General features: G+C 34.6%; 17 protein-coding genes and 2 long non-coding RNA genes across 27 annotated transcripts; 9 read left to right on the top strand and 10 right to left on the bottom strand.

Moving 5' to 3' along the window:
- Positions 1-507: 507 nt before the first annotated feature.
- Positions 508-3018, bottom strand: LOC149382096 (auxin response factor 16-like). The gene is made up of 4 exons (XM_089601456.1): positions 2122-3018; positions 908-1332; positions 656-754; positions 508-565 (listed from the first exon to the last, which is right to left on the bottom strand). The coding sequence occupies exons 1-4, from the start codon at positions 3016-3018 to the stop codon at positions 508-510; spliced, it is 1479 nt and encodes a 492-aa protein (XP_089457582.1).
- A 3148-nt stretch (positions 3019-6166) lies between these two features.
- On the top strand, positions 6167-7039 carry LOC149382095 (Ribosomal protein L11 family protein). Its single transcript, XM_089600670.1, has one exon. The coding sequence runs from the start codon at positions 6271-6273 to the stop codon at positions 6769-6771; it is 501 nt and encodes a 166-aa protein (XP_089456796.1). The 5' UTR covers positions 6167-6270; the 3' UTR covers positions 6772-7039.
- A 7032-nt stretch (positions 7040-14071) lies between these two features.
- On the top strand, positions 14072-16375 carry PIP2;4 (plasma membrane intrinsic protein 2;4). The gene is made up of 4 exons (XM_089630237.1): positions 14072-14483; positions 15001-15296; positions 15774-15914; positions 16034-16375. The coding sequence occupies exons 1-4, from the start codon at positions 14177-14179 to the stop codon at positions 16145-16147; spliced, it is 858 nt and encodes a 285-aa protein (XP_089486363.1). The 5' UTR covers positions 14072-14176; the 3' UTR covers positions 16148-16375.
- A 7770-nt stretch (positions 16376-24145) lies between these two features.
- LOC149382093 (uncharacterized) lies at positions 24146-27110 on the top strand. 4 transcript variants are annotated; one of them, XR_016293883.1, is made up of 12 exons: positions 24146-24488; positions 24600-24704; positions 25090-25216; positions 25313-25380; positions 25532-25603; positions 25687-25740; positions 25838-25928; positions 26090-26185; positions 26308-26367; positions 26489-26589; positions 26657-26807; positions 26910-27110. It is a non-coding gene; the product is annotated as an uncharacterized LOC149382093 (long non-coding RNA). The 4 variants fall into 4 exon arrangements; XR_016293886.1 differs by having other exon boundaries at positions 24585-24704; XR_016293884.1 differs by having other exon boundaries at positions 24146-24514.
- An 88-nt stretch (positions 27111-27198) lies between these two features.
- On the top strand, positions 27199-34515 carry LOC149382092 (uncharacterized). Its single transcript, XR_016293882.1, has 23 exons — positions 27199-27274; positions 27363-27551; positions 27672-27728; positions 27813-27930; positions 28035-28493; positions 28576-28788; positions 28965-29050; positions 29181-29242; positions 29351-29428; positions 29599-29773; positions 29848-30225; positions 30334-30502; positions 30716-30941; positions 31033-31246; positions 31593-31707; positions 31811-32079; positions 32183-32324; positions 32398-32717; positions 32810-32978; positions 33052-33264; positions 33351-33563; positions 33789-34194; positions 34276-34515. It is a non-coding gene; the product is annotated as an uncharacterized LOC149382092 (long non-coding RNA).
- Positions 34516-34780: 265 nt separating this feature from the next.
- Positions 34781-39306, top strand: LOC149382091 (uncharacterized). The gene is made up of 11 exons (XM_089601455.1): positions 34781-34792; positions 34943-34984; positions 35087-35172; positions 35348-35429; positions 36125-36171; positions 36266-36313; positions 36404-36516; positions 36673-36739; positions 36890-37090; positions 38689-38749; positions 38875-39306. The coding sequence occupies exons 1-9, from the start codon at positions 34781-34783 to the stop codon at positions 37068-37070; spliced, it is 678 nt and encodes a 225-aa protein (XP_089457581.1). The 3' UTR covers positions 37071-37090; positions 38689-38749; positions 38875-39306.
- Positions 39307-51899: 12593 nt separating this feature from the next.
- Positions 51900-52740, top strand: LOC149382090 (uncharacterized). The gene has a single exon (XM_089602011.1). It carries the CDS (start codon positions 52062-52064, stop codon positions 52449-52451), a length of 390 nt encoding a protein of 129 aa, XP_089458137.1. The 5' UTR covers positions 51900-52061; the 3' UTR covers positions 52452-52740.
- A 270-nt stretch (positions 52741-53010) lies between these two features.
- Positions 53011-54367, bottom strand: LOC149382089 (zinc finger, C3HC4 type family protein). Its single transcript, XM_089602012.1, has 3 exons — positions 54269-54367; positions 54022-54135; positions 53011-53411 (listed from the first exon to the last, which is right to left on the bottom strand). Exons 1-3 carry the CDS (start codon positions 54287-54289, stop codon positions 53295-53297), a joined length of 252 nt encoding a protein of 83 aa, XP_089458138.1. The 5' UTR covers positions 54290-54367; the 3' UTR covers positions 53011-53294.
- A 2145-nt stretch (positions 54368-56512) lies between these two features.
- LOC149382088 (putative serine/threonine-protein kinase PBL28) lies at positions 56513-60393 on the top strand. Of its 3 annotated transcripts, none has more exons than XM_089600842.1 (9): positions 56513-56651; positions 57435-57582; positions 57723-57810; positions 58171-58436; positions 58876-59114; positions 59182-59308; positions 59368-59439; positions 59528-59705; positions 59781-60393. In XM_089600842.1, exons 2-9 carry the CDS (start codon positions 57483-57485, stop codon positions 60157-60159), a joined length of 1449 nt encoding a protein of 482 aa, XP_089456968.1. In that variant the 5' UTR covers positions 56513-56651; positions 57435-57482; the 3' UTR covers positions 60160-60393. The 3 variants fall into 3 exon arrangements, with proteins under 3 accessions (XP_089456968.1, XP_089456969.1, XP_089456970.1); XM_089600843.1 differs by having other exon boundaries at positions 58168-58436; XM_089600844.1 differs by having other exon boundaries at positions 56514-56651; positions 57440-57582; positions 58168-58436.
- Positions 60394-63149: 2756 nt separating this feature from the next.
- PDIL1-4 (PDI-like 1-4) lies at positions 63150-67110 on the top strand. The gene is made up of 12 exons (XM_089630580.1): positions 63150-63848; positions 64022-64151; positions 64487-64652; positions 64748-64866; positions 64987-65067; positions 65580-65666; positions 65792-65866; positions 65995-66063; positions 66149-66229; positions 66317-66451; positions 66546-66602; positions 66698-67110. The coding sequence occupies exons 1-12, from the start codon at positions 63271-63273 to the stop codon at positions 66881-66883; spliced, it is 1764 nt and encodes a 587-aa protein (XP_089486706.1). The 5' UTR covers positions 63150-63270; the 3' UTR covers positions 66884-67110.
- Positions 67111-68860: 1750 nt separating this feature from the next.
- LOC149382086 (uncharacterized) lies at positions 68861-70002 on the top strand. The gene has a single exon (XM_089629803.1). It carries the CDS (start codon positions 69194-69196, stop codon positions 69719-69721), a length of 528 nt encoding a protein of 175 aa, XP_089485929.1. The 5' UTR covers positions 68861-69193; the 3' UTR covers positions 69722-70002.
- A 1551-nt stretch (positions 70003-71553) lies between these two features.
- On the bottom strand, positions 71554-76203 carry HDS (4-hydroxy-3-methylbut-2-enyl diphosphate synthase). Its single transcript, XM_089630125.1, has 20 exons — positions 76051-76203; positions 75382-75631; positions 75153-75310; positions 74936-75042; positions 74725-74825; positions 74569-74645; positions 74371-74490; positions 74064-74294; positions 73870-73986; positions 73690-73764; positions 73504-73581; positions 73340-73399; positions 73192-73254; positions 72954-73098; positions 72724-72862; positions 72545-72622; positions 72310-72469; positions 72129-72227; positions 71952-72056; positions 71554-71841 (listed from the first exon to the last, which is right to left on the bottom strand). The coding sequence occupies exons 2-20, from the start codon at positions 75590-75592 to the stop codon at positions 71740-71742; spliced, it is 2226 nt and encodes a 741-aa protein (XP_089486251.1). The 5' UTR covers positions 75593-75631; positions 76051-76203; the 3' UTR covers positions 71554-71739.
- Positions 76204-77097: 894 nt separating this feature from the next.
- On the bottom strand, positions 77098-79070 carry LOC149382084 (DHBP synthase RibB-like alpha/beta domain-containing protein). 2 transcript variants are annotated; one of them, XM_089630126.1, is made up of 6 exons: positions 78907-79070; positions 78522-78655; positions 78194-78422; positions 77688-77863; positions 77310-77601; positions 77098-77212 (listed from the first exon to the last, which is right to left on the bottom strand). In XM_089630126.1, the coding sequence occupies exons 2-6, from the start codon at positions 78601-78603 to the stop codon at positions 77158-77160; spliced, it is 834 nt and encodes a 277-aa protein (XP_089486252.1). In that variant the 5' UTR covers positions 78604-78655; positions 78907-79070; the 3' UTR covers positions 77098-77157. The 2 variants fall into 2 exon arrangements, with proteins under 2 accessions (XP_089486252.1, XP_089486253.1); XM_089630127.1 differs by having other exon boundaries at positions 78522-78638; positions 78907-79018.
- An 866-nt stretch (positions 79071-79936) lies between these two features.
- Positions 79937-83227, bottom strand: LOC149382083 (RING/U-box superfamily protein). Its single transcript, XM_089601045.1, has 8 exons — positions 82913-83227; positions 81617-82132; positions 81286-81457; positions 80924-81218; positions 80755-80827; positions 80566-80656; positions 80403-80482; positions 79937-80327 (listed from the first exon to the last, which is right to left on the bottom strand). Exons 1-8 carry the CDS (start codon positions 83000-83002, stop codon positions 80172-80174), a joined length of 1473 nt encoding a protein of 490 aa, XP_089457171.1. The 5' UTR covers positions 83003-83227; the 3' UTR covers positions 79937-80171.
- Positions 83228-90653: 7426 nt separating this feature from the next.
- Positions 90654-95607, bottom strand: LOC149382082 (zinc finger (CCCH-type) family protein). Its single transcript, XM_089630810.1, has 14 exons — positions 95039-95607; positions 94674-94766; positions 94281-94565; positions 94133-94205; positions 93866-93998; positions 93609-93762; positions 93151-93234; positions 92768-92890; positions 92421-92594; positions 92175-92309; positions 91980-92075; positions 91478-91843; positions 91304-91347; positions 90654-91220 (listed from the first exon to the last, which is right to left on the bottom strand). Exons 1-14 carry the CDS (start codon positions 95540-95542, stop codon positions 90974-90976), a joined length of 2511 nt encoding a protein of 836 aa, XP_089486936.1. The 5' UTR covers positions 95543-95607; the 3' UTR covers positions 90654-90973.
- Positions 95608-95831: 224 nt separating this feature from the next.
- LOG2 (RING/U-box superfamily protein) lies at positions 95832-99442 on the bottom strand. 2 transcript variants are annotated; one of them, XM_089600980.1, is made up of 4 exons: positions 99327-99442; positions 98580-99110; positions 97281-97767; positions 95832-96714 (listed from the first exon to the last, which is right to left on the bottom strand). In XM_089600980.1, the coding sequence occupies exons 2-4, from the start codon at positions 99056-99058 to the stop codon at positions 96598-96600; spliced, it is 1083 nt and encodes a 360-aa protein (XP_089457106.1). In that variant the 5' UTR covers positions 99059-99110; positions 99327-99442; the 3' UTR covers positions 95832-96597. The 2 variants fall into 2 exon arrangements, with proteins under 2 accessions (XP_089457106.1, XP_089457107.1); XM_089600981.1 differs by having other exon boundaries at positions 98580-99089; positions 99327-99421.
- Positions 99443-105026: 5584 nt separating this feature from the next.
- On the bottom strand, positions 105027-107358 carry LOC149382080 (Galactose oxidase/kelch repeat superfamily protein). The gene is made up of 2 exons (XM_089630809.1): positions 107192-107358; positions 105027-106896 (listed from the first exon to the last, which is right to left on the bottom strand). The coding sequence occupies exon 2, from the start codon at positions 106479-106481 to the stop codon at positions 105342-105344; it is 1140 nt and encodes a 379-aa protein (XP_089486935.1). The 5' UTR covers positions 106482-106896; positions 107192-107358; the 3' UTR covers positions 105027-105341.
- A 19483-nt stretch (positions 107359-126841) lies between these two features.
- On the bottom strand, positions 126842-131221 carry GRIK2 (geminivirus rep interacting kinase 2). Of its 2 annotated transcripts, none has more exons than XM_089600855.1 (13): positions 130977-131221; positions 130531-130749; positions 130019-130395; positions 129667-129741; positions 129511-129555; positions 129361-129435; positions 129140-129227; positions 128906-129030; positions 128484-128579; positions 128148-128214; positions 127753-127868; positions 127588-127666; positions 126842-127491 (listed from the first exon to the last, which is right to left on the bottom strand). In XM_089600855.1, exons 3-13 carry the CDS (start codon positions 130373-130375, stop codon positions 127340-127342), a joined length of 1275 nt encoding a protein of 424 aa, XP_089456981.1. In that variant the 5' UTR covers positions 130376-130395; positions 130531-130749; positions 130977-131221; the 3' UTR covers positions 126842-127339. The 2 variants fall into 2 exon arrangements, with proteins under 2 accessions (XP_089456981.1, XP_089456980.1); XM_089600854.1 differs by having other exon boundaries at positions 130019-130438; positions 130977-131220.
- Positions 131222-132829: 1608 nt separating this feature from the next.
- On the bottom strand, positions 132830-135354 carry LOC149382078 (B3 domain-containing transcription factor VRN1-like). Its single transcript, XM_089601772.1, has 5 exons — positions 135299-135354; positions 134539-134619; positions 133987-134460; positions 133064-133348; positions 132830-132985 (listed from the first exon to the last, which is right to left on the bottom strand). Exons 2-4 carry the CDS (start codon positions 134581-134583, stop codon positions 133070-133072), a joined length of 798 nt encoding a protein of 265 aa, XP_089457898.1. The 5' UTR covers positions 134584-134619; positions 135299-135354; the 3' UTR covers positions 132830-132985; positions 133064-133069.
- Between the last annotated feature and the right edge of the window lie 3846 nt (positions 135355-139200).

The following is a 139200-nucleotide window of genomic DNA, read 5'->3' as shown; positions in this document are numbered from 1 at the left end:
GAAGTAGGAACACAGGATCTGTGGCATTCAACAACTATAAAATTAATAATTTTGGTTATATCAGCGCGACCAAATTAAGAAATTTAGAAATTATACTACAAAATGAGAGGTCCCTAATCATAACATACAGCAAAAAAAAAATGCCCTAAAGAAACATAAATTTAAATAGTCCACTCCAAGTATTATACCAAAAAAAAAATGCCTAAAGAAACATAAATTTAAATGGTCCACTCCAAGTATTATACCAAAAAAAAAAAGCCTAAAGAAACATAAATTTAAATGGCCCACTCCAAGTATTATACAAAAAAAAAAAAAAAAAAAAATGCCTAAAGAAACATAAATTTAAATGGTCCACTCCAAGTATTATACAAAAAAAAAAAAATGTGCGCCAATCCAAAAAAAAATCCAATATTAGACAAATAAATAAAGGAACTAAAGATGATGAAGTAAGTTTTTTTTTCTTCATCCAAAAATAGTACTGTAGACGTGGAAAAACTCCACTGCTTCTCATTCCTTGGGAAGCGCCAATCCAATCTCTAACGGATCACATCTCTTCATCTTCTTCCTGCGAAATAATGTCACCACAATCACTATGAGATATGATCAACAACAACACCAAAAGCGAGTCTATATAAGCACAACTAATCATAATCACCTTTCATTTATATTCTTCAAGATTGAGCTAATCGAACTTCTTAAACTCTTTGTCTTTCTCTTCTTCTCAATCTCCTCCTTCTTCTCAGGAATAACACAACTGCACAACATCACATCAAAGATCACACGAGACCAATTATTCATCGTTTAATTTTCACACAAAAAAAAAAGAAAAAAAAATTGAAACTGTTTTCATCAAAGCAGAATTAATAATATATAACATATACACATGATCACTTTTCACTCACACTACCTCAAGACTGGCACGTCTGACTTGGCATCCTCGTTTTCCGGCGCCGCCGCCGCCGGAGGAGGAGGAGGAGGAGGAGAATTATTGAGGTCGAATCCGAAGAGCATAAGTTCTTTGCGCACCACCTTTTGACCAATAATTTTGTCAACCACATTTTCTTCGTCGTCTACGTTATAGACAAACTCCTCCGTGGTGATGTTGCTGGCTCCGGTGGCCGGCCCGGATTCCTTCTCCTCCGACGGTCGGATTACCGGCGACTTTGAACGGTCATCTCTGATACTGTGATTCTTAATTAGGAGCTTCTGGTTGGGAGCTATGGGGTCGAACACCGGGATTGGAATCATGTTAGGTTGGAACGAGATTGACCAAGGGTTGACCAGGCTCTGTGATTGACTATTATTACCATTATTCTCTCTGTCCCATACAACCTGTGAATGGTTGACCATATACACATTATGTAATATTATATATGTATACAAACAAGCACTTGTAAAGCAACTTTTTTAGGGCATCAGTGTCTGTTCTTCAATCATATGCAATAATAATAAAAGGTTACATAAAACTAAATAAACGAACCACGAAACTGGAACTACTTTTAGAGGGTTTTTTGTTAGTTGATAATTATTGATACGTGGGCGTGAAAACCTTTTTTTTTTTTCTTCTTCTTCATACAGTTAAATCAGGCAAGTCTTGAGTTAGCTAACAGTATTGATGTTAGATTCAGATACTGGTACTACTTTTAGAGGGTATTTTTTAGTTGCTAATATTAATGATACGTGGGCGTGAAAACCTTTTTTCTTTTTCTTCTTCTTCTTCTTCATACAGTTAAATCAGGCAATTCTTGAGTTTTATCTAACAGTATTGATATTAATTCAGATACTGGTACGTACTACTTTTAGAGGGGTTTATTTTAAGCTGCTAAGTGCTAATTAATGATATGTGGGCGTGAAACCTTTTTTTTTTTTTTTTTTCCAGACAGTTGAATCAGGCAATTATTCTCGAGTATTATATTCAGTCAGAAAGGTCAAAACCACCTGATCTATGTTTTTCTTTGATTTAGTTAAAACAAGCAATTCTAAACATCAAGTTTGATGCAATAGTCTTAGATTCCGTCAAAAGTCAAAACCATCTAAACCACCTGATGAATTTATTATTATATTTTTTTTTTTATCGCCAAAACCATCTGTAAATCGATCGATAAAGAAAGTTGTACGTACCTTGATCATCCTCCAAGGAGAGGAGGGAAAGAAGAAGGGATCGAGAGGCTGAAAAGAGAAAATAGTTCCAAGAAAAGGCTTCTTGAGAGTGGGATCCGCAGAGTTCTCGAAATCCATCATCACTTTCGCTCCCACTCCGAACGCAGACCTCATCTGAAGAAGCCGATCAACTTTCTCAGCCCTAACCACGAACTCCGCCGCGCCGGGATCGTACACGACCTCGAACGGCCTCCCCTCCGCCGCCAGCCTCGCCGCCGCCTCCACGTCCTCCGCCGTCACGTTCCCTCCCCGGACCCGCCTTCCTCGCCGGACTCCGACGCCCATCCCGCCGTCGGCGAGCTTCAAGAAGAAGATGCAGTCGCCGGCGACGAGGCTCTTACTGTTCACGAACGTGCTCCAACCGGAGGTCAACAAATGCCGACGCGGGGTTCCTCGGAAGATGTGGCGGAACTTCCACTCGTTCCCGTGGACGTCTCTGGGGATGATCGTCTGCACCGGCGGGTCGGCGGTGAAGTCCAGCTCCGGGAAGACCTTGTCGGCGCAGGCTTTCGGGACCGAGAATCCGCCGCCGTTGTTGGCGTCGGACTGGGTGAGAACCTTCGAGCACGGCGGCGCGGGGGCTTCGTAGTCTTCTCCGGCTTCGTCGCTGAGGTCTCCGAAGCCGCAGGGGATCGGCGCGAGCCTCATCTTGGCGTAGACCGCGTCGGTTTTGGGGTCGGCGGAGAGTTCGACGCCGATGAGACGGCACCGAACGGCGTGAGGGGTGGTGGCTCCGGCGAACTCCGGCGGGGAATCGGCAGTCTCGGCGTGGCCTTGAGGGAAGTAATAGACGACGGAGTTCACCGGAGGGAGACGGACCAGAGGGCCGGCACAAGCGTGCCATAGGTCTGAATCCATGGGTGTGTTGGCGATTTTCTGTGTCTAGGGTTTGTACACTCTTGTTTTCTGTGTAAGTGAAACGCTGACTTTTACACAACACTGGGCTTGTTTCTTTTTTCCCTTTGTAGGTGAAGTGCTGTTATATAGAGAGAGAGATATGAGATGTTGGAAACCTAATTCGACTCGTCGTCGTAGATTTTGTTGATTCTGTTTTTTGAAATATTATATTTTTTTCAACCGTAATCATTGGTTGACCCTTTTAAAATTTAAACCAATTGCTAATATATATACATATATATTTAATATAAAACGACAAACAAATAATAAGTAGACTTTGTCAAATAAAAAATAAAAGAAAAACGCGAGAAACAAATATATGATTCTGTTATATCGCCGAGATTCACTCGGCTCAGTTGTTTTGTTTTTCAAAATAATAAAGATTTTATTTATATATGATTATTATCGATGTTATTAAAAGTAATTATATCTCAATTAAAATAACAATGATATTTATATAATATTTTTAAATTGTTCCTCCCTAATTTTTCTTTCAAATTTGTCCTCATTTATTGAAATTTTTAGCTCAGCCGCAGTGCACGGTAAAATAATCGGTTCATACTTCATACAAATGGATACCAAAATTGACCCCCAAAAAAAAACACATCAATCAAATTTTTAAAATTTATTGTTAGTGAAAAAAAAAAGTATGAGACAATCTACGGTACAAATGAAAGAAAACTTTTGAAATTATGTTATGAGCATTAATATAGTATTCAAAAATTTCAACGTGGGTCCACGGAACATACAAATTAATAAAGTATGAGACAATCTACGGTTAAAAAAAAATAAAAAAATAAAAAAATAAAAAAATAAAAAATAAAAAAATAAAATTTTGAAATTATGTTTTTGAGCATAAATATCCCAAAAACAGATCCTACTCACAATTTTCTTTTAAATTATACCTATTTACTTTTAATAGATTTGAGTCTAAGTAAAACCCTAAAAAGTACAGATAATTCATGGGTATTTCTTTTACTAATTTAATATTAGATTTAATAATAAAAAATAAAGAAATTTAATAAAATAATTAAATAAAAAAAAATAAAAAAATCTAACACTAAAATTCGCTTAAAATTCATAAATATAATAATAATTTCAAGCTGATTGAGTACTTAAAATAAAACAGTAAGTGTTTAAAGATGTTATTTTCGGCAGCATTAATTTTTTTTGCCACGTATATACGAAGAGGAAAACCATAAAAGTAAACCAAATAGACAAAAAGTTTGATTATGATCTATTTTATGAAATATTTACTGCTAATTCTTTGATAAAATTATAACGGATGTATTAGACTAATTTGTCTGTGGTGATAATGCAATGACTCTTACTGGCCAAATGGTTAAGTCATTTATAACAAATGTATTTCTCTGTGTGTGAATTTTAAATTTTAGTAACAAATATTGTGTACCGAACACTCTAACATTGTTTTTTGTTTTTTCCCCCTGTATGGGTAATGTCTAGATTGTTTATAACTTAAAACTGATCTCGTTAAATGACAAACGAACATTGTTCGATTTTGAGAATAAGAAAAAGATGTTTTCTATCTATATCTTTTCTTAAATTCTTAATACGGCTTCTTATCTAATGCAAAGTAATACAAAATGTTTTATTTACACCAACGTTAATCTTAACTTGTCCTACATATATATTTTTAATGATTTTTTTTACATTTTCCTTCTTTACCTTATTGATTATTGACAGATTCATCTTCCATAAAATTTTCATTCTTATTTTTTTTACGTAAATTACATGTTCCAAACTCATAACTGATTTTTTATGCGCATTTTTAAAATGCTCCCTGATACTTTTTGAATTGGTCCAAGTCCTCGTCAAGCTTAATTAAAGACATGTTTGTGATCTTTATTTGTTTGGACCAGCGAGGAGAACATTAATGACAAAGTGAATGAGAAAAAACTTCATCCGCTTATTGATTAGGTTTTGCTCCGACCTTACCACTTTTTGAGCTAAGAACTTCACGATTCTTCACCGCGCCATTTTATGGAAGAGAGTATTGTATAGACTACCCTCCAAAGCTTCTTTATACTTGGATTTTCGTAGCTGTCCGCAAAAAGCTCTTTTATGAAGACTCTAGACTCCCTGCCAATTTCTATAATAATATAGCGTTATCTCACCTTCAACTCATCAAATTGACCCACCATCTTCATATGTAGGTGGTTAAGTATTTTTGATAATTTTGGGCTTGTTAAGATATCGCCCAAAACATGAGCCGCTAAAAAGTCACTTCTCATTTTCAAACATGTTCGCAGTGTCTTCGAACTTGTCAAGAGTGCGAGGAAAGTTGAAGAATATCGTTTTTTTTAGAATTTTTCGGACCCATTCCCACAAATCACAACAAAAATCATATACTAAAATTAAATCCGCAATAAAATGCAAAACCACATTGTTCAATGAACAAAACAATACACAAACAATATCTAAACACAAAATAACTGAATAAATTACATGCATATACAAGTTAACCTAATTTGATTTCGGCCTTGAGTTTTGGAGGATAGAATGATTTCGTATTGCGATATCCAAAGTCGGACGACACCGACTCCACGAGTTTATTTAGACACTTTGCTTTACTTTGTAGTCTTGGTCGTGGTCTTCCTATTTCGCTCAACAAGGAAGACACAACCACATTCGGTTTTTTGGGGCTCATATGTATGTGCATGGGATTTTTTTTTCTAGTTTCTCATTTTGAGATGGATTTAGGACCTGAGAGAGAGAGATAAATGTTTAGAAATACTTAATTAAAGGATAATTACGTAATTTTACCAAATGAATTATTCATTTTGTCGTCATTATATTTTTGGTTGATTTTTGTAAAAAAAATTATAGCTATTAATATTCTTTTCAAATCCCGTAAAAAAAAAAAAAAAAAATCTAATGTTGAGTATTGAATTCCGGGCCATTAATCTTATACGAATAAGGCTACGGCCCAATGAGAGAGTACATTTGAACCAATGACACAGCCCACTAAGCAAAGCCTTGTCCATCGTCGAGAAATCCATAACTACCCTTCCAACAGTCCACCAATGATCCACAAAGCCCTAAAGGTCAAATCCGTAAATATCGCAAACTGTTTAACCCTAATATAAAATCTCAGCTCAGACACGTCTCTTCGTCCTTGAAACCCTAATCCTTTTCTCTCTCTCTTCCTCTCTTCACTCTTCTCACTCGTCAACACCCTAAGCGCCGTCGAAAATGCCGCCGAAGTTGGACCCGTCGCAGGTGGTTGATGTGTACGTGAGGGTGACCGGAGGCGAGGTCGGCGCGGCGAGTTCTCTGGCCCCGAAGATCGGTCCGCTCGGGCTTTCACCGAAGAAGATCGGAGAAGACATCGCAAAGGAGACCGCCAAGGACTGGAAGGGCCTGAGAGTCACAGTCAAGCTCACCGTCCAGAATCGTCAGGCTAAGGTCTCCGTCGTCCCGTCCGCGGCGGCGCTCGTCATCAAGGCGCTCAAGGAGCCGGAGCGTGACCGCAAGAAGACCAAAAACATCAAACACAACGGCAATATCTCGCTCGATGACGTCATCGAGATCGCCAAAATCATGAAGCCTAGGTCCATGGCGAAAGAACTCTCTGGAACGGTTAAGGAGATTCTCGGAACCTGCGTCTCCGTCGGATGCACCGTCGATAACAAGGATCCGAAGGATTTGCAGGAGGAGATCACCGACGGAGATGTCGAGATTCCGCTCGACTGAGTCTCCATTTCCGGTCAGTTTGATCGCGACTGAGCCAAGGGCAAAGTTTTTTTTTAATTTAAATTTTTGTCTCTTTTTTTTATTAGATACTTTTTGTTTTTATTTTTATTTTAATGTTATGTTTCGCGGTTTTTTAGAAGGGATTTTGGCCGTCTCGGAACTTGAAATATGATTTGGAATTCGCTGTTTCGCAAGGTAATTAGATAAAGTTGGAGACGATGGTTTAAATTAAATGAAATTTGAGATACCTTTGATTTTGAGATTATAATAGCTCTCGAAATGTTTAAGTTATGTGATTGTCATTCAGGTAATTTTGTTGGACTTGAATTTTTAGTACTATGCCCTAGGAGAAACAGGATTCAGATTCGTGTTAGTCAATTGTTATCAATGTTATTTGCTGAATGTAGTAATTCCATTTGCATTGCAGAATCTATACGTAGTGCCCAAAATGATGGGTTAGTTTATTTGCACATATGTCCACTCGAGTAATTCTTTGTTTACTCATTATAAGCATTAGTAATTATGCACTAATGATGACTATTTAGAACGAGTTTCGGCATTCACTGGACACTTGTGAAAACAATATTCTTAGCAGGGAAAGCATAATTGATTAGAGTGTGATCGGATCATGGAATATAAACTTAAGTTTATAGTTCATTTAGTGAATTGGACTGGTAGTTTTTCCATTGTAAGATGCAACTGTTAGACTTTTGTTCCTAAAGTTCAATTGGACTTGAAACGAGGAAAAAAAAACTTTGTCTTTTAACACAAGCCCAAATATTTTTCCATTTTGACCTTTTTGGGTTCACAATTAGTTATTCTATTCTTAGGTTTTTGTACTCCTTTAGCAGCTACACATTATGGCCAGAGCTTTCAAAAGCAGTGTCCAATGTTGTTTATCATCTCTTATAACATGACATGCCAACCGAACTTGGTGCGACCTGAAAAGGCGATATCATCTCTTACTGTTTAAGCCTTTATATAGTAGAGAAGTTGCAATGCCAATCCCATTTAGTTTTTTGACCCGATTGAATTTCAGGTCTCTTTCAATTTGTACCTGATTTGTGTGTCTTGCATAGTAATGTACAATTAGGTATCTCTAAACATGCTGCTAATAAGAGAAACAACCCGTAGCTAAAAACAGACCTGTCATTTTGAAACAAAAACAGTTGTCCAATCATCAAGGTCTAAAATCATGGCCATCCACACATCCGTGTATAGAAACTTGAAAACATAAATAAAAAACTTCCCATGCCTTCCTCAAGACTGTAGTTACCTTGTTCCAGATACAAATCGTTACACCAAACTAAATTTAGTACCAAAAAAACCATTACTTTAAATTAGAGCCTCAACTTTGTCTGTGTATCAATTTTCCCTATAAACGTTGGTTTTGAAATCCTAGAACCATGAATATGGCACGAGACTTGAGACATATTTTGAAGAAGCCTTGGGTCGAAGTAGCCCCCGCTTTGCTTGATTTTCCATGGAAGAGCTCCAATTGCCCTAAATTGGAGACGATTGTCGAAGAGGAGTTCGACGTCGAGGACGGTACTGAAGACCGAGAAACATCACCCGTAACTTCTTCTTCTTCTTGCTAGTCCCTTCCATTTGTCTTGTCTTAGTTTAGGAAAACGGGTTTGGAGTGTCCGATTTTTTGTGTGGAATTTAAGCTTCAATTGATGTACCGCTTATCGTTTTATGTTGATATAATAATCTCAATATATGAAATTGAAATATGAGTGCAATCTTGCTAGCTTCTTTAACTTCTTTCAAGTTTAAGCCATCACTTAATACTTATAAAAAAAATTGATTGAGCGCGCTGTGTTGAGCTGATCATCCAAACGAAGTTATTAATCACAGAGGAATGAGATATACTTGTGAAAAGTATCGAGAAACCATAAATGATTAGGGATGGTAATTTGACATGTTACCCGCGTTCCGGTTCGTTGTTCGATTTTATCCTGTCGGGTATCCGTTCTTTTTTTAGTAAACGGGTAATACCCGTTAAGGTTTTAACGGGTCCGGGTACATGTAACAGAATAGTCATACCGTACCTAGTTATCCGGGACTCGGCCCGTTAACTTTTAAATATTTAAAAGTATAATAAATCATTATATGTTTACCTAATTAGATGACCCAATTTGCAATGAAAACTTTTTTTGTATTTTTTTAATTTGAATTTTAATGTTCTTTATATTGTAGTAGCACTCTTATATTTTTCACATAAATTTTATTATTTTTAAATTTTATATTGTTGATAGATTTTTATTTTGTAAACGGGTCTACTCGACTCGATACTTTTTTTTTTAAACCGGGAAAACGGATAACAAGTCCAATATTTTTAACCCGTTTACCCGACGGGTATCCCCGTTACCCAGCCCGTCTCAAAATCCGGGTAAACGAATTCGGGTAACGAGTAAAAAATTATAGCGAGTACGAGTAACAAAATAAGTGTGAATAAGTGTACTCAGTCTTACTCGTATCCGTTGCCATACCTATTTACGAAGATTTGCAATTTCCTGATCCCTAATAATATGTTAACTCGTTGTGGTGGTCTTTTTTCGCGAGTTGATGATTCATTTTTTAGTTCTATTTTAAATATTATTTTGCATCGCAAATCTAAAATACTATTTGATACATGATGACATTTTATTTTGAATTGAACGGGTGTCTAACACCACAATTTTCTTTATATTATGCTTTATATATTTATTAAATTAGAAAGTTTGTTACAATTGAATTTCAAGATTAGAAAACTAGTTGGCTAGTTCAAAACGTTAATAGTGTTGTTCTATTGTAAACCCTGGTTGTTGATTATATTTTTACTTATAAACATAATAAAACACACATTAACATATAAGAAAACTAAAATTTAAGTAGTGAATTTCGTCGAGGCGAATGTGAAGTGATGTGGGAGCCTGTGACAATACTGGAATTTGTTCGGAGGATGTCACTGAGAAAACGTGGGTCTTGTCAAGATGGATCCACTTGGACCCCGAACTAGTTAACTAGATTAATTTCAAGAGCTACAATTCAAACAATTTTATTTACTTATTATTCATCAAAACATGTTCAATTTCTTACTCATAAATACCTCTAAGCTCTAACTATATAAAAGCTTTAAAAATCGGATTGAATTTTATCTTATATAATTCAATTTATCTAAATTCTTTTGTTTGCTTGATGAACACTATATTTATATGTTTTCCCCCATAAAATTATAACTCTTCATATCTGAAAAAATTCCGTGTTTTGTAATTAATAAAGTTGTTGTTCGTTTTATGTGTGTGTATGTGTGCGCGCGAGCATATAAAATGTAATCAATTCAATTGTTGATGAAACAGACAAACATATATTTTTTTTGGTATTTTATTTAGAATAACATATTTTATATTTTGAACAAAAGATAAGTAGATTTTCTTGACACATCATGCTGCAGATAACATCTCAATTGCTTCCAAATTAATTTATGAATGTTATTTATTATTAGACCTTCAATAATATATTGATATTTGAAGTTGCCTAATACACATGGATAAGAAAAATTATGTTTATCCAAATGATTTAATATACTAATAAAACTAAGCATATCAAGATCTCCAAATAATTTTATTCTAAAAAAATGTATGATGACTAACTTCTAAAATTTGGCATCATAAACACGTATCTGCGAGTTATACATGGTAAAAATATAATACCATTCATTTTCAAAACAAATTAGTGACAATTGGATGGTGACACATATCTACTACTTAGTAATGTCAATGGAATAATCAAATGATATCGTTAATCTCAGAGATAAAGAAACATGTATAAATCAAAGTCATATCACACTCGATAAGCTGAATAAATTGTTCAACAGCCCTTAGAGCATACTAATTAATTCGCATAATATACTATTGTTTGGACCATTATTATATTGTTATTAAGCATAGCTTATAAAAAAACATTAATCTATATTGCATTGCTCCTCCTATACTTTTATCGCTATTCTTTTTTACATTATAGTATTCTATTATAAATCATTCAACTAATTGTGATGGAAATCGCTATGATTAATAATAATGTTACATCAATGACTAATAATGGACTAATAAAACTATACGAGGAGGCACCGGCCAAAATAAAGTCGCTCTCTCAGCCGCATAATTCCCACACTAAAAAAAAAAAATTTTGAATAGTAGTTTACGACATCAATTCCATATAAAATTCCAATTAGTTTCATTTCATCATAGCTCGATTTGTGCCACCTGGCATGTTTTCGATCACAAGTCACAACGTTATTCAAGAGAAAAGCGGGTTTACTTAAAAAGAAAAGCAGCTTCGTTCCAATTTCTACAATGTTATATCATAAACATATTAGTGATTTAGAGTGATCAAGTGGGTCGGCTGAGAATTGAAATGCATGTATATTTTATTTCATTTAAAATTTACGCAAACGTATGTGACAAATCCCCATCTTTTAGTGGTCCACTATAATGGTGTTTCTATCATTATATGTGTCTTATGCGACTTTATATCTTCTTTAATTGTTCTTTTTATTGGCCGATCCGATTGTCCTTTTACTTTTTAGGCATCATAAATTTGGTTAACTTGCTTTGGATATATGATGAGCTTTCTCAAACGCTTAGCTACAAATCCTGAGCTGTCCAAATTGATCAGCACCATAATTAAAAAAGATAATTTAATTATGTCTAAAAAAATGCTTGCAAGTTTTTAGCCATCCCGTAGATGGTCCCATGAACTTTCAAAAATTATAATTTTTGTCAAACTTTTATATTTTTAGTTCAAAATTATGTTTTTTTTTTCATTTATACTCCCATAAATAATTGTTTATCAAATTTGCTCCCTCATATACGTAATTCCTAAGTCCGTCAATGTATACATAGCACACTCAATTACATTAAATGACATTTAAGTGTAACTTTCAATGCTCAACCATAAAAACGTCAATGAATATTCTAGGGATTGAACTTATGCCTTTTTTCTCACATAAAAGAAAAGCCACTCAAATTAGGTTTGATTATCTGGTGTTTTTTTTTTTTTTTTTTAAGATTTATGCCATGTGTTTAGATACACATATAGGTATCTATCTGTTTGGGCATCCCGGCGTTCTATAGCTGTGTTTGATAATGAAAACAATAGACCAGATTGGAATCATTATATCCATAATTAATCTGGAAATGATAATGCTAATTATTAATCAATAAACCACACAGTTATACAATGATATAAACAAATGTTAAAGACAATATGAGAAGAGCCTTATAATTGAAGTGACGACTCAAAATGGCAACAACTCCATACAAAGTTTCAAAACCAAAGTTTGATATTAGGTATAGAATACAGATAAGTTCATCTGGCAAAAATTCATCAGCCAACAAAATGACAACGCTATTACCTATAGTCTATAAACATATTATTTTAATTTTCTACTTGAATGAAGCTTATGCTTGTGTTAGCCTTATTATATATGTCATTATCCGAAAGATAATGTAAGATACAATTGCACTAATAATAAGCTTAATGAATTTCTTCTTTCAGAATTTTTTAATACGTTTCTTGTTTCCCTGGAAAGCTGTGGGTCTTTAGTTTTCTTTATAATAAAATAATTATAGTGGATTATATTCCTTCTTATTTAATGATCAATGTATACGTTGGTGGTGGTGTTCTGCTATACATTGCTACCGTGCCTACAGAGCACATTGTTAATTTGCATGTTCCATGGACCCACGTTGAAATTTTTGGATACTATATTAATGCTCATAACATAATTTCAAAGTTTTCTTTCATTTGTACCGTAGATTGTCTCATACTTTATTTTTTTCCCTAACAATAAATTTTAAAAATTTGATAGATATGTTTTTTTTTTCTTCTTTTGTGGTCAATTTGGGTATCAATTTGTATGAACTGACTATTTTACCGTGTATGCAGTGACTGAGCTCAAAATTTTAATAAATGAGGACAAATTTGAAAAAAAAATTAGGGGGAGCAAATTTAAAAATATTATATAAATTTAGGATAAAATTATAAAAATTATAGAGTAAAAATTACTAATCTTCATTTGGCACTAATCTTCTAAAGGTGGCTACATTCAAATTTTATAATTTATTGTTGACTACAAATCTACAACGCTTTTTTTTCTCCATTTTATTGCCATTTTCATAGTCATATTTCCTTTTTATAAAGGTTATATTACGCAAGGTTTGCTTTCACCCCAAGTTATAATGATTATACTCGAGAAAATATATTATATGGTAAGCTTGTGCAAATATAAAATATATATATGTGGACCCACAAATTTCCATCACAAAAAATTAATAGAAAAGTTATCCGGTTTCATTTGGCACATTTTTAATAGTCACAAAAAATAAAATGCGTACGCACACAAAATTATCTTTATAATGTCCATATTCAACGTTTTTTTATTGCTTAAAATTATAGACAAAATTGTTTAAGAAAAGCCCAACATTAAATGGGATAAAGAACTTGGCTGCATTTATTTATTCGCCAAATGAAATTATGGCAACAAATATACTTGAAAATTATAATAGTGCTATTAGGTATCAAAGTGTGGTGCGTGATTGTAACAAGCACATGTATCTCAAAACACACAATTTGCATTGAGAACTATTGTTACATAAAATTCCTTGAAAATAATGATTTCGTTATTGCACTTCACTTTTTTCGGATTATAAAAAAAAGCTTACCAAGAAAGAAAAGAAAAGAAGTGAAGGGAAGGCAATGGAAGAGAGGAGAAGGATGAAGAAGAATCTCGGGGTTTTTGTTTTTACACAAATAAAAGAAAAAAAAAACTTTAAACTATTTAAAGGAAAAAGGAAAAAAAAAAAGAAAAAAAAAGGGAAGTAAAATACAACAAATCATTCACTTTAACGAAAACCAATAATCGACCAATCCATGACTCAAGTCGTTACAACATTTTTTATTATCCTTAATTAGACTAGACATATATACTCACTCACTAGTTGTCCAACTCAAATACAATCATCTGTGTTTCTTCTGTCGATCTTACAACTCACATCAAATTTTTTTATTTTTTTTCATTCCATAATCAAAACAAACCCGCCCAAATATTGTTAGGCCTTGAAAAGTAATTAAGGAGAAATTAGCCGTTGAAGAAGGTCGTGCCCCAAAAACGAGGTGGACCCATGCAAGCGAAATCAAGCTAATGGTCGGCCAAAGAAAACAAAAACAAAAATAAACACAACAAATAATTAAATACCATTATAATTTATAATCACAAAACCTCACTACACAACACACCCAATAAATACCCCCATAAACAACACTACTCCTTCCACACAAATTACACATAACACACAGTACTACTCTCTCTTTCTTTCTCTCCTTCTAAGAAAAGAAAAGAAACATATATTAAAATAAAATGGCAAAGGATGACGTGGAAGGGGCTGATCAGGGCGGAGAGTTCAGGTCTCGGGACTACCACGACCCGCCTCCGGCGCCGCTGTTCGACAAGGATGAGCTCACGAAGTGGTCATTTTACAGAGCTATCATCGCCGAGTTCATAGCGACCATGCTGTTTCTGTACGTCACGGTTCTCACAGTCATCGGATACAAGAGCCAAATCGTAGGAGAAGGAAACGAGTGCAACGGAGTCGGAATCCTCGGCATCGCTTGGGCCTTCGGCGGCATGATCTTCGTCCTCGTCTACTGCACCGCCGGAATCTCCGGTCAGTACATACATATATACCAAATTTGTAAAATATATATTTTTATGGTCTCTATATAACATATATGAGATGAGAAACTGTAATATATACATACAGAAATTTCATATATATATATATATAAAAGAATTAAGAATTAGTAAAATAAATAAATTTTGCGAGCTCAATTATTAATTTTATCATAAGATACGAAGGTACGTACTGAAAAGCCAAAAAAAAAAATAAAGACAAATAAGTCACCGGAAAATTTAAGAATCGCTAAATAATTAATTTTTTGTAAATAGGCATCTCATTTTATTTACATTTACGGTACCTAAAAATATTCTCGTCTATTTAGGTTAAAAATCGCTGTGTGAAGTTTAATTAGAGTCATGAATTTCTTTACTTGTTGTATAAAGAAAAAAAGAAAAAAAAAAGAATGTGAAGATGATGGAAAAGATGTACCAATTAACTCGACGTGTACATGTGAAATAGAATTAATATGTACGACAATAATAAAGAATCGGTGGTGGCGATATAGGTGGGCACATAAATCCGGCTGTGACTTTGGGGCTGTTTCTGGCTCGGAAAGTGTCGCTGGTTCGGGCGGTGCTTTACATGGTGGCTCAGTGTCTCGGCGCTATCTGTGGATGTGGACTCGTCAAAGCGTTACAGAAATCTTTATACAATCGCCACGGCGGCGGAGCCAACGCACTCGCCGACGGCTACAACATCGGCACCGGACTCGGCGCAGAGATCATCGGAACCTTCGTCCTCGTCTACACCGTCTTCTCCGCCACCGACCCCAAGCGAAGCGCGCGTGACTCCCACGTTCCAGTACGTACCTCTATTTTCTTTATTTCTTTATAAATATTATTTACTTTTTAACTTTTATTTTACGTTTACGAAATTTCAATTTAGCCCCTCTAATAATTTTTTTATTCATATTAGTCACCTCAGTGCTGCATAGTTTTAAATTTATTTATAGAAAAAAGTGTGGGTTTAAGCTAATTAACTAAGAAAATAGTAAAAGTTCTATTTTTTTTTTTTTAACAATAGCTAAGTTTTATCTTATTTTATTTTATTTGGGATAAGTAGCCAAGAAATTGATAGACACTATAATTAATATAGTGTCACATATTATATCCAGAGATACAAAATTTACCTCTATTTATATTGGTCAATATTTTTTTTACTTTTGATTTTGAAATAAATTACAGCTATTTTGATGATAAACAAACTAGGTACGCATTTTTTTTTTAGCTATGGCTAAAATGTATGATAATTAATTTATTTTTATTTTGGTTTAATTAGGTTTTGGCACCGTTGCCTATTGGATTCGCTGTGTTCATGGTTCATTTGGCCACTATTCCGATCACCGGCACCGGAATCAACCCGGCCAGGAGTTTCGGAGCCGCCGTGATGTTCAACAAAGAGAAGCCATGGGATGACCACGTAAGCGACTAATTATTCCCTCACATATTATAATTCCACCTTTGCTTTAATGAATTAAATAAGTTCATTTTTGTCCCTCTAAAACATAATTTTTTTTTATGTAAATAAATATTATTCAGTGGATCTTCTGGGTTGGACCTTTCATTGGAGCTGCCATTGCTGCGTTCTACCATCAGTTCATTCTCAGAGCAGGTGCCATTAAAGCTCTCGGATCCTTCAGAAGCAATGCTTGATTAATATCAAATTTTAATTCAATCGCTTTATGAAGAAATTGGAGTGCAAAATGGAATTGTAGATAAAGCTTGATTATGGGGTAAAACCGTAAAATGGTGTGCTTTGCATCTTTTTCTTTCTTTCTTATCCTTCTCTTTCTCTTTATACTTGTACTTCTGTATTTATGGATCTTTTTCAAATTTCTGTACTTTGAAAGTTAATTTAATTTTATCTTCTTTTTTTTTTCTTTTTTTTTTTCCTTTTCCTTCCTTTCTTTCTTTATCTATTCCAAGTGGGGCGGTGTAGGGGAGTGTTTTTCCACTCAACATTTAAAGTATTTTTTAAAGGAAAAAGGAGAAAGAAAAAATTTAGGTCTATTTTCAATTATAAGCATCAAAAGGTATACAGTCTTATTTTCCTCTTGCGAGAAAAGTTGATGTAGAAGATAACGATCAAATTCATTAGGTTCAAGTCATGCCATCACTAAATGCCAAAATATAATATTTCCACAACCTAACACATGCTTTGAATTTCTATGTTGAGAAAGAGAGACACACAGTTTATTAAAGTTAATATTGGCTTTCCTTTTGGGTTAGAAATTTTACACATTGGTTTGCATTTTGGGTTGAAAGCTAGTTGAGGAAAATAACTGACAAAAGTCTCGAGAGGGAACAAAATTGTTAAAACAAGCTCGTAAATGTATAAAATAGTTCATCCATTTTTATAATTTATCCAGTGTTCATTTTCAAAAGTTTGTAGACTATCAATGATGCTTATCTTCAATGTAATAAAATATTACAATACTGATGGTTAACAATAGGAGCTACTGCATTAAAGTTATATACAGCCTTAAAAATATGCAAATAATTTGGCACTTTTGTAGTTGTTCTAGGATATAAAGAAAATGCTTCCATGGAGATTTATTTATTTATTTTTTGTCATGGGTTGTAGTAGTTGGAAGGTTGTAATTAACTTACATGTTACATCTTTACATGAGAGTATATTAACTTACCTGTTACATCTTTGTATAGTAGGCGACTATAACATTCATCTTATCCTTCTGCTTAGGTTTGTTTTTTAATAAAGAAAAATCACGAAACTTCCATTAAAATAAGATAAAATACCTTTGAATACTATAAAATAACTTCTTACAAGACACATAAAAAAACATAAGGCGAATTAAATCTAACATTAAATCTAAATAATCGCTACCTTCCAAAAAATGAAAGAACGAAAAACAAATTAAAAATTAAGCACACGCAAAACTATTTCAAAGTACAAAAATAATTACTAGGTAGATTCATTCAATCGAGTTTCGATGATCATAAGGTATAGACTAAAATCTAACAAGGAACTCAAATCAAGATGGGGGATAACAGCTAATCTATTTTTTATCAAAAACTAAACCAAGAAAAATTTAACAACAAAATAAAGTGTTCACCAACCACCATATAGTTGGAAATACACACCAATAAAACAATAGAAAAAATATTTAAGAATAAAGGCAAAAGAAAGTCCCACCAAACATGGATCGTCATAATCCAAAACCCACTCAAAGTTGGTCGTCACCCAGCTTCTGGTCACTGGCCTCCTCGTCGAGACCAAAAGCTCCATCTTGGTAAAATTCCTACCCTTTTGGACGCCAACAATCATCATCTAATGAAGTCGGTGAAACCAACAATCATCATCTAATGAAGACTCGTGTCATCGGCGAGATACCAGCCACTACAGAACACCGTACAATCACCATTAAGAATCTCTTGATCGAATAAGAAATGTACAATGAGAAGACGATTGATGGTAAGGAAAATATGAGAAACGGAGGAGAATCGAGAGGGGAAGAGACTAAAAAAGTAGGAGAAATAGTGATTTAATGTAATCCCTTCTCTCAAATCATATTAAAGTCACGTCGAGAGTCTAGGATCCAAGACCTTTAGAAAAAAAGTAACGTATATTGTTTTTTAGAGAACAAAAAGTCGTAACTTAGTACCTGTTTTTTTTTTTTTTTTTAAATATGGCTCTTTTGTGCTTAGTTTATTCTAAGATAATTTTTCTAGGGATTAGAAGGTGATGTGTCTGCTATTAAATTACACAGCTTAGCTTAATATATTTTGGAATTAACAAAAGGATTTGTGTGCTCAATTAAAAAAATATTAGTTATTTATGTGATTGGATGGCTCTATGTGTGCTTGATATGGGTAGTAGCCATTTGATTACTTGGTGATGAAAAATGCACCAATTAGTTAACAGGAATAATTTTTTAGTTTGATCAACAGATCATATGAGACCAAACAAATTAATGGGTCCCACTATAATGAGCTGTGCGTCCCACTTGTTTTGCCTGTTTTTTCTTACGTTGTTGCAAGGTTTTAAATGTCGTTTTCGTTGCCATTTCGAGCCTCTTAATTTACGGAAAATCGACACATCGACGGAAAACTGAACGGAAAAAAGTGAAAAATGGCAACTGATATGCCGTTATCGATGGAAAATCGACAAGCCGACGAAAAACCGAACGGAAAAAATATGGCATAATATATTAAAATATATATACAAAACCCATATATATATATATATATATATATATATATATATACCTTCAGTTTTAAATTTGTAAAATATATGATACTTAATATATGTATGATATTTGTTTTAAAAGGTTATGGCGATGTATATATTATATCTTTACAAGTTTAATTATATATATGTCTAATATATTTATTTTTTGACAAAATGTATATATTCTTTTACTCTCTCTCTCTCTCTATATATATATATATATATATATATATATATGTATTTAAGAGAAATGTTCAAAAAATGCAATAACTATCCTTTAAAAGATTGCTGGAATAATATACGTAACATATATATATATATATATATATATATATATATATATATATGTTACTTAAGATTGCATGTTACATCAAAATGTATATATACTTAAGATTGCATGTTACATCTTTGAATAGTTGACGGCTATAACATTCACCTTATCCTTCTGCTAAGATTTTTTTTAATAAAGAAAAATCACGAAACTTCCATTAAAAACAAGATAAAATACCTTCAGATACAATAAAATAACATCTTACAAGATACATAAAAAAACATAAGGCGAAGTAAATCTAACACTAAATCTAAATAATCGCTACCTTCCAAAAAATGAAATAACAAAAAGTAAATTAAAAATTGAGCACACATAAAATTCTTTCAAAGTACAAAAATAATTAATAAATAGATTCATTCAACCGAGTTTCGATGACCATAATGTATAAACTAAAATCTAACAAGGAACTCAAACCAAAATGGGGGATGACAGCTAATCTATCTTTTATCAAAAACCAAACCAAGAAAAATTTAACAACAAAATAAAGTGTTCACCAACCACCATAAAACAATAGGAAAAAATATTTAAGAATAAATGTAAAGGAAAGTCCCAAACATGGATCGTCATAATCCAAAACCCACTCAAAAGTTGGTTGCCACCCAGCCTCCGGTCACTAGCGCTCCTCGTCGAGACCAAAAGCTCTATCCTCGCAAAACTCCTACCCTTGTGGACTCGTGTCATCAACGAGATATTAGCAGAACACCGTAAGATCATCATTGAGAATTTCTTGATCAGATAAGAAATGTACAATGAGAAAATGATTGATGGGAATGAAAATATGAGAAACGGGGGAGAATCAAGAGGGAAGAGAATAAAAAAGTTGGAGAAAGAGTGATTTAATGTAATCCGTTCTCTCAAATCATGTTAACGTCACGCCGAGAGTCTAGGATCCATGACCTCTAGAAAAAAGTAATATATAATGATTTTGAGAGAACAAAAAACCGTAACTTAGTACCTTTAAAAAAATATGTCTATTTGGTGCTTAGTTTATTCTAAGATAATTTTTCTAGGGATTAGAAGGTGATGTGTCTGCTATTAAATGACGCGGCTTAGCTTAGTATATTTTGGAATTAGCAAAAGGATTCGCGTCCTCGATTAAAGAAATATTAGTTGTTTATGTGAGTGGATGACTCTATGCGTGCTTGATATAGGTAGTAGCCATTTGATTATTTGGTGATGAAAAATGCACCAATTAGTTAACAAAAATAAATTTTGTTGTCTGATCAACGGATCAGATGAGACCAAACAAAGTAATGGGTCCCACTATAATGAGCTGTGGGTCCCACGAGAAGAAGAAACAAGAAAAACGATTGTTTTTATTACTTTTTATTTTATTTTTAGTTTCGTTCATCCAAAAAAATTGAGATTAACGTTGTTTGTGCTCCAAGAAGATTTGTATTGACTATTGATCATATAATGTTTATTAAAAAAATTAGTAGTACGAGAAAAGGAAAATAGACATGTAGTTAAAGCCATTTTATTTTTTGTCTTTTCCAAATCTAATGATACAAGTTTAGGAAAGATACATTTTGAAACAATGTTCTCTATGGTTTCAACAGAATGTTGAACCATGTTTGTTATATGGCTAATAGTAATTTGATTACTTAGTTTATGGTCATGAAATTATTGGCACATTTTTTATAGTCACAACAAAATTAAAGTTATGGACAATATTATGTAAGTAAAGCCCAAGATTATTGGGACAAAAACTTGTCTCACATATTTATTCGCCAAATGAAATTAAAAGTATTTGTTGTAATCTTTTATTTAATTTACACATCTAATTCAAATTAAGAGAAATAATTTATAGGTCGAAATTAATTAAATTATTTGTTCAATTAATTGAATTAACTGTTTTACCTCTTTTTACGTGTCTACTTAAAATTTCATGAAACTTGAATTAATTTTAAAAAAGAATATAGGTTATTAGACTATCGATCTAATTGTCCTATCAAATTTTGACAACAAATATACTTGAATATTATAATAGTAACAAGCGCATTTATCTCAAAACACACAATTTATAGTGAGACTGAGAACTATTGCTACGTAAAATTCCTGAAAATAATGATTTCGTCATTACACTTCACTTTTTCAAATTATAAAAAAAAGAGCTCACCAAGAAAGAAAATAAAAGAAGAGATACGGGGAGGGGAGGCAAGGGAAAAGAGGAGAAGGATGAAGAAGAATCTCGTTTTTTTCAAACTACCTTATGAATCAAACCATCATCGACGATTGAGCTGCTTAGTTTCTTGAACAACTCGCGCAAAGCCTCTACATCATTCACACTGACTGCCAAAAAAAAAAAAAAAACACCGGTCTAATTAATTTAGCAGCACAAGTCAGAGATCAGAGAATAAAAAAAAACGACATATATCAATTTAATGATGAGAACGAACAAACGACGAACATATGATGAATTACTAGCGAGACGAACGACGCCGTCGAAGGTGTCAGTGGAGGGCTCTCTCCGACGAACATATGCTAATCTATTTGGCCACTTTTTATTTCAATTCCTATTTTTAGTTTCTAGGGTGATTAGAATTTTACTTGAATCAGATCGCAGAGAAGAGTAGATCTTCCACGGTGGCACTGAATGCAGTGAAGAGTAAACCTCGCTAGGAGTTTGTTTTGCCTATGTCATGTGTGTCTAGTGTGGTTTTAATTCTGTTACCTTTGACAGTTATCGTACCCGATTGTCTGTAATTTCTTGTTTTTGCAGGACATGGGCTGTGAGGTGCACGTGAGTATGAAGAGCTGATTTTGATGAGGTATATGGAGCGGAGAAAAGTATAGCACATTCTTGATTAATAGCGCACGTTATGTTTAACTTTCCAAGTTAATAGGATTTCGTAGAAAGAATTTCATATAAAATTCTACCTAGAAATATTTTCAAAGTATCTATGCTAATTGAAATGATGGATTTTCTGGTAACACTTGCACTTTTGTGTAGGTTTATAGTTTGGTTAGATGGTTCAGTGCACATATCAGAAGCTAAGGAAGGCAAGTGTACTTCTTGTTTGCTTAACCGACAATGGTGAGTTTTTTTCTAAGTGCGAAAACTAGCAATAAATAAAGGGGGAGGGAAGTAAATATATAGTGCGAGACGTCGTGTGGTGGAATTCGACTTTTTTTTTTATTTCTTTATATATATATATATATATATATATGCGTTACATTGAAAAATTACAAAATAGCCTTTTGAAATAATTATTACTAAAATAATCGAAATTTTACATTTTTCAGTAAATAGTTAAAATGGTCTTTTAGTTATATAGCCATTTGACTCGTAACGGTTTGTATAACATTTTTTTGTAAATTTTATAACCACCTAAACTTATTTACGGAACTCAAAGGGTAAAAAAAAAACTAAAAATAGGCGGGAATGTTTTTAGGTATTTTTGTCTTTTTTAGCACCGTAAATGAGTTGAGGTAATTATTTACAAAAAATTGATTATTTAGCAATTCTTGAACTTTCGACGGCTTATTTGACTAGTTTTTTTTTATAAGTAAAATTGTATTCTAAAAAAAATCACCGTGTGATTGAAAAATGTGACTAATTATATTGGTGTTGGACTATGTCAATTAGCTTAAAGACCATTTTGGACTCACAACGAACATGCCCCTAGCCAATATAAATATTTTCAATATATAACAAACACGACCGACACCTTGCGACGAGTTAAGCTATTTTTAACTTATCCCGACGAAAAAAATGAGTTTAGTTATTTCCATCCCGGCCTCTTGTAAATGGCATAGTGAGTTGAGTCATTCATAACTCAATCGTTACAAAATCGGATGCAATATACAACCAGCAAATCTCCAATGCTTGCGCTTTGCAAGATTTCGCTTGTTTTCATTGTCGAAATAGTACAAATTAGAGATCATTGCGAAGATGGAGCTCGTCATTGTAGTAGATTATTATGAATCTGGAGATAATTGAAAAGTCATTGTTTGTTGTAGTGGGAAATCGTTGCTTGTGAAACCGAAATTCGTTGTCATCAGAGTTTGTTGCGAAGTTGGAGTTTGCTATCATTAGAGAACGTTGGGATGACGAAGATCACAAGTGATGATTGATGCACTAGAGAAGGGTATGATTGTAAAAAAAAATTAGAAACAAGAATTTCGATATGTTATAAAATCAATGTTAAATTAGAAGTCGATAAACTGTTAATCGTGTTATTCTCTAAAAAAAGCTAGGTGTTATTCTCTAAAAAATGCTAAGTGCAACTTGAAGACCAAGCAAACAACTTTGTTGCGTATTTTAATACATGGAAAATTAATTAATGGCAAAGTTGGAATCTCGTGGCCCTGAAGGATTGGTGATGCCTTGTCCGACAGGTCTGCTTGCCGATCGCTGTGATTTTCTTGCTCGGCCGACTTTGAGGGGTGAGTGGTGCCTTAGTTGTAACCGATTTTATTCGCAAGTGTCACACGTTCTTTTTTTACGACAATCTAGTTCGAGCTCTTATGGAGCGCGTCTTCGATTGTCGTGAGTCGGTTGATAATCAGCTATCCTCTGAATTTCAATTCGTATCACGGGGCGTTCTTCAATACGGCATTTCTTAATTACCGGGCTTAGCGGCTCAATGTCATTTTGTCAAAATAGTCGAACTCTACTCCCACAAGTAACACTTTTGTGGTTAAAAATGTAGGGATGACGTGGTAATGGCCGCATGGACCCATGTATTACATGTATAGTCTGTCAGCATATCTAATGATGCATCAATTTGTTTCCTATATAACAAGTATTGAAAGTCTAATAGAACGAGGTTCATAGAATACATTTTATAGATGAATATAATTTTTTATACATGGTTATCATATTTTATACATCCAAGTCGACGACTCAGATTAAATATGTGTTGACTATAGCTGTGGCGTCCTTTAATAATTTAAAAAATACACATTTTATTAAGGGAAATATCATTAAAATGATTATAAGGAAAATGAATAAGTTAATAATTTATTTAGATGTTAAAAAATGTTATAACTTTTAATTGTAAAGAATACTAGTGGTGTGGCGTGTAGCCTACTTGCTTTGTTTTCACTAATGGGCCCATGAGCCCAGTCCACTTGTTAGGAACGGGCCAAGGCCCAAAATATTCTTCAAGGGAATTTGAGCGCCAAAATGAATTGCTAAGCGCCAAGGAAATCAAGAAAAAGGAAAGTAGGAAGAAGGAGAGAGAAACAGAGGATTTTGCATGACCCGATTAAGAAATCGGGAAATGGAAACTGAGGGAAGAAACTTTTGTACCGTTAGGAAAGAGTTTCATCGGAGACTATATATACGCTCCTCAGGAAAGAGAGAGAGAGAACAAAAAAAAAAGGAAGAGGGTTTCTAGAGAGAGAGAGAATTCTCTACTTTCCTAGCTTGTCTCCAAATACCTAGCCTGTCTGAACCGAAGGGAAAACATCTCAATCGCAAGAAAATCCATCTCTGGAGATAGACGACGAAGAACATCGTCAACGTGGTTCGAGTTCTTCTCTATTTCCCACTGTTAGGTTTCTTTTAATTTCTTCCTAGGGTTCTCTTTGGGCGTCGATTATCGTATCTAATTAAATTGTAGTTTCCTTTTATCTAGGTCAAAGATCGGAGACGAGGTCTGTGGCTCGCTGTTTATACTAAATTGATGGTTATCGCCGCCGATCAGGACCAGTCGCTCTGTGTGACCTCATTCTTAGAAGAGGTACATAATTTTTTCTCCGTCATTTTTTATGAGAAATATCTTGTAGTTGAACTTGCTCTCGTGTGTTTGGGTTCCTGATCTTAAAACGGCCATTTTCTGATTTATCATCCCACGATTTATGTTTCTTATTTTACTAATCACGATTCACCCGATCGTTTCAAGATGTTATATTATATCTTTTAATTAGATCGAAAACTGCCGTATCTTGCTTTTTTGAGACTAGCACTGTCGTCAAGGCTTACAATGCTAAAGAATGTTGATCTTGTCTTTGATTGATCAGAATTTTATGACAGTTTAAATCAAGAATCAACCACGATCAAGTGTTGTAATCTATTCTGCTATAAATTCACTTCTATTTACCTATGCTATTTTTTTTCCTCTTCAGGAGGTATTTTGCGAGACGCTCTTCGACTTCAGCCACGACACGAAACCCACGCACCTTCGTCGAGTCTTCCTCACTGCCGATCGAGACCAGTCTCTCTCGCTCTGCGCGAGCACAATCTGAAACTGATGTATGATATTACAACTAATGCGTTCTCAATAACCTCCTAGTTCAATTCTTGCATTTGTCTAATTCTAACTCGTTGGTTTGATGTATAATTCTTTAGGTTCAGACAGTAGCCGAGAGAATTTATGGCTTCTTCCATTTGAGAAGCATGTTTGCTCTTCTTTTTCGGTGAGCAATGACCAGACAAATCATACATAGTTTGAAATCATTTTTAAATATGTTCCTTACTTAATTTTTTTAATTCTTTATTTGTTCTAGCTTGTTAGAATTTGAATGTTCTTCTTTTAACTCCCCTGGGGCTTTTCTTCTCGTTGAAAAGGTGTTTTTGGTCGTCCACGCTAGGTCTGGTCGTCTCCGAAGCAGAAACGCGAGGACGAGAACAGAGAAATGGGTAATCTATATATCCACTTTTTATTTCAATTCCTATATTTAGGTTATAGGGTGATTGTAATTTTTACTTGAATCAAACTGCAGAGAAGAGTAGAGCTTCCACGGTGGCACTGAATGTAGAGAGTCGTCAGTCCAAAGGTCGGTTGCTCGAGTGAAGTTCTGAATTTACAAAGATTAGCTCTCAAGAAGGTAGGAGTTTTTTTTAGTCAATGTCTGAAATTTCTTGTTTTTGCAGGACATGGGCTGTGAGGTTAACCCCGAGTACGAAGGGCTGGTTTTGATGACGTATATGGATCGGAGTTTGTGTTTTCCTGCCAACATAAAAGGTATAGCACATTCTGACTAATAGCACATGTTATGTTTAAGCTTCCAAGTTTATAGGATTTTGTAGAAAGAACTTCATATTAAATTCTACCTAGAAATATTTCAAAGTATCTATGCTAATTGAAATGGTGGATTTTCTGGCAACACTTGCACTTTTGTTTAGGTTTTTATTTTGGGGTAGAGGGTTCAGTGCACAAGCCATTTGCCGCGTATAACAAGACGAGACTTTAGTGTGGCGATGAGCTAACTCAAGAATCAGGTTCATTACTTGCTCTTTCTCAAAAACTTCTTCATAATAGTCTCTACATAGGAACTTGTTGTTAGCATCTTACTTTTGTCGTCACTAGAAATCATATTCAATGTATTATTTCCCTGTCTCAGGTACTAAGGGTCCTCTTTTGAAGATCTCTTCCGATAAGTAAAAGGAAATCCCACGTCAAGGTATGTTGTTATTCCAGACCCTTGTTTAATCAGGTTACGTTTTGGATATTATTTCCGTCCACTGTATGTTACAGTAGTATTTTACTACTTCCATTGTTTAAAATAGAGGGCTTTGAGGCAGGTTTCCAAGATCGTCGGAACAAATATTCTTCCTGGTGCAATTGCACAGTATCTGAAAGGAATACGAGCTACTGGATTTGGCGGAGTATCTGATATCCGAAGGTCCGTTCTTTTCTAGTGTCATTATTATAATGATTTTATGCTATGCTGAATTTATATTGCATCACAGGCAAATCCTTCAGTTTCTCCAGTTCTCGAAACATCAATTGATTACGAACTGAAAACGTTATCAGCTGCAATTAGTTATGGCAGTCCTGCACTCTTACAAAGGACCATCTCAAAGAAGCCATCCATTCTGCTTTAAGTGTCCGTCTTGGAAGGTTTTTGGCTATCTATTTGTTATTGTTTCATACCTCTTAGTACATGTAAACTCTTTTTGTTTCAATGGCTCTTAGTTTTATTGATTGTTCGGCAATTCATAGGTTAATAATGGAGCTGGAGATAATCTTCTGAAACAAAAAAATTAAGTATTGCAAAAAAGGAAAAAAAAAGAGAGTATAAAAAAAAAGAAAAAAGAGAGAGAGAGAGGAAAACACAAGAAAAAACAAGGAAAAAAAAAGAACAAAATGATTGTTGAGCCACTCCCTAAGCAATTCGAGAGTATGGACACTCCCACGCCAAGGACCATTGTTATTGTTTCATACCTATTAGTACATGTAAACTCTTTTTGTTTCAATGGCTCTAAGTCTTATTGATTGTTTGGAAATTCATAGGTTAAATGGAGTTGGAGATCATCTTCTGCGGTCCCTCCATGGAAGTCTGGTTCTTTATTATCCAGTTGATCAGTGTAGGTATCATTAAGCTTTTTTCGATGTTGTCTTTGTTAGTTACACGCAGTAGATTAGAACAAACTTACCGATCAACTCATCATGTAGGTGTTTTACATGACACTGCTGGGTCTGAAGAATGGTTTAGCACAAAAGACTACGTTGATGATTAACATCTGGCTGGACCCAACTGGCATATCCCAAGTGTGTGGACTTTGCAAATGAGCTTCTGGACCTTCGTTTTCGTTCAGCATTGGATGACATTCTTAGAATGTGTCAAACTCCATTGTGATCCTGGTAATTTCTCAATGGTCTGTTTACGCCTTATTCAAATAGTGTTGGTTTCATTTATGGAAGATGTTATGGGGGAATGAATTGCGTGCAAGTTAATAACGCATCCATTGTTTTTTTTACCAGGAGATGAGAAAGAGCACTTGAAAGTGACTCTCTTGCGTATAGGTTCTTCGTTTCAAGGTGTTTTGTCTTGCTTCCCTGATTTCATCCGACAATCAAGAAATGCCTCATCTCTCTCTCTCTCTCTCTCTCTCTCTCTCTTAGGAAGTTTGGAATACGATGAATGGGCAAATCACAGGCAGGCTTAGAAGCTGAAATCATATGCTATAATAGAGCCATCAATAAACTTTGTCGCGTCATCGTACTCCAAAGGATAAAGAAGGTAAACCATGCTGTACTTTTATATGTCTTCTTCATAAAAGTTGGTTGTGCTTCCATTTGTTTAGTTATTTTGGAGATGATATGAAATTATGTTCTTAATTTCAGGCCAAGGTAGGCACGTTATCAATAACGTGTACATGTGGGTCTTGAGGGTGATATAAGGATGAGGAGTTTGGAGGAAGAAATGGAAAGAGAAAAAAAAAATGAAAGAGGAAGAAAATAAAAATGAAGAATGAAATAAGAAAAGAAAAAAGCAGACGAAAAGAAAAGAACCAAACGAAAAAAAAGAAAAAAAAGAAAAGAAAATGAAAGAGGAAAAGGAAAAAAAAAATGAAGAATGAAAAAAGAAAAAAAAAGAGAAGGAAAAAGAAAAGAAAAAAAGGGAAAAAGAGGAAAAGGACAAAAAAAAATAGAAGGAAAAAAAATGAGGAGTGAAATAAGAAAAGAGAAAAGTGAAATATGGAAAGTTGGAATGGGGAAAGCTTCATTGCCGTCTTTGTTCTACACGCCACGCTTGAAGAGACGTTGCCCAGAGTTCAATGTTCATGTTTTGCTACGATACAGGTTAGTTCTCTCTCTCTCTCTCTCTCTCACACACACACACACACAATGAATATATATTTACATAACAATCCTTTTTTAACAGATCTCCGAGTGAAGATGACTGACGTAATGTGCACTGAGCAGAAGAGAGAAATCTCAGTCTTGCAAAGCATTGATCTCAGTTGCATTTCTTTACACGGTCAACGATCAATTCGATTTCTTTGCTGCGACTTTGTATCTAACAGATCTCGTCGTCAACAATTCGGATTCTGTTTCATCTCTGGTTTTCAAGGGTATATGGTTTCTCTCCCGAAAGGTAACGTTCTGTCAGGTTCTAATGGTTGGTAAGATGTAGGATTTTAGAAAAAGCCAAATGAATGGAAACTGTACTAAATTTTATGATAGTATATGGAACTGAATATTCAGCACCTCTTCAAATCTCTCCTATTAATCGTCTCATATCTCTGTCTCTTTTTTTTTTTGGTGATGTAGCTTTTCCCATTTTATCATCCCCTCTCTCAAGTCTTTCAAGATCATAAAATTCATTGGATGTACACGGTCATGTAATCCCACTCCAGGTGCGTAGTCCGAAATCGACTGTGTTGCACAAAATACATTGTTCTTTTCCAGGTTTTCTTCTAGTTTCTAGTACCAACATAAGTTTAATGTACGATGCGTTATCAATAATTTTATTTTTTGTTATGAAAGAAAAGCAAACCAAGGCTGGTCTACCCTTGCCAGGCTACTTTTGAACTGCTGATCTACAAGAGGTTTTATCCATTATTCTTTCTTGACCGCTGATTCAAACTTGGAAACAAGGAACTTTTATATTCGGAGTACTATTGATAAGTTTCCCTAACTCTTTATTCATCATGCAGACCTTTATTCTTTCGACTACAGAAAGTTGACAAATCTGGAGTACTATTGATAAGTTTCTTGTAGATAACCAAGTTGAGGTAAGTTCCTGTTTTTTGTTTTTTTTTTTTTTTTTGGCGTAGTTTCATTTGTGAAACAATGTGCCTATCTACAATGTGACTGTATTGCATATAAATTCTCGAGGTATGTTACTTCAAAGTGGATTTTCATTGCAAACTAGTATGTTAACTTTTCTTAATTATGCTTTCAGAAAGCGCAGAAGCCATCCTCCCCTACTTGAAACTCGAGAGTAAAGGCTGAGGGAACCAAATATGAATTGATAGTGCAGAGGCCTTCCACTCCTACGTGAAGCTTGACTGTGCAGAACGACAAAACGAAAAATGTGGAGCACTGTTGAGAAGTTTCTTGTAGCCATCCGAGTTGAGGTAAGTTCCTTCATTTGTAGTTCTAATTGTGAAATATTTTGCCCTTGCACGCTGACTGTATTTTTGTGGTTCAGGTACAAGAACACATAGCTGCTGTTCTCGCCGAGTATTTAAGGGCAAAATGTCGAGTATCTAAGAAGGTAGGAGGAATAAAATTTAAGTATTGCAAAAAAGGAAAAGAAAATTGAAAATAAGAGAAGAAAAAAAAAGGGAAAAAAAAAGAAGATTACAAAAAAAAAAAGAGGAAAAAAAGAGTACACAAAAAAGGAAAAAAAAGAGTACACCAAAAAAAAAAAAGGAAAAAAAAGAGTACAAAAAAAAAATTAAAAAAAAAGAGTACCAAAAAAAAAAAAAAAGGGAAAGAAAACAAAAGAAAAAGAAGAAGAAAGATCAACATGCTTGTTGCGCCACTCCCTTAATCAACTCGAGAGTTTGGACACTCCCAGGTCAAGGTAGATTGCTCTTATCTCTATCCTTTTAATGATTTTATATCATTTTTTGTGTGTGTGTGTGTGTGTTGATAATTCAATTAACTGGCTTCTGGAATTTTATCATTGTAGAGTTTACAGATTAGGGAGTGGGATTGTTGTGTAAACTATAATGTGTTCATCGTGGGAATAGAACAAGGATTAGTGAGTGAACTACAATTCTCGAGCCTGTGTTGTAGAGGAGGCTGCTTAGTCCACATTTCGTTCACTGCCTCTTCGTCGTTGATCTGCGAAAACTGAGGTTTGTCTTTGTCCTGGCATTTATTTGAAAAATAAGTCTAGGTTTTTTTAATCTAGTTCTGAACTTTTTTTTTGGGGCTTGTTTCCTTTTTTGGGGCTTGTTTCGGGTTTTTCCCGTAGCACCACTCATGTAATCGGTTTTCGCATGTTTTTAATATAATGGTGTTCTTGTTTTAAAAAAAAAATCTAGTTCTGAACTTTAATTATTTTGCAGATGTGGTCAGATATTCAAACTTGATTTAAATCCTCGAGGGTAGCATGAGACTGATGTAGTCTCAAAGAGGATAACCGGAATTAGAAACGTTTTCATTACCAGCGCTTAGTTGCAAGATAAGTTCTCTTTCGCTGAAGAAAATAAGATCAGTGAATACTTCGACTTCGTCCAATTTTACCAAAGCCATCTATTCTCTTCACCACAACGAGGTTAATGGCATACAATGGTAAGTCTCCATTTTCTCCCTTTCAATTTGATTGCAAGTAATTTTCATGAATTAGTCATTCTGATTTCGGGGTCTTGTTTTTTCTTGTTAGATTTGTGTCAAAATGATGCTCACAAATTTTCTTGTGAAGAACCTCGACGAGTAAATTGTCTGTTAGCTATCACCACGCAGTCCAAGGCAGTCGAACTCCATGTTGGACCTCCTGCGGTAGTTTTTCGGACGGCCTGTACCTGATCTGCATCTTGAAGTCAATGATGTAGATAGCAGTTTCTTGGCCCAAAAGCTTCATGACATATATTGCCCAAGTAAGTCTTTATGTTTGAGAATTACTTCTGATTTGGTGTTATTTTAACTTAGATCGTCAGTAACAAATACTAGTTAACCATGCTGTACATAGAGGTGACACACAGTGTTGACTGCAATGGTAGTCCTAGGAAACGGGGACGTTTCTATGGTCTTAGCTAATTAGATACTTAATGGTATACTTGAATATGTTAAACATAGTGTTGTTTGTTCCTAAAATTGTGTTTGAACATTGAGCATAAACATAGTAAAGAATTCGGACGACAGTATCCTATTGATACTCATTGTTTGCATCATAGATGCCTTGCATCAATTTTTTCGTAATACCTCTCTCTCTCTCTCTCACAGAAACTTTGGAATACGATAAGTCAAATCCCAGGCAGGCTCTGAAGCTGGAATCATCTTCTATAATAGAGCCTCCAATAAAATTTGTTGTGTCACTGCACTCCACTGGCTAAAGAAGGTAAACAATGCAGTACTTTTATTTGTCTTCTTCGTTATAGTTAGATATGCTTCCATTTATTTGCTTATTTGGAGATGATACTAGATTATGTTCTTAAATCCAGGCCAAGGTGGGCTCTTATTGATAACATGTACATGCGCCTCCTGAGGGTGATGGAAGGATGAGATGTTTGGAGGAACAAATGGAAAAAGAAAAAAAAAATGAAAAAAAGAAAAGAAAAAGAAAGTGGAAAAGAAAAAAAAAAGAAAAAAAAGCGAACGAAAGAAAAAAAAAGAAATGAAAAGAAAAAAAAATAGAAAAGAGTGAAATTTGGAAAGTGGGAATGGGGAAAGCTTCATTGCCTATCAACGTCCAAGTTCCGCTTCAATGCAGGTTACTCTCTCTCTCATTTCATGGACCAGAAACTCAATTCTCTAGCTCTTTAAACATCATGTATTATCTTTTGACTATGCTTGTCTATGGGGCTTTATTACAGGCACACCTCCAGGCTTGGTGGGAAGCGATGACTGAGAGGAATTACCAACGCATCACAAAACCAGCTGCTCCTACAGTGAAACAGTGAAAATTGACAAATCTGGAGTACTGTTGAGAAGTTTCTTGTAGCCAACCAAGTTAAGGTAAGTTCCTTTTTTAAAAGTCCTGCTTTTGAAGTAGTGTGCCTATATACACTGACTGTATTTTGTGGCTCAGGTACAAGAACACATAGATGCTCTTTGCTGAGTATTTAAGGAAAAACACGTAAGAGTATCTGAGAAAACAGGAGGAAAAAAAAGTATGGCACAAAGGAAACGTATTGCAAAAAGGGAAAAAGAAAGACAACTGAAAAAAAGAAGAAGAAAATAGAAATGAAAAAAAGATAAAAAAAAAAGAAGAAGAAAATAGAAATGAAAAAAAGAAAAAAAAAAGGAAAAAGAAAAAAAAAGGAAAAAGAAAAAAAAAGAAGAAAGAATAAAACGCTTGTTGTGCCACTCCCCTAAGCAATTCGAGAGTGTGGACACTCCCGCGCCAAGGTATGCTGTTCTTATCTGTGCCCTTTTAATGATGTCATCAATTTTTTGTGTGTTGATAATTCAATTAATGGGCTTGAATTTTATTTTTGTAGAGTTTACAGATCTGGGAGTGGGATTGATATGTGAACTACAATGTGTTCATTGTGGGAGTAGTATAAGGATTAGTCAGTGAACTTCAATGCTTGAGCCTGTGTTGTAGAGGAGGCTGCTGAGACTACATTCAGTCCACTGCCTCGTCGTCGTCAATCTGCAAAAACTGAGGTTTGTCCAGGCATGTTTTCAAACATTAAGTTTAGGACCTTTAATCAAGTTCTGAACTTAAATTATTTTGCAGATGTGGGCAAATATTCAAATTTATTCAAATCCTCGATTCGGGCATGAGACTGGTTGTAGTCTCAAAAGAGGAAAACCGGAATTAGACATATTCTCAATTGCAAGATATTTTCTCTTTCGCTGAAGAAAACGGGACCAGTGAAGACTTCGCCTTCGTCCAATTATACCAAAGCCATTTATTCTCTTCACACACCGAGGTTCATGGCATACATCTGTAAGCCTCACTTTTCCTACTTTCAATTTTTTAAGTAATTTTCATGAATTGATCATTCTGATTTGGTTCCTGTTTTTTCTTGTTAGATTTGTGTCAAAATGATGCCCAAGAATTTGTTTGTGAAGAAACTCGACGAGTAAATCTCCTGTTTACTATCACCACGCAGTCCAAGGCAGTCGGAACTCCACGTTGAATCTTCTACGGTAGTTCTCGGACAGCCTGAACCTGATCTTCATCCTGAGTCGGTGATGTGGATATCAGTTGCTTGGCCAAAAAGCCTCATGACGTGCATTGCCCAAGTAAGTTTTTGCTCGAGAATTACTTTTGAGTTGGTGTTATTATAACTCAATTAATCTGATTGCATTGCAAGTCCTTGAAAATGGGGACGTTGTATGGTCTTAGACTCTTAGCTAATTAGATACTTAATGGTATTTGATTTTTTTGTGAATTGATATTCTTAGTTTATTTCATTCATTTACTTTGGTGTCCGAATTTTACTTTTATTTTTCATTTTGATCATGCAGCAATAGCAGCACATATGGCGCTCTCGCATGAACCGGAGGACTAAAAAAGTTGGAAGAGTGAACTAATGATAAGATGTTTAAGAAAAAAGAAGTTGTGTATCTGAGAAAACAGGATGAAATGTAAAAAAGTATTGCTAAAAAGGAAAAGAAACAAAAAGCACAGGAAAAAAAAAAGCTAAAAAAAAATAAGGAGAAAAAAAAGGAAAAAAATTGAAAAGAAAATATAAATTAAGGAAAAAGAAAAGAAGGGAGAAGAAAAGAAAAAAAGTGAAATAATGAAAGTGGGAATGATCATAGCTCTATTGCCATCTATGTTCTACACGCCATGCTTGGAGAGTTGTGGCCATGATTTCTAATCAAACAACAAAGACAGAGAGGTCAGTGTCTGAGTTCTGCTTCGATGCAGGTTATCTGTTTCTTTCTCTCTCTCTCTCTCACACACACACATACAAATAATATATATTTACATAATAATTTTTTTTTGCAGACCTCTGATTCCCAAAGGCTGGTTTGATCACCGAGCATATGAGAGAAGTCACGATCTTGTAAAAGGTCTGTAAACAAGTAAATCGATCGCATCTTCACCTTTGGCAAGGTATTAATCTCTGCGGCCTTTGTTTACTTAGTTTTGCCAAAGCAAAGTTATGCCTTTGGGTTCCCTTTTTACTTCATTATACCCAAACCTATCTTTGTTTTCTTTACTAGGTCAGCTTTAGTGCAAGCTTTTTTTTTTTTTTTTTTTTTTTTGAATCTTGTACTGGTGACTATATGTTTGAGGGTCTGAATATTGATAGTGAGGAGTTCTCTCACTTGAGTGACTCACAGAAAAAGAAAAAAAACCGTCTTGTAATTTATTGGTCATATTGTATAAATACATGTATGAAACGAAATTATAACATGTGTTTGTCTTGTTTACAAGGTTTTCTGCCCGAAAGTACAGCAAAGCTACATCTACGATCAAGCGATTGCTCTGATTCTCAACAAAGTTTTCGATGGCTTCAATTGTACCGTCTCTGCATACAAGCAGACGGGCTTCAATAGGCCATCCCTTAATTTTTTTTTATTTTTTATATTTTTTTTTCCATTCTCTGATCTGTGTGGAGAGGCTGGTGTTATCCCTTGGGCCGTTCGTTAATCTGAGTCTTCCTTGAAAGCCGCTCAGCCTGCTCGCCCTCATCACAAGCCACGAGGTTCGGGTAAAAGCATGTGCAAACTCATTTCTACAACACACCTCTTTTTTAGCTTTGAGCATGTAATCTAACTCATCCCTCTCTCTCTCTCTCTCTCTCTCTCTCCAGCTGCGCTTGTTGAAGTTTACACACCGAAGATGCCAATTATCGAGACCCACTTTCACTCTTAACTTTCGGAGGTGTTATCTGCTCAAGTAAGCTCTCATATTTTCGATCTCTTTAGCTTATTTCCTAAAGTAGTGGAAAGTTAGGTTTGTGTATCTGATCGTTTACATCTTGTGACCAGACACTGACCAGAAATTCCTTAGCTCTTTATTCATCATGCCTTTATCTCTCGACTATGTTATTTTTTGGGCGCCTTCATTGCAGTCACACCTTCAGTCTTTCGAGTACAGAGAAACAACAAATTTGGAGTACTGTCGAGAAGCTTATCGTAGACAACCAAGTCAAGGTAAATTCGTTATAATATTGATGCAAAAAAAGGTTCTTTTTAATTGTAGTTCCAATTGTTAAATGGTGTGCCTCTATACACTGATTGTATTTTGTGGTTCAGGTACGAGAATACGCAACGACTGTTGTAGCAGGCCAAATGGAGGGCGTGGGCCAACCTGGGTCGGGCCAGGCTCGGGAAAGGAGTGGGTGGGACCGAACATGGGTAGGGACAGGCTCGGAAAAGGGGTGGGGGGGACCGAACCTGGGTCGGGCGAGGCTCGGGAAAGGGGTGGGTAGACCGAACCTGGGTCGGGCTAGGCTCGGGATGGGGTTGGTGGGACCGAACATGGGTAGGGGCAAGCTCGGAAAAGGGGTGGGGGGACCGAACCTGGGTCGGGCTAGACTCGGGATAGGGGTGACTGGGACCGAACCTGGGTCGGGCCAGGCTCGGGATAGGGATAGGTCCAGGTTCGGGGAAGGGGTGGGTGGGACCAAACATGGGTCGGGACAGGCTCAGGGAATGGGGATTACTAGGGAATGGGGATTACTAACTACTAACTACTACCTTTACCAACTATTAACATACTAACTTGCTAACTCACAAACTAGTAACATACTAACTCGCTAACTCACTAACTATTAACTTTACTAACTATTAACATACTAACTCGCTAACTCACTTACTTTTTTTGCTAACAGGTTTTTGTTTTGCAGGTTCAGGTACTCTGCAGGCTTCCAAGTCCGTGCCATTGTCCTGCTAGGTATTACGTTTTATTAAGTAGGCAATTATGGTCTTTTTCTTAATATGTTGAGTTGTTTTATTGGTGTTAAATTCTGACCAAGATAATTTACCAGGATTGCATTTTTTATTAAAGTGAAGGACTGTGCTCCTCTTCATTTCAGGTAAACAGGTAGTGGTTTATTCCATAAATTTTATTTCTCTTATTCTCTGCTTATTATTCGTTGCTGACATTATCTAGATTCTACAAATAGATCTCAAGTTCCTTCGTCGCAAAACCCCTTACTTGTCAACAATCTAATCCATTCTATCCATTCTCTTGTCCCGATCTCTAGTCTCCGCAGAGTCTATCCTTCTCTCCCAAAAGGTAACTGTCTCCATGAATTTTTTTATTTCATATTAATTATTACTAAAAGACTTTTGTTCATCCTTTAGAAAATATCTTGCTCACTCGAGCTGTCCATTGTTGTCACTTTCATACTAGTCTAATTCTGATTCGTTGCTTTGATGTATAATCTTTTAGGTTCCGACAGTATCCGAGAGAGTTTTTGGCTTCTTCCATTTGAGAAGCTTGTTTGCTCCTCTTTTCGGTGAGCAATGACCAACAAATCATACATAGTTAGAAATCATTTTTATATATGTTCCTTATTTGGATGTTTCAATTCTTTGTTTGTTCTAGCTTGTTAAGATTTGAATGTTCTTCATTTAACTCCCCCGGGGCTTTTATTCTCGCTGAACAGGTGTTTTGCATCGTCCATGCCTGAGTCTCGTTACAAATTTTTAGCAAATCCAGCAGATCACCGCCCGGCTCCGGCGCTACGGCAAGATCGAGGGCAAAAACGTCTTTTACTGGTTCCAGAACCACAAGGCCCGAGAGAGGCAGAAGCGCCGCCGCCAAATGGAGTCCACCACCGCCGCTGACGACCTCAACAAAGATCTAGGTGAGTCGAATATAATTTCATTAAATTTAGGGTTTTGATTCATTCTTTTCACAAGAACTTTATGTCTCATATGCATAAACAATAAAGGATCCGGATCACTATTTATGATAAATTTGTATTAAAGATTAAAGTGATATGTATTATAGCTGCGCTAGCGATTGATATCATTGTCACGTTTTGTATTAATTAGTCTCTAAAAAATGTATTGATTTACTACCTAATTATGTTGGAACAAAACTTTGACCTTCTTATCTGCAATAACAGAAAGTAGAGGGAGAAAGAGAGGGCTGTTCCTTTTTTGTTTGGCTTTATCTCTTCACTCTCTTTTCTATAGATGTCTGGTTAGAGGGTATTTATCTTTTCTTCTGAGTTTATTCCAATTGTTGTTTGGATTGTGAAAAAAGTAGTGTGCTTTTTTGTTTTTCTTTTTGTCAAAGAGTCACCAATACAGCCGGGTCCGGCTGTGCTTTCGCACGTTGCTTTTGTAATTAGGCTTAATGCCCCTGTTAATATAAAGAGTCTCGTTTAAAAAAAAAAATGATCAAGAATGTTAATCTTGTATTTGATTGATTATAATTTATGACAAGAATGAACCACAATTGAGTGTTGTGGTCTATACTGCTATAAATACACTTCTTATCTATGATTTTATTTTCTTCTTCAGCAATGGCACGAAGCCCACGCTCCTTCGTCAAGTGCCTTGCTGTTCCCCCGGTCCGTCATTGAGGCGAAGAAGAATTTGTAGATATAATTACCGATCGAATGGTTCTCGCGGACGATCAAGACCCAACCTGTCTCGCTCAGTCTCAAACTGACCTAGTTGTCAAATGAATGGAATCTCGAATCAGAAGGTGTGCTTATTTCATTTAAACTGTTTGTTTTTCTCTTTCCATCTTCAATAACAATTGTCTATGCATAATCTTAATACAAACTATCATGTTTTCATCATACAAACTGGTCGGTTGTTTTGCAGGAGATTGATGCGATGGAAGATGAGACGCTTATTCAAGCGCCGATCGCCAATCTATGGCATTGCCTACCTCGTATGAAGACCCACTTGCCTGAAGCGCCACACATACCTGTTGTAGTAGAGATTAAGGTAATATTCAGAGCTTAGGTTATACAGCAATGACACACAATAAGTGGTTTTCTTACATACATTTTGCTTTCAGATCTGTGACATGGTGGTTGTTGCTCGGTCTTTGAATCTTACCCAAGTCGTTCCAAATCTCTCTTTAAAGATTGTTTTGACTCAACTTTTAACTCCGGTAAGGCAGACCTAATCGCCACTCTTTTTATCCAGTTTTTTGTTTTAAATTCCGATATTTTTCAGTTTCGTTTTCAAAACAATCTCCCCAAATTTTGGTTGCTCGTTGAAATGGTTGTTCTTAGGTATACAGTTTTTCTGTGTGGAATCTGATTCCCATTTCACTGTGTATTTTAACTTTAAGGCTGCCAGGACAACGTGGAACCAGTATTTGAAAAAAAAAAAAAAATAATAATGATGGCTTTAAATTGATTTCTTAATTAAAGTGCTTATTATTTTTCTTATTTTTTTTTATTTTCTCACTGCTGATACTAATTCTCTTGTTTTGAAGAGGTGTATGGAGTGCAAACTTGACTATGCCAACCACCTAAAATAAACAGCAGATCCAGAAGGTATGCTTATTTCCACCTAAACTGTTTGTTTATCTTTCCATAATACATCTTCATAAACAATCGGTTTTTTTTTTTTTTTTTTTTTTTTTTTTACTGGTCGCTAATATAATTAATTTGCCTTCCAGTTGCTTTACATGTTGGTTGGGACGGGTCTCGCTCTGGGACATCGAACCCGTCACGCCCCTGTTTTGCATATGTCCCCCTCCGTTTTTTCTGATCGACACACTAAGAAGATGAAGACGAAGAAGATTGTTTGCTTCTTCATCATGATCTTTTTCGGGTACATCTTTTTCAGCCAAGCCTTTTTTTTTTTTTTTTTTTTTTTTTTTTTTTTTTTTTTTTCCCATTAACAATCGTCTATGCATAATCTTAATACAAACTATCATACTTTTCACCTTCAATCTCCTAGTTAGATACTTTCGTGGATTACTCAAAGGGATTAAACTTTATTTTATTTTCAAGGTCTATTATTTTTTACATATACAAAAAAAATTATTGATTAACCTCTCCCACACTGTTTTGGCTGGTTCTGAAAAATTTGTCGTAGGATTTTTTTTTGGGGGGGGGGGGGAGAGGGGTTTAGGTTGTTGGGACGGCCGTGTGTTTAGGCGTCTAGTTTTCAGAGTCTGTTAAATCTTTTGGGGGATGTTAATCAATCTCTATTTCATTAAAAAAGAAAAAAAAAACTTCTAAAACTATATGTATTATATTTTTTTTGGCTTAGAATTACATATATGCATTCTTTTATGTACTTTCTGTGAAAAATGCTGATTAGGAGCCTAGGTGCAGGTATACGGTAGTTCACTTATTATTACGATTATGCATTGATGTATTGCTACCGTAAATTGGTTGGTGTGACTATTTACTTAAAATTAACAAAAAGTTGGCTAAATTTAAATCCCCTATAACTCAAGAAAAAATTTAGGTCTATTTTCAATTATAAGCATCAAAAGGTTTACAGTCAAATTCAATAGGTTCGAGTCATGCCATCACTAAACGCCATAATATAGTATTTCCACAACCTAACACATGCTTTGAATTTCTAAGTTCTATGTTGAGAAAGAGAGACTTATAGTTTATTAAAGTTAATATTGGCTTTCCTTTTGCGGTTAGAAATTTTACACATTGGCTTGCATTTTGGGTTGAAAGCTAGTTGAGGAAAATAACTGACAAAAGTCTCAAGAGAAGGTATAAACTTGTTAAAACAAGCTCGTAAATGTATAAAATAGTCCATCGATTTTTATAATTTATACACATTGTTCATTTTCAAAAGTTTGTAGACTATCAATGATGCTTATCTTCAATGTAATAAAGTATTACAATACTGATGGTTAACAATCGGAGCTACTGCATTAAAGTTAATACAGCCTAAAAAAATATGCAAATAGTTTGGCACTTTTGTGGTTGTTTTAGGATATAAAGAAAATGCTTCCATGGAGATTTATTTATTTACTTTTTGTCGTGGGTTGTAGTAGATGGAAGGTTGTAATTAACTTACATGTTACATCTTTACATGAGAGTATATTAACTTGCATGTTACATCTTTTGTATAGTTGGCGACTATAACATTCACCTTATCCTTCTGCTTAGATTTTGTTTAATAAAGAAAAATCACGAAAACTTCCATTAAAAATAAGATAAAATACCTTCAAATACAATAAAATAACATTTTAAAATATACATAAGAAAACATAAGGCGAAGTAAATCTAACACTAAATCTAAATAATTGCTACCTTCCAAAAAATGAAAGAACGAAAAGCAAATTAAAAATTGAGTACACATAAATCTCTTTCAAAGAACAAAAATAATTAATTGATTTTGATAACCATAAGGTATAGACTAAAATCTAACAAGGAACTCAAATCAAAATGAGGAATGACAGCTAATCTATCTTTTATCAAAAACCAAACCAAGAAAAAATTAACAAAATAACGTGTTCACCAACTACCATATAGTTGGAAATACACACCAATAAAACAATAGGAAAAATATTTAAGAATAAATGTAAAGGAAAGTCTCACCGAACATGAATCGTCATAATCCAAAACCAACTCAAAGTTGGTTGTCACCCAACGTCCGGTCATTGGTGCTCCTCGTCGAAACCAAAAGCTCCATCCTCGCAAAACTCCTACCCTTAAGGACTCATGTCATCAGCAAGATATTAGCCACTACATAACACCGCAAGATCACCACTGAGAATCGCTTGATCAGATAAGAAATGTACAATGAGAAGACGATTGATGGTAAGGAAAGTATGAGAAACGGGGAAGAATCAAGGGGGAAGAGACTAAAAAAGTTGGAGAAAGAGTGATTTAATGTAATCCGTTCTCTCAAATCATATTAAAGTCACGCCGAGAGTTTAGGATCCAGGACCTTTAGAAAAAAAAAAGTAATATAAAAAGTAATATATACCGTAACTTAGTACCTTTTAAAAAAAAATATGGCTCTTTGGTGCTTAGTTTATTCTAAAATAATTTTTCTAGGGATTAGAATGTGATATGTCTACTATTAAATGACGGTGTTTAGCTTAGTATATTTTGGAATTAGCAAAAGGATTTGTGTGCTCAATTAAAGAAATATTAGTTATTTATGTGAGTGGATGGCTCTATGTGTGCTTGATATATGTAGTAGCCATTTGATTACTTGGTGATGAAAAATGCACCAATTAGTTAACCGAAATAATTTTTTTGGGAAAACGACACAGATATACTTTGTGTTTTAGTGAAATGTCGATTTTAACCTTTGGTTTTCAAAAATGTCGAGTTTATACCATCTGTTTAATTAAAATGACGAAATTATACCTTGAAATAGACAACAGTGCCACGAATCTTATTTTAATTGACTTTTCATTGACGTTGACTAAAATATTTATATGTAAACACTAATTATCTTTATTCATTCTTGCCATATATGTAATTTATTTAAAAACTAAAAAATAAACTACAATCTCTTAGTCGTGAAAAATAAAGAAAGATGCAAATGGGTAAAAATCGACATTTGATAGTCATCAAAATCACAAATTCGAACAGATAATCAAGGATTCAGAGTTGCATTTCGAACACGGAATGAAATAATCTATAGGGAGATATGAATTTTATTATTTAATTTCAATTTCAGGCTAATTTTATTTCAAAATTAAGAATTTGGAAGTTAGGGTATTTGTTTCGATTTGATTCGGTTTTTCTTATATAAGAGTTAATATTAATGAAAGTGAGATTTGTGACATTGTTATCCATTTCATGGTATAATTTCGTTATTTTAGTTAAACATAAGGTATGAACTCAACATTTTTGAAAACCAAATGTTAAACTCGACATTTCACTGAAACACAGGGTATATATGTGTTATTTTCCCTAAATTTTTTAGCCTGATCAACGGATCAGATGAGATCAAACAAAGTAATGGGTCCCACTATAATAAGCTGTGGGTCCCACGAGAAGAAGAAACAAGAAAAAACGATTCCTTTTTTTTTATTTAGTTTCGTTCATCCAAAAATATTAAGATTAACGTTGTCTGTGCTCCAAGGAGATTTGTATTGACTATTGATCATATAATGTTTATTAAAAAAATTATTAGTACGAGAAAAGGAAAATAGACATGTAGTTAAGGCCTTTTTTTATTTTTATTTTTTTATCTTTTCCAAATCTAATAATACAAGTTTAGGAAAGATACATTTTGAAACAATGTTCTCTATGGTTTCAACAGAATGTTGAACCATGTTTGTTATTTGGCTAATAGTAATTTGGTTACTTAGTTATGGTCATGAAATTATTGGCACATTTTTTATAGTCACAAAAAAAATTAAATTTATGGACAATATTATGTAAGTAAAGCCCAAGATTATTGGGATAAAGAACTTGTCTCACGTATTTATTCGTCGTATGAAATTAAAAATATTTGTTGCAATTAACCAATCTTTTATTTAATTTACACATCTAATTCAAATGAAGAGAAATAATTTATCAGGTCGAAATTAATTAAATTATTTGTTCAATTAATTAAATTAACTGCTTTACCTCTTTTTACGCGTCTAGACTCTAGTCTACTTCAAATTTCATAAAACTTGATTTAATTTTTAAAAAGAATGTAGGTTATTAACCGATCTAATTGTCCTATAAAATTTTGACAACAAATATACTTGAATATTATAATAGTAACAAGCGCATTTATCTCAAAACACACAATTTATGGTGAGACTGGAACTATTGCTACGTAAAATTCCTGAAAATTAAATGATTTCGTCATTGCACTCCACTTTTTCAAATTATAAAAAAAAAGCTCACCAAGAAAGAAAATAAAAGAAGAGATGGCGGGAGGCAAGGGAAAAGAGGAGAAGGATGAAGAAGAATCTCGTTTTTTTTTAACAAATAAAAACATATATTTTTATGGACACATTATAATATATATGAGATGAGAAACTATAATATACACATAGATTTTTTTTTTTTAACGAATTAGTCAAGTAAATAAATTTTACATAGAATTTTTTAAAAAGAATTAGTCAAGTAAATAAATTTTGTAAACTACATTATTAATTTTGTGCATTACTCCTCCTTTACTTCTATTTTTTTCATTATAGTATTTTATTATAAATCATTCAACTGTTTGTGTTGTTCTAAATGTATATTTTAGGACTTTTATGTCCTCTTTATTAACATATTGCCGTGGTCCATTTTGTTTTGTTTTATGGGACCTTTTGCTTTCATTATCTCTATTACACATAATTTACTTGGTACTTTGTATCGGACGTGGTGATCTAAAATGACATATCGGACGTGGTACAATTTATACATTATCTAAATAATTGTATAAATAAATCTAAATAATTGCTACCTTCCAAAAAATGAAATAACGAAAAGTAAATTAAAAATTGAGCACACATAAAATTCTTTCAAAGTACAAAAATAATTAATAAATAGATTCATTCAACCGAATTTCGATGACCATAATGTATAAACTAAAATCTAACAAGGAACTCAAACCAAAATGGGGGATGACAGCTAATCTATCTTTTATCAAAAACCAAACCAAGAAAAATTTAACAACAAAATAAAGTGTTCACCAACCACCATAAAACAATAGGAAAAATATTTAAGAATAAATGTAAAGGAAAGTCCCAAACATGGATCGTCATAATCCAAAACCCACTCAAAGTTGGTCGCCACCCAGCCTCCGGTCACTAGCGCTCCTCGTCGAGACCAAAAGCTCTATCCTCGCAAAACTCCTACCCTTATGGACTCATGTCATCAGCGAGATATTAGCAGAACACCATAAGATCATCATTGAGAATCTCTTGATCAGATAAGAAATGTACAATGAGAAAATGATTGATGGGAAGGAAAATATGAGAAACGGGGGAGAATCGAGGGGGAAGAGAATAAAAAAGTTGGAGAAAGAGTGATTTAATGTAATCCGTTCTCTCAAATCATGTTAACGTCACGCCGAGAGTCTAGGATCCAGGACCTCTAGAAAAAAGTAATATATAATGATTTTGAGAGAACAAAAAACCGTAACTTAGTACCTTTAAAAAAATATGTCTCTTTGGTGCTTAGTTTATTCTAAGATAATTTTTCTAGGGATTAGAAGGTGATGTGTCTGCTATTAAATGACGCGGCTTAGCTTAGTATATTTTGGAATTAGCAAAAGGATTCGTGTGCTCAATTAAAGAAATATTAGTTGTTTATGTGAGTGGATGACTCTATGCGTGCTTGATATAGGTAGTAGCCATTTGATTACTTGGTGATGAAAAATGCACCAATTAGTTAACAAAAATAAATTTTGTTGTCTGATCAACGGATCAGATGAGACCAAACAAAGTAATGGGTCCCACTATAATGAGTTGTGGGTCCCACGAGAAGAAGAAACAAGAAAAACGATTTTTTTTTTACTTTTTATTTTATTTTTAGTTTCGTTCATCCAAAAAAATTGAGATTAACGTTGTTTGTGCTCCAAGAAGATTTGTATTGACTATTGATCATATAATGTTTATTAAAAAGATTATTAGTACGAGAAAAGGAAAATAGACATGTAGTTAAAGCCATTTTATTTTTTGTCTTTTCCAAATCTAATGATACAAGTTTAGGAAACATACATTTTGAAACAATGTTCTCTATGGTTTCAACAGAATGTTGAACCATGTTTGTTATATGGCTAATAGTAATTTGATTACTTAGTTTTCGGTCATGAAATTATTGGCACATTTTTTATAGTCACAACAAAATTAAAGTTATGGACAATATTATGTAAGTAAGCCCAAGATTATTGGGACAAAAACTTGTCTCGCATATTTATTCGCCAAATGAAATTAAAAGTATTTGTTGTAATCTTTTATTTAATTTACACATCTAATTCAAATTAAGAGAAATAATTTATAGGTCGAAATTAATTAAATTATTTGTTCAATTAATTGAATTAACTGTTTTACCTCTTTTTACGTGTCTACTTAAAATTTCATGAAACTTGAATTAATTTTAAAAAGGAATATTATTAGACTATCGATCTAATTGTCCTATCAAATTTTGACAACAAATATACTTGAATATTATAATAGTAACAAGCGCATTTATCTCAAAACACACAATTTATAGTGAGACTGAGAACTATTGCTACGTAAAATTCCTGAAAATTAATGATTTCGTCATTACACTTCACTTTTTCAAATTATAAAAAAAAAGCTCACCAAGAAAGAAAATAAAAGAAGAGATGGGGAGGGGAGGCAAGGGAAAAGAGGAGAAGGATGAAGAAGAATCTCGTTTTTTTTTAACAAATAAAAACATATATTTTTATGGACACATTATAATATATATGAGATGAGAAACTATAATATACACATAGATTTTTTTTTTTTAACGAATTAGTCAAGTAAATAAATTTTACATAGAATTTTTTAAAAAGAATTAGTCAAGTAAATAAATTTTGTAAACTACATTATTAATTTTGTGCATTACTCCTCCTTTACTTCTATTTTTTTCATTATAGTATTTTATTATAAATCATTCAACTGTTTGTGTTGTTCTAAATGTATATTTTAGGACTTTTATGTCCTCTTTATTAACATATTGCCGTGGTCCATTTTGTTTTGTTTTATGGGACCTTTTGCTTTCATTATCTCTATTACACATAATTTACTTGGTACTTTGTATCGGACGTGGTGATCTAAAATGACATATCGGACGTGGTACAATTTATACATTATCTCTATTACACATAATTTACTTAGTACTTTGTATACAAGTAAAATAAATAAGAACAATTCATATTGACATGTATAATATTTTTTACAAAAAGATATATTAAAAATATACGATTATGAATCAATGGAATCTGTGATCTATGTACATGCTCAGTTAATATTTCTGGAGAATTACTTTAATAGACTAAATTATAAATTATGGTTGCCACTTTTGCAATTGAAATTAAATTTATGATTAAAGCCAATTAAATTGAAAGGGAAACTTGATAAACCAAGCTTAGTGTAGCAACTGATTTGAAAATCAAACCATGTTTTTGATCCTTTAGGGAAATCAAGTATTTGACCATGTGTATTGTCCAAATTACCCTTAAATAAAAATTCTTTTCAAAATCAAAACTTTCTCTCCACTCCCATTCCCTTCACGCGTGTTTTTTCAATTCAAAAACAAAAAAAAAAAAGAAAAAAAAAACGCTCAGCCGACACAGCAGGCACGGCAAGCCTCTCTTCACTTCTCCCGCTTCGGACCCTCCTCCTTCTCCGGCAACCCAGGCCTCTGCGGCGAGCTCCTCAACAACCCTCGGGCCGAGAACAACAACAAGACCGGGGTTGTGGTCGGGCTCGTCGTCACCGTCGTGATTCTCGCCGCCGTTGCCTTGCTCCTCTCCGTGGGCGTTCGGCGGCGGAGGAGGGCGACGAACGCGAAAGCGCCGAAGCTGGGATCTCCGGCGAGATCGCAGCCGGAGCCGGAGCCGGAGCCGGTGGAGGAGCTGGGATCAAACACATAAACTAACTGAAAACTCTGAAATCAAACACATAAACTAACTGAAAACTCTGAAATATAACACATGAATAACCCGAGTCTCCTCCACCGGTTCCGGCTCCGGCTGCGATCTCATTTATATTTTACCAAACACTAAATCAACTTTTGTTGACATCTACAACTATTTTACATTAGTTTACCAAACACTCATTTATTTTTTAAAACAACAGTTTTTTCGTACATCTATTTTAAAATCACTTTTTAAAAAAACAAAACTATGTCAAACGCAGCCAATTTCAGTGACTAAAAAAACGTATTTAATGAGTAAACCATTCGAGTTTACCTCATTGCATAGCTAATAGAAAACTATTGGACCAACATCGTTCAAATTTTGAGAGTAGATGATGGATTTTTAAAAGGAGAACGAGGGGGAGTGAATTGAGAAACTTGAAAACTGAGAAACAAAAACGTTTGAGACGAGAGAAAGAGATCAATAATTATGAAAATAAAACTGAAAAAAATATTTTGAAATAAATACGTGGAAAAAGTTATAAATGAGATTGAAAAATTGAATTCATTACCACGTCATACGAATTGACTTTTTTCCCTAAAAAAAAAAAATTCAAATATTGTCTATTTTACAATTTCACCATTTTAAGTTGACTAATTTGTATGATTATAATCATACCATTGTAAATGTAGGATGAAAATACAAAACATTCCGTAGAATATTCAATTATTGAGTTCACCCTATAACGTGAAAATTTTAAAAAATTACAAATAATAAACGAGATTGAAAAATTGAATTCATTACCGCGTCATACAAATTGGATTTTTTTTTCTAAAATATTCAAATATTGTCTATTTTAGATTTTCAATATTTAAGTTGCCTAATTTGTATGATTGTAATCATATCATTGCAAATGTAGGATAAAAATAATAAAAATACAAAACATTCTGTAGAATATTTAATTATTGGCTTCACCCTATAACATGAAAATTAAAAAAAAAAATGCCAAATATTTTTATACGTCATTAAGATAATAATAATAAAAAAAATCTCTCTTGCAATGATTGTAAGATAATATAATAAAATTAATTTGATTGTAGTATGTAAGCATACGTGATTTTATTTGATTTTAAGTTTTGTAAGCTTTAGAATATTACATCAATATTTTTGCAACTCAAGAACGAAAAATTTCTTCATGTTAATGGCTTGGTGTATTTAATCTAATCTAATATAATGTAATATATTTTGATTTCCTTTTTAATTTTTTCTGTGATTTATTTGGTTATAAAATACACATACATAGATGATTAATATCTTGATTTATTAATATATATATATATATATATATATATATATATATATACACATTCAGTGGACACATATTAAATAGTTATAAGATTTCACAAATGATAAGGTAAATTAATTTTATAGTACTTTTTGAATACATTTTCTCAAATTAAGTTATATCCATAAAGCCACTTTAAAACTTTTTCCAGAAGGATCTACATAGCTTAAAAACAGAAGCCTATGGATAAAATAAAATGCTCTTTAGATTACAGTAATTTGATAGACTAAATTACTTTAATAGACTAAATTATAAATTATAGTTGCACTTTTGCAATTGACATTAAATTTGTGGTTTCAAAGCCATTTAAATTGAAATTGGAAGAAAAAAAGGAGTAATATAAATATATAAATAAAATCAGATTAATGCGAAGTGGAAACAAATGAGATTGAGCTTTTCTCAACTTCCCTGATATATTACACATATATAATTGTGTGTATATATATGTACGCACTTTCAACTTTAAGACCAACGCCAATGTTTATTGCTTGCGGAAGAAGACATGGAAATAAAATGCATACACCCCAAATCGCATAATAAAATCATACTAGATTGTTAGTTGTCCGTTATTCTTGAAGAAAGGGGAAGTGATATAAATGCGAATAAATTCGGAATCTTTCGACTTGGAATTTGAAATCTAAAAGACACGAATTTCTTGACAGACAAGAAATACACACATATATATATATATATATATATGGGTATCGTTCATTCTACATGGTGTTTATTTACAGATGGGGATGTTAGAGATTTTAAAGGGGTTGGTGCTTCCTTTGGCGGTAAGCTATTTGTACTCTTTGATACAACACAGAGCGTGGTCATCAAAGATTACAGAAACGGAGGCTGCGCCATATCTTCCGATTGAGATAGTGAGGCTGATATTTGGACATCTTTGCTTGGAGGACCAGAATCGGTTGCGGTGTGTGTGTCGGAGCTGGCGCAGTGTGAGAGGCGTTAAGCCCCGGTTCCAACTTCCGTGGCGTCTAATCTTCTATTTGAACGAATACCGCACCGATTTCTCTTCTGTTTGGAGTTATTTTCTTTACAACCCTTCGACCCGCAAATCACGCCTCTTTCACACCCATTTCAACCGTGACATCAAGCTATTGGCGACACACTCCGGGTGGTTGCTCATGGGTTCCATTGCCAACCCAAAATTCCTCTACAACCCCTTCACTCAACGCACAATCTACATTCTCAATCCCTATCCCTGGTACGCACTACTCTCTCTCGACTATTTACCTAAAATTTATGAAACGTTAGCTATGTAACAATGTGAAACTGTAAATATAGATATATAGCTAATGAACTATATATATATATATATATATACTTTCATAATCATGTGAATATCTTAGTCTTGTGTTGTGATCAGTTTCATGGAGGCAAATTTAATGAAAAATAAAATTTAATTTGAATTTTATAATAAAAATAATTATTCATGGGAGCATATTGAAAAAAAAATAATAGAAATTTTAATTTTCAAAAGTTGATGGGTCACAGGATCAAAGACTTTGCCGACGTCGCCTTCTACTACTGCCCTGTCGAGCAACGTTTCACAGTTTATCTAGTTCGGTTGACGCGCAAGCTGGTGCTGCTCAGTAGTTGGCAAACCGGTGACCTCGATTGGAAGACCCATGAGATCAATTGGGTCTATGGCGATTTATCTGTTACTAATGTCAATGTTATTAATCGCAGATTGATATGTGACAAAGGAGTGCTTTACTGTTGCTTTTTTGACAAGGAAGTAGTAGTAGTCTTTCAACACACAAGCAACGGCTTTGATTGGGTCGAGGTCAAACTTCCCAAAATGATACAGATTCCCTCTTTGTACAGCTTGGGTGTTTTGGAAGGAGATCTTCACATTGTGCTTCTCGATGACGACTTTGGCAACACGGCCCGTGCTTTGAGGTTAGATTTGGCGGCGCGATATTGGTTCTTAAAAGATACTGATGAAAAGGCTGCTTATTTTCCCGGCAATGGTTATATCTCCGCGGTTGTGGTTTCTGAGCCCAGTAAAGAGGCCTTCGAAAGATCTCGGTGGTGGTGGACTTGGTGGTTTCGGAACCCATTAAAAGGTTGGCCTCTAAAGGTGCGTTGCTACTATGCTTTTAAACTAGTAGAGCTTTCTGACTTGGCTGCTTATTGGATTGAACCGCCAACGCTCTGATTTCGAAGTGTTTCGTTTTTTCAGTACAATTCTTGTCTCGTTCTTAATTTGAAGAGCATATGCATAGTTGTTTCTTACCTTACAAGAAGGGTGATTACATTATTTCAGATTTTCGTTTTGTTCTTTTGATAGATAGTACTATATATTTTCCAAACCAAATGCTCGGAATGAGTGAAATTAATTGAGAAATTTTTACTAGAACAACTCTAATGCTAAGAGGTTAAAGAACCCCGAATACACAGAGAGTGCAATAGTGGTATGTTAGAGCTGAAGTATTGGCATCTAATATTATATTTCGGCAACATAAACAAAACAGACTGTGAAGCTTGGCGATTATTTATCATTTACAAGAATCAGCAGCTTCTCGTGTAGATGAAGTATTGCCATCTAGTTTTTGGAAATTTAGAATAGATTTATTATGAAAATAAAACTGAAAAAATATATTTTGAAATAAATACGTGGAAAAAGTTATAAATGAGATTGAAAAATTGAATTCGAGGCGACTTCATCGAAATAACTATTTACCTAAAATTTACTAAAAGGTGATTATTTACCATATCTCTTAATTTTGGTAGTATAGTTAGTTATAAATTTGCAATATGAATATATATATTTTTTCTACACCACACGGCTTGTATCTTGAGCATGATTGCGTAAGTTTAGTTAATACTTAATACAAATTACAATCGTTTATATTTTATACTTCACGCAAAAATCATTTGACAAATTTTGGCTCCTAGCTAGCAGAATATTTGCTGCAGTGAAGGACCAAGCCGAATCACAATATATATGAAGAATTTCAATATATTATTAAATTCTATGCTTCCCACACTAAGTGATTTCAGTTACCAGCTCAAGTATTAATATTGAGGCAAGTGACGCGTGAATACATATATATGTGTGTGTGTAATATATACACGCATAAACATAGACTACATAGTTATATAGCATGCGCTTGATCTCATGGTGCAATAAATTCCAATGAGCTATTCCGAACTCACTCATATATAATTATATGCATGTATTAATTATAATTATTATAGTATTTGTGTGCCTTTTGCTGGCCCTCCACTCCACGCTAAGCAATGCCACGTCCCATTCTCATTTCGTTCCTTCAACTTTCCTTTTTGCTGCACTAAAAATAAGATATATAAAAACTATATAATATATATGATCCTTGTATGAAACTTGATGAATACCACATGTTCGCGTGTTTGTAAAGTTTGTGCGACTTTGTATAATTAAAACAAGTTCAAATGATTAGTTTTTAGCATTATGAAGAAGAGGATTCATGAACGTATATACGTTATAATTGAAATGTAACAAAAGAAAAAAAAAATATTCAAGGAATTATACAACTATATATTCTATATGTATATATATAGGGGCATTTCAAGTTTCCTCGTGGAGACTCCTAGTAGTGTAGAAATTATTACGTTGCAAAGCGTTTAAATATTGATTAGAGTTAGACCATACATGTGTCACTTTAGGACAAATTAGTTTGAGATGGATGTTTTAATATGTAAAAAAAAAAAAAATGTTAGATAAATATCTCCTTCAGTGTCACGCAATCCCCGCTAATACATATGAGAACAATAAATATGTAATGGGCAATTCGGGAAAATGTAGCACAATAAACTGGTTAGAATTACACTCCATCATTCTGTCCCTGCTTTTCTTGCCTGTTTTTCATCACTAAAAATTGAAGTCCAAGCAACAACCAGTTCACTTCCCATGTGACCCTATATAAAAAAAAAAATTCCCATGTCACACCAAAACACCCCCCAAAAACCAACTTCAACAACAATACTACTCCCAAAAAAAAAAAAAAAACATGACTCCAACAAAAGCCATTCTTGTTCTCATCTTATCTTGTGCGACCGTTCTCTCGGTCGCCACGGCTCAAGGCAGGTCGCCCCACGGGCTGGCGTATCAGAATCCAACGGCTCTAATTTCTCCGTCGGCTTACGAATTCTTCCACCCGACAGAGCACGGCCCGTGCGGCGACTCCAATTGCTCTCCGATGCCAATGGCGGCCCAAGTTCAAGCCCAACCCCGTTCCCAAGAGGCCCAAAAAATGCACGCCGGCTCGGGAGCTGGCAAAATCGCTGGCATTGTGTTTGGGATCACGTTTCTGGTGTTGCTGGCTATGGCTGCCTTTTACGTTGTCGTGGCTCGAAGACACAACGCAGATCGAGCTCTCACTGTCAAGCCCGAAGCTTGATGATGACTTTCATTCTCTCTCTATCTATTCTTATTTGATTAGTCCTTGTGTTAAACTCGGGTTGTGTTATGACTTACGGTCGTCATGGAGAATCATAATAGATGTACTATTTAGTTTCATATTTGATTCAGAATATGGTCGTTGTAGACTGTATCTATAACTCCCACCGTGTGTTTCTTCTTTTACAACAAAGTTAAAGTAAGACACGAGGACTAAATTCTCAATAGTTAAATTATCCAATTTCTTAAAAATGTCATTAGCTGGCGGAAATACCAACAAAGTAGTATTAAAATAAAATAAAGAAGTTTAAAATGCAGATTTAAAAAATTCAGTAGAGTTTTTAGGGAAATTTCGTCATCTGAAAAAAAAAAAAAAAAAAACCCACAATTTTGCAGGATTTTGAATTCCGGCGACATTACGGCCAGTCTGTCAAAAAATGACATAGCAACGGGAAAAACCCATGGCATACTTAATCTCGTGAAAGAAGCTTAAGAGTTTAGATTTTCTTGAGAGGGTAATACGAAGAAACCAACAAGCAATGAAAATAAATGTGTTACGGTTTCCCGGTATCGAGTAAATCTAATATACCACAGTAAAATTTAAGACAAATGCATCAAAACAAGGCCTCTGTCTTGATTCTTAATAAAATTTCTACAGCCAATACTAGAGACTCCAAAAAGCATCAAAACAAGGCCTCTGTCTTGATTCTCAGTCAAACAATTTTTTTTAATTATTATTTGTTTGGAGGATGTAGATGACACAAAATTTGTCAAGCAAATTATATGTATATAAATTCACAATTAGAGATGATGATGATGATGAAGTAGCGACATAGCTAGAAATCTACCATCCTCTTGAGCTGAGATAGTTGACCACAGGCCTGAACGACTCGTCTATGCTCTTGTTCCATTGGTGAGCCAACTCAGCTCGACGTTCCCTTCCAAAAATCGGCTCTTTCGCCTGAGTAAATTTCCATTGAATCACTATCAGTACAGAGAAAAACCACACTTCTTCTACTGCTGCTTTTTCTTTCTCGGAACAAATTTAAAAGTATTTTTGTTATGCAATAAACATGTGTTGATCAAAGATATTATGGTCCTTTTATAATAATCATTAATCAAGTAGTATGATCGTCTTCATCTGATTGTTAAACAACCTTAATAAGAGTTAAACTTGAACATAATCATCATATTTTTTTTTTTATCAATTTATATCTCAACAATCCTCAATCAAACTCCAGAATGCAACACTCAGATTCAATATTGTTGACAACAGCGTTAAAATTTGATACGAAATTACACACAGATAAAAAAACGGACCAAAGAAAGCCTAAACTTTGGGAATTATTAGGTACATTTAAAGGCTCGACTTAAAAGACTTGGATTGAAGCTTGTGATCTGGATTTCAATCGTCCTTAAAATTCCATTTTTTAATGATCTAATTTAATTTCTCAACTGCATCTAAAAATGTACGAGACTCCACAGCATGAAATTTTATTTCTAGAGGACGGAATAGCATCTAAATTTTCTGCACAATCCTAGGGTTTTCAGCGAAAGGGAAAGCGATGAACCTGAATTTGAGATTTCGGCTGGGACTCTGAAATCGAAGCGTAAATCGCCTTTCGCTGCTCATACACTAGGAATCCAACGAAAGCGCTTCCGAGCGCAGCTCCGAGAAGTCGCTCCTGCAAAAAAAAAAAAAAAAAAAAGGTCGTTATTCCATACTGTTCAATTATCTTAGCTCGGATTAAATCAAACGAATAGAAAATCGAAACGGATAAAAAGAGCTTGGAGTACTGAATAACTTCATAGGTTTACCTGAGCAAGAACGCTAATCATTGCTGCAACTATAGCACAAAATGGGATGTATCAGAAGAAGAAGACGAAGAAGAGAGAATAGATGTCTCAAGGGAAAATTAGACGGGCTTTGTCTTGGGCCCATATAAAGTCACGTCTTTGTTGTTGGGCTTATTTGTTTTGCGCTTTTTTTGGCCCAATTCGAGTGTAACAAGTTCGTCTTCATTTTATTGGAGGTGGCCCTTTAGCTATATATCTATAAATAAATATTATATATATATATATATATATATATATATATATATATATATAATCATAGTTTTGTTAGTTCTTACATTGATCGTATCGTTTGTTAACTTAACAAATTATTATATCTCATTTAAATAGCCAGGACTTACTTGCCTGTTGTTATGAGACTTCATATCGTATGTCATAAAGTTCTCTCCTTTTCTAAAAAAAAAATAGTTAAAGCATTAATGAAGCAAGTTGCTTCCTCTTTCTATCATTTTTTTTTTGTAAAGACTATTAGTGAGCATAAATACAGAGAAATTTTAAATTCCTCTAAAATCTTGACATAGTTTATGGACTACACAAACAAGTCCAAAGCGCATGATTGAATCTGCTTGAGATTCGTCAATATATTTCCCTATCCTATTTCAAAGAGGAAGATAATAGGATACTATTTCCTCTACACTACTTCACTAAAATGAATGATTCAGGTATATTATAAGGAGACCTTCAATTCTTTAAAAAATAAAAAAATAAGAGGAAGATAAACTCTTGGAGCAACTTCGCCGTGAAAAGCTCAGAAACTTGAGGTCGACGAACAACTCAAAACTTTCTTATTGAATATCGAGCGCCTGTATATATATACAAACACACTATATCTAAAATGAGGTAATCTAATTTTAACTTACACAACTAAAAAAACACGACTAGATTAAGAGTCCCATCTCTATCTACTCGCTAACACAATTAACATTGGAACCATAGAGCTAGAAGTTGGAAGGAATGACATACGAACTCGTACTAACAAACCACATTTGTCCAAGGCTTTTTTTTAATTATTTTTTTTATAACTTAATCATAGCCTAGTCAACATCAAATTCTGATATTAAAAAAAAACGGACAACATCAAATATTTAAGCTTATTATATATATATATTTTATTTCCCATGCATAACTACTAAAATAACTTAACGAACTCAATTACCTACTATTTCTTATGATTGATTGCACTTAGTAGATGTGTTCATCATAAATTTCTATTCCATGCAAAAAAAAAAAGTCATAAATTTCTACAACGCAATTAAACGTGACGTGTCACGCAGAGTCTGAAGTCATGAGTCTGAAGTGAGTTTATGCCAAAGTGGGTTTGTTTTTTCTTCGTGCCATGTGACTATCTTTTTTTATATCACAGAGAAGCACAGAATAAAGAAATGCCTCACTAGTCTGGTCCCCCAATATACACCATGATTTGCCAAAAAAAGAGCACTCTTTTGTGCGAACCCAAAGACTTCTTGTGCGTTATAACTTATAGCCGTTATATAATGGATTTTGCGGACTATATTTTTATGCTAGAAATTTTGCGGACTCTATTATTGTGAAATTGTTGACTTTGTGCCTCGGATGATCTGACTGGAATTGCTAATTATTTTCGGTAATCCCAATTTTGAGACATATTATTATATCGCTGATAATCCCCAATTCTATTTAAATAAATAGTCAAAGTCATATATATTTATTTGGACATGCAAATAAATGTTCAATAGTAAAGTAGCTGTACAACAACCACTTATGTGAAAGCATGTAAATGCGGTTCCATTTAAATGCGACATTATGAGAAAAGTGCCGATGAAATTAATATATTAAATAAAAGGATCATTATAAAATGATGATGAGGAAAACCCCAAAAATCACCCAATCATGTCGCATATTTTGGTGGAAGGTCATTTTCATTCTATGTTTACATATCAAATTTTGTTGAATAGTCTTCATGATTTGGCTCTACACTCTTATTCTTTTTTGCGTGAATAATTAAAAAAAACTAATCAATGAAACTTACTCCGAGGGTTTGTGTTTCATGTCATACAAATGACAGACATAAAAAGATAAAATAAATAATAATTCCAATTACTCACTTTTTGATTTGAAGCGAAAGACGGGAATGATAGTTTTTGGGCACAAGACATAAGAGCGATATGAGAAACCCCAAGCCAAGTGTGAACCAAAAAAAAAAAGAAAAAGTCCAAAAACTGGTTTGGAAACACACCCAACAATTTTTGGTCCTACCTGTTATATAATTAATGTATATATGAGTGACTATATATACATCTCATCCTTATAGCATGTAATTTCGTTACTGAAAAAAAAAGTCTGGATTTTTAAGGCGTCGTCACTACTGGTAAGTCACCCAAGAACTTTATTTTTTTAATTTAATTTTGTATAATGTCACAATTTGAAATGATTAAGAGCTTTGGAAGAAAAAATAAACATGCTCTTTGTGAATTAAGCTGTGAGGGTCTGAATTGGGTATAGTTGCACTTGCGTTGTCATGATTCCATTTATGGGATAAAAAGTTGCAGAGTTTGGCCTGGAAATCGTAAAAGCTTTCCTGACTTTTCTCGTCTCAAAGTACTTTCCACGGTCACTTTTCCTTTGTCTAGATTCTCTCCACTTGTACCATACCATCCCTGTGACAGAGAAATAATAATAATAATTACAGAAAATGTTTTATTATCATCATTCGTTACTCGTCGTCAAAGAAATATCATTTTGTTCCTGGGCTTCGATTTATTATTTATTTATTAATATATAAGCTGGGTTTTGGAATAGATTCAGCTTTTTCAACAGCTTCCAAAAGTTCAAGTCATTACTCATAGTCATTGCTGTGTATAGAGACTTTAGAGAGTAGAGAGTTTTAAAGATTCCCTGGGAATCTTTTGGGATGTGTAATCCAAGATCTTAATGTTATATTTGTTTTTCAATGTTTGAGCTGTTTGGAACAGAAGATCACATTGATAAAGACACGACTCTGATTAGTGAAAACAAAAAAAACAAAAGTGCTCTTCTTCATTCAGACTTTGACACTTTGACCGCGATTTCATAATCAATCAGTTGTACAATACTACATCTTGTTGGGTATATATACACATGTGTTCATTTCTTGCTGTTGAAATCTTGAAAGGTTAGATATAGAGTGGGTTCAATGGAGTGAGGGGTTTCTTCTTCGACAATGCGCTTGTTCTCGTGGCACCAATTTCCACTGCTTGTTGTGCTTCTGATTCAACTCTTGGAACCAATTGCCACGAGAGGCCAATTCTACTATTTCTATGGTAACACTCTTTTATCTTTCACACTCACTGTACCTGTAAGCTTTCAGAGAGAAATTTGTCAAAAAAAAAAAAAACTCCTTTATCGTTCAGTTGTCCTTATCAGTCCTTTTCAAGCTTTGAATGACTTCCATTCTGTACAGCTGAAGCTTCATTCAGCTTCGAGAGCGAGATCAGCGATCATCCTCGGCGACTGAGCAGTGATACGGCAAGCTCGGGTGTCACTTCTTCGTAAGCAACCAATTTCTTTCTATCTACATGTTCACCGATTCCTAAGCTTGCATTTCGTGTATGAAAATGTGTTTGAAACTATTGGCAAGAGCCTGAAAATAGCTCAGTATAGCTTGAGTTCTTTGTTCACCTCAAAAAGCCCAAACATAATGAATTCCTCTCTTCAGCTTGTGATATTTTTTTTTTTTTTTTTCAATTTTGCTGTCATCGGTTTCTAACACGAAATCTATGCAACCTAACCTAAGACTAAAAACTTGAATAAACTTGTAAATAATAATAAAAAAAAATACTACTAAATAGCTCAAGGAAGATATAATATAGATTGCAAAGGCGCCGAATCAGTATCTTATGATTCAGCAGGTTTGGGGGGGTCGGTACTCTTTCTCTGCAGGGTCGGCTCGTAGAAGAATCTCGAAAGCCACAGAGCAGCGGCGAAGTTCCGACGCTGACGGAGTTGCATGAGAAGAGGCACAAAAGGAAGAAAATCGCAGCTGTCGTCGGAGGTGTCGTCGCAGCTCTGCTCGTTGTGATCGTCGTGTTGCTCGTCTATCTCTGTCTCCTTCGTCTTAAGGGTTTCGCCGCCAGAAATTCCGACTCCGCGTCGTCCACCGCGCATTCTCTCCCCGGTTAGTTTCGCTTGCTTCACACTCTTTTTTCTGATTCAGCGATTCGAAAAAAAAAAAGTGTACTGGACTGCAACACCGGTGGTCTGCTCTGAAATGGTCCGATTTCAAGAATTGAAAGTGTAGTTTAAACCTGACTAATCCGGTGCTCTTATTTTTTATTTTTGTTTAATTTTTTTTTTATACTTAAGATCTTGCCAATTGTAAGTATGTTAATGTTAGGAAGATAGATCTAATTAAATTTATAAAATTAAAAACCAGACTAAAATTATTATATCAGATTTTTTTTTCCTTGAACTACCCCGGCTCTAAAGTTTTTCAAACAGTTTACGGTCTGGTTTACAGACCGTTTTGAGACTGGGCTAGACCGTGCACACACATTAGAAAAAAAACCGACATTAAAAAGTTTTAGCGACTTTCTAAGTTTGCGTGTGTGTGACAGGTGAACGGGAACGAGGGGACACGTCTCCTTACGCTGTGCCTCTCTCTCCGTTCGAGATGCCACATTTGAGGGAATTGACTTACTCGGAACTCGAACAAGCCACTGGGAATTTCAGCCGGAAGAACATCATCGTTGAAGGCAGATTCGGGTTGGTCTTCAAGGGTCTGCTTCAAGACGGGTCCATCGTGGCTATCAAGAGACGCCAAAACCCTCCTCCGAGTCGCTCCTTCTTTGATCAAGTAATAATTAAGTTGCTCGGGTAAACAATCAATCGTTTCGAGTGGTTCTGATCGATCGTAATGACAGGTGAAGCAAATCGCTCGAATCCAAAACCCGCATCTCGTCAGGCTCATCGGACACTACCAAGACGCCAATCGGCAATTACTCGTCTATGACTATCTCTCCAATGGGAATGTCGGGTCTCACCTATACGGTATGTTGTCAATATCTTTGGTCTCTCTTCGGCTACAATCTGACCGATTTTGGGTTCAGACAGTGCAGGATTGCCGGTCGGGAAGCTCGGGATTCGACAGAGGTTATCGATCGCCCTCGGTGCAGCCAAAGGTGATAAGCTAGATTTATACATGTGGTTATAGATTGTGTTAATAGTGCGAGAATGATTCGAATTCTCGGGAGTCTTTTCGTGGATCAGGACTCGCACATCTTCACAGTTTGGTGCCTCCGGTCCCGCACATGCATTTCAGGACAAGCAACGTTCTATTGGACGAGAATTTCACGGCCAAAGTCTCTGATTTCGGGCTCACCAAACTGCTCGTCGAGGGTGATCACGCCGGATCGTCTTCGTCCATCGACCATTTTCTCGACCCGGAGTACGTCCACTTCGAAACTGCCTCTAATGCTTGCAATATAAACTTCTAAAATCTGAAACTTTGTTCTTTCTGAAGGTTGGATATGCAAAAGAATGCTTGCGAGAGAAGCGACGTGTACAGTTTCGGCGTCTTCTTACTTGAGTTGATCAGCGGACGCGGAGCGAATGCCAAGAGCCAGTTGAACGGTTCGGAAGAAAGTCTAGTCTCGCGGGTCAAGCGAAAAGAAGCTTTCGAAGAATTTGTGGACAAGTCGTTAGGAAGACAAGCGATTCAGGCGGCGAAACAGACGGTGGAATTGGCGTTGGTGTGTATAGATTCCAGTCCGAGAAGACCTCCGATGGGATTTTTGGTCCGAGAGCTTGAGCGAATCCACGGCGTAGAGATGGCTCGGCTGAGTTCCGAGCTCGATGTGCAGATTAGCTCTGTGACTCTTGGGAGTGAGCTCTTCAAATGACTTCTGTTTTTTAATTCTAATTTTTTTCGGCAAATTCTATTATTCTTTTATTGATTTTTAATTTGCTTGTGATTTACCATAGTAATTAAAGAGGGGATCAATTGTATTAAAACCACATTCTTAGGTACATAAATCTAATGGAGAAAAAAAAATAACCCAAGTTTTTCTTCGAAAAAAGGGTACAAAGACGTTCTTTATGAAGCACAGTTAGTAGGAGATCTGTGTTTTATATAAAAGCAGTGAATATATCTTCCTTGAAATAAAAGTAGTATATATGTAACATTATCGAGGAATTAGACATAAATATTATATATGTATATATTTTATGTTTTTTACCTATCAAAATCAAAATTGTTTTTTTTTTCATATTTATTACTAAGTTTGCTACATATTAATCCCTTTTTGTGACAAATTTGTCACAAACCCCAATATTTTGTGACAAATATTGTAACAATACAAAAAAAAAAAATGGTAAAAAAGAATCTAAAATATTAATACTTACGTCAAATTCCGTATATTTTTAGCATACAGTGAGTAAAGGTTAATAGACACGCTAAATTGACGTGCTCTGTTCTCTTTTTTAAAAATTGACTTTTGGTGAACGATAGCAACTAGCATCAACATGTTAATAAATATTAAAAAAGAGATTAATGCGGAATAATTATCAGAAGAACAAGTCTATTGAAAATCAAACGTAGTGTAACACTTTCATAGGTTTCCCCAGCATTTTGAATTAAATGGCAATTAATGTCCTATTTATTTGAAGATGTTATTGTTTGCGAAGTTTCTAGTAATTTTTTTTCCCTTAAAAAAAATAGTATTTTTTTTTACAAACTGCTAAAAATCCCATGTAAGTACAGCTCACGAATGTTTCTTTTTTTAATTCACCGGAACATACGATAAGACGTGCATGGCAATGTTGTACTCTTATCATTTTTAAAATTGAAAGTGGCATGATAAGCGATAAATTAATCGCGAATGATTTTTTTTGTCAATGAAACTGTTATTTTTAAAATCTTCCACCATCCACCTATTTCCTTTTTTTTTTCTCTCTTAATATTATTTCTATTTCATTCAAAAAAAAAAAAAAAAACAATCGGGTAACAAATCACAACAAACCGAAAATCCACAAAATTCTTTAAAAAAAAATACAAGATTAACCGACTAGTCGAATCAGTGTCGTTTAAGAATCACCAAAGTTCTAAACGCATACTGAACTTACTCAAAATTTACCGAAACATCATTCTATCTCACAATTAAAGAAAAAATTTCGCTTAAAAAAAGAATTTTGATTTAAATTTTAATCGAAATTGTTCGGTTAAAATTAACCGTACGGTTAATTTTAATTGAATTTTCGGTTAAAATTAACCGTACGGTTAATTTTAACCGAATAAAAATCAATTAACCTAGGTTAATTGAAACACACACTGACACACACAACCACACACACACTAACACAAACAGCCACACACACAACCACACACACACTAACACACACAGCCACACACGCTGACACACACAGCCACAGCTGCCACACACACAATTGCCCACTTCGGTTAAAACAATTAATTGCAATTAATTGTTCACTTTTTTATTCGGTTAACAATTAACCGTGAGAAACAAAAATTGGTTAAAGGTTAATTGAAGTTAACCGAATTTTCCACACTACTCACAATTAGATAAAAAAAAAAAATAATAAAAAAACATTTCAAATTAAAGGCCGACAACTAAAATAGTAGATTTGAAACCTAAAGAGGATTTTAGGGGTGATGAATCAAAATCATGGAAGAGACTTTTATTACGAGCTCCCAGAGCGACCATAAAGACGCAAGAACCCTTGTCCTAGTAGTGTCGACATTTGGGATTCCTTCAACATCGGCATACATGGAAGGTAGACCGAAAATTGGATAGGTCATGATAAAATTATCGAAAGCTTTGGACAAAAGTCACACAAAACCATGCCCACACCACTCGAGCAATGTGGTAATCGGCGAAAAGGTGCTCAATAATTTCTTCCGCATTACGTCACAATTGGCAAATCAAGGGCAAAAGCGCCTTATGTGGATTATGACGTCGAATGAACTCGATGGTGTTGAATCATCCAAGGACCAACCGCAAACCAAATAGCTGGACCTTCTTGGAGGCTCAACTTTGGTTGAAAGGCTGATGCATATAGATTTGGATGAGAAGCCCGTTGACCCATTCATCCACTTTCGACGATCTGACACCCCTTTTGCAAAGGAGACACAGACTGCAAGAGATAAGTCTTCAGATTTCTTGTAACGTAAAGTTTCTCGTAAGGTGAAGATTTTACTTGAAGAATTCGAAAAAGATTGGGTGAGTCTGCAACGAACAATTCAATTTGAAGCATTTCACATTGAACTAATCCGGATAGAGTAGGGAAAGAGACTTAGAACGGCCGCCCACCTAAGCGCATGTCTTCTCAAAATCGCACGATCGAACTGTCATTCACAACTAATCACACTTATCGAAAAAAGCCTCGTACACCAAACGGAACGCCATTTAAATAGCAACCATAATTTTAAATATGATTTGAACTTTTAAATAATTAGTAATAGATAATATCGAAAATTCCCGATAAGGGAGTGTCATGTTTTTTTTTCTTCTCGTTATTAATTACTTCAATTTTAAAAGTAATTTAGGTAAATAAAAAGATAATATTTCCGTAAATCTTTTTCCATTTGTCAATTACTTATTCTCTTATTGTGGACGATACCTAAAAAATGTCCTGGCTATTTTGCACGGAATTGTTTCTGGAATAATATAAACATAAGCAAGTTCTTATTACAATTTAAACAAGCAAACATTTTTTTATTTGTATTTTTTGTGCGCATATTCTTTATGGAATTATTACATCGAAACTAGGAGGTGATTGGTCCAAATCCAATCCGAACTTGCCTTACTGTATTAAGACATTTTTTTTAGCGTAGAAATATAAAGTTATAAACAGACATTTTTATTTAATTAATAAAATTTAATTCATTGACCTTTCCTTTCATCACTGCTTAAACCCTCATCACACGGATCTCATTTCTCACTGATCCAATCTCAGATTCGAACTCGCTTTCTCTTCGATCTCTCTGAGTAACAATGGCGAGTCGTCTCGCTCTCGCTCTCGCTTTCGCTGCTCTTCTCTTCACCTACTCAGTCCACTGCACTGAATCTCCGGCCAAAGACTCCGTCGCCGACAAAAAACCCGACGACGACGACGAAGATCTGAGCTTTCTCGAAGAGGCCGACGATAAGAGCGCCGCGGCTTCCGGAGAAGGTCACAAGTATCCGGAGATCGGCGACGAAGAGGAATACGACGGAGACTTCGACAACTTCTCCGATTTCGACGAGTCGGAGGGAAACCAGGAGGAGTACACGGCTCCGGAGGTTGACGAGAAGGATGTTGTGGTTCTGAAGGAGAGGAACTTCACGGACGTGATCGAGAACAACAAGTTCGTCATGGTTGAGTTCTACGCGCCGTGGTGCGGTCACTGCCAGGCTCTTGCGCCGGAGTACGCCGCCGCGGCGACGGAGCTCAAGGCCGAGAATGTAGTTCTCGCAAAGGTCGACGGATCGGAGGAGAACGAGCTCGCTCACGAGTACGACGTGCAAGGCTTTCCGACGATCTTCTTCTTCGTGGACGGCGTTCGCAAGCCGTACACTGGACAAAGGAACAAGTAAGTTCCATTTCGATCTTAAAAATAAATTGTTTAAAATTCATGTGTGTGATAATTTAGAGAGGTTATTATGATTTGCGACGTATTCGATATTTTAGGCTTAAGAAGAATTGTATGTTGTGACTGATCATGAGTTGAGAAATTTTGTTGTTTAATTACGAAAATTTTATTAGGGAGGCTATAATGACTTGGATCAAGAAGAAAACTGGACCTGGTGTGAGCAATATAACTACCACCGAGGAGGCGGAAAAAATTTTGTCTTCCGAGAGCAAAGTCGTTTTGGGATTCTTGAACTCTTTGGTGGTATGTCTGTGTCCTTTGTTCAAATATATCTGTATTTGTGATACACAATCAATGATTGATCTAAATGTTTGGTAGAACTTAGAAGTGACGTTGACTAGTATTCATGGTTTGAAATTTCTCTCAAGGTTTGGTGTATTTATGATAATCATATAATATGAAGAAAATTTTGCTTCTGAAGTGATAAAATTTATTAATGTTTGGAAATTGGCAGATGTGTATTTTAAAGATAAAATCATCGTCAAATATTATTCAGCTGTTATGTTAACCTTGGATAGAAGTCAGAACATTACTTACTGTGACAATTTATGCTACAAATATATGATGCATTTCAACAGGGCCCGGAGAGTGAAGAACTTGCTTCTGCATCAAGACTTGAAGATGATGTCAACTTCTACCAAACAGTTGACCCTGACGTTGCTAAGCTCTTCCACCTTGAATCTGAAGCTAAACGGCCCGCCCTGGTCTTAATCAAGAAGGAAGCCGAAAAGTTGAGCCACTTTGGTGAGTTTTTTTTTTTTTTTTTGCAGATTGATTGCGATTACCTATCAGAGCCTAACGAAATAACTTCTTCTTATGCACGCTTCTCATGACTGCAGATGGAAAATTTTCCGTGTCTGCCATAGCTGACTTTGTATTTGCCAATAAGCTTCCTTTGGTTACCGTTTTCACCAGGGAAAACGCTCCTACTATTTTTGAAAGTACAATCAAGAAACAGGTATGCTAAAATTGGAAATGATATACTGCATTGTTGTTCAATTCACATACTGATAAATCAGAGTTAATTTTAGCAATTTCATGGGGATGGAATAACATCAATGTGATTTTAATTTCTCAGTTGCTGTTGTTCGCCAATTCAAACGATTCAAAGACTATTCTCCCAGTCTTCCAAGAGGCAGCTAGTTCTTTCAAGGCAAAGGTATACCTTATAAGCTCTGGAGAAAATATATAAATGAAAGTCTTTAGTTATTTAACGTCTGTTTTTCTTGATTCTAATCAAGTGTTTTTCCATGTTAGATAAGAACTCATGTGTGAGCATCGTAGAATGAGGGAATTATAATAAAGTATACCAACTAAGAGTTAAATTTAGAGTGTTTAGTAGTTGGTATTCCTATGTTAGTCTGTAAATACAAAAGATTATGGTGGAAAAGAAAGGACGCCAATCATTAGAAAATGTGTGGAGAGGACCTATTTCCTGTGGAGGAGAGACCTCTTGTAAGTCTGGAGAATCGACCTTAATATTGCAATGGTTGAGGTTTGTAAGCACTGGTTCTGTGAGTAGGTGTTTGGTTAATATTTTTATTTTATTTCTGTTTGGCTATTTAACTTGCTTTCCTTTGCATTTATGTACTGAGAATTCCAAGACAGTATTTTGGTTATGGAATAGTATATTGACCAGTTATTCGTGTCAATTTTTGTCGGTTCTTGTAGCTTATCTTTGTCTATGTCGAGTTGGATAATGAAGATGTTGGAAAGCAAGTCGGGGACTATTTTGGTGTAACTGGTGATGGTCCAACGGTAAAGATATTCCCCCTTTATTTTTTCGCCTTCTTTCTATTTTTCGTTCCGATTTCTTGATTTTATGCTTTTCTCGTAGTTCTGTGATTTTAACAGGCACTTTGACTCTTTGTACGTACTTGCAGGTTATTGCATACACTGGAAATGATGATGGCAAGAAATTTGTGCTTGACAAAGAAGTGACCACAGACAATGTTAAGGTTGGAGCTCTCTCATATATATGTATACCGCTTCAAATAAGTTGTTTATTACCAGTAAAATTGTCATGTACTTGTCCCCTTGATAAGCCTAGACATTAGCTGTAATCAAACTGATGTAAATTTTACAGGCTTTCGGACAGGATTTCTTGGAAGACAAGCTAAAACCTTTCTACAAGTCTGACCCAATTCCTGAAACTGTAAGTTTGTTTAGTTGCATTGACCGTCCGTTTTCCCTCACAGTTTTTACATTACATCATAACTTGCTATAATAATCTGGGACAGAATGACGGTGATGTGAAAATAGTGGTTGGAAACAACTTTGATGCCATCGTCTTGGACGAGTCAAAGGATGTCCTTCTGGAGGTAAGAAAATAACAAGCGATCAATCCTGGTCAGTGGTTAAAGATTTTTAGAGGCTCAACTAATGATAAAAAAAAGCGATAATTCTAGATTTATGCACCATGGTGTGGTCACTGCCAATCGCTCGAGCCAACATACAACAAGCTTGCAAAACATCTACGAGACATCGATTCAATCGTTATAGCCAAGATGGACGGAACCAGCAACGAGCATCCAAGGGCAAAGGTAATCCCAATATAGCAACTTTCTGTTTGTTTATACGAGTTCATGTTTTTTTGCATATAGTAACTACTTTTTTTTTCTTTTTGTTTTTGTGCAGTCTGATGGATTTCCGACGCTTCTTTTCTTCCCCGCTGGAAACAAGAGCTTCGATCCAGTACGTGAAAACATGTATCATATTGATATTTTTTTCTTCCTGTTTTCTTAAAAGGATCGCATTTGCTGACACTTCTGGTTACATGGTCTTGACAGATTACTGTGGACACTGATCGAACTGTGGTGGCGTTTTACAAGTTCATCAAGAAACACGCATCGATCCCGTTCAAGCTCCAGAAACCAGCTGCGCCGCCGACAACTCCGTTGAGCCCCGATGAAAAGCCGGCGGCGGAGAAGATAACCGGCGATTCTCCGACCAGCGATGTTAAGGACGAGTTGTGAGAGGTTAACTTCTGCTATAATTTTTTTTTTGTTGTGCCGTCGAAAAGGAATAGCTGCCATAGATGAAATAGATGCAGAGCAACTAGAGAAGTCTAAACCTGACTTTCCCAGAAGAAGAAAGGAAAAAAGGGTATATTAAGGTGTTTTGATTTTTCTGAGTTTATATTTTTGTAAAACTGTTGTTCGGAGTTCGGACAGATTAAATAAAATTATCCTTTGTCTCTTAATTTTACTTTGTGAATTAACCATGATATTTTGAATGCTTTATGCTGTTTTGTTACATTTGTAAAGTTAATCCAGTAAGAACTAGAGAAACACCTCTGTTGAATTTGATTCAACATTTGGCAACAGGGTTGATCGACCCTTTTTTTTCAAGAATTTACCTGAAATATATGATATTGAATTTACATGATCAACTTGTAGATCTAAGTTTGTGCTTTGCAAACATTAAACACCGAGTTGGTCATGTATTTGTGACTGATATTTATCCACTTTAATTTGGGCAAATTTCTGACATTCTTGTTCTCATTAAACGAACTGATATATTATATATAGGAATATTCATATTTAAGTTGTTTGTTAGGCAGTTGGGCCAAAGGTTCGATCTGTTATTTTTGGGTTTCTTTCCAACACATTTATGGTGGTAACATGGGAGCATGACGTGCATTGAATATTTGGATTTTAATTCTCATATGAATAATAATATCTTTTTTTCATTATTGATGCTAGATCACTCATAACTCATACGCACTAGATACACGGCGCAATTAGTTTTTTGTTGCTTCTATTTTAGTAGTGGCACCATAACTCAAATAAGATATACATTTTAGTACATACAGCCTACAAACAGTTCACGTGTATTACACTAATAATAAAAGCGTGCTTAATGTTTACCAATAATCTCGGGTCAACAAGCTACGAAAGCAATTATTAAAGCAATTTATAATAATAAAAGAAGAAGAAGACACAAATGTACAATTTTAGTGGAATGTAACTGTGCCCATAAAAAAATGCACATATTTTTTGCATAAATAGTTTTTCTACCGCATGCATTTAGTGCTGTCAATTGGACCGAGCCGTTCATGATCTAACGCGTACGATCTTTTTTTTTAAAAAAGAGGTTTTGAGTCGGCTCAGCCCTCTTTAAAAAAGAATCGGACCGAACCAAACTTTATAAAGAGTCTGAGCTGGGTTGGGTATTTCTATGAATATATATATTTTTTTCATGATTATAATTTAGAATGTTTTGAGGCCCAATTTAAGTCATTTTCAAGTCCGGGCTTGAGCCCAGCCCTCGACCCCGAAGATCGATGACTTGATCTTGATTTGAGCCTAAGGTCTTATTCATTAGGCTCGGTCCGACCTCCAATAAAACAATTTTATTTGGGATCGAGCCTAAGCCTCGTTTGGGCTTGAAAAAGAAAGGTCGGACCGACCCTTTTACAACCATACATGTAATTAAGGATTTGGCTTCTCTCTCTTGAAGATTTTTGTTTGAAGGGCTCTCTCTTGAAGAATTAATACGCTCATAAATCCCTATATAGAGACATTCATTTAATTTTCCTAATTATTTGCCATAAAGCCATTGTTATTATTATTATATTTGGAGAAGCTATAAATTCCTTATCAAATATCCGTATAAATCTGTTAGCGACATCTCCCTATAATTATAAACAACTGTCATGTCATTATCATAGTTTATTTTTATCAACTCCAAATATATACTCTCTTGCTTAAGAACATCAAATATTTATATCCCAATATATTTTTCTTAACTCCGAAGAAAAATTCAACAATTATCAATGAAACTTCCTACACCGACACAAAAAGACCGAACAAAAAGAAAATGAAATCTCTTCGCTCGTTATAGGCGTGTTTATAACAAAAGTTGCACAACAAATCAGCACATTCATTATCATCTTCAATAAGGCAACGACACACACTAATTGTCGTTATTAATAAGTTAATAACGTGCGTGCATTTCGTTTCATTTCCCTTCAAATTTAATCCAAACCCTTTCGTTTATTTATTTATTTATTTCTCTCTCAGATATTCTAAACCCAAATTACTCTCTTCTGGTTTCGTTGGCGTGAATTTAGGCCTCACATTCTCGCCTTTCGCGCTTCCCAAAATCTTTTCTTTCTTCTTAAACCGCCTTTTGTATCGTCTGACCTCTCTCAGATTCAGATCCTTCCATTTCCAAATTCTCACTCCCTTCTCTCTCTCTCTCTAAAACTACCTTTCTTACACTGAAGTTGAGAGAGAAATCCAGATCTGCATTCTTTTCCCTCACTTTCTTGGAGTTCGACAATGGCAAAGCGATTCAGCGGTTTCTGGCTCTCGGTGTTTCTTCTTGTCGCCTTACTAGGACTCGCTTCATCCGCCGATCCACCAGCGAGCTCTCCGCCAGGTCCGGCACCGGAAGCCGACGTGGAATCGCCGGATTCGGCACCGTCTATGCCTCCCGCGGTCCCCGACGCTCCTAGCTCTTCGCCGCCGTCTCCACCGCCGGAGACTGAATCTCCTCCACCTCAGGCTCCGGGATCGTCTCCGACGCCGGAATTACCGCCTACGGACGAGGCTTCGCCGGATTCGACGCCGACTCCCACTCCGAGTCCTTCCGACGTAAGCGACGTCACTCACAGCAACATTGACTTCGACGAAGACAATGCGGATGAATCTTCCGGCGGAATGAGCTCAGCGAAGAAGGCGGGGATCGTTGTCGGAGTCATCGCAGCGGTTTGTCTGGTAGGATTGGGAGGCATCGTCTACAAGAAGCGCCAAAACAACATTCGCCGATCTGAGTACGGCTACGCAGCAAGGAGAGAGATTCTTTGAAGTGTCGAGTCAGATCGTCGTCTAGATCTTGGTTTTCCTTTTGAGGTCACCGAAAATTTTCAGTTCTTTGTTTCATTCGTTCTTTATATACTTCTTTTTTTAGTATCTCTAGTCTCAACTGGCCATCTGTCGTAAACAATTGGCTTAGGTATATGGAGGTATGATGATTCAATTCGATTCTTGAAAATATTCTTTCTCGGCGATATGTGATTGTTCTTAATTTCTTGTCCGTATTCATCACTTTTACACTAGAATAATATTGGATTCAAAGCTTAGCTTGATTTTTGTTTTTACTTGATCTGATTTGACTATGACGCTTCGGTATGGACTTCGATTTTTTAATCCTTATTTCCTTCAGTCCAATTATGCAATTCCAAAGGAAGATCCGTAAAAGTGAGAGTTTAGGCTTAATTAAGTTGTGTATGTTTGTATACTGTATAGTACACTGGACTGAATAGAATATTAGACTGACTTCTTGCTTGAGGAAGATCAGTAAAAGTGAGAGTTTAGGCTTAACTTGTTGACTTATTTTTTTTTTTTTTAATAAAACCTGGAGAGGAAATGAATGAAATTTACAAGTGTATTAAATTTAACGAATTAGAATTTAGAACTAGCTTAATTTTGAATTTCCAATTCCTATGTTTAATTATACGATCAGCTAGAAAACAAATATCTTTGGACCTGAACGTCGATTGCAGTTTCCTCTGGCCAGGAGAGATTCAAGTTCGACTCTTCCCAATCCCAAATAGAGAATCTAGAAAGACCTTTCACTATGAAGGCCATTTATTTGTCAAGTTTGAATTTCCACTAGTGATAACCCGACTAAAAAGTCAATCATTTGTGCTTTTACCAATGACACGCGTAGATTTAAGAACTTGCAGTTCACATGGGCATTGGAAAAGAGAAATTTCATTTTCTAGACCCAAAAGTTATGGAAATATCTCAATTAGACCCGCTAGTTAAAAAATATCTAAAATTGGACTTTTGTACCAATTTTGGACGAAAATACCCTTAATTCAAAATAACTCATATTCTTCTCTCATTTTCAAATCATCTTCATCGCAATTCTTGTCACTTTCGAATTAGTTGCGCTAGGATTAGAATTCTCCAAACCAAAAAAATTCCATAGTTTTTGAGGGTTTCGGAATCCATCGGGACTCGTCGGAACGTGTCGGAATCCATCTTTGGAGGTGATTTTTTTTTTTTTTTTTTAAACTGGGAATTTCCGATGAAGATCATCGGAATCCATCGGATTCCGACCGAATCCGATGGATTCCGATGGTCTTCGTCGGAATCCATCGGAAATTTCCGATGAAGACCATCGGAATCCATCGGATTCGGTCGGAATCCGATGGATTCCGATGATCTTCATCGGAAATTCCCAGTTTAAAAAAAAAAAAAAAAAAAAATTCACCTCTAAATCTCATTCAAATCAACCTTAAAAAAAATAAAAAAAATTAACCTCCGGTGGGCGTTGGAACTCGTCGGATTTGGTGTGGTTGGGCGTCGGAATGGGGCTCACGTCGGATTTGGTGTTCTTTGGTTTGGAGAGAAAATGAGAGTGAGAATGAAAGAGATGGAAAGAGATGGATAGAGGGTTTATTTTTGAATTAAGGGTATTTTCGTCCAAAATTGGTACAAAAATCCAATTTTGGATATTTTTTAACTAGCGGGTCTAATTGAGATATTTTCATAACTTTTGAGTCTAGAAAATGAAATTTCTCCATTGGAATTCGGTGCTAACGTAGTCAACGAAGAGTTATTAAAAGTTATAAGTTATAACACAAATACCGTATAATGGTCACCAAAAGCATAATGTTTAAATGATAAGATTTATTCATATGAATGAAGATCATATAAAAATCAAATAAAAAAAGAAGACAGTATTCAAATAACTCGGCTAAATTCCTTGTAATAAAATTCCATTATTCATTGCCCATGTACCTTTCTATATAATTGGTGTAAATAGTAAAAACTTCTGTTTCATTTTTACTACATTTTGGAACCTCATAGTCACCTCATTCTTCAACGGGTGGGTCGACCCAACGGCCATTGTCTTTAATAAGCTGGATCAAGGCATCGGTGGCGTGTTCCATCGCAATTCCACGTTTCAAAACCGTCTGTACACATTAAACTCTTTTTGTCAATATTTCTTTTACTGATACCAATTGTTACATTAGATTTAAAAACACAATTAGCATTTTATAGAGTGCAATAAGATAAATTGAACCTTTCCAACATAGAGGTCAATCTTTCCCGGAGCGCCACCCACGTAACCGAAATCGGCATCGGCCATTTCTCCAGGTCCATTCACGATGCAACCCATGATTGCAATCTGCCATGAATAATAATAAGATTGTTTAAATTAAACTACGTTAAAAAAGATTATTTTCTTTTAAATACTTACTGATACACCGGGCAGGTGTGAAGTCTTGTCGCGAATCTCAGCGCTTATTTCTTGGAGATCAAACAAAGTTCTGCCGCATGATGGGCAAGAAACGTACTCCTGCAATTCACGCTCTGTCAATTATGCTCTGCCGTGATACCTTTAATTGATAATTTATTTCCGGATTAGAAATTGGTCGTACTGTCTTGGTGTTTCGCATTCTACATCCTTGTAGCAGATTGAATGACGTGTTTCTCAAGAATTCAAAGTCCTTATCTTCGGCTTCCAATAGAATACCGTCTCCAAGTCCGTCGACTAATAGAGCCCCGGCATTGCTTCCCGCCCCAATCACCAACTCATCCCTGATTAAAATAAATATATATCAGTATTATCAAGGAGTATTAAAAAACAAGAAAATATTGAATCTCAAGAGCTACCTATGAATTCCGTTCGGGAAGTGAATGTGGTGGATTACGGGAAAGTTCAAGGAGTTTTCGGATAGATACTCAAATAATCTGGAACACACAGCAAGATAAACATGCTTCGTCAGTTATAAGCAAATCAAAATGTAAACCTCCAATCAATTGACTCGTCGAATGTTATTTTAGATTGTTACCTTCTTGCCGCGTGAACTCTGCTGGTTTTATCTTCGTCGAAGGGCAGATCATGAAGAATCATAGTGGCGTCAACGCCTTTGAGAATCTCGAGTTCTTCACGAGACTCATCACCGCGCAACGAGACAACCAAGCGTGTGCCTTGATAAAGAAAAAAGGGATCGGTTCACGTGAATCAATTATCAGCATCAACTTATTCTGGAACGAGCTTGTCATTCAACGAGAGGCGTACCGTTAGGCAAAAGCTTGTGGGCCCCACTTGACAGCTCGCTTAAGTTGACCAGAGCCATCGCGTTCGGCAACGGTTTTGTCAGCTGCTCCGACAAGGGAGTTATGACACCCATACTCACATCTATCAATCTCTTCAGAGCCAAACGCTGGTTTGTTGAAAGATAACGCATACAAAAAAAAAATGTCACGAATAGTGGGGACTTAAAAGAGTAGAATAGAAATCTTGGAACGAATCTCACAGCATCGTGGTCATCCGCCGGTGGGAGTTTCCTCAGTAAAATTGAGTCCACCGTTGCAAGATCCTAAACCAATTAGAGAAAAAAAGGTCACATACTAATATTTTTGGAGAAAGAAACTGATACATGTGCTCTATAAGCTGATACACACTTTAAATGGCATTCCAACGATAAGTTTCGCAGCTAGTGACTTGTACAGGAGCTCAGGCGTCTGCAAAAAAAAGGGGGTAAATGATATAACACACCCTGATAGTATTAGTCGATTTTTCAAAGATGAAACATATATATCTGAAAGGAATAATAATTAATACAAACCTTGAGCTGATCGAGCGAGACAGACATGAGAACGGAACCGTCGCGATGCAGCACACCTCTGTAGTCAACCTCATCACCCTGTAGTAAATGAACAAATAGAAGCCATCAAGTCTCCGCAGGAAAAGAAAAATAAAAGGATTAATTAATAAATTACACAAATCATAGATGATGAAAAAAAAAAGCAACCTCCTTTTGAGAAGGAAGATCACCAGACCGACGCTGGAAATCAAAATAGCGCCTGTGCTTCTCTTCAAACGGAGCCTGATTAAAAAAAAAATCGATAAAATAGAATATTATTCAGATTCTTTTCACACGTATATATGCATGGATTGATTACACAAGGCATTCTAGTCATATAAAACCCACCACACCACGCTGAAGCTGAGCAGCTTTGGTGCCTAAGTTAGCCAACCTTGTGCACGGATCAATCTCCTCCTCTGGCGGTTCCGTAAGCGAAACCCTTATAGTATCGCCCAAACCATCCTACACAATTACTATTTGACCATTACAAAACATATAACTTATTATTACAAAAAAAAAAATAGAAGCAATAAAGTTACCTGGAGGAGGGTACCGATACCGATAGCAGATTTCATCCGGCCATCTTCACCTTCTCCGGCTTCAGTGACTCCCAAATGAAGCGGATAATCCCAACCCTGAACATACATTTCAGCTACTAATAGCCGATAAGCTTGAACCATCACAACCGGGTTGCTCGCTTTCATTGAGAACACAAAGTTGTGGAAATCCAACTTCCGACAAATCCTCGCAAACTCAAATGCCGATTCAACCTAGTTCATTTTGAGCGACGAGATGTAAGTTTTTGGATTTGAGAAGAGATAATACATAATATTTAAGATTGTTTACCATTCCTCTAGGAGAGTCGCCGTAGTAGCTCATGATGCGATCCGAAAGACTACCGTGGTTTGTCCCGATACGGATCGCTCTTCCGTACTTTTTACATTTCTCGACCAATGGAGTGAATACCTGGCGTTGACATTAGCAAGTTAGAACAAACATCATCACAAGATTAACAAACTTGAGAAGGGATGGGATTAGATTAACCTGCTCAATATGCTCAAGTTCTTTCTGATATTCTTCATCCGTGTACTCTAACGTCTCAAACTGAGCACGCCTATCAGCTACAACAAACAAATCCTGGTTATGTTAGAAAAACAACTCCTGCTTTGAAGAAAAGCAACTGGATACGAGAAATATTACCGAAATTTCCTGGGTTGACACGAATTTTGTCAAAACAATCAGCAACTCTTAATGCAATAGTAGGAGCAAAATGGATATCCGCCACCAGAGGTATATCATAACTGCAAAATAAAGCGATAGTAATACATATTTACCACATTTTTTTTTTCTTCATTAAAATCCCAATAACAATTCAAATAAAAAAAAAAAAAAAAAAAAAAAAACTAATTACTTTTTCTGCAGAAGTGAGTTCTTGATTTCGAAACACGCATCGGCTTCTCTCTTCCCTTGAACTGTTATTCTAACAATGTCTGCTCCTTTATCAGCTATTCTCATCACCTACCAATATAATCGAAACTCAATTCAATAATTTAAAAAAAAAAAAAAAAAAGATTTAACCAACATAATTTAGATACATTTGTACTGATAAATTATCATCTATGTGTTACCTGTTCAACTGTTCCGGTGACATCCTTGGTATCTGTGGTGGTCATCGTCTGAATCCTTATCGGATGATCGCTTCCAAGCGCCACATTTCCGACCATCACCGTTCGAGTTTTTCTCCTCACTGTTTTGTTTAGCGACTCGCAATACTTTTGCCTCGGAACTGAAACACACGATTTTGAATCAGAAACGCCGAACTGAAGTAAGGGATAGATTCAGATAGATAATATATACCTAGCAAAGGACTTCCCTCGGAAGCCGGTTGAAGCTCGGCAAGGTCTGAACCGGACGAGGAATTCTTCACCGCCGAGACCACTCTTGTTCGGCCGGACTTGATCCTCCTCAGATCGGACACTCTCACGAAGCCCATGCTCTTTCCGAAACCCAGACCAGTGTCCCTGGTTTTCAGTCCAGAAAGCGAAGCTGACAAAGCTCCGGCAGCCATTTCCGCGACCGAGAGAGAGAGAGAGAGACGAGATTATACCTTTATTATACACAGCGGAGTTTCAGTACGAAATTCACTGACTCACAACCTCTTCAAAATTATATAGAAAAAAGGGAGGCTAATATACAAGGCCTTGTTTGGTTGATTGAAACAAATAATTGGATTAATAAAAAAATTAAAGGTTTTCAGTCTTTTCAGACTCCACTACTCGCTCTCTCTCTCCACCAACTCACCCATTATATGAATGAATAATAATTGCGTAATAAAATATGAAAAAGAAAACAAAAGGACTCTAATCTTCTCAGCTTTCGAGTTTCGACGCAATTGTACTTCGGTCCAACTAGAAACCAACTATACCAGTGACCAGAATTATACCTTAATTAGTTCAACTTAAACTCTCTTTTTTCTCGTCTGAACTTAAGGCTGAGAAAAGGAAGAGAGAAATTACAAGTGACTACCTTTGAGAATCTAGTCTCTGTCAACTGTTTCGCCTTCAAAAGCGACGGAGAAAGAACTCGAAGAGTCGGAGAGGAAGAAAACGAAGAAACGAAAGAAAGAACTGGTGGTTCTGGTAATTCTAGTCACTCTGGTTTTTATTGTTATTATATTACAAGTAATAATTAAGGATTTCCAATTTTCAAGAGAAAAATAAAACTTTTTTTTTCCCATTTATTTAACATTAACACATGTAGTGGTCAGTTTTGTGGGTGAAGACCGTGAAGAGAGAGAGAGAGAGAGACAGACAGAGAGACAGACAGAGAGAGTTAATCAACAAAGACGTTTTCATTTTTTTAATCCACAACTTATGGTGATTCCTGAAATATTCAAAAACTGAAAGGACTAAGTTGCAAAATATCCTACCCTTGACACACGAATTGATAATGACAGAAGAATCTAAAAGAAGAGTTTTGAAATATTCCCAATACGATTCCTGGAATACAACTCCCAATATCCAGTTATCTTCTCTGTATGATATTTCCCGTGGTGCCGTCCACGTTTTCAAAAAAAACTCCCAATATCCAGTTATCTTCTCTGTATGATAAAATACAATATCTATTTATTAAGTACTATGAATCTATGCCCAATTAGTCAAAGTATTAATGTCTCACAATTATTTTTTTTACCTTATAAACACGGAAGAATTAAATGGCCTGCATTGTCTTCTGTGCTTATCTCTTCAATCCCATATCCATTTATAATGCATACTCTTTCGCCAACTCACACTCTATTGTACAGATATTGTGTTTCCAAAATTAAAAATAAAAATTAAAAGCTTAAACAATTTTCACACAGCATCGACGGATTCATTAATAATTGAAAAACCTTATAACATAAAATGTTTATAAATGTAAAAAATATAAATCATAATAACATGTTTTTGGGCTATATTGATCTTTTATATTAAATTCACAATCCCACACACAAGAATAAAAACTATATTTCCTCTCATGCTACTAGAAAATATATATATATATATATATATATATATATATATATATATATATATATATATATAACCGAATCTACAAACAAAGAGTCTTCACGAAGTATGTTTTCTTCCCCTTTCATGATTCCACCAACGAATGTCTTTCAAGGATCGCAACAGTCTCTACATTTGCACTGCAAAACATTCATCAAACGCCAAACCCAAGATTCAAATTACACTATGCGTATTGCTTGGCTTGTAAGAAAAGTAAACCCGAGAAACATGACTCACCTCCCGGGCCGGATAATCTTGTACTTCCCTTGTACGGTGAGGTCAACGATAGTTGACCCGGCTCTCCCCGAGGGAAGCTCTCCGGCATCGTAAACACAGGCGCAGTGTTTCCATAGGCTCTCGAAATCCTTGATGTCAACGCTGCTCGGTTGACCACTCAGATTCGCGCTCGTGAGAGCCAATGCGCTTCCGAGCCCTCGAGAGACCGCCCTTATGAAGTCGCTGTCGGGAACTCTGACTCCTATGCTCTCAAATCCTGGGTTCAACGACTTTTCCAAAATACTCAAATCCCCTAAAGAAGAAGAAGAAGAAGAAGAAAAAATGTAAACTTTTTATTTGTTTTGGGAAAAAAAATGTGATTAATTTAGATGGTGGTACCTCGGTTGAGGACGACGGTGACAGGTCCCGGAAGGAGGGACTCGAGTAGTCCACACGGTAAGTGGTGCGTGTCGGCGAAGCGGCTTATATCTGCCACGTCAGCGACGCATATGGCGAGTGGGCTCGTGTGTTTACGGCCCTTAATCTCGTATATCCTGTTCACTGCTTCCATGGAACTGCAACATTTTTTTGCAAGATCAGATCACAAGGTTCTGTAATGTCCAACCATTACAATATTTAATGACAAAGCCACTTTTTTTTTCATTTTCTTAAGCTTAGTAATTAAAGCACATACCATACACAAATCATTAATTTTTAGGAGAAAAAATCAGTTAGAAACTTTGTTTTACAAATTAATTCATTGTAAAGCCCTGAAAGAGAGACTAAAGACTTGAACTTTTAAAGCTCTATGAGAATACCAAACATTTTCAACGTGGTTTTCCCTTGGGACTTTCCACAAACAGTTTCAAGGCAGCGATGACCCAAAAAAAAAACCCAAAACGTACCAAGCGTCGCAGGTTAATCCATAGAGCGTGTCTGTGGGGACAGCGATGACCTTTCCAGCTCTGAGAGCCTCACAAGCTTCCTCAGCGCAATCCATGGACGCCGGATAAACCAGACCAGTTCTGTCCTCAACACAAACGCCGCCTTTTCTGTCGCAACTCGGAGCCATTGTTTTGCCAATCGTAATCGAACGCTTGTGCGTGAGCGACACGAAATCGATCATGGGCATTTCTAAAAACAGTCCGTGGTTCAGAACTTCAGTGTAGCATGTAAATGAAAACCCAAACAAAAATGGAAAACAGAAAGGCGGTGAGTGTAATTAGAAGGTACCTTTAAGCATGAGTGAAGTGCGAAGAGGACGAGGTTTGAGGATCGAGAACGTTGAGGGAAAATTCGTCGGACAACACTTCATAGTCAACGCCCTGAATATTCGTCGCCGATTTTGGTCTTAAAAGTCCGATGCACTAGTTCGTTAGTTAAAAAAAATTAGTAAAAAGTTAGGTGTCGTTTTCTTTAAAAGACAAATAATAAAAATGGGTAAAAATTGTCTTACTTACCCACGAAGACAAGTTTTTGTAATTTCAAACCAAGAACCCTAGATCCTAGTTTCTGATAGAAACCTCAAGCAAATTCATGCTTTTTTTTGTTTACGACCACTACGAAACAATTTACCATAAAGATTAAAACCCTAAAAAAATACCATGAGCTCTCTAACCTTTGATATCTTTTCTTCTCGGCGCCGAAGAAAATGATGGTGGCTCTGCGGCTGCGGACTCGTACGGATATGCGGCTGTGCGTGCGGCGATGTGAGACGCCGGCGGAAGAGTTTGGTATGATTCGAAGAAGAAGAAGAAGAAGAAGACGTATAGACTTTTGACCGTGGGTTTTGATGTTTGAGCGAGAGGTTTTAAAAAAATTGTGCTTTAAGGGCATTTGTGTAAAAGAGCACATATTTGTAGAATTTTTTTACATTTGCCACGCATAAGTATAATTATAAGTGTACTAATCACACATACTTTCTAAAATTTCCATTTGAAATTAAGATATCAAATAAATTATCAATTGCTCTATCCTCTATGTACCAAAGTTTGAGTTATCGGGGTAGTATATCGCTTACTGTCAGATCTCGATAACGAAACGTACAAAATCGAAATTTATAAAAATCGGAATTTACTGCCCGTGATGTTAAAAAAAAAAAGGTTCGAACCAGTTAAAAACTTTATAAAAATCGTAATTTACCGTAATTCTAAATATAAATATAAATAAAATATATTTAAATAAAATAATAAAAAATTATGAAAACTTATTTTATAATTATTTATTATGAAAAATCTACCGATTTTTTTTTTTTATGGAAAACCCACGATAAATCATTGCGATAAATGATATATCCATAAAATCATAAAATCTGAGTCTCTAAACATATCTCATACCTCGAGTCAAACGATAACACATTGTCCGGAAAAAAATTACACACAAATAAAATTTAAATACGATAAAAATAAAAAAATGAGAATATTTTAGTAAATTTATTTATATAAAAAAAAAAGGCATGAAAATAACAAGGAATATAAAGTTTGACCCAAAAAAAAAAAAAAAAGTCTACCCCTATTAAATAGGCATTTGTGTGTAAATGAAAAACGAGTAAATGAATGTCAAGTTGTCAACTACGTTCACTCCTTTATTCATACAAAAAATTCGTGCATATCAATAATTTGAAAGCATCCACAGCATATAAGATTCGATGCTAATCCTCTTTCTTGAACGCCTGAGAGAGGCAACATTTTACCGGTACAACTGGTGTACAAAAAATATATATCCCAAATCCAGGCACAATCCGTATTACACAACTCAACAAAAAAAAAAACAAAAAAACACCCATACACACACAAGAACCAAGCTAGCCAACACAAACTAAAAAACAAAAAAAAATTGAAATTTACAGGTCCAGAGAACGGTTTTTTATTTATTTATTTCAACTTATGGTATGGGTTGAGAAGTTTGAGCCTGCACCGATGAGGCTTGCCATCTCCGCTTCCATCTCAAAAACTCGATGATAATGGAACTCCCGCTCATGGCTACACCGAGCCCCGCAAAAGTTGCCAGCAATACACACAGAACTGCTTGGACATGAATCTGAGAGCCCACACAAAACAATAAGTGAAAAGAGAAAGAAAAAAAAAAGCTAAAAATTTTAGTACTTGAGCTTACCAAGGAGTAAAATACATGAGCAAATACAACCACCAGACCAAACTGAACCGAAGCGTAAACCCAAACAAATCGTCTTTTCACTGCACACAAACGAAAAGAAGAAATATAAAACCGAGTTAGGCCACGTGAATCCAAGATTATAAAAGTCGATGAGCATACTTACCCATAGTCGAAGCTGTCATCGACGAGAGGAGACCGAGTACACACGAAAACGGAAGAGAGATCGCAATCGCTCCTGTGCCCAATTTACCCACCTTCCCACACAGAAGAAAGCAAACCAAAAAAAAAAAGTATTATAAACACAGAGATAAACACACAACATACGGAGAGAAACCGAGAGAAAATCATTTACCAAAAGCTGCTCGAGAAAGCAAAAGTAGGCGAGCATGCTAACAATGACGAGCACCGGAACTTCTTGCCACACCCTGCAACAAAGTCAAATCAAAACCATTCATTCATTTCATTTCATTTCAACTGTAATCTTTAAGCTCAAATTAATCTCGATATCGATCTTCGCTTGCCTGAACCCGCCGGTCTCGGCTTGGTGAGTCCGACTACTGTGGCGAGCGCGGACGCTTTGGACTCGCAATAGAGTGACTGAGAGGTTACGAACTTCTTGCTTGCAGATATCGCAGGTCTTGTTCCCTTTGATGCTGAACCACTTTATGGCACACTCTTGGTGGGCCAGAGCGAGCTCGCCTTTGCAGCTACACTCAAGCTTGAACGTATCTCCTCCTTCGCAGAGCTCGACAAAGCAGATTCTACACACCGCCTCTTCTTCTGCTATGTCTTCTCCACCGTCGGCCACTTCGCTCTCTGAAACAAAAATCGCAGTTGAAGTGCTGATCGGTAAAGGTTTACTTGTCTAACAATTCAAGCGTACCGGGATTGATGATGGTCGGTGAAGAAGCTGTTGCTATGGCGTCGGATTCTTTAGGCCGCGGAGTCGCTGGAATGACTCGGAAGAACGAGTCCATTCTCTTTATGCTTTTGTCTTTGCTATTTGCAGGGACCGAAAGCGATCGAGCTATATTTCGAGTCAGACTTGGTTTTTTCTGATAGACCAAACAGCAAGAAACGCCTAATATTAGAAACAACAGAAGAAAAAAAATCCCTAAAAATCGACTCAATTCAGCTAATTTTGGCTTGGCTCAATCGCATACATGATTATCCTGAAAGAAAAAAAAAATTAATAAATAAATAAATTTAGTTACGGTTCTGCTTGGAGTGTTGGTGACGCTTTCGGTTGGAGTTGCTTCTGGATTCGGATCCATAAGCTGAGTAACTGGAAGAGAGGAAGTTCTGTTAATTCTCGGCGTGAAGAGCTTAGTGAGCGATAACGACCTCACGATCGAAGGCTTTTCTCGCGCCGCTGAACCGGAAGCCATGGATTCCAGCGCCGAGCTCTCGGCCTTGTCGGCGTCCGAGGAAGTTCGGTTCTTGAAGCTGAGCTTCGGAAAGAGAGATTTCTTCGGGGGTTTGCCTCTCGACGAGGACGACGGTCCAGGAGAGGCTTGAGCCTTTCCGGCCGAAGAATCGGGGGTGAAGAAGAAATTCACTCGCTTCGGCGTCGGACTCGGCGTCGTCGGCGGTGGAGGCATCTTGATCGCGACAAACTCCGGCGAGGAAGCCTCTGGTTGCCTTGACGGAATCTCCAGAACTAGGTTCTGGCGCTTCCACGGACGAGATTGTTCCATTTCTTCTCCGATCGTGATCGTCGAACTTTCGGCCTAAAAAATTAAAAACACCAAAGGAGTGATTAAAATTTGTACGACCAAATACAGGACTGTAAAAGTGATGGAGACCCAGGAAAAAAAAAATTGCAGCGATAAATATAAAATACAGGATAAGAGTAGTTGAAGAATAAAAAATTCGATCGCAAAAGTTAAATACAGAAACGGTTGATGAGGGCACAGTCTGCGTAATAACTCCATGAAAATATATATTTATTATAAATTGAAGATATATATTTTCATTCTGGTTGGGTTTCTTTTCTGTCAAAATGTTTTCAGGCTTTACTTGTCATCGCTGATTCCAAGAACTCACGAATTTCAACCCTTCGAATTTTCGAAACCATATATCATATAATAATATTTTACTACTCTGTATGTGCTCACACACACACATCATGTGTGTGTATGACAGTGGTGTCGATTACAAAAACATTAAAGTAGCTGAAATGACGAGAGATAATGTAATTAAAAATAGTAAAACTCAAATGAACTACATAATATATATACACTCAAAACCTTCACAGAACAGAAAGTCGGGCTTTATACACATGAAACAGAATGTGAATAACTAAATACTCGAATGGTAAAACAAGGATTTGTAAGAGAAAAAGAAACCCAAACGCTTGCTTCATCGAAAGCTCTCAAAGCATGAGACGTTTTTTTTTTTATGATTTAAAAATGGAAAAAACAGGAGTCAAACAGAGGTCAAATTTGTCAAGAAACTAAATTACAAACAGATAGGAAAAGCAAATTGAAAAGACAGTGAACAATCAGAACCTTAAAAAGAGTGTTTGTTGATGTTATTGTCGTCGTATCTTGGGACGAAGAAGAAGGATTGTCGTCGTGTTTTTCGTCGGAAGTTTTCATTTTTTTTTTTTCAGTGATCCTAAATCCAAACACGTCACTAGATCGAAGTCAGACCCCAAAAACCGACCATCAAAAGAAAACAAAAAGGGGAGGTTTGAGTTTCTCTGAGAGACTTAGACAAGGACAGTTCGTGTTTTTCTTAGTTATTTGGATACGAAGAAGATGAAGAAGAAGAAAGTCGAGAGAGAGAGAAGCATATATTAATGAAGAGAGGAGTTGTGGTGGGACTAATGAATTGAGTGGTGTCAGAATTGTTATTCCATTGTTGGTTTTTGTTTTTGCTTTGTTGACTCACCATAATTATTGATTTATAACTAATTAGTTTTTTTTTAAAGATCATAAGGAATTTAGGAAAAATATCAAGAATATCCCTCGTATTTAATCGAAATGCAAGATTTATCCCTTCGATTTTTAGAAATAGTAGACATATCCCTTCAGTTTAATATAAATGACATATATCTCCCTTAAAAAATGTTATATTACAAATATCACCATTTTCGTTTATGTTTTACAAAAAAATAATTTAAATTTCCCAAAATACCCTTAGTCAAATAATTTTTATTTTCTATTTTATATACAAAAATATTAAATTAAAAAAATTTCTTTATAAAAAGTTAAGGATTTTTTTTATAAAGAGAGATTTTGATTTTTTTAATAAAATAGTAAATAAATATTTAATCTATTAAGGGTATTTTGGCGAGTTCAAATTATTTTTTGTAAAAAAGTAAACGAAAAATGTGATATTTGTAATATAACTTTTTTTTAGGGGAAGTATATGTCATTTATATTAAACCGAAGAGATATATCTGATATTTCTAGAAATCGAATAGATAAATTTCGTATTTCGATTAAACACGAGTGATACTCTTAATATTTTCTATTTCCTTTATTTATGTGTATACTCAGCGGTAGATGTACGAAAATACGTATCGATCATATTCTAATATTAATTTTATTAAAATTTTATGTGCATTGAATAATTTAATTTACGTCCATCGAATAGTATTTTCTATATCAAATATTAAAGTTAGTCATATGAGATCGATCTTGCGTAGTCACCAAAATTTGGCTAATTTTTATATACGAAGCTTTCATTAGAAATAGGGTATAACACCCTCAAATACATGAGAGAAACATCTTACCATGCATATCATGAACTTAAATTGAAATAAATCTAGCACTAAATACATGTAATCAATCGACTTATGCAAGCTTCCGACAAAGGGAAGAACTACTAGCACATTAGAAATCGAGCATTCATAAAGCTCTTTCAAGTTACCCACAATGGTTGGTGAAAAAACTCACTCAACTGAAGTCCGAGGACCATGAGGAAGATAATTCTTCATCCCATATAGACTAGAATCTAACAAGTTATTCAAACTAGGATGAGGGACAACGACTAATCCGTCTCCCATAAAAAACACAAGCCAAAAAATAACCAGCGCAAAATAAAGAGTTCATACATAAACAAAAATAAACAGACAAGACAATAGTCCAAATAACTGATAACTGACCAAAAAATTTGAAACGTCAAAACCCGAAACCCAAGCCTCCAGCTTCCGATACTTCTCGCCTAGAACAATCGCTTCATCCCATTGAAGATATCCTCATTTCCAACCCCCGAAGAGTTACACGACCGTACTTTGAGAAGCATTTTCCGAGGAAACACCGACCCAGATCTTGAGGTGAGCCACCAAATGCCCGTCCAAAGATGACTTCATCCATCCATGTAGCCCGCACTCACATAACCCTGAACCAAGGCAACAAACTGTGGCCGGTCGAGGCTGCTTCCAGCGAGAACAGGCATCACCAGCGCGAGCCATCTAAAACAATGAGTCTCTAGCGCCATCGACCAACGCTTGTCATTGAAAATCTCTGGTACGCCAAGGGAAGGGAATCGCTGGAGAAGAAGGTTGAAAGGCAAACAGATCTGACAAAACAGAAGAATCTCAAGGGAAAAGAGAATGATAGAAGGAGGGAAAAGAGAATCTTTGCCCCCTCCCAAGTCGGAGCCATGTCGGGTGTTAGGAATCCTGGGAGGGAGCAGCGGGGGCGATATTAGATCTGAAAATCCTAGGGTTTATTCTGGATGAAACTAGAGCGAGAAAGGGTAATTTTCGCTTAGGATGTTATTTTGTAATTATTTTATTATTATTTTGGATTTGGGGTTTGGGTTGTGTAAGAGTATAAATGCTGCTCTGCGACAATGACAGTTATGAGTGGATTGCCAAAGTTTGGCTATTCGTTGTACTAGTCACGCGTTTATTGAAACAACCTACAAATCGACACCATTAGATCAAGATGGATTTAAGGGAGACTAACTCAATTAAACTTTGAGGTGACAATGACACACGTCAATGTCATATCATATCTAGCGGTATAAAATAAACATTTTACTTCTGACTCAAAATTCACGCTCGATGTTAAATTGATACATTTTGTATAGGAAAATACTTTTTGGCACGTTTCACGACTTGAAACGATCCACTCACAAGTTGACACGTGGCACTGAACAGCCACGTGTCAACTTGTGAGTGGATCGTTTCAAGTCGTGAAACGTGCCAAATAGCATTCCTCTTTTGTATAAGAGAAATAACACTAAAGTACAGGAGTTTCCATAACCCCTAGCTTCTATTTTCATCATTTCAAAAAGTTCAAAAAATTTAATAAGCTAACTACTTTGATCGTGTTCGTGCATCTAAAGAAGAGAAAATCTCATTCGATTGAGATTATCGCTTGATAATATTTCTCAACCAACAAATCTAATTTGTTAGTTGAAAATTTTCCATATCCTCCTAACCAATGATAGGCGTGCACCCGGGCTTCTACAAACGGTAAATGTGAATGAGCAAATAAATAACATTGATTGTATATAACTAATAACTCGAGCTCCAATTAAAATTGGATAAAAGTCAAGAAGATATTCGCTACTATTCGCTTTAATAACTCGGTTCTTATTCCACTAATGAAAGCATGCAATTCAACTCTTGATTTTACTAGAACTAGTTTTTATCCCATATGAGAGCGCCCATATATATCAATCCTCCAAGTACTATTATACCATTTCATACATAATGAGCCCTGAGTGCCATTGACGATCTGGAGTGATAGTTCCAATCATAATTGTATGACAAAAGTGTGGCAATCAATTTTGAAAATCGATTCGTATTGAGTAAACATTAACTATTTTTAAAACAGTTGGATTTTATATTTGTAAATCATATGACGAACTCCTAAGATGTAGGTAATGAAGCTCTAATTAGCTATTAGCGAATAAGTCAAACCTAAAATTATAAGACCATGTAAGAATTAAGATCAAATTTTATATGATCACCATTGTAACTTCAAAACGTATCTTGTAATTGTTTCTTAAACTCTTAAAAAAACCTCTTCAAATTTTGTACATAGCATTGAGCAAAATGCTCTCACTAAGTGTCACTATGTGATTTTCAATTCAACGATCAATAAGATTGATCACCAACCAAATAAAGTGTTTTATATATTTAAAAAAAAAAATTGGAGCCTCGAATTCAAGAAAGAAAAAAAAATACTTGTGGAGAGGAAGTGTTCCAGCGGGTAGACTATATGTTGGTCGTAACTGCATAATTGAACTTGAGGGTTACAATAAAAAATTGTTAGTGTAACCCTCGTTCGATGAATATTGAAAATGAAAAATCAATGGCAAAGGTCGAGAGGAAGAATATGAAGTGGATGAGAATTTTTTAAATTTTAATATTTTAAATTAAAACGATTATATAATTTGTGGTGACCTTGTCTATCTAATACTTTTTAAATAAATATAAGAAAATAAAAATGAATGAATGTACGTGTCCAAAAAGTTCAAATAATCTAGAAACAATACATTGGTCCATGCTAGTGAGCATAATAATGTTGATAGCTAATTGTCAGCACTTAATTACCTAATTTACAAATATTTCTTTGCCGCTCCTTCAAAGTTCATCAAACTCGTGCCGATCGTATCGATTATTTCTTCTTCATTTTTTTCTTAATGGAGTATCACGTGCATGTGATAATGTTTATGTGATTATATACACCATAACTGAGTTTATCGCGAGAAGATAAATTCAAGAGATGGAGAATCACGTGCATGTGATAATGTGATCATATATACACCATAACTGAGTTTATCGCGAGGAGATAAATTCAAGAGGACCATGGCAAACGATGATTTGTAGAGCACCGTATTATTAATTTACACAAATCTTAATCCACGACCATGATATTATTATCCACGTGTGTTTGTGTGTACTGTGTACACAACGTACACGACAAATAGATTAGTATCTTGTACTCTTCACAATAATGTTTTGCCACTTATTACTCTCTCTCTCTCTCTCTCTCTCTCTCTCTCTCAGATTAAAAAGGTTTTTACAACCCTTGAACTTGCAATCGATTGCCTTTTTTGCTTTAATTCAAACACTACTGATGTGGGTCTATATTATTACTCTTCTATATTTAATTTTTTTCTTCTTAAAATTAGAAAGGCTTTTGTTATATTTTTCTAATAATAGTTGTAAGTTTTAATAGAGATGTGGAGTATCTATTATAAAATACAAAGCAATGATTTCAATGGATACGATAAGATAGTGCGATATTGGTAAATGCCATGACACATACATACTAATTAAAGTGACGTTAAGTTGGAATCCATTATACATTTTTTTTTTTTTTACATGATGATCATTCTGACTCTATAAACTAGAAAGTCGTATATATCCTGACCCAACTCAAAAGAATTACCTTAAAATTTTGAACTCCACGTGATTCACATATTCCATGCAAACAAAAAATTAAAGCAAAAAAAAAAAAAAAAAAAAAAAAAAAATTAACGTTACTTTTGTTTTTATTCACAAAGCTTGTAATGGAAAAAAGAGATAGTGGTCCGGATTGGAAAAAAGAAAAATAAATAGAACGTTCTCAAGTTTTGATTTTGAAACTAGGTTGAATTTATGTTAGAAATGCCAACTTCATTTCTCGTTCTTAAAACTGAATTAAAGCAGATACTCAAAGCAAATGTCTGAAGGAGTTATTACTACATAAAGTTTATCATAAACTTAATATTTTTTTATTTACGTACTTGGCAGAAAATAAAAAGAAAAAACATACTTTTTTGCCCTTTATTCTAGTAACCTATGGTTCACGTGGCGGGAAAACTTTTGATTTCTATATTGTCATTGTAAACAACAAGTCAGCAACGTTATAGAAATTGTCATTAAAAAAAAACGAAAACAAAATCGCGGACTCAAGCTTTTACTTGAATTGACTAGGACACGTATCTGATAGAACATTGCTTACATAAAAAGTTTTGTAAAGGTGAGACGTGAAAATGTAGTATTCTACATTTTTTTTTCTTCTAAAGGATTCATGAAACCAAATTTAAATTCCTAGGTAGAGGTTAAAATTTAGGTTTAAGACATTACATATTTATATATATATATATATATTATTGAAATGGGAAAGTCTCACATTGATATTGTGTGTAAATGAACATGTGTTTATATATTAGTTGGATCTCTCTACTTAGTACCAATTGGTTTTAAGATAAAATTTAACATATTTACAACTAACTGATCAAAATTCATCAGGACAACTTATTTAATTTAATAATCAATTTTTTAAATATTTTTTTACCGAGTAATTCTCAATGAGAAATTTCATTTTGTAGACCTAAAAATTATCATAATATCAAGACTAGACCCATTAGTTTAATAATATATGAAATTGGACTTTTGGACACTTTCGGACAAAAATGCCCCTAAAATTCAAATAATCCTTCTTCCTCTCTCATTTCAAACCATTTTCATCTCGCTCTCCCTCTTCATCACAAGTCTTGTCACCTTCGAATTGGTTGCGCTAGGATTAGAACTTTCGGTGTCGATGACCTTCAACCCAAAATCTCCTATGAAATCCGATGAAATCCGCCAAAATCTGATGCAATCCGATGATTATATATATATATATATATATATATATATGAATTTTCAGGGGTATTTTTGTCCGAAAAGTGTCCAAAAGTCCAATTTCGGATATTATTAAACTAATGGGTCTAGTCTTGATATTTTGATAATTTTTAAGTCTACAAAATGAAATTTCTCTTCTCAATAGGACGTGATACGTGCTTGTGATTGTGCTCGAATGCTTCTCGAATCATGCTAATAAAGAGTTTTAAGTTCAACGAATCGAACATCGGCGACAACTAGTCATAGTTGTAGGGTTTTACTTATAATTCTTTTTCTTCTGATAAATCTTTACTTATTCCCAAAAAAAAAATGTGAATTTTTAGTTTATCTCGACGAAATTGGTTTTCATGATACGTAGAAGTTATATACTTAATTAGTTTATCTTACTCGAAATTTATATAATTTACTAGTAAAAGAATTCGGTTAAAAAAATTCACCGAAATATCATCTTAATTAATTTAGTCAAAATTTATCTTGATCAGTTACAAAACCATCTTAATTGATATCATCTAAATTCAACTTGATTAATAATATAAAAAAAAAATCCAATAAAATAATTTCAACAAATTTCGAAATATATGTTAAACTTAAACTTACTAACTTCCCAAATTCTTCCATACTGTATTGTAGGCTAGAATAAAGTACGTATCAATTCCAAATGTCACACTTACTTGAGGTTCATAATCATAACCCAATAAAAAATTTCCACCATTACAGATAGCAGTTAACTATCAGTCAACTTCAGAGATTAAAAAAATATATATAACAAAAGATTTGGATGATTACTTGTTCCTTAGGCAGTGGGATTGTTGATGCCCCCATAGAGATAATCAGTAACCACTTAGTGGATTGTGGAACAAGATCTATAAAAATGAAATTTGCCATGGTGGGTGTATCTTCAAAAGTCTTTGATGCCTCCTTTCCAGAACCACCATATAAAAGTCTTAAATGGCTGCCAAAATAGCCCACAAGAATCGGTTAAATTATGAAAGAAATGCCTAATTGGTTTCTTTTCCAGATCCTTATCTGTAAAACCTAATTAATGCCACATAGACATTCCAAAGCTGATATTTCTTACAATCATTTTTTTTAATCTGCTCTTTAGTTGTTCCGATATCATCCGTGCAAGTGTCTACATATAACCGAGAGAAATTACACAACTTTGCAGAGATTAAAAGAAGAGAAAGCAAAAGAGTGAAAGAGCTATGAGATGAGTAAAGCAAAATAGTGACTTTTTTTTTTTTTTTTCTTTTTCTTTTTTTGTGAATCTAAACATTTAAAAGGGTACCCAAAATTTGAATGTTGAGTATCGCCCAATGTAAATGACTAAAAGGTATATGATTGCCTAGGTCTAAACCATATTCTCATCCCACTCTCTTTTCCGAACCTAACTTCATTAATAACAGCAAGAAGTGACTTATGAGTTATGACTATAACCCTATTGTTGGGCAACAATCGCAATGCCGTCTAAGAAAACTTTGCGCGCCAAGAAATTAAAGTCTCTTTCTCTCCAACAGAATTTGAACCTAGTACTACCACCACTTGTGCCTATAAACAGCAAATAATTATCACATGATATTTCTGTCCAATGCCTCGTTGGCCTCTCTGAACATACGATGGAATGAGATCCAAGTAAATGGTCATGAAGACCCATACTCTCAACTACCAAGTTCACATCTAAAAGATTTCATTGAAGTTCTTAAGTATCATTGAGTGAAGACCAAAGTCAACGGTTCTTGGGAATCTTAAAAATGTAGATACATCAAACATCAGATACAAAATTGGGAGACAAAACCAAGAATTGACTTTAATTAAGGAAAATGATAAATGCCCGCGTTATCAGCGGATCAGCACTTACGTGTCAAATTCGGAGACTTTAAAAAATAGCAAGACCCACTGTTTGGGTCACAGGGCTGATACGCTGATTATTACCAGTGCTCTGAATTTTATGGTCACGGAAAAATTGTACCGTTGGCATCGTTTAGAATCATCATCTTTCGAGGAGCATCACCATTTCACAGTGAGGGGTGTGTGGGAAAAGGTCAACGGCCATGGCTTTTACAGGGATGAAGGGCTCGGAGACGGGCATAGACTTGGCTCTGTGCCGTGCCAGACCGGCCGCGCTCATGTTTCTCCATCCTCGGTTTCCCTTATTCCCTTTCTCGATCTTCTCCGGCGAGGGCGTGCAAAGCTCTATGGCATTCGCCACTAAGCTCTCAGGATTGCACGAAATGTAACTACAACAAACATTACCGAAAATTCAGATTCAAAAACAAAACAAAAAAGAGGTAGGGAAAGGAAGTAGGGCTTGGGCACTAACACTAGTCTCCGAAGAAGTGGATGGGTTCTTAAAGCTTTAATCACCTGCATCACCATGAAAGACAGAATCGGGTACTTAATTTTCTTTTGTTTTACTTAAATCTGTCCTAGTGTAGTTACGTCATTAACAAATTTAATTAATCTCCATATTAACGTGATGTTGGGAGTTACTTACAGTTGGATGCAATCCACTACGTGGAGGGTCTACGATGGCAACGACATTTTTGAAAGTCCGCGCCGAAGTATTCTCATTTTCCGAAATACCGTTTTGAGGTTCGGCAACGGGTTTTTTCAGGCCGTCCTCGGGACATTCAGATGCCGGGTTTGCATTTTCAAGCTCGGGGTTTGAGCACTCTGCAGGCTCTGCTATGTTCTCAGAAGACTGGCCTAAAATCCCCTCTGGGTCTTGTATATTTTCCGCAGAGATATCTTTTTCTCCATTAGTGGAAGTTACTTTATTACCATTTTCAGATTCATTGGGAACTTCATCTTGCGTTTGAGAGTGGTATTCCTTCAACAAAGATCCCATCACATCCTCCGCCTATGTTTCCATCAATGGACATGAAAAGGCCCGCCCAAGTAATGATAAATGTTAAAACTGTTCAGAAACTTAAATTTCACTTTATTGGTTTTCTAATAGAGGAATTAGCTTTGTCATATAGACCGTTCAGTCTAACCTTAGAGCAGATAAATCTGCAATTCTTTATGCCATTAATTTCAGCGTTTCTCTGCGCATCTAAAACTGCCGAGGCATTCATCTCAATCCCAACAACCTGAAAAAAGGACCAAGCAGAGTTCAATGGCTAGATAAATAGACCATAGATATTACATAGAAGGAAAAAAAAATAATAAACGAATCACGGAGACTGTACCATCCCGACACGATGTGCTAAAGTCAGCCCAATTGTGCCCGTTCCACAACAGACATCGAAGAGCAAAGTATCTGGACCAAGACCAGCCCAGTCCCCGGCTAGCGAATACAGTTTCTCTGCCGCTAGAGTATTAACCTGTAAAGCCATTCAAATTTCATTGATTAAAAAAAATCCTATCTACTTTGCCTGAGAAACCAACTCAAAGCAATGGGCGAAAGTAACTCAAACCAACTCAAAGCTTTTTACCTGGAAGAAAGCTGTTGGCGAGATACAGAATTTGAGATTGCTTATGTAATCATGAATTCTTGGTTCATCGAGGCTTTTGTTGCCCTCCGTTTCGGGAGAACATTCCGCTCTAGGAATTCGCAATGGGCGCAATGGTGCATCGGCAGGTGATACATTTGATATACCTTGATGATCCTGCAAAAACTCAAAGTATATCACATAATTTATAAACATATGTCATCACTCTTCAAATCGGAGTGGTGACATTCTAACTATATCATGAATATAGCATAAGTGTCAACCATTGTGCTTGTCCGTGTTCATCACCTAGTGCAATGTTGACATAAATTTTAAAGAGAAATTACTACCTGAACAACTACGTGTGTGAGCGGCAATGATGGAGATCTTGTGGCAGCCCCTGAAGAAAATGCTTCAGCCATCTTCTCAAATTCACTGTTTACCACTGCATCATCAAACCCTGTGGTGCAAACCTGAGTTTTGAGACAAAGATAAATAAATAATGATGAAGGAAATCATTCTAGCTACACTAGAGTAAAAGGTAGCTAACTATTCAAGCACAAAATGGTGATACCAAGTCGAATACGCTTGTTTAAGGGAAGAAAATAAAAATAGCTGCTTTGAAGAGCTCTGAACTTAAAGCTTTCTCAGTGCCTAGTCAACTATATCTGCTAAAACAAATGTAGATATGAAAACGAATTCCACATGATAAAATCCAAGTTTTGAAACTAACCTGAACCATAAGCAACACCTCAGCGACAGTGGCCTCGTGATTTTCAGAATCAACAGCCTTTTCAGATCTTCTGCCTTCCCGAACCTAGAAAAATCACAAGAAGGAAAGTCCAACAAAAGAATAACAATTAAATAATAACATGGTGTTAGCACAAAGTATAGCAACCTCCCTATAACTAGACCATAACAAAAATCCAGTTACAAAAACACTTGGAACACAAACCAAATCATTGATGTTATTTGCATCCAATACTATTTGAATTTCGTGTTCCCGTGTTGTTAAGGAATTGGCCAAGTGCTTTTTAGCGACCAAGTTTTCCCGCTTTAAATAGGCTGCCATGTTGGCCAAGTCCTCTGGTTTGCTTTGATTGTAATTTTTCACTTGGTTTGGCCATGCTTTATAATAATAAAATCGTTTCTTAAAAAAAAAAATTACTAGTTGGATTTCGAAACACATACTGTTAGCTGACGCCAAAACCCAGTGTTCTTAAACCTGTTCCAAACTGGCAAGCTTGATTGCTGAAGAAACTCCTGGAATATTGAAGCATATCCGCATCCTATTGTTGAGACATTGGGACAGTCTATAGGTTCTTCAACTGCTGTCACACCCTCCCTGGAAATAACTTTCTTATCTGACTAGATATTCAAGATACTTTTAAACGAGAAACGGAAACAATTTAAAAATAGGTAATGAAACCCTCTTCAGCCCAGAGTACCTGAAATTTCCAAGCATAAACCCCACAGTAATTTTCCCCTGAAGAGAATATCCGACGGAAAATTCGCACTTGTTACGGTATCCATTAACAAGTGGAGATGCGAGTATACCCTCTAAGTTGCATGGAAGTCCGCCTACATGATTTATCATATCAATTATCAAGATTTTGAATTTCTCATTCCACTATGTAGCAATAGTGAGGTAAATGGGATAGACCATTGGAACTGAAAATGTCGAGATTTTACAAGCAAAGATTGATAAAAGCAACCTCTTTCTCTGGAACCAGGAATCCATTCTGGCTGTGAAACACCATTTGGACAAGCTTTGCGTGCATTTCTAGTCTGACAAATTGAAAACGGCTTCAGATACGATGGTCTTCTAAATATATTAAAGTAGATAAGTGGAGACACACTAACAAGTTTTTTGAGAAGATGCGAAATCGAACTCTTCTTGTGCTCCAACTGATCGGTGTAGGACATATGGGCGAGAGGAGTCACCACATCGCGGGCAGTTTTTCCACTTCCCGACGCTGAACCATTCACACTTGAGTTCTCGTTGTTACTATCTCCATCTTGAGTCCCATCTTCCCCGGCAACAACAGGTTTTCCAGTTTTCTCTGCATTTGTCTTCTTCTCGAACGATCGTGGGAGGACATCTGCGACCTTAATGCTTTTGTTTCCAATGAATTTTCCTTGCAGATCCTACTCCAAGTTTGCACAAGTCAATTAAAAAAAAAAAACAACAACAACGCTCTAAAACTATATGCGATTTCACAAAGCAAAATCAAGCATCGCTGTTTGTTAACGCACCTCCGTACCCTTTTGGGACTGTTCGGCACTTTCAAAACTCACAAAACCAACACTCATGCCCTTCTTTTTCTTTGCAGATTTATATGAAATTCCCTGGAAAAAAAAAAAACAAAAGGAATATATCGTATAACATTTGTTAAAGTGGTTAATAGAACATTCTAATCACCCACTGAAAAAAATCTAACTTGCTCTATGATATGGCATTCATTTGTTAATCTTCATCACCTAGAATTGTATAATTTGAATCAAAACGGACAAAATCGAGCTGAAACTCATCTGTAGTACATAAGGTAGCAAGGAAAACTAAACGCAGTACTGAAAACAGAATCAAACAGAAATTGAAAAGGAGCAATAACCAGACTAACCTGGTCAGCAAGGAAAGCGATGAGATTCTCGGACTTCCAATTCTTCGGGAGGTGAACCAAACACTTTCTGAACTTAGACTCCGAGCCGTCTCCGTCGCCGTCATCATCATCTCCGTCGTCGACCACGGCCTCCGTCATCATGACCTCATCATCTTCCTCGGCTTCCTCTTCTTCGTCGGACTTTTTGGCGAGCTTCTTGGCTCGGTCGGAGGTTGGGTCCCAGGTGTTGTCTGGCCTGAGGCGGAGCTCGGCCTCGCTGTGGGCGTATCGGCAGGTTGCTCCGTGGCCGCACGTGCCTCCGGGTTGGCGCCGGAAGAAGGAGCACAGACTGGTCTTCCATAGAGGATGGTTCGCCAGCGACGGAGGCTCGAGGTTCACCGCCACTCCGTCGTCGGAGTCTCTCTTTCGCTTCTCTCCGGCGGCCAATGCGGGATCGGAGGGATGAGATTTGTCGGATGGTAGGGTTTCGGGTGAGGGAAGCTGGGTTTCGGGAGATGCCGCCATTATTAGGGGTTTTAGAGTGAGAGTTTGGGAAGGTTGTTTTTCGTTCACACCTACACTATGGAAGTTTGGACTTTGGAGCGAATAAAAGTATAAAACATAACATCATTTCTATTAATTATTCTGTTTTTTTTTTTTTACAAATTATTATTTACGTAAATTTCTCTACATTTTAATCACATCGTGTCATCGACAAAGCGTCCATGATCAATGCCCAAATATCAAACATATTTTAACATATAAAAATAAGATATCGAGATTTAAGACTAGAATATGATGAACGCACATCTCGTGTGAGAACTTCTGACTTTAGATATTGAAGAAAAACGTTCAAATGTTTATACATTGAAAAGACTAATAAAAAACTCGAACTGAAAATCTAAATGATGACTAAATGATTAAATCATTTTCGGCACACAAAAATCACCCAAAGATTGTATACATTACTTCAAAGTTTAAACACCCAAACAAACCAAGATCTAAAAAAGATAAAACTACTAATAGAAAACACAAGCTAACAATTTTAACTCTCCAAAATAATATTTTCACCGTCCAAAATCCAACTCAAACGCACACAATTATATCCGAAGAACTATCGCCTTAGAAGAAACACGATCAAAGAGGACAACAATCTGTTCCGATTCACCGCCGTAGAGGACGAGAACCAAAATGTTTATTACCATGGAGTCTTGGACACTAGTCGATAATGTAAACCATTTATAAAATATATATATATATATATAAAAATAAAACATTCTTAACCCGTTTCTTATTTCCTGCCTATATATATCGAAACTGAAGGACCATATCTCTTACACAACAAATCATGAGACCTGGAATTCTCTTTTGAGGATAGGTATGAATAAATAGCATTCGGTACAAAATAAACATTATGACATGGTTGGATGATCACAACCCTTGTTTATATTGAGTTGACAAACAAAGATGTCATTTTTTCATGGAGAACTTTGTAGCTCTTAGTTACAGCCAAGTGTTGTGTCATCTTAGTCACGGGAACTGAATCTGATCGCCGAGAATAACACAGAAAAATGAGCGCCTCAACCTTCGGGTCCGTTCTGTACTTTGATTTCGAGGAGCCGTTCAACTAGTTGCCTGCAGATTGGACATCGGTCTGTCTGGAATCGAAGAACCTTTGCACACCCGCTGCACATACACTACACTCACAGACACACACAATATTAGGCTTTTATTGATAGATAAGAGACCCACAATTGCAGAGAATTCCGTGAACTGTGATATTTTCGGCAACTTTGGAAGTACAAGAAAAGTGCCTTGTTCGTTAAGAAACGGGTGACTGATAAGAGGTTAGGTTTTGATCTCTGTAACCAACAATTTGTATTTCTCCGAGGCAGGAAGGATTCAGAAGTCACAGGGAATTATTGCTAATGTAATTACCTAAACTAGGTGCAAGTATATCCTTTTAAACAGGCATCATTCAGAAATCACATATAGCTTTTAATTTTTTTTCCAGCAACTAGTCTGATTTTATTTATTTAGAGAGATAGAGAGAGAAAGAGTCAGAAATCTCGTGTGGAAAGCCAACTCACGGCACCAAAACAGGTCGGTGCATCATTTTGGCATATCGACATGTTTCATCATTCTCCATCTTTCTCTTTCGATCTAAACACTAAAGTTACGATGCTCCAAATTATTGGCGTGGGAAGAATCAGGCAGTCTTGGGAAATATAATACGAAAGTTGTTAGTCTCGTGTTTACTTACCATGTGGCGACAAGGGAGAACAGTGGTGTCTCGAGGTTCCGACAAGCAAATCACGCATTCTTTGCCAGCGTCACTGCCATCGTAATCTCCATCGACGGCATTTCCGATCCCGTAGATCTCTTGCAGCTCATACCTCATCTTGTCGACCCATAAAATTTGTTTCAAAACCCTAACCTGGTATTCCCCTTTTTCCTTCTCAAAAACCGCCTGAGTGATCTGAGAATTCCTGGCCGAGTTTTCCTCTTCTTCCCCGTTTTTCAACACACGTGTTTCGGCCTTCACTGTGAGTGGATAAACTTCGCCGTCGCTCCTACTGCTCAGCTCAGCCTCGTCGAACATCGAAAAGTCGATTCCTGTGCCGCTCGGTTGTCTAAATTTCTGGCCGATACCTTCCTCAAAAGGCACCGTAACTGCTTTGAGCAAGTTTTCCTTTGTTACGATATGCTTGGAGCCCAAGTCTTCTTTTGCGAAAAACATAACTGTAATGCTGCGATAAGGGAACTAAAACAGTTAGACCCTAAGGAAAGAAAAACCTATTGTGGTACGGAAGAGGGAAAAAACTAGTGGGTACATAAAACACCACCGATGAGCAGGGTTAAGCATACTCTGCTATGTTTAAGAGAATGAAACTAGTGGTCGTGCAATTGTTGTTCAATTCATTATTATTAGAATGTGATGTGGCTTTAGCCATTTACTCTACACAAACACCGAATTAAATCACACACTAAGGTAACTTGGGTTTTCGGATCAAGCTCCATATCCAGCCAATATATTTAGTTTTTCCTCAGCTGAAACCCGTATATCACAAGGTTCAAATTTTTTGCACTTAGGTTCTAAGCTATTCCTGTGTTTTAGAATCAATTCCGAGGACGAGAATTGTATACTCTTCCATTCTAGTATACTGCAAAACTTATACTAAATAAGACGCGACACCGGGTTGTTGCTGACCAAAATTCAGCCCCAAGTATACTAAAACAGCTTTAAGTTTTCCATAAACCGACCTTAAAAAAAACTAGTCACCTGGATTATTGGCATTTTTCGCTTCCTTTAAACTTCTTAATGTTCTTCCTATTAAATTGCCTAGCAATAAGAATAAAAAATGTTTACAAGACTATTTCTTTCATCAATCATTTTACTAGTGCTTTTCTCCACAAGGTATTGAAACTATTAAAATGATCTCACTCTCATATATCAAAATCTAATGAAACCAGCCAAGATACCAGAACAAGACAATAGACAAGCTTCAACAACACAATTCAATTCAGGTATAATCAATCAAAAGTTGAGCCGTATTTTTACCTTCCCGGCGCGGTGGCATCGAGCGTGAAGGAAACGAGAAACTTCCCAGGATCGTCCTCATCCGGTTCAACCCTCAGAGTCTTCTTCTTCACGTTAATACCGTTCCGAATCGTCACGGCCTTCTCGTGATCCATGAACGGCGCCGGCGGAGCGTGCGGCGCGGGGCAGTGGAACTCCGGCCCGGGGACGCCGCCAGCGCCGCCCCAAGTCCCCGGCACCGGTCCCGGAAATCCGCGGAACTGGTGCGGGTACAGCGTCGGAACCGCCGGCGGGTAATACCCTGGATACTGGAAGTACGGCGGCGGATTAGGGTTCGGATACTGCCCGGGGTACGGCGTCGTGGCGGCGATCACAAACCTGTTCGCTTCCGGCGGCGAAGGCTGAGGCTGAGGTTGCGTCGCCGTCGGATGATTACTCGCCGGAGGCTCGTGGCTCCGGTGTCTCCGACGGCCTGAGCCGTTGCTTCCACTGTTTCCCATTCGGAATATTCAATTCACGAGAACGGAAAGGCTGTGCGTAAATGTATAAACCCTAATCAAACCAGATGAAAAAAAAAAAAAAAAAAAAAAGCAAACTTTCGTTTTTGAGTTTCTTTTTATGCGTTAATTTAAAAGAAAAAAAAAAAAAAAAAAAAACAGAGAGAGAGAGAGCAAGCGATTCAATCTCATGAGAGTTTGAGACGCGCAAGAAAAAAAAAAACGAGAAGCTCTGAGGAAGGAAGAAAGACGACAATTTCGAGACACGAACCTTTTTCCGAAGAAGCGATTCCGATTAAGAGAGAGAGAGAGTAGAGTAATAAAGGTAAATGTAGATTGAGATGAAATAATCGAATTGATTGGAAGAATAAATTTAATAAAAAAAAAAGAGGATTTCTATTTTCCTGATATATTTATGAAAAAAAATGAAAAAGTGAGATATGATATGATATGATGACAAAAATATAATAATTTAGATATGGGTATATATATGAGCATGAGGCAGCTTCCACCCAGAATCGGTTGAGTGGCTCTGCCACGTAGGCAGAGGTGGGACGGTACAAGAGCCCACTCAGATGTTATATCCGAGCTGGTCTTGTTCCAATCCAGATGGGATTCCAAAACCGGTCCAATCTATTTATTTGTTTTGGACGAAACTCCTTTTTATCTGGATTTATTATATATTAAATTTTAGGAAGAAAAAAAAAAACAGCTTTTATTTTTTTTAAAGTAATTATCAATAGTTTTTTTTTTTTTTTTGGGTCGTTGGAGCATGATTAAAGATTAAAAAAAAAAAAAAAAAGATAATGGAGTACAAATATATATATCTATGAATGTATATTTATAATGTAGATTTTTTAAGTTGATACATATCAAAACCAAATTTTTTATTTATAAAATATCTATGAATGTTCTTTGGACTCAATTTTGATATTCCAGGACTCTAGAGGCCTCCCTTCAAATAAAAAAAAAAATGACTTTAGAGACCTACATTACGAAATTTTTCTAATAGAATGAACGAATGTCATCTATCTGTTTTAAACAAGTTTAAGGTCCGACGAATTTATATTTACTAATTTTTGTCTCATCTCGAGAGTCAATGAGACCTGTGCACCTATTGGTCTCCATGTGACTCCGTCATTGTATTTATGCATTTTTTTTTATAAATATTCTTATTATTTCAGCCTAATATTTCAACTAATTGAATTTATGCAAGAACATCTAAACTCTCAACTCAGAGCGTAGCCTAAATGTTATGATCAATACGTACATATTTAGATTCTCAAACAATCGTACAAATACAGATATCTGACCACGTCATTGACTTTATGGATTTTTATAATGTAGAAACAAAATAAATAAAAAAATCATTTAAAATGTAAAATAAAAATACCTTAACTTGTCAATAGATTGTGTTAGAATCAAGATTTGAGATACCATTTACCGTTATCGTACCAAGACTCGGATTTTATGGGTATATCTCTTACAGCAAAGAGTTTACCGTGGTTTTTTCGGGAAAAAAACCGGTAGATTTTCCACAATATATAACTTTTAGTTTTTATTTAAATTTATTTTATTTTTATTTTTATTTAGAAGTGCGGTAAACCCCGATTTTTTTTTTTTTTTTGCGGAAGCGGGGTTTTTATGAAGTTTTTAACTGGAACGGGCCGGTTTTTTACATCACGGGATTCTCTACCGCTACCGACACGGTAAACTCCGATTTTACGGGTATTTCACGGCTTTGTATGTTTCATTACCGGGATATGGTGGTAAGCGGTATACCGCGCGATATCCTTGGTAACAAACCTTGGTTAGAATTGTTGAAATATAATTTCAAATATATAAGATAATTTGAAAATAATTTGAAAAATAAATCAACGAAAATAAAGTAGTAAGAAAGAAACGTACACAAGGTAAATAAAAAACAAAGTAAGGAAATAATATGAAAAAAAACATAACCTTAACCATATTAAAACAATATATAAAATGATATCGGGATTCGTGAGACGGTATCATTTAAGTAATATTGCTCTCTCATGGGCTGCTGGAAATGACGAGCAAGCACCAAAAGTTTAATTCAAACGTCAAAACTAAGAGCAGACTACAAGAGAAAATAAACACATTTTATGAGGAGAAGAGGAATGTGAAGAAAGACTTGCTTTTGGTGTATTTGGAATGAGAACTCAAGTCTCTTTATATAGGCAAACCAAGCACAATTACAACCCGTAACCATTAGTGCATCTCTAATGCTCACAAATCCGTTTAAAACCGTTTCGCCTGCATGGGACGGTTGCAAACATCACAATTATTGCATGAACATAATTGTTTGGTCAAACGATTAAAATCGTAATCAGGCATAGATCAACCAACCGGCTCGGCTCGCCCGTCTAGACGGCGACAGCGGTGCACGTGTATGGTTGACGTAGGTTTGCCTGCGCCCTATGCCCTCTACCAAAGTATGTTACCCTTAAAAGCCCAGTTTATGCAAAAGTTGTATATACAAGCATTATAAATTTCACATATATCTTTCATGAGGGACTTTTGTAAATACATTATCAATCACAACATTTTTATATTTTCTTCGCAATTTTTTGTATTTTCAACATATTTTGAGCATCAAATTTTTATTTAACTAATTAGCTTCGATTTTGACAAATAAATATTCAATTTTAATCCCCTCGTTATGAGTATTATGAATATGCTGAAATTAATCAATTCATTGAGTGAATTTCACTCTAATCTTTGCCAAGAATCAACCACACAAATAGTATTTAATACTCTTTAGTACTATTATTTTCACATATTTGTCATATAGATCTTAATTGTTAGTGGTACCAATAATATGAATGAAGTGTCAATGTTTTGGTAAGACATGTGATTTGTGCTTTCCCTACGGTATGACAAGACATGATCTTTTTGTGGATATTTCATCATACTCCTTTGCCGACAATAAATGATAGTTGTTCTAACTTCTAAAGTAAGATGATGTTTGGTTTTTGTCATGAACTCGTGTTAAGTTTTATCTGTAACACACACACACACACAGAGTTATGTGTACATCTATTGTAATGTACGTGTATATGTTAAACTTACTGATTTCAGAGTTTTTTTTTTTTGGTTTACTTTGGGTTTTATTGAGTGACCATCTGAGCAGGGCAATAGTGCTTATCGGAGCTCATGTGTACTTCATTAATACACATGTCATGCACTCATTTGATCTGTATCATGTCCTACATGGATTGTTCGTTATATAACGGGAAAATATCAAAATTATCTCTCTTGTTTAATCGAAATGCGAGATTTATCCGTTCGATTTTTAGAAATATCGTACATATCCCTTCAGTTTAATATAAATAACATATATTTCCCCTAAAAAAATGTTATATTACAAATATCACCATTTTTCATTTATTTTTTACAAAAAAAAATGAACTCCCCAAAATACCCTTAATGACATAATTTTTTTTATTTTCTATTCTATATACAAAAAAAATTAAATTAAAAAATTTATTTATAAAAGTTAAGGATTTTTTTATAAAGAGATATTTTGATTTTTTTAAATAAAATAGTAAATAAATATTTATTCTATTAAAGGTATTTGGAGAGTTCAAATTATTTTTTTTGTAAAAAATAAATGAAAATGATAATATTTGTAATATAACATTTTTTATGAGAGATATATGTCACTTATATTAAATTGAAGAGATATGTCTGATATTTTTAAAAATAAAAAGAATAAATCTCGTATTTCGATTAAACACGAGGAATACCTTTGATATTTTCTCTTATATAATTTGCACATCTCTCTTTATAAGCTGAATAAAAGATAATCTCAGAGTTTTTATTTTCCAATTCTTCTCTCAAACATCCTCTCGATCTTGGGTGAAATATTTATTTTTATTATTATTTTCAAAATATTAGACTGTTGATCTACTAGATATTCCCTAATTCATCACAAATCAAATTTCGGAACTTCAGTTATTGAATAAAAGCACGTTATTAAAATTTCTTCGAATCGCTAAAACGCAACAATAATGAAAAGTAAAAAAAAAAAAAAAAAAAAAAAAAAAAAAACATCGGTTAATTGTGTTTCAAATTTCAATGATAACTGAGTTTGGGTGGGCCCACTAGGCTGGATAGAAGCGTGCGTTTGCGGCGGCGCCTAACATGGCAGATGTTGGACCCTTTCGGCCCAGTTTAGGCCCAATCATCACATTTGGGACCCACTTATTAAGAATCTGGGCCATATTTTTGGCCCTGGTTTCTTTGGGATTAAGCGTTAACAACAAATCTGTTTAGCTTTCTTGTTTGTTATTATTTCACACCACTATATAAAGTTGGTAAAATGTATCAAATCAATTTGACAAACAAAAGTATTTAAAAATATTATATTTATCCATTTTCTGGGGGTAAACAAAAGTATCAATTTTTTGTATCATATGATACGATTTTAACGCTAAATGTATGATCCTACAAAGTATAGATTGGATGGTTCAAGTAATAATAATTTTGTTGTCGTTTATTGCAATTATTGCTGTACAATTTTGATATGAGAGAGGTGAGCAAAAAATCACTTTGTATAGTCTTTCAAACTCGCTTCATTATCGATACCTTGACATGACAGTTATGGTTTGGCCTAGTAAGGATATAATAAAATTATAAAGATATACAGATAAAGAATGCATGAAGGAGGGAGAGAGAAAATTCCAACGCAACTTCTAACTATCTATCAATGAAGGTTTTGCGTGGAAGCATCCTTGCCAATACTTTTAATTTAAATGATTTTTGGATTTGGAATTTTTTAGTTTCGTGAGCTTTTCAAAGGTTTTTGTGCCGTGTCACTCTGAACGTACATGTCTACTTTCTTGTTTTTAGGCCAAAAATGCCTTTTGCGAGACCTGCATTTTCTTTTTACAGTTGTCGTCGTGAAGTTCAAACTCCGATCCTTGATTTGATTTATTTATATATAATAAGCCAATATTTTTCTGTTTTATGAAATAAAAGACTTGTTTTTCTTTATGGAAAAAAATCGCCATATGTAAAGCTTATCACGCATATTTGTATAAGATGAGCCAATTCTTTTTTTTTTTTTTTTAATCTTTACAATAAGCCCAATTCACAGTTTCACACTAAGAAAAAAAAACACTTGAAAGGAATAATTTTTAAAAAATGTGAAAACAAAAGGATAATTAGGGAAACGTTTGTGACATGATGTAAAATAGACCGTAGTCAAAGTAAACCGATAGTATAATATTTTTTTTCTTTCAGCTTCAGATAAGAGGGCATTTGCAAGTTTCGTAAAATTCATGGACGAGCCACAAAGCTATTTTTTTCAAACTCTACGCTTGTCCAGAAATAAAATCACACCAGAGAGAAATTGGACGAAAACTACTGGCTGAAAAGGATGTGCGCATCTGATTCTGACTGCTTAAAAGCGGGAACAAAGAAGAAATTGAGATCAAAATTGTTGACCACAAAACCATATATAGTTGAAACTTGAAACATAGCAATTTGTCCAGCCAAGGTACAAACGAGATTTGGACGGAAAATCACATGTGATCTTTTTTTTTTATTGTGTTGAAAAATCAGCACTGGACCACAATGTAGGACATATTAGCTTAAGACCAGACTCAGCCACACGGGCCTCAACCCAAAATACATTAATTGAACCTGAACAATATGGGAGTGGCTTGACAATCAAACAACCTCAAATGAACTGGAACACTCAGTGGATGAGAATTCCAATCAAACATGTTCAGATTGATGGACTTACTGGTTCAAATCTCTTTCAGCTTCTGTACCACCAAATGAACAAGAGAGAATCATAAACAATGGCATTCAAGAGGAAGTGAAACTAAACATGCATTTTTATAGAGAGCATAAGCTAAGAAATGCCATTATGCAGGGCTGTGAATAAATTTAGTTGCTCTGTACAACATCGATCAATGAAAAGCGAAAAAAAAAAAAAAAAAAAAAACAACAAATTTTCTCAATTTATTAAGAAAAGTAAATTTCACCAGAAAGACCCCCCCTATTTCAATTTCTTGGAAAGAAAACCTCATGCAAAGTTGCAAAAGAGTAACAAAGAAAACAGACTCGATACAGGAATGTTAAAAAGAGAAAAGAAAAAGAAACCAAATTCTCAGCAACGAATTAATTCTAGTCAATCCAATACACAGGACAAAAGGTCAGACTGCACAAACTGGTTCCCCCTCTCTCTCTCTTTTTTTTTTTCCCTTTCTTTTTGTTGTTGTTGTGTGTGTTAAAAAATCTAAAAAAAGAATCTTCAACATCCCATGACTGCACAATTGTATACAAACACACCAGCGTTTTTTTTCACACCTTGGACCTTCCAATCCAAAGGGCCGTCCTTGACGCCCGAATCGGGGTTCCAAGCGTTGACCACAATGCCTTCTCCTTCGGGCCCCCTTTGACCGCCCACGACGAGAAGCTCTTCTCCGCAGGCCTTGAAAGCCAATCCCCAGCCGTTCGCCGAGTCGGCTCTCACGGGAAGCCGGCCCAGAACGTGCCAAGTGTTGTTGACCTTGTCGTACTTCTTCACCATGTTGGTCAAGTGCTCGACCGCGTACAGCTGGTTCTTCACCACCGCCACGAGCGGCGGGGCATGGGCCGCCCTGTTGGCGTGCGGGTACATGTTCTCGATCTTCCTCCACTTCCGGGTCTCGAGGTCGTACTCCTCGCCGCACGTCAACGAGACCGTCGGGCTCGACATTCCTCCGATCACGAAGAACTTGCCGTCCATGAAGAACCCGGAGCAGAGCCTCCGAGGCGTGTGCATGTTCGACAGCATTTCCCACTTTCCGGTGCCGGAGTCGTACAGCTCCGCCGACATCAGGAAGTTCCCGTTCTTGTCGATCCCGCCGGCAACGATGGCGATCGAGCGGAGGCTTCCGGAGGCGAACAGACACCGGGGCCGGTTCATTCCTTCGCATTTGAACCAGCTGTGGTGTATCAGACTGTACTTCCAAATAACTAATTCCAATAACTCGCGACCGAATACCAATAACTGACTTCCCACGGCCAGAGATTCCTTGTCTGCGTGGTTGAAACACTGGTCGCAAGGCATCCGAGGCAAGGTGATCCATTTCCTTCTAACCATGTCGTAAACTTCCCATCCCCTTGGATCGCAAACCAGATATACCCAATGCTCTACAAAACCCAATTGCTTTCTCAACCCGTAAAGATCCCCGCTTTTGATTAACTTATTAAACTTTCTGTTGACGCAAGCCAGCGAAGCGTAATCTGATCTGCTAGCCCGCGCGAGACAGTTAAGCCCGACGTCGTCGACGAGACCAGGGAGAAGCGAATCACTTGATCCGAATCTAATGCGACCATCACTCACTCTTCCGGTAAAATTTCCGTTTGTGCTAGTACTATAAACCTGTTCGATGTCCTCTTCCGCCATTTAAAAAAAAATTCCTTTTTTGGTTTCTGTTTCTCTTTCGTAACAAGAAATCTTTAACTATACCCCTCCTTTGTAAAATAAACCAATAACAAAATCTCTCCCAGAGAGGTTTTAAGACCAAATGAAACCGCGAAAATCTCACAAAACAAGCTTTGATTTTTGCACACAATCAACCTCCATCCAAATTCTTCTTCCTACCAACTTCAGTTGTGACTCAACCAAGCCATACGACACAGATTTCACAATAATCTCAGTTTCTCAAATACGAACTGGAAATCAGGTCACCTCCCAAAGTGAATACACACACCAAAATCAATTTCTAATTAGGAAACCGAATTAATTGCGACGTAAAATTTACCGATGATTCCTCCGAACAGATTCTTCCACGAGTTTCTCAGCTATCCAAATAGATTTCCTGAAAAAACAATCACACGAATCTCAATTTGGAAACAAAACCAAATAATAAATAAAAATTCCGATCTCAGATAGAAAGATATAAAAAAGGCAAATTTTTATTATTAAAAAATTCCCGAGGCATAGTACGATCCGAATCAAATGTCTAAATATAGAACTCAGATCGGAATTCCACAGATATACGGATCTCGCCAAGGGAAGAAATCGAAAATAAAAAAAAACAATAAATAAATTGAAAAAAAAATATAACTAAAAAACTTCAAGCAAGGTTAAACCGAAGCGAAATAAGTTCATACCGAGAAGTGTGGATTACAAGTCAGTCCGATCTCATTTCCGAATTCTCCGGAGAATTTCACCTGGAAATGTATTCCAACATTTCGCCGCCACCGGAAAACGAGCGAGCGAGAGAAGGAGAGAGAAATTAGTTTTTGGAAGACGAGAGAAACTGAGAGCAAAGGACAGAACTTCGGTTATAAAACAGGAAATATTATTTTAATATTTTCATTAGCCCCTCTATATTTTAAAGTATTTACATAATCGCCCAAAATATCACAGTGAATTAAATATGCATGTATAATGTATGTGAACTTCTTTTAATTTCAAATTGTGGAGTTTATTTGGGTTGACCGAAGAATAGTTAACGCCTTAACGGTAAATGTTATCCAATCAAAAGGTTTCATTTGACATGATAAAAAAAAAAAAAAAACTTTAATTACAATAAACATTGTAAGAAACAAAAAAAAAAAAAAAAAAAAAACTTGGTCTCACACGTACAAAGGTCAAGAATTGTTAATCGGGTTAACGTAAGAGCACTATCATTTGATTGCCAAGTCAATTACGGAGGCAGATTCTGTGTCAATTTATTTCATCTACCTAACTAAGCTACCATGTTTACATTTAACCACTATGCTCTAGCTTTTAAATGCCTTTTTATTTTATAGATTACATCGAATAATAATATTGGTCTCGTAGTACTTTGAAACGTAAGACATCTTTGACATAAATCCTTATCATGCATCGAATATTGCAATTTTCTTTCTCTGTCTTCATTACTTGGGCGATATCACGCCTACCGTCATACGAATTAATAAACACATTTTTTTTTCTGATATTTGAATAATTTATTAAAAAGTAATGGTGATCACACACCCTCCTTTGCCTTTAATTATAATTCCACGAGTGTATTTTGGAAAAATGTGTAAGTTTGAATATTTCGCCGTTAAAGGAAGAAAAGATTGGTAATTGAGACGTAAGGGATTGATTGTGTTATGCATGAAAAGACACTTTGTGTTTGCCGTCTAATTATTCATCGGCTGAAAAAATAATGTGATAAATCTTTTATATTTGCCGTCTAATATTCATTGAGCTTTCATACGAAACTTTCGGCTTTAGCACAAAACGCACTCTACAAATTTCAAGTTAAATAAGCATAAGGTATAAATTATTTATCCAAGAGTCAGATACACAAACAGTAATTCAAATTTGGGATCTTTTAATATCCTATACATTTAGTTTATTTTTTTTAGCTAAACTATCATATATAAAATATTTATAGGGATGTCAATATAATTATGTCCATAATTCACTTATTTTGCTCTTTTCATAGACATAAATTTATTTGATTACACGAAACTTCTCGAGTCTCTAATCTTTTACAATGAATTTTAATGTAAGGACAGCTTTTATAATGAATCGCGCTTAAGTAGAGGGCAATCTAAATTGCTATTGCATGGTTACAATTTAGAGCTCCATACAACTAAGTGGACAATTTTATAGTATTTTGTAAAAAATATTCCACATTATGATATAGAATACAAGTGATATTTAATCAATATATCATTTTTATGCTGTGTTGTACGTGAACAATTCTTAGTATTTAAATTGCCCCTAAAGTCTTTTTAAGTATTTTTTTCCTATTGCACGGAAAGAAAAGTAATATATAATATAATGTTTAAAGTAATATTTTCAATATTGTGGGCTGATATTTTTTTTCATATTACATAAATAGGAAAAAGAAAGTAAAAGTATAATAAAAAAAAATCAAGGTAAAAGTTTCAATACAGTAGATTGAATATATATATTTTACACTCGAAGTGTTCTTTATATTTTTATTATTTTACATATCTAACTAGAAAAATTAGGCTTTAAAAACCCAAAAAATTAGATCAAAACTTAATATTTCGGTAACTCTTAACATAGATATGCCAAATAATCAACAAGTTAAACAACAATAACAAGTATAAACAATCTAAAATTTTAATTAATTCAATTAAATAAATTTTTAAAAAAATAATCAAATAAAAAATAATTAATTGATTAACTAAACCACCAAAATTTGAAGATTTGCTAAATAGCCAATTTTTTTTGTAAATTTTAAGTAAATAACCATTATGGTAATTTTACATTGTTTAGACGTTTTTACCATTTCATTTATGCCCTTGAAGTCTAATGGTTATTTACAATTATTAACGAATATTTACAACTATTAATGTTTTTTTTTGCTTTGTTTATATAATCTCGTGGTTATTTATTTAAAATTTATCAAACGTTGGCTATATGACAAAACTTGAGTTCTCGTATGACTATATATCTAGAGAGCCCAAAAAAATTGACTTGGTTCAGTGTAAGATATCAATTTATACTTTAAACCATACCAAAACGCATGATACCGGTTAAAAATCAAATTGAACAATTTTATGGGAAACCATATTTCAAACCATACTATGGATTGATATATTGACAATCCGGTCCGTTTCAAATTTTTGTTAGTGTTTTTTTATGCTACCATATGTAATATTAGAAAATCAATATCTCAAAGTAATCATATTTTGGTAGATTTTTAAAATTAGAAATAAGTATCTTAAAATAATAATGTTTTGGCAAACCTGATCATAGTTAGTATATACAAGGGTGTAATCAGATTGATTCGGTCGATTTTTTCATATAGTGTAATTGATATTTATTTTTAAAATTTAATGAATCCGATTTGAAAGGAAAACCAACTAAAACTTACTCGAAAACTAATTTGGTGGATTGGGGTGGTTAATTTGGATTGTTTTTCTCTACATATAACTTTAAAACTTATAGGAAATTATACATATATACATGGACGGAGCTATAGTACGTCGAGGGGGGCTCAATCCCCCCCTTCAATTTTTTTTTTGTCCATTTTTTTACCCTAAGAGTTTACAAATTATTATTTTTGGACAATCAATTTTTTTTAATATAAAACATAAGTGGATCATTACTTTTTCATTAAACATGTTCTAGTTTATAGAGCTGCTAAAATGGCTATACAAGTGTTTATCTCACTTTGTTAATAATAATTTAAAAGGCAAAATAGTATATAATAGTATGCATGTATGTATATAACTATATATACATATATATGTAACAAGTAATTAAGGGTTGCTAAAAAAAAGTATTAGGACATCGAAATAAGTGTAGAACTCGCAGTAGCAAGTAAAGCAAGAGCATGAAAAAAAAAAATTATTTGTCAATAAAGCCTTCATATATAATTTTAAGCATAAAACGAAGCGCGTGGTAGATGTAAGACTATCACCCTGATAATTCTGTAGTTTTGACGGCTTCAATATTTTACAAGAATTGATGTTTAAGAAATAAGACAAATGATCTAATTGCATATTTACTTATATAATATCTTGGTTCTTTTTGCTCGAAGTATATAATACATTGGTTAGTTGTGACTTGTGACAGAATATAATATATGCACTGTGAACATATACCGTGTTGTCAACGAGGTCCCCAAAAATATATATTGTTTTTCGAGTCAGATAAAAACAAAAGCATGGTTATATTGCTGACGGTGATGGTGGGCTGGGAAACAAAGAAAAACTCGAATTAATTAATTAATTAACTCAAAGAGAGCGTTAGATAAAGAAACGGAAAGTGAAAGTAAAGAGCGAGATTGACCATTCCACACGGCACAATAAAGGTTTGGACTTTTTGAGCACCTGAACTTAATTAACTAATGTCATAAATGAATAAATAACGAAAACACTAATATTTGTGGGAAAAGAAAACAAAGAAAAATAAAAAAGAGTCGTGGATTCCTAAAAATGACACAGATACAAGAACTATATTAATAACTCCCTAGTTCATAACTTTGTCTAATTATACTTTCACATAGAGTGCAAATATCACATTTAATTTGCTCTTTGTTATGCAGATGGAAAATTTTCCTCTTTCCACTGTAAGCTCATGTATCGTGTATATGATTTTTCTTTTGTTAATGATGACGTGTAAATGTTATCATGAATGTATTCTATTTTCAAAGGAATTCATGGCTTTTATAATTAAAAATTACTTTAAAGTTTTATTTGGGTGACATTATTATTATTTATTTATTTTGGTGAGGTTTTCTCATGTACCAGACATGAGTTCAATTTTCGAGTTTTTTTTTAATTTTTGGAATAACTTGTAATTAAACATCCAAAGTAATATTTTTTTTTAATTAAAGGACTCAAAGCAATAGTTTGTACTTTGTAGACTAGATGCATATATCTGATGTAAGAGAGAAATCTTCCTAAAAAAAATAGACGAAAAGAAACATTGGATTTGATCATATGATAATATCGTGGTCAAAATTCGTAACACGGTTAGTGAGTCAACGTAGCCGAGTAGAAAACTGACCGAGTCAAAGTGGCGGCGTTTAAAATGGGAGATCTTGGAGTGGAAATCACGAATTTCTTTTTCGATCATAGCCGAATTATTGTATTTACACTCACACACAGTCACACACACGCAGAGAGAATAGTTTTCAAGTACAATTCAGCCACTGTTGTTAAAGTATAAAATAAATAAATACATAAATAATTAGAATAACATAAATAGCACATGCTGTTGGGTGGGCTTTCGTTTACGTGTAGCCAATCGAGTGGCATTGTGTACACTGTGACATGTAACATATAATTCAATCAAAGTACCAAAAGTTCTATTATTTTTAGTACTTGGAAAGAATCTCTTTTGGTGATCGAGTTTTACCCGCAAAAGAAGAAAAAAAATTACCATGCTTGTAGTTGTTGCTTTGCACAATCCAACCAATTACCAGGTTGATGAAGTATAAAAAGACTATTCCAGTTTAATTACTATCGGTTTTTTTTTTTTTTTACTCTTAAAAAAAAACCGATAGCTTTCATCCCATGTTGATAAAGGGACGGTTTTAAAATCTAACGAGAACTTAAAATTTTCTAAAAGTCTATTATCACTAAAAATCAAGGTTCGTCATATCGTTACCGTTACCATATCGGGACTTCAATTTTAAGGGTAAACTGTTTACCAGTAGGGGAAACTGCTTACCAGTAGGGGAAACCGATGGGTATTCAGACAAAAAAAAAAAAAAAAATCGGTATCGGCAGAAAACAGCTTACCGTAGAGGAAACCAACAAAAAATGTAGGAAACCAAAGGGTATTCAGACAAATATTTGCAAAAATAAACATATTTTTCATAGTTCAAACTTCAAAATTCATACAACGAATACATGATATCAATTCATCATCATAAATCATCATATTCAACTCAAAAACATTATTCATCATCATTAAACATCATAAGCATCATATTCATCTCAAGAACATTCACTAAAGAACATCATAATCATCATCAAATCATCATCTACAACAAAAAAAAAAAAAAAAAAAAAAAAACTCAAATTCGGATTAAAAATCAACATTTTAATTCGGATTAAACATAAAAAAAAAAAAAAAAAAAAAAAAACTCAAATTCGGATTAAAAATCAACATTTTAATTCGGATTAAACATAAAATTACATATAAAAAAAAAACCATACAAAACAACCAATAAACTCATATTCATTGCTCAAACCCTTGAAATCATGGATTAAAGTAAAAAATGATCAAAAAATGAAAAATCCCAAAATTTGAGAAACCTCCGAAACTTACCTACCGAAAAAACCAAGGAAAGTTGACAAATAGAGCTTGCGACGAACGAAAACCCCCGGAAAGCACCGGAAAGTAACGAAAACCACCGGTAAATTGGAACAACAACGGTAAATGTCGAACCACTACCGGTACTCTCCGGTAAGGCGGTTTCCGGCCGGTTTCCCCGAAAAGTCAATCATTGCTAAAAACTACTTGAAAGATAACAAAACTATAGACAAACTATTGTTTCCATATTATATCTAATCATTAACATGTAAAACAAAACACCATGAACCCAAAAGACGCATAATAAGTAGCTCTGATAAAGTCGTTGCGACGATGAAGTTAGTAGTATACTTTGAGTTAGTTATTTGACAAAGTTCATTTGATCAACTATGCAAGTTTTGTCAAAAGATCGATATTGTTGGTATATCATATCATCAAAATCCGACATACATTTGAACCGAATGAAAATCTATATCTTGTTAATCGCGTTTTTTATTAGCACTAAGAATCGCCTGTGGTTCGATCTAGGGCCGGACCCTATGACCGCACATAGGTTGAGTTTGGTAAAATTCTTCTCTTCTCGTCGTGTTCGTGTTATTCGGATCTTTGGGTCTCCGGGTTCTTGAGTTTCAGGGTCTTTGGATCATTCGCGTTCATCGTTCGCGTTCTTTGTTGAGTTTTCGAGTCTTTGTTTCTTTGAGTCTTCGACCTTTTGAATCTTCCACGTTCTCCGTGTTTTTCACGTGTTCGTGTTCATCGTGTTCTTCGGATCCTCTTTTTCACGTGTTCGTGTTCATCGTGTTCTTCGGATCCTCGAGTCTCTGGGTCTTTGGATCTTTCACGTTCTTCATGTTCTTCGCCGGGTCTTCAAATCCTTGCATCTTCACCTAACCACAATAAAATGTAAATCTAGAGGGACGCGAAGGGTTTTCTCTCGGCGCGCGCTCCGACGCTGAACATTAATCGTGTTGTATTGTGTTATTGGTGAACGATTTGTACTCGTCTCTATGTTTTCTAGAGAGATAGAGAGTTGTAGTGTGATTTTTGTAGAGTTTTGACAAGTTGAGCAAAACTTACCTTGTGTTGTGAATGAGTGATGTATTTATAGGAGCCAATGGTTTCGTGAAAAGTGCTTGGTTGAGTGGTGGAGATGGCTGGATGGTCTTGGCCGAGAGAAGACGTCCGAGTGATCTTAGCCGAGTGAAGATAGCCCGGGTGGTCTTCTTTTTTGGCCAGCCGGATGGTCATTTTCTTTGGCCGACCGGATTGTCATGTTTATGGTTTTGTCTTGAAGATTTGTCAAATAGTCTAGCTTGAAAACATGCATTGAGAGTCTCTTTTGAGAGCTTATTTGAGAGACATCTTATGAGTGTTGATCCGGAGTTTGGCGTGTGAGTTTGCTTGTGGACTTGAGTCTTGTGTATGGGCTTGATATGTCTTTTTTTTTACTCTCAGGGTGTTATTTATACTATGTGAAAATAACGACATAATATATTTTATTTCATCATTGGGTCTTATTTATCTTGAGATCATGTAGATCTCTCAAAGCCTACATTAATAGTCATATACTAATAAAACTTCTTTCACTATTTAAAAAAAAAAAATCCACACTCAAACAAACTCGAAGTCTCTATTGTACATCATTTCACGTTTCCAAAGATTCAAAAAAAAAAAAAATCATTTCACGTTTCCCTCCATTACACATGTATTAATATTGTAGTTAGGCTTCACAACATGCATGCATTACCATTTATTAAAGTCCGCGTGTTAAAATGTTGTCCATATAATTAAGAATTAATTAGTCAGTTGAAATCAATAAGTACTGTTCAAAATTAAATACTAAAAATAAACAATAAAAATAAATTAAGGGAAAATAGATCAAATCACTTGAATAGGAAGAAAATTAATATATTCTAAGTACATATGCTTTTCATTTCATGTGATGTGAATTTTTATATTATTAAAGGATTACAAATAACAAGAATCCAATACTTTTCTTCAACTACAAAACTGGACCACTTAGTCTTAAGCCACTTGTCAGCCCTCAAAAGCTTCAAACCTTTCCTAATTAAATTAAAAACCAAAATATAGTAGAAAAAAATGATTAAACAAAACAGATGGTAGTATAGTAAAATAATAACAACGAATCAGTGCTCAATATTTTAGTTACGAGTCTCAAATACAAATTTATGAGATTAAAGAAAATATACACAGAAACCATTCGTGGTTTATAGTTTTTAATTAGGCAAAGAATTGTTTCAGGTATAGTTGTACGCAAATGCCAAACTATGATTGGTCATCTTAAATAGGATTCTACTACAGCCTACAGGTGTCCTTTGTATTTGTTTGCAGAATAATCACGCAGATTTATATATATCAAGAAAATTCAATGCTTAAGTACTTACCAAGAATGAGAATATTTATGGGGAAACAAAAAAGTTAAATTGCTTGCGATGGAAACGATAAACGATAGACAATGACGATTAAATCAATGTCCAGTTCATTAAAAAAGTGACTTTAAAATTAAATGTCAAGTGACACTGAAAGGAGAATCGTACATAATGAACCCAAAAAAAGAAGAAAAAAAAAGAGACTTTGTATTCGAATTGGAAGTGGCTGTTAAGTCGAAATCCAAAACTAGCTAGATTGGATGAAGTTGGACGGATTAACAAGCAAATTTTTGCAATGAAATTAATTTATAAGTGCTAAAGTACATAACATTTTACTTGATCATTTTTTATTTATTTATTTATAAATAAATATATATACATATATATTTGTGTTGCCCAAAGTAACAATACTAGGAATTGACATTGATACGTGTTGCCCAATACGTAATGGACAACCCAAGATCCTGTTACATGCCAGAAGGCGAGTTTTCGGCAATGGAGACTAAGCAATCCGAGGCAGATTAAGCTATGCCAAAACGTAGCGCTCGAGAGGCAGAATTGGAAGTGATACAAGGAGCTTGTAAGTGGGCGCAGAAAAAGGGTGACAAACGGCTAGTCAAATGCTCTGAAGATGGTCTTGATTAATGGTGATCACGAGTGTCCTGATTTGAAGTTGTTGGGATTATTAGGGGATTGTCGTGCTCTTCTTGCTTAATATAATGGTTTTATTTCGAGTTTGATATTCCTCGAAACAAAAATCAATTTGCTCAATTTTTATTATGTAAAATAAGAAATTGTAACGATGTCCTCTGATAACTTCTCAGCTCAAATGTGTTTATCTGTTTTATATGAGTTAGTTTGATTTATAAAACTTCACCTTCTGATAAATAAATAAAAAAGACCCCGCTACATGTAATTTGGGATTGTGTTCGAAAAATTCGAAAGATGGGTAATGATTGGCATTTCGTCTCAAATTTCACTCCAGACAATCTGATTGACCTCATTTCCACCGTAGACATGTCTTTTAAAGTATGCGACGTTGAATTCTTTTTCAGCCCCGCTTGGTATATGTAGAACAATAGAAATGAGGTCTTAATGGGGAAGATAAATAAATGTCGCCCGAAGAGTTGGGGGCTACCTATGAGAATTCTAAACGCCAACAACCGCAACATCTGTATGATCAGCTTTATTCGCAAAATATGGGACATAATTGGTGTCTCTCCAACATTTATCTAAGAATAACTAATTCGACTTTATTCTACTGAATTTTCTCCCCCTATCTGTTTTATTTCCTAAATTTGTACTGATTCGATCTATACATAATAATTTATAGTCATTAATAAAGTTGATTATGCTTGAAAATTGAGATAAAATTCAAGAAAATTATATGAACAAACATATTCCACCAACAAAAATAATAGCCAAATGAAAGTGAAGAACATGATGATAGAATAACGTTTAAATAAACAAAATGATATAATCGGAATGCAATTTTTTGATTAGTAACCACATCATCAAATTTGACTATTTTGTTTAAAATTTTGAAAAATTTAATGTTTCAACTTTTAAGTAGCTTAATAGGTGTAATTTTCATAATATATAGGTACATTCATTATATAAAAAGATTATTAATTAAAAAAAATTGGTTGTAGAATTTAAAAATGATTATGAAAATGGACGTTATTAAAATTTAAACTATATAGTTTCAAATTTAAAATGATATTTCAATTAATTGTTATAAAAAAAATCAAAGTATATAGTTTCACTTCAAGGCTTTTGATAAAAAAAAACTCATAACAGACAAAAATAAATAAGACCTTGAAAAAATATTGGATTTAGAATATAAAAAAAAGGGTTAATCAAGTTAGTAGTCCAATAACCCATCCTATTTTTAAAAAATAAGTAAAATTTTATTTTATTAAGAAAATAGTCCATCAGGCCGAAGTAAATTAAATCAATTGTTTTAGTTAATTTAATTTACTTCAACTTTGTGGATTATTTTTTAATAAAATTAAACTTTGGCAAGAATGTTAAAAGAAGTTAAGAGATTAACTAATTGTAATAAATTCTTTATAAAAAAAAGTAGATAATTAGCCAATTAAAATGTTTGAGATTGATATATAGTCAACGTTTCGTAAATTTTAGGTAAATTTATATAAATTTATACGTGTAAATAAATGGACGTGACTATTTACTTAGAATTTACGAAATATTGAACTTAAAAAAATGATAAAAATGATTACCAAATCTTCTGTGGACAACAAAATATTGTAAGAGATATACAAGCCTTGAACAAAGACATATCCTGGAGTGACATGTAAAAATTCATAACGTTATAGAGACGTAGGCGAGAATCAATCATTAAAAAAAAAGTAATACAATTATATTATTATTATTTTTAGCAAATAATACATAAATTAAAATATTATTAATTTTTTAGAGGAGGCATATTATGCCCCTAACGTGGGTCCTAGATTGCGACAAAGCATCTAACACGCACAAGCTAACAAAAAAACCTACGTTTACCTAATTATAATTTATAGCAGTGTCTACAAGTAAATGTGACGGCAAAATGTCTGCTAGTAAACATATTATCATCGACATATTAAAACAATTAAGACTGGCCATGAATCATGATACACAATAATATTTTTTTTTTTTTCCACAAACTTTGTTAGTAATTATGATATTATTAAACTCCCCTTACTAAGTTAAAATTTTCTCCAATTGATACTCTATCCATTTTGTCAACCGCACGAACTATCCATAATGTTAATGTTGCACCAAAATTTGGCCCAACATCGTATGTATTATTTTAAATTAATTGGAGAAGAATTTGTTACAACTAATCAATTCTTTAACTTCTTTTTAGATTTTAGTCAAAGTTTTATTTTATTGAGAAAATAGCCTAATATGTCTAAATAAATTAAATTAACTAAAACAGTTAATTTAATTTACTTCGGCGTGATGGACTATTTTCTTAGTAAAATGAAACTTTGATCATTTTTTTAAAAAGAGGGTGGGCTATTGATCTAATTGTCCATTAATTGAAGGTGTTTTGTCCTTAATATATTGAAGTTATTAAAAAGAATGACTATAATAAGGTATTTTCAATTGATTGAGTTCATGTTATGATCTCAATTTAAAATGGGAAGTGTAGATATATAGCCATAGAGAAATTTCATTAATTGGGCTTAATAATCCATTAAATATCAAGATTAGACCCTAATGTTTACAAATATCTAAATATGGACTTTTGGACACATTTTGGACCAAAATACCCCTGATTCAAAAAACCCATATATTTTTTCTCATTTTCAAATCATTTTCATCACAATTCTTTTCATCTTCGAATTGGTTGCACTAGGATTATACTTTTTTATTTATTAAGGAATTTGGGTATGTGTTCAGCTTCGATTTTGAGGGTTTCACATTGTATCTTATCGTATCGCATCGTACAGCATCGTACGACATCGTACATTATAATGTGTATGAATTTTATCGTACATTATAATGTACGATGTCGTACGATGCTGTACGATGTCGTACGATGAGATACAATGAGCTCGACCACCGAAAATACTAATCCTAGCGCAACCAATTCGAAAATGAAAAGAATTGTGATGAAAATTATTTAAAAATGAGAGAAAAATATGGGTTTTTTGAATAAGGGATATTTTGGTCCAAAATGTGTCCAAAAGTCCATATTTAGATATTTTTAAACATTAGGGTCTAATCTTGATATTTAATGACTTATTAAGCCCAATTAATGAAATTTCTCTAGCCATAATGAAACATGAGAGTTGTATATTATTCATGGTTTCAGGAATAGTTGGTAAATAGTCATTCGTGTTTATTAACATATAGTAATTAACTTATTTGCCCCTATTACATATCTTTTAGTTTCTATTTAAAATACGGTTAAATTCAATTAAATAATTTGATTGATTTAATTAATATTAATTAGTTTATTTCTTTCTAATTTAATTGGAATCAGTTATCCTCCTGATTTTATTTCTATGTGTTCTCTTTTTCATAATAATTTTATTGTTCATAAACGTTATCATCGACGATTAACAGAATAACATATTTATTATGTTTACTTTTGCAAGTATTCTGTAGATCAAGTGACAGTTAAATCTAATAAATAAATAACAACAACTTATAAGACCGGGTCAAAGACAATACGTGACCCCTAGACGAGCAACGAGATCCTATTCTGAAGCGTGACGTGGCCCTGAAGAATCGGAGCTCGTTGATTACCTCCTACATCTATAAATACAAGACTCAAGAGCACATTTCCTCACGTTTCAACTTGCCATGATCAACCTTTGCAGTTTACTCTTGTTCTCAAGCTCACAAATCATTTTTTTCACTTGTTAATTTAATTTATGGGTTATTAAGCTATATAGCCATACGGCTATAGTGTTTTTCTAAAATAGCCCACATTTCGTTAATATACTGTAAATAGTTAGAGCCCCTTATTAACAGAATATGAAAAGACACTTTAGTCCATCCTATTCCCGCCTGATATTATTAACCCATTAATTAAAAAAGGAAATCAAATTTCGGCCATAACTGTTCTCGCGGATATCGAGGGATATTCATTTACACATGAAATAAACCATCACACGTAACCCAAATCTCTACACAAACAGAAAAAAAAAAAAAAAAAATTGGAGACATGAGATTTTCCTTTCAAGAAAGTATCATCCACAGATATTACAGGCCGGAAAAATTGGAATCCTTGTACAGAAGCACCAAACGCAAGAAAGAAGTACCTAAAAGTACCACCAGGTTCAGTCTCAGTCACATTATAGGAGCCTACAAAATAGACAAAAAAATATTAAGAAACATTCTTGTAAATGCATTGTAAATGTTATCATATTTACAGATATATTATTGTAAATAAACTGAAAATAAAAATTTACATTACAACGAAAAATGTATACTCAGAATACTTGGGTTTTTCTAATAACAACTGAGTACAGTAAATGCATTGTAAATGTTAGCATATTTACAAATTTATTATTGTAAATAAATTGGAAATAAAAATTTACATTACAATGAAAAATGAATAAATCAAGATTACCTGGGTTTTCTCTCTAATCATTTCACCAACTATTGGTAAATGACTATATGACTCTTCAAAATCACCTCGAAGATCCTTCAATGCATCTTTACGACATTTTCATGGTCTATAATATGTTACTTCAACATTAAAACGGGTCCTCATAATTTCAGCAACACCCATGAGTGTAATTTGATTTGCCAATGAACCCCTGAAATCATCTTTGACACATTTGCTAATATGAACTAAAGATGCGTGCTTATTTTTTTGCACAATTGATTGTACATAGCAGGTATGATCTTTAACATATGACCTTATAACCCACAATCTCGATTTCTTGCAAACCGAAGCATTAACTTTACAAGAACACTCAAGATCCAAACAACCAATGTAATAATGTGTTTTACTGGATCTAAACACCTTGAATTAAAAAAAATTCGAATAGCAATAATACCAATGGCCGTTTGCAAAACATCTTTGCGCCTAAAAACATTATTGACATTAATTTCAAAATTCATAGGAAAGTTCCTCAAATCTGGCTCATCGTACAATACAATTTCAGAGCCGGAATTATTTACTTCTTCATCACAATCTGGCAACAATGCTTTCATTGATTCCGAGCAATGTCGCTCAAACAATTTCACTGAAAAAAAAATTATAAATGAGCGTGCCGAATCTAAACATGTATCCATAATTGAGAACAATAAAATACCTGATTCAATGAGGGAAAATGACGATCCATCATCCATTGTGAATTAGTCGGCCAATAGAAAAAAATGAGAAGAAAATTTTAGATTCTTTTGAACGTTCTAAAATTATGAAATTTTGGCAAAGACGCTCATTCGGAAATCAATTTGAATATCAAAATGGCGGCCAAAATGGTATCATGAAATATATTGAAATTGAATAACAGATTGCTAATAAATAGGAAAATATTCAGGAACTCAATTTACTGCTAATTTCCGAAAATAGAATCTAATTCAAATTAAAACAAGCGGCTAATTTTTTTTTTTAATATTGCTGGTTATTCAAATTGAAACTTCCTAATCGGTTTCAATATTAGATTCAAATTTTTAAAAAAAAAACTGCCTAATTAGAAACAGTTGGCCGAAATTAATAAGGGTAAGAATGTAAAAATTAAGCAGTTAATAAGCTGCCACATATGCAACGTGGCTATTCACTGAGAATTTATAAAAGATTGGCTAATTTACAATTCCTACAGTTTAGGTGGCTTACGTAGCTAATTTTTTTGTTAATTTATTGTCTTTTCATTCATTATTTCGGAATTTGATTTAATCTCGTTACGTAAGTTTGAGGCTCATCTCTATAAAATCTAAATCAACCTTTTTTCGTCAGGAATAGTCGAGAGTCAAGGTGGCTATTGGAAGGAAATGGAAATACCATTTCCAATAAGCCAACTTCCACTGGTTATTGTAAATGGTATTTCTATTAGGCAAATTGGTGCCTTCCATTGTTTATTGGAAGTGGAATTTCCGTTAAGCTTAATGGAAATATGGATTTCCGTTAAGCTTAATGGAAATATGGATTTCCGTTAACTTCTAATAAGTAATTAAAAAAATCAAATTTAAATGGTAAATGAAAGAGAGTATACTGTTAAATTTTTTAAAAGAAGGTACTAATATGTAAACTGAATTTTATCTTTATTAACAACTTAACTTAACTATATAAAAAATATTAGAATACAAACTTAAATATAAAAAAAATTATAAACTGAATTATAGAAAAAAAATTAAAATACAAACTTCAATTTTTTAAAATTAAGTAGAATACAAACTTAAGTATATAATAATATTTTATAAACTTAAACTATATAAATAAAATTAGATACAATTATATATTTGTGGAGTATTTGAGAGTTTGATAGAGAAGAAAGTTTGATTTGTGAATAAAATGGTAAGAAATGTGATGTATTTATATGAGAAATAAATAAATTGGTTAAAAAAAGGGTAATTTAGCAAAATAGCCAACTTAAATGTTGAGAATTGCTAAATAGTCAAGGTTTGGTAAATAGTAGGTAAATAGCCATTTTTATATATTTACAAACGTAAATATCAAGTAAATAGTCACTGCCATATTAAGCCACGTCATCATTTATGGCTATTTACTTAATATTTACCAAACATTGGCTATTTAGCAATATCAAACGTTTAAGTTGACTATTTTTTTAATTTTTTGTAAAAAAAATTAGCAGACTTCTCCTTCGTCTCCAACGTCATTCTTTTCTCTCTTCCAACGGCAGGAAAGCCTTCCGTCTCCTTCCGTCACAGCCTGCCATTTTCGACAGGTATTGGAAGTCCTCTGCCGATTTCCGTCCTTATTGGTACTTGGAATTTCCATGAGGCAAAAATAAGCCATAGAAAGATTTCCTTCCATTTACATCCGAATGTGCAGCATGAGTCGAGACTGTTATTAATTAGGTGATTTTCACGTCTAACACTTTTCAAATTAGCTCTAATTATTTTTCGGACATATAAACCAATTTTTGTTTGCATTCACAATATAAACTCAATTTTGTGCTTTATCAGACCACATTTATCTTTAATTTTGTCCTTTGATTAATTTATATATAAATACGTTAAATTTGCTGTAATACAATTTGATAATTAGCTAGCAAGAAAGTCTTTACAGCTAATTCATAGTCACAGACGACTTAAAAATACATGCGCATGTTTATAGTAAATTGTCTACAAATCTACTTTATAATTATCGATAATAGTAAATAAATAAAACATCTAAAACACATGCATACAATAAAATGGATCCGACAGCCTACTATGTATATGTAGTTTATTTGAACTCTCCTTTTTATTTATTGCCACGCATAATTTGTTAATTTGTCAACCAATGCACATGTATAATATTATTATTAATAATAATAATTAATATCATGCGGGAGTGTCATGTAGGGGTCGTTTATTTCCATTGGGTCCATACTAAAGTATTTTATGTAGAAATACCACCATTTGATTAAAAATTAATATTTAATGCTTCTAACTTGTTCACAACAAATAATATAAGATTATCACGCCATATTCTACTCGGAACAACCACAAATTAGAATGACAATGGTACGTAGAAGGTTTCTCTTAACTCAAGAAAATTGAACGCAAACACCAACTTCATCAATGGAGTTGAGAACTTATTCCTCAAAACTCAAATGATATATCTAAATTAAGCAAACAAAAATAATGTAGAAAAAAAGTTTCGCCCAAGAATATGAGATAATATTATTGGTGGCACACGATATACGAAACTTTATGTGATCCGTGATAAATACAATAGACTTGGTTACAAAATAGAGTCCGTTCCACACCTATTACAGCCACCGTACTTATATACATATATGTGTATATATTATTACGTATATATAAAACGAAGGAAAATTTTACTGTTCACTTAGACTTGATTTATTATTCAACTTAAAATGAAATTACAAATTTGCTTTTTATATGTCAAGATGTTAATATTAATGCTACCATAAAAATCAACCATACACAATAATTAAATTACAATTGTTGCCGTAAAAAAAACATCGTGCTCTCTGTATACTCTTTTGATGTTTCTAGAATAATCTTATGACGATGATTTTTTCAATGCCAAATATTTCTAGATTTCTCTGAGTCCATAGCTATTCATTTATGTTTGTGAATAGATTGAAATAATATTCACATTGGAACACTCGGTCTGAAAAAAAAAGTGCAATATTCGGTGTTCTCATTCCCCATATTTTCATCTTTGGTGTGATGTTGTTTGTTACTTACCACCATATATTATTTGTTCCAATAATCAACACAAAGAATTACTTTGCTTTCCTTTCATGAAGCATAGTAAATTATACGTTCAGTAAATTAAAGAATGTGTATTTAATATAGTTATTTTTTTATTTTTGCAAAACACAATTTTATATGAGGTTTTTGTATTTTATTAAGCGATTTTTATTATTGATTATTTTTTATGAAATAAGTTTGGTGCAACTTTTTTTTAGATATATAAAACATTAATCATAATAAGAAAAATTCAATTTTTCCCTTCTGTAATTACAAACATTTTTTTTTAATTAAACATACAAATAAAAACATAAATATATATATATATGTATATATATTTATGTGTCTATGTATATACGATTATGTGTATAACTATTAGTTTAATATTTTTTTTATCCAAGTATATACTTATCAATTATGTGTTCATGATTATTGCCATGTATATTAGTATATCAAACCCCACAGCAACGCGTGGGCGTTCATCTTGTAATTGTAATTATATATAGATAACTATATCTCGACTTTAAATCAATTTTCAGCAAAAGAGCTAATAATAATATATCAATTTTGATTCTTTTATAAGTCCTATCCAAAATAATAGTGTATACAAATAAATCACGTTTAAATAAAGTGTTTTGTGGATAAACACATAAATGAATTTCACTTTCGGTTTGTAAAAGCCCACTATGACTTGTTAATACTTAAGGCGTTGAATAATCTTAAAATTAAAAATATAACTTCTTCAAAAAAATAAATGATCTAAAAATAACTAAAAGCTACAAAATCAAAATATCTGGAATTATTTTTGCTCCTGAAAATAAGTGAAAACAAAAATGCCACAATCATAATAGTTTAGAGACTACTTGGCACTTGCTATTTTCAATATTTTCAACGATAAACAAAATTCTGTATAATTTCTAAGTAGTTAGGCGTCTAAAAACTCGACGAAATGAAACAAGCATTACATGTGTGTATATGATGGATTTGTAAACGGACGCAAGGAATTTATATCGTCCGTTTAATCGGGACTAGGTTAGAGAATGTTGGGTTTATTTACTTATTATTAATTTGTATTTTTTATTTACTAATCCAGTAGAGTCGACTGTGAGCATGATAAGATTAGTAAACTCTCTCTAACACCAATTCCTAACCTGTTTACTTACTCATATGGTAGGGATAAAAGTAAAATTTAAAAAATAAAGAAAATGAAAGATAAGCAAAAAGAATTCATGTAAAAGTGAGTGGATGTGTCAGAAAATCCAAGTGGGTATAGCTGCATAATTGCATTTACAAAGCCTCTATTCACTCCCAATTCCATTTCTTTGTGGTCCCTCTTTTCTTCCTTCTTAATTCCTTATATTGATTTCCATATTAAACATAATAATAATTTTATACTATCTCTACCATTTCTGGGTTTTTTTTTTTTTTTTTTTGTAGAATTTATATTTACTATTTCAACACTTATAATTTCTTTGTTTTTATTGGCAGATGTAGACACCAATTGTAAAGAGTATGTTACCTTTATTTTTCCTTCCCCCTTTCATGCATTTGTCATCTGTCAATATGAAACTACCAAAAATAAAAGGTGACATAAAATAAAAAGTTTAGTACCATGGGAAACTTTGGGGAGACATATCTAGGGTAATCCACGCCGTGCACTCAAGTAACAATAACCTTTTATTAGCAAAAGATGCAAGAAATTACATGAGAGAGAGAGAGAGAGAGAGACGACCATACCAAATTAATATAATTTTATATTTAATTAAAAGGGTTTTGTTTTGAATTAAAGCCAAGCCAACCATCACGTGGGAATATTCCTTTGCATATTGATTAATCCACAATTAGGGTCAACAATTATTTTATTTGAAACCGTATATTTTTATTTCATGAGGGAAAAATAAGGACTTGAATTTAGTAGCTGATTTACAAACGTGTTGTGTTAGATGAGCTGTGAAAGTGAGACTCACTCTTCTTAGTTGACTTGCGGATTTAACGTTGCAGTGAAATCCAAACAAAAAAAATAAAAAACGAAATATTGTTTGAATGACAACCCACATTTAGCAGGCAGATATGGATAAAAACGTAGGAGGATCATTAATGCAAATAGCTCAAATATTATAAAAAAAATCCTCATAAATAAATTCCCATAGGCAATGCCCGTCATCATCAAAGTCACCAAAATTAGGATATTGCTTAGTCATTTTGCCAAATGGCATCATCATCTTGTAACCAAATGGACGTGTAACTCTCTCATTGATGATTTTTTTTTTTGGCTGAGGAGTTTGTTGGAACCTTTACAATTTGCTTGCATGACCAGAAACGCAAGGTCCACAAATGGTAAAAAAAAAAAAAAAATCTCTGGTTCCACTAGATGATGATGATCGTGAGAATGCAAAATGAAGAGGCTCTTTAAACCTTTTGTTCATAGTCTGGTTATTTTGGTTAAGCTATTATTGGTGATATCATTTGTATCATATATGTGTGCGAGTGAGGAAAAAAACAAAGGAAAGCTTTCACAATGGAACAAAAAAGAAATGGTAGGACCAGACAGCAAATTATCCCCTTTGCCAAAGCTCTACAGCTAATCGATGCTACCAAAAATATTAGAGAGACGATTTTACGGAAACGTCCTTATTAATTGCTTATGTCTTGAACCATCACATGTTTTCTTTTTCTTTTTCTTTTTGTTGTTGTCAAGTTTGATTTGATTTCGATGTGATTAAACATTCAAAGAGCAAACAATAATGGAATCGAGTCTCATCAGAAAAGAAATAGAGGCGCTTTCAAAGAGACATGCAATAATAATTGACATCGCATATTAAATATTAGTCTAATATACATTATACAATATCGTCATCTATAAGTAAACATTATATCATCCGATCCTTGAACACAATTGTGAGGAAAGAAATGCAAAATAATGATAGTACTTTACATCTATAAATTCACCACCCAAACAAAAAAGTGAGATACCTGGTTATTCAAAATTATACACGTTACAAGGCTGAAAAAACAGACCAACCTTTTTCTCACCAAAAAACAAAAAGGCAAAAACTTCAGTACACAAAGAAACACTACGATAATCTGCCAAAAACCAAAACCAAGAAAAAAAAAACACCAGTTTCCGTTTAGTGTTGTTGCTCGGGGAGAATGGTGAATTCCCAGAAAATAACTGGTTACCCCTTTTCCTCGTAGACCATATTCAAACTCAACTCACAGAAGAAGAAAAATAGTGTATAAAACTATACAAAGACAAGCAAACCTAAACATCATCTTTTGTCAGTGTGTTTATGCTGTACTTTCGTCTTCGACCGTACCATCAGATTGTTCCTGCGACCCTTTCCTTTTGCACCAACACAAATACTGAGGCAATGGCCCGTGATCCCCGACAACCCAGTCATGCTCCGCAACATCCTTCAAAGTCATTCTCTGACCCGGGTCTGCGAAAAAAAAAAAAAAAAGGATAAATGTTCTACATATGGGATTCTTACAAAAACAAGCAACCAAAGCATGTATCGTGGTGAATATGTACGGACCTTTGCAAAGGAGTCCTTCTATTATGTTCTTTAACCGCGGGTTAAGATCTTCTGGGAGAACCAGCGGGTTATTCACGATCTGGGGACGAGAACATTAAGGGTAAGAGAATCTGGTGACGAGTACGATAAAAGGGGCAAGGAAAATCGACCGGATAATTTCGGTACCTTGTCATAAGTGTCCTGTAACGAGTCTCCGAGGAACGGATATTGGCCTATTACCATGCAATACAGGGTAACCCCAACAGCCCATGTATCTGCCGCTTTACCTCCATATGTAACACCTGTTGTTACAAAGAAAAATGTCCGAGTAATTTATTTATGCTAATTATACGGTGATTTCATTTTAAAGTCCAATATTTTGGCCTGAGAAAGTTCTGGTATAGAATAATACGTGATGATCTAGACCCCATCTTAAATTTTACAACGAAATTATAAAAATATACGTCGTTAATTGTTATTGAATGCTGATTTAGAGTGGAGATGAGTATCAAAGCATCTGAATGCTCAAAAGCCCATTTAAAGACTCTGAATACTTGATAGTTTCTGAAGGTGATACTGACCTAAGCAGCACTCGGGCGCGGTGAAAACGGGAGTTCCGGGAGATCGCCGGAGCTCATCATTATCATCCTGGGAAAAGAAATCACAAGTTTTTACATGATACTAAATATACCAGAAAACCAGTTATGAATCCGTAGAGAATAAATGTGTTCACTACGTGAATGAAACATCCAAACAACATAAAATATCCCTTTTACTAGGGAATCAACCAGACGGTTATACGGAAATTTATTTGTTGCAGTTGCAGAGACCCATATTTTTTTTTTAATGTTAATAGTTTGTGCGAAAACAAAAATTCTTGTATAGCAGAGGCAAATAGATCATAGCAGATTCATTACCTCAAAAACCTGGCTAACATTGAAATCTCCTATCTTCACCGTTCCATCGTGAGTAATCAACAGATTATCTGGTTTGATATCCCCATGGATAATTTTCTGTTTTCAAGGAGAACAAACAGCACAATATACACTTTAAGTCCCAACGTAAATGAAACAAATTTATCAACAAATCATTTTAAAAAGAAAAAGAAAGATGGACCACAAAAAGAGCCACCTTTTAAGTAAAATTAACAAGCTAGATAATACATTGCAAACTCGAAGGGTTTAATTACACTATCCCCTGACCTCACAAATAATATCATAAAATAGAATACATGTATGAAGTCACGAACCCAAAAAAACGCAGAAATAAAACGGGAAAAAATAAAAGAAAGTCAAGTTCAATCTATTATATTGCATTTAAGAACTTCAAAAATTCTTACATGATCATGGAGGTACATCAGCCCCGAGACGATATCCCGCAGATACTTTCTAACAGTGCTTTCTTCCAAACAGCTCGGTGGATCAGAACCCTCACAGACCCACTTTCCTTCAACATACTCAAGAACTGTAAACAGCAACAAACCATTTCATCCATCAACTAGGTCATAGCTATCGAGCACTTCAAAAAGGTTTTTTTTAGTAGAAATATAAAAGCAGATGTCGTAGATACATACCTATATAAAAGTGATCTGTTTCGGGATCATTAATCACTTCGATGAGATTTACAATATTTGGATGCTGAATCATCTTCATAATTAGGACCTGGAAAGAAAAAAACAATATATAACATTTGTACATACCTCAAACTACATAAATGATATATATAAAGTTAAGGAAACTGTGGAGATCAATTGAAATGCAAACTACAAAAGCGCAGTTAACAAAAATATTTTACCTCGCGAAAAACATCAGTCATTGCTGTCTCTGAAGGTGCAACTCGCTGCTTCAAAAGATGAGACTTGTGAAAGGACTGCAAATAAAATACAATCAGCTCTCGAATTTCAAACGCAGAAACATCAATCCAGAATCAGGAAAATAATAGTACCTTGATTGCATAATGCTTCCCATCAACACGGCTTCGATAAAGAACCTGTTTCAAAGATGAGTATATTGATTTTATCATAAGGCAACAACTAATCTAGCAAACAGCTAAAATGCCACTGCGTATGTGTTCTCTCTATCTCTATCTCTCGGTGCTTACCACTTTCCCATAGCTTCCACAGCCAATCTTGTGCTCGCGAACATATTCATTCACCACCTTGTTCCCATTCTCATCCTGAACATTTTCGATACATCAATCCACATAAATTTGTTACTCTTAAAACTACGTCACAGTAAAGACAAATCTGCATGCAAAGCGAGGAGGTACAAATACACTATGCTGAATCTCATACTTAAAGCACTAACTCTAGGAAGAAAAATAAAACGACAACAGAGTGCACCACATTCACTATAACAGACTCGACTTGCAGCGAAAAGATCAATGACTTAAACAGAACTACTACGACCACAATCGATACGACGATTTGACTTGAACAAAAAAATGACTTTACCTCTGTTCGAACGAGTTGATGGGTTTCCTTAACGGGGAACTGCCTGCAAACAAATCCCATCTGTTCCCTCAACTCGAGAATCTCTTCGGAGCGTTTTGGGCGAGTTTGTGACTCGCGGCCAGGGCTTCCCGCGTCACTCTCGTCTCCTCTTCCGGTGCTTGTTACGTCACCATTGTACGATCGATCATCATCATCATCTACATCGTCGTCTTCCATATCTTCATCCAATAAGAACTCTTGGGAAAGGCAATTGTTAAAGCCCGAGCTCGGTCTAGATAGTGGGTTACGCTTTCGGGTAAACCCGAAGCAGCTACAGCAACCCATGAACTTTGCTACCGAAGAACTCTTACTGAACATACCAATCTGTGTTTTACGATCTGAGCTCCCAGAAACAGAGAAATAATATTCTAACTACAAAACCTGAATTAAACAATAAAGCAGCTATCTTTAGCATTTTATATATATTTCAGGGTTTCGAACATAAACCTAGAAATTGTTTTAACAGTAAGAACCTGAATTCGCAGAGGAAGAAGGGGCTTTTTCGGGCCCAAATGAAATTCTGCTATTCTAGTGGATGCCATTCAGCCAAATGATGAAACGATTTTGAATGATCAAGTGCATTGCAATTCGAACCCAGCATCGCGATATGATGACTCCAATCGATTATTATTAATAATATAACCACGAAACAAAATCCAAAATTCTCCAACCAACAATACGTTGACCTTGTCCTGTAATACGCAGAAGAATATAAACAGTAAACACCCACAATTAAAAAAAAAAAGAAATAGAATTATGGCCACCCAACACAATATTCAATAAAATATGAACGTCAATTGATAAACAATAAATATATATATAAAAAAATTATCTTGGCACGAACGACAGTGACACAATCCGAGAAACAGAGACTTCTCGAAATGAAATACAGTAATTCAATTCAGAAAAAATTGCATACCTTGCGTAAGGAGACAAAGCGACGTGTTGTTGTTGATCGAAATTTTCTTCCCCTTCTCAAAACCCTAGTCGTCTCCTTAATAAATCACTGAATAATTTTCGAAAGCGGAAACGAAGACTTCGGAAAAATAAAAAAGGAAGAGAAATCAATGGTGGGAATTAAAACCCTAAAATCGCGAAACGAGACGAGACGCGACGAGTCGAACCAGAAATCGTAAGATTGATGCGAGGAAATTGGGGGAGTGACTGAGTGATGAGGGCGAGGGGGACTTATTTGGAAATATTTTTGAGGGAGAGGGGTAATATAGGAAAAGTAGTCAGGATTCGGAGAGTTACGAGATAATTAATTAGTTTTGAGCTAAAAAGGGAAAAATCTACAAAAATCCCCGTCGAGGAAAAAATAGATATTTATTTATAGGCTATATGAGCTGTGGTCCTTTGGGCATTTTTGGCACTCTGTTGGTGTTTTGGAAAGTAAGTGTTTTTTTTTTTATATATTTATAATTTTTTAGACCTAATATTTATAAGTATTACGATCACTGTTTAGAAAAACCAAAAGATATTCCTTAAAAGAAAAAAGAGAAACTTTAGATACGTGTATTGTGATTGTTGTGGGTGTCACATTTATTCTTATTACACTTGTTTTCTTGTATTTTTCAGCAATTTAGGAACCACCTGTTATTTAATTGACACAATTAAAAAACATTTATGCATTTTTACTCTTTTTTTATATATAAAATTTTAGAGTAAATCTTTACACGTTTAGACTCTAGAGTAATTAATGATACTCTATATTATTAAATAAATTTTATATCCTCCATTTTTTTTTGTTTACCAAAATATTATATAAGCCATATTGACACTTCTATTTTATAATTTTTTTTAGATGGGTACCAGATTATGAAGTTTAGATTATTTATGTAATAATAATAATAATATTTATTAGGAAATTGTTATTACTTATTACTAGTAAGTTAAATTCAAATTTTGATGCAAAAATAAAAATAAAAATAGAAGTCACATATGTACATGTGTAAAAATAAACAAAATCATTATAGATATGTTGTGGTCACATAGTCTTTCTTGTTATTAGCCTCAAAACTTGGTTTTAATAGGCATATACTATACAGTCCACAAAAAAGAGGCATATACTATTAAGATTCAAGAGAAATTCTCATGGTCATGTAGTTCTAGTTTCTACAAATCGATTAATTAATTATTTTTACATTAATGTGTTAATGGCATTTCCCGTTAATGCCAGTAGAAACTACAAAAGATGGTTATGCTGAAAAATTTGGATTGCACCATATAAATTTTACAAATATATTAACCAAAATAGTGTACAAGTCTCAAGTGCGCAACAAACTAAATAAAATTCACTCATATTTGTCTCTCTTTCACTGTGTAAACGGTCTTGTATTAAGGAAAAAAAAAAGAAAAAAAAAAAGAAGAAGAAGAAGAAGCGAGTAAGTAAGAGCGATGAGTACTTTTGACCCGTTTCTTTGGGTGTTGACTTTTAGTACTCAAGCAAACTTGTTTTTCATGTTAAAAACAAAAGAGCGTGATTGTGAAACAAGCGATGTTAGAATTAGAAAGTAGAATCCCTCAAAAAAAAAAAAGAATTAGAAAGTAGAAACACCCATCGAGCATTTTTAATTGAAAACAATTTGCCGTGAAGTGACAGCTGGCATATTTATATAAAACCTAACACATATATGGATTAATTTTCAACGAAATTAGTGGCCGTTTTTCATATTGGTACTGGACTATATTGGCCAGGCAAATGTACTTGATAAAGCTACTTAATTATCAATTACCAATTCCGAGCTATTCTGGTCACGCAAAATACATATATAAAATAAAACCCTAGAGTAGTAATTAGCCTGCTAGAGGTTTTAGAAGTATAAGATTACAACTAATTGATTAATCTAACACACACACACATACCAAATATAGTCTTATCAACAACCATATATAGCTTTCTCTTCCTTCCTATTATCACACCATGGCCTGAAACAAATCAAACAACATGCATGAAGAGCAAAAAAAATGCATATTTTATCCGATTAAAGAGATTTCAAAACCTACGTAAAGCTATTTCGCACGGAATATGTAGACGCCGAACAAGAATCCCGAGTAGTCAATGGTCCGTTCGTCGTCGAGAACGAAAACACAAACGTCGCCCACGTCCAAGCCATTGTCTTGGGCAAAAATTTTCCAACCCTCTTGGAGTTTGGGGGTCTTGGAGTACCGGTTCGTCTCGAAGCTCCCATCAACATACTTCGCATTCCAAGATTTTCCGTCCGATCTCCTAAGCGTAACTTTGCATTCCTTGCACTGCATATGCGCTCTCACGAATTTCTTAGGAAGCGACTAAAACCCGATACAAAACACACACACACAAAAAAAAAAAAGAGATGTTCATTAGTAGTACATATACACAAATTTAATTAAGAGGAAATTGTTAAATAAAATGAGATTCATTATTAGTATTATGAAATTAGTGATCAAAAGCCTGTATTTAATTTTTATTAGGAAGATAAAGTAGTTTTATTATATCTAATTCATAAGTTATATGCCTAACATTATTCTTTACACTAGAGGCTAGCATGTTTTAGGACTTTTGAGTACATGTATTTTGGTAGAAATAGAAAAAATACATTTATTTTAATTAAATTGATGACGGACTCCAAAGATAAATAAACTATTATACAATTAGCCAAACTAAAAACCTAAATTTTGAATAAATTGGTGGTGAGATATATTAATATTGTTTCGCATACCTTTACTTTTTAAAAAAGTCCTTTTAAATTCAGCTTAAAAAAAACGATTTTTCCAAAAATTACAAAACAATAATTTCAATTTTTTTTTTTTTTTTTTATAATTTGCAAAAGCACTTTTCAACTTTCACTAAAAATTATTTTTATCAAACATTTTAAAACGGTTGGACTTTTAAAAATGAAGCTATAATCAGACTTAATAAATTAAGCCAAACACAGTCAATTATTTACCATTCGGCTTTCGGTCACATAACTCGGTTGCATCACGACTCTGAAATGAGGCTTGTCGGACACAAAACGGCGGACCACCCTCAGACATTTTTTCTTCTCGCTTTTGTCCAACGGTTTCTTGGAGTGAATGATATCGGCTTTCGAGCACCTAATGGGAATGGCTTTTTTGTTCTCCTCATCTTTTTTCTTCGATATTCGTTGTCCTCTCTCGGGCGGGTAATCGTCGACATTGCAAGCAGTCATGTCGAACACGTCGACCTTGAACACCGAGCCTCCCTCGTACTCGAACAGCAATGTGTAGCCCACTTTGATCGAGTGATGGGCCACGAATTCGGGCCAGCCCTCGCGCAACCATATCGTTTTCTCGTCTCGTCTTTTGACCCGAATTTCCCACTTGGAGCCCGATGGAAGCTGTAGGGTCACCGAATCCGATAGGGATTTTCCGTGTCGTGCCGCGAATTTCGGGGCAAGCATCTTCAACACATACATGAATAATGTTAGTTATAACTTATATATAAGTTATATACAAATCAAATTTATGAATATACTCACAAGTTTGTCCTTGCGCAAAATGACTTTGAGGAATCTAATAGCCATGGTTGTGTACCTCACTATCTCTTTTTCCACTAGTGCCTGAAAAGAAATAAAATCAATAAATTTCATAAGTCATTTATATAGCTGGGAAGCAAAGAGAGAAAAAAATGTACTAATTTTAATATCTCATTTTGGAGTAATATTGATAACTAAAATATATCATATTCCGAAAAAAAAAAAAAATTACTATATGCTAATAATCTAGTCAAAGACAGAGCAATATTCAAAATGCTAATTTTCACGAAAATATAGTATATTGTAATAAAATAAGTTTTCTGTTAGTGTTCTCAAGAAATTAAACAGTTTTCTGTTAGTGTTATTTACAGGGCCTAGTTTGTAGTTCGGAGTGTGGAAAGCCACAGTCAGAGGCAAAAACCATAAGAAAAAAACAGCTCTTGAGAATTGAGAGACTGGTGACAAAAAGAAAATCCACGTCTAAAACCAGAACAAAAAGGCAGGTCTACTAAAAAGAACAAACTTGTCCCAAGCTGAAGTACTCTGACTCCAATTCTTCCAAAAAATGACAAACTTTCACAAGACCAAATGGTCGTACGTGGGAGAGGAAGAAAAAGTGAAACACAGAACAGATTACAAGTGGGATTCGTTGTAGAAGATGGACCTGTATTTATTATGGCCCAGAAAATGAAAAGTTAACGCCAAAAAAAAAAAATCATCGGCAAAGAAGAAAAATGAAAGCAGAAGGATTTGGAGTCTGTACCACAAGGCGCCTGGTTTGGACTTTGGAGATCAGAGAAACAGCGAAGAGCTGTTTTTCTTTTCAGGTCTGGAATGAAAAAAAATAAGAGAGAGAATGAAGGTTTATTGAGTCTGGTTGAAATTTGAGAAAGAGTTATTTTTATAGGAAATTTTCCCGAGATAGATAAGCTGGCAGTGCATCTTATTTCCGGCAACTTTTGCTAAAATCTCCATGCAACCCCACATGCTCACTGTTTTGAAAAAGCGACGTGTTTGAAAATAAATTTGTATGGAAATCGTCTCTGCTATGCTCGCTAGCTTTGTTAATATTATAATTTTTTTTTTAATAACGAAGATCATTATTATCTCTGAAAGTTTTGCAATATTCTTTAGGTTTCAAAGCCATTATTGGCTTCTACATTTAGAAGTAGATTAAATAGCTATCGCTTTATTTGCTCTTTGGCCTTGATACGTTGAAGTAATAAATTATTGCCTAATCAAAGACAAAGCGAGAAGTCACATAAATATATGAGTGCCTCATACAATAGTGAACGAGTTTTTAATCTCTTTAGTTTTTTTTATTATCTTATCAATCTCTTTTAAGAAGAAAAAAAATTAAGTTTGCTGGTCGCGTTTACAGCAAGCCGATTGTGATCGGTGGTAAGAGTCATCATTAATTTACTCTGCACCATTTTTTTTTATTTGTAGGAATTATAATTTAATTATGTCCCCATCTAACAATTAAGTGCAAAGCAACGGGCCAAAGTCCACTTCTTATGTCAAGGGGCTCATTTGTCCAAAGCCTAAATAAGAGGAAATGGGCTGATACCAAACCCGGCCCGGTCCTAAGTGCCTCATCCAAGCGTCCTCACACAAACCAAATCTCCCGGCCGACTCGGGCCTTTGCCAAGTCAGGCCTTCCCAAGATGGCTTGTTTCCGAACCGGGCTTTCATCAAGAAGGGCCTTTTCTAAGTCGGGCCTTCACCAAATTGAGCCCTTGCCGTTCGATCACTGGCAAGCCCTATGATAGCTAGGTCTCGGCCTTTGCCAAGACAAGCCTACGCCGAAGCATACATTCCCTATGTCGGGCAATCGTCCCCAACCCATCGCCGGACCGAGACATGCCATCTCCCTCAACATTCGAGGGTGCCCCTTGTCCAACTTTTTATCAGCCAAAGCTATCGAGTCTTTTCTGACAAGTAAGCTCAATCATTGGACGCAAAATTTGAATGCAAGACATGAGTGAACAAAGTGTCTAATCACTGAACGAGTAATAGGTAACAACAACATAGCTAGTGTTTTCATAGTTTCGTACTTATATACTGTCTTTATTCGGCGGCATAAATACATAATATTATCTTTTAGTTGCACCGTCACTACCAAGATTATTAAAAATGTAATAACCAATTTTAAAGTGGTGGCATGAATAAATACTGAATGTTAGATTTATATTGAGTTCAAATTTCACACAAGAGCTCAGTCTCGTTCCACTTTATCTACGACGTTGACGTGGGAGGCTCGACCGGAGGATGACTCGTCAATGTTGAGACTGTCATCTCGATCGATTCGCCACCGTATCTAACCTCACAGAAACCTAGACCGAATGATTATGACATCATGATCGTCGTCAGAGACCCTTCTTCGATGATGTCGGTGATGACAAATAACCATTTGGAGACGTGAGGTCATATGAGACCCAAACTATGGTCTCGCTTTGCCATAACACCAACTTTTTATTCAACACGTCAAAGCCAAACAAGCATATATATGGGTCTAGATATTAGGAAGGAAAGATGCTCAATTGGGTATTTGACGAGTCTCTGACTATGTGTAAGGATAAGTGGAAGAATTCTCTTAAGGAGTTAAAGAAGTCCAAATAGTGCCACGAAAATTCGGGCAAAAATCATAATCGTCGTAGAAAAAAAGAATAAGAGAGTCAATGAATATGAAAACACAAGATCATTAAGTATAGATATGCCACCATTTTTTATTGTTTGTTACATATGAGTTATTAACGTTTACTGTTGTCTAAAGTTAACAACGTGATAATAACAATGCAACTAAAAGATAATATTAGCATTTTATGCTATCGAATAAAATAATGGGTATATAAGTATATACACACAAAAAAATAGTTATATGTACCCTCATTACCTCTATTTTGTATGAATACTTTGACTCGTGTATAATTGCGATCAATCAGGCGAGGGTTCGATCTACAATAATAGATACAATGATGAAATTGGTTAAGGTGACGTTCTCAACGGCAACTAGTTATCATTTTGCACAATGCCAACGTTGTGGCAAAACTAGATAGAGCTTAGACCATCTCCAATGGTGATGCATTTTGCATCAACATTTAGAGATTTCACTCCAATCATGATGTATAATTTGATGCATTCTCTATATTTACATCTTATTTCAATAGTGGTGATCCAAATATAGATCACCACTATTCATAGATGTATAACCTTTTTTTAATACCAAAACTTTTAATAATTATATTATTGACCCTATTTGAATTTGTAGTTACAATTTTATCCCTAATATATATATATTTTAATAAAACTGTTTAAATTATAAATATATATTCTAAAATACTTCAATTTAAATACAACTCATACATTAACAAAAAAATACTACAATTAACCCACAATACTACATGGACAATTAAAATAAATATAACAAAGGCATTAAAAAAAACTAGTACAATCAAACCACAAATACACTGCATAGACAATTTTTTTTTTTTTTAAAGAAACTACATAGACAATTTAAACCACACATTTTTTTATTACGTAAGGCACCGATAGATCATTTGTGTGAACAATATTCAACTTCTTAAATGTAATGTTTTGGTTTATGTATTTTGTTTAATATTCAATTAAATCGCATATACAAATTTGGTGATATGAAAAGAAATAATTATTTTGGGCAAATTTGTTAAATATAAAAATATTATAGGTTTAAAACTGTAATTTTAAGAAAATTCAAGTGGGAAAGAATATACCCATAATATTCTTTAAAGAGATGTAAAATAGAGATGGATTGGAGTGAAAAACACTGTTCACTGATGCAAAGATGCATTTTAGATCAAAATTTTGCATCATGATTGGAGATGTTCTTATGCTGCCGAAAAAATAGTAAATAAGTATGAAAACATAATATTAATAAATATTATGTAGTATTATGTCACCTTTTTAAAGTGTATGTTACATATTAATGATATTTGTAGTCATGATGCAACTAAATGATGATGTTATGTATTTATATCGTCGAAAAATGATTGAGTAAATATAAAAAATACAAAAACATTAAGAATTTATGCCGATGTTACCCCTCATACATTTATCTTGAAATTTTCGACAAAATGTTTGTAATTTTTTAATACAAAATACTATTATTTTTTTATATAAAATTTTGATTTTCTATTATACATAATATTAATACTTCTGCTAATTTTATCAATTTAAATGTAACATGGGTAAATAAGTCAATTAATAGATGTTAATAATCGTTGTTGGCTATTTAACAACTATTAACGAAATCATGTCTAATATACAATTCCCATGTTTCATTATGGCTATTACTACACTGTCCTTAAAATTATTTGATTAGCAAAATAACTAAGATTATAAGTTTAATGCAAAATAATTAAGAGATTTGTAACTAATTAGGCCACTTTAAACATGTGATTTTGGATCTAGCCTATGTTTGACAATTTTTAGAGATATAGCCAAATGGTTTATGTGGCAATAATAAAATTAATAATAGGTTTCATTTTTTAATAAAAGTTAAATATGTCAATAAGTATATTTTGTTTTAAATGTTAATATATATATGCATTATGTATGGGAATGCATACATATACATATACATATATATATATATAGTATATCTACTTTTTAACTATACTAAGTTAT

The sequence above is a fragment of the Urtica dioica genome, chromosome 11 (assembly GCF_054948205.1).
Source record: "Urtica dioica subsp. dioica isolate 48M chromosome 11, U.dioica_male_clone48M_v1_H2, whole genome shotgun sequence".
NCBI lineage: Eukaryota > Viridiplantae > Streptophyta > Magnoliopsida > Rosales > Urticaceae > Urtica > Urtica dioica.
This window is presented reverse-complemented; position numbering and strand designations above follow the sequence as displayed.

Coding starts and splice junctions, on each gene's coding strand:
- LOC149382096 (XM_089601456.1), bottom strand. CDS start 3,018: ATGGATTCAGACCTATGGCACGCTTGTGCCGGCCCTCTGGTCCGTCTC. Junction 1,333..2,121: donor CTCCTTGGAGGATGATCAAG/GTACGTACAACT, acceptor AACCATTCACAG/GTTGTATGGGACAGAGAGAA. Junction 566..655: donor TTGAAGAATATAAATGAAAG/GTGATTATGATT, acceptor ATTATTTCGCAG/GAAGAAGATGAAGAGATGTG.
- LOC149382095 (XM_089600670.1), top strand. CDS start 6,271: ATGCCGCCGAAGTTGGACCCGTCGCAGGTGGTTGATGTGTACGTGAGG.
- LOC149382091 (XM_089601455.1), top strand. Junction 36,172..36,265: donor CCGTGCCATTGTCCTGCTAG/GTATTACGTTTT, acceptor ATAATTTACCAG/GATTGCATTTTTTATTAAAG. Junction 36,314..36,403: donor TGTGCTCCTCTTCATTTCAG/GTAAACAGGTAG, acceptor TTCTACAAATAG/ATCTCAAGTTCCTTCGTCGC.
- LOC149382090 (XM_089602011.1), top strand. CDS start 52,062: ATGACTCCAACAAAAGCCATTCTTGTTCTCATCTTATCTTGTGCGACC.
- LOC149382089 (XM_089602012.1), bottom strand. CDS start 54,289: ATGATTAGCGTTCTTGCTCAG. Junction 54,136..54,268: donor TGATTAGCGTTCTTGCTCAG/GTAAACCTATGA, acceptor TTTTTTTTGCAG/GAGCGACTTCTCGGAGCTGC. Junction 53,412..54,021: donor AGCCGAAATCTCAAATTCAG/GTTCATCGCTTT, acceptor AAATTTACTCAG/GCGAAAGAGCCGATTTTTGG.
- LOC149382088 (XM_089600843.1), top strand. CDS start 57,483: ATGCGCTTGTTCTCGTGGCACCAATTTCCACTGCTTGTTGTGCTTCTG. Junction 57,583..57,722: donor CCAATTCTACTATTTCTATG/GTAACACTCTTT, acceptor CATTCTGTACAG/CTGAAGCTTCATTCAGCTTC. Junction 58,437..58,875: donor CACCGCGCATTCTCTCCCCG/GTTAGTTTCGCT, acceptor TGTGTGTGACAG/GTGAACGGGAACGAGGGGAC.
- PDIL1-4 (XM_089630580.1), top strand. CDS start 63,271: ATGGCGAGTCGTCTCGCTCTCGCTCTCGCTTTCGCTGCTCTTCTCTTC. Junction 66,064..66,148: donor CTGACCCAATTCCTGAAACT/GTAAGTTTGTTT, acceptor AATCTGGGACAG/AATGACGGTGATGTGAAAAT. Junction 66,230..66,316: donor CAAAGGATGTCCTTCTGGAG/GTAAGAAAATAA, acceptor CGATAATTCTAG/ATTTATGCACCATGGTGTGG.
- LOC149382086 (XM_089629803.1), top strand. CDS start 69,194: ATGGCAAAGCGATTCAGCGGTTTCTGGCTCTCGGTGTTTCTTCTTGTC.
- HDS (XM_089630125.1), bottom strand. CDS start 75,592: ATGGCTGCCGGAGCTTTGTCAGCTTCGCTTTCTGGACTGAAAACCAGG. Junction 72,470..72,544: donor TTCCCGAACGGAATTCATAG/GTAGCTCTTGAG, acceptor TATTTTAATCAG/GGATGAGTTGGTGATTGGGG. Junction 72,057..72,128: donor CACACCTGCCCGGTGTATCA/GTAAGTATTTAA, acceptor TATTCATGGCAG/ATTGCAATCATGGGTTGCAT.
- LOC149382084 (XM_089630126.1), bottom strand. CDS start 78,603: ATGAAGTGTTGTCCGACGAATTTTCCCTCAACGTTCTCGATCCTCAAA. Junction 77,864..78,193: donor GGATTAACCTGCGACGCTTG/GTACGTTTTGGG, acceptor AAAATGTTGCAG/TTCCATGGAAGCAGTGAACA. Junction 77,213..77,309: donor AAGATTATCCGGCCCGGGAG/GTGAGTCATGTT, acceptor AATGTTTTGCAG/TGCAAATGTAGAGACTGTTG.
- LOC149382083 (XM_089601045.1), bottom strand. CDS start 83,002: ATGAAAACTTCCGACGAAAAACACGACGACAATCCTTCTTCTTCGTCC. Junction 81,219..81,285: donor ACCGACCATCATCAATCCCG/GTACGCTTGAAT, acceptor TTTTTGTTTCAG/AGAGCGAAGTGGCCGACGGT. Junction 80,828..80,923: donor GCCGAGACCGGCGGGTTCAG/GCAAGCGAAGAT, acceptor ACTTTGTTGCAG/GGTGTGGCAAGAAGTTCCGG.
- LOC149382082 (XM_089630810.1), bottom strand. CDS start 95,542: ATGGCGGCATCTCCCGAAACCCAGCTTCCCTCACCCGAAACCCTACCA. Junction 93,999..94,132: donor TCCTGGTTCCAGAGAAAGAG/GTTGCTTTTATC, acceptor TAAATCATGTAG/GCGGACTTCCATGCAACTTA. Junction 93,763..93,865: donor TTTATGCTTGGAAATTTCAG/GTACTCTGGGCT, acceptor AGTTATTTCCAG/GGAGGGTGTGACAGCAGTTG.
- LOG2 (XM_089600980.1), bottom strand. CDS start 99,058: ATGGGAAACAGTGGAAGCAACGGCTCAGGCCGTCGGAGACACCGGAGC. Junction 97,768..98,579: donor GATGCCACCGCGCCGGGAAG/GTAAAAATACGG, acceptor CCCTTATCGCAG/CATTACAGTTATGTTTTTCG. Junction 96,715..97,280: donor TTCTCCCTTGTCGCCACATG/GTAAGTAAACAC, acceptor CTGTGAGTGTAG/TGTATGTGCAGCGGGTGTGC.
- LOC149382080 (XM_089630809.1), bottom strand. CDS start 106,481: ATGGCGGAAGAGGACATCGAACAGGTTTATAGTACTAGCACAAACGGA.
- GRIK2 (XM_089600855.1), bottom strand. CDS start 130,375: ATGTTCAGTAAGAGTTCTTCGGTAGCAAAGTTCATGGGTTGCTGTAGC. Junction 129,742..130,018: donor ATCAACTCGTTCGAACAGAG/GTAAAGTCATTT, acceptor GAAAATGTTCAG/GATGAGAATGGGAACAAGGT. Junction 128,580..128,905: donor TGATGTACCTCCATGATCAT/GTAAGAATTTTT, acceptor CCTTGAAAACAG/AAAATTATCCATGGGGATAT.
- LOC149382078 (XM_089601772.1), bottom strand. CDS start 134,583: ATGGCTATTAGATTCCTCAAAGTCATTTTGCGCAAGGACAAACTT. Junction 134,461..134,538: donor TTTTGCGCAAGGACAAACTT/GTGAGTATATTC, acceptor TATGTGTTGAAG/ATGCTTGCCCCGAAATTCGC. Junction 133,349..133,986: donor ATGTGACCGAAAGCCGAATG/GTAAATAATTGA, acceptor ATCGGGTTTTAG/TCGCTTCCTAAGAAATTCGT.